General features: G+C 42.3%; 1 protein-coding gene across 1 annotated transcript; it reads left to right on the forward strand.

Annotated features, from left to right (window-relative positions):
- Positions 1 to 4,237: 4,237 nt before the first annotated feature.
- On the forward strand, positions 4,238 to 107,391 carry TMEM131L (transmembrane 131 like). The gene is made up of 35 exons (XM_056855715.1): positions 4,238 to 4,361; positions 6,286 to 6,356; positions 14,013 to 14,056; positions 47,093 to 47,161; positions 48,447 to 48,570; positions 50,150 to 50,266; positions 58,291 to 58,401; positions 62,500 to 62,577; positions 65,085 to 65,238; positions 65,357 to 65,415; positions 66,785 to 66,893; positions 68,329 to 68,434; positions 69,638 to 69,791; positions 70,555 to 70,725; positions 71,297 to 71,366; positions 72,526 to 72,643; positions 73,322 to 73,460; positions 74,936 to 75,045; positions 75,411 to 75,483; positions 77,378 to 77,520; positions 78,560 to 78,702; positions 79,744 to 79,930; positions 80,558 to 80,743; positions 88,220 to 88,369; positions 88,981 to 89,597; positions 92,299 to 92,453; positions 94,372 to 94,496; positions 95,139 to 95,293; positions 95,767 to 95,952; positions 96,991 to 97,069; positions 97,588 to 97,670; positions 99,189 to 99,309; positions 99,420 to 99,508; positions 102,085 to 102,227; positions 106,974 to 107,391. Exons 1-35 carry the CDS (start codon positions 4,238 to 4,240, stop codon positions 107,250 to 107,252), a joined length of 4,842 nt encoding a protein of 1,613 aa, XP_056711693.1. The 3' UTR covers positions 107,253 to 107,391.
- The last annotated feature ends 12,494 nt before the right edge of the window (positions 107,392 to 119,885 follow it).

Genomic DNA, 119,885 nt, shown 5'->3' on the forward strand with positions numbered 1-119,885 from the left:
TGTAGGGGGAAAGACAGGATATAAATGAACAATAAATTTAAAATTAATAAAAAGGAATACATACGTAGGATCATAAATGCTTAGTATCTCCCTCCCTGTCAGATCAGAATGTTTGATTGACATGGTGAGCTTCACTCTGCCTTTCATAAGGGTCACTACTGAAAAACACTAATGTGTTGTATTGGGTTCCACATTCTTATTTATAGACAGGACTGATTTGTCAAACTAAAATTCCATTTCCGCTTACGCTGCAGGTCATATTAACTGATATATACATCAATAGCCCCATTGATTTCAGCAGCATACTTTTCATTTATATCAGTAGGGCTGAGCTCCTAATAGTAGGACTAATGTATTTTTCTGTCCCTCAGTGTTTTAAAAAATAGCAAATGCATATCCCTATGTACATTAGAAATGCTGCTGGCAAATATTTTGATACATCAGGGTTTCTGTTTTATTAAGTGTACCTGTACAAAGTAACCATGGAGAACAAACCCCCCATATTGCAAAATATCTCTCAAATCTGATCAACCATACGTTTCTTTTCCAGAATTTTCCAGTTGAAGAGGGCGTTTTGTCTATTCTCAGCAATTGTTCTGCTTAAAAACAGAAACAAGCCCCCCAGCATTATTCTGCTATTTGCTCTTTTCACATGACTAAATGTATGTTTTTTTGTTGAACACTATTAGGTAAGTTTCTGAGTTCAACATGTAAATAAGAATAAACTAGGGATTATCCAGAAACGGCTGTTGGCACAGGAGGCGGGGCCAGCTCCAAGTGCCAGGACATCGGGAGCCTCCTTGATATTGGGCCCTATCTGTCCTGATGCTTTAAAACTCTTGTGCTTCTCATCATGGATCAGGCTTGAAAACCAGTTAGAAAAGATGAAGGGAGGTGGAAGGGAACATAGAGCACCAAAGAATGGAGGCTACACGTAGGGAAGATTCAACTTGGTATTAGAAGGGTTTATTCTTGTAAGGGGGAAAAAATCAAGAAACCCAGCATGATTCAATAAAACCATTGTTTGGGTAAAAATATCTGATCTTGTTTTTGGAACCTTTCTCTAAAGAGACCTCTGTTTCTCTGCTCCTCCCAGGGGAAACCCTTGGATGGTAGAATTTTAACTCCTCCTTTACTGCATGTTCCTTGCAGTGCTTGATCCTGCTTATCAAGACTTGAACGAAGACCATGCATTTCTTAGCTACTGCAGGTGCTGATCAGTTTAGCAGTTAGGAAGGATGTGGCTTAGTTCACACATGCAGCAACAGAAGGTGGAAATGGGGGATAGAGGTCTGATTGGACTGTAGCAACTCTTGACTGCAGGTGCAGCACAAAATGTCTGTTCTTGGCATGATCATCTCTGCAGATATAAAACAAGCATAGCAATTAGTGGAGTGGACTAATATATTTTTTTTCCTGAGGTGCTAATTCTTTACCTTAAGGGAGGTTTTCATATGGGGGAGCATCCAAAAGGCAAAGCAAAACAAAACCCTAATTTGCTTCATGAAGTGGTCCAGCCAATTCTACTAGCTCTATGTCCTACCACCTCATTCTGTCACATGTAGGCCTTTGTTATCCCGTTGTTGCTATTGTCAGTGGTCCCTGTTGTTAATCTTGCTTACATTTACCTTCAACATAACGTGACACCCTATACTTCTGTGGCTTTATTAACCTCACCTGTTTTCAAAAGGGAAAAAACCCTTTATAACATTGTTCTTGTGGGTTATCCGGGCTGTGTAACCGTGGTCTTGGTATTTTCTTTCTTGGCGTTTCGCCAGCAGCTGTGGCAGGCATCTTCAGAGGAGTAACACTGAAGGACAGTGTCTCTGTTACTGTTCAGTGTTACTCCTCTGAAGATGCCTGCCACAGCTGCTGGTGAAACGTCAGGAAATAAAATACCAAGACCACGGTTACACAGCCCGGATAACCTACAAGAACCAATGAACTCTGACCGTGAAAGCCTATGACAATACCTTTATAACATGTTGTATATGTAGTTTGAAGTAGTAGTCAATTTTACCATCTCGGGATTCCACTGCCTCATTCCAGTTCCATTTTTCCTCATGTGGAGGCCAAGCTTCTTTAAGTCTCTTGCCTGGCACAGGTAATTTCAGATAAAGACAGTACATTAATTGGGTTGAATCCCACTAGCAGAGGAATCTCTTGGATCAGTGGAAGACTTCTGAGGAAGCATAGCAATTAGAACAGGTTTGCAGGATTCAACCCTTCTGCATCTGAAAGCTATAGTTGCCTTGCCCTGAATACCAAAGGGCCAGATAACTTTCCATCTAAACTAAAAGGGAAAGTAACCCACTCTTTTCCTTCCTATCTGCTTTGCCAGAGGGCCTGCCTGTCAAAGAGTCCAGAGTTCATGAGGAGTCTTGCTTAGCTCCCACCGGGGAGAGATTTATTTTCTAATCTGTACTTCAAGCGGCTGTCCTCGACACATAAGTAAAATCCATAAAACTAAATAGATAAACTCTGGTGTTTACTTCTGAGATAACATACTCGGGATTGTCAAGTCCAAACTGTGTGAGATACTACCCTATCAGTATGGACACAGGAGGTTCCTTGTGTTGAGGTTTACTTCCCGTCTACAGAAATGGGCTTCAGCACAGTGCCAGAGAAACAGATGGGATTGTGCTTGACTCTGCACCATAGCCAGTTCCACCAGCTCTCCAGCTTCTGTTCAGGCATGCCACAAATTCTTCCAGCTTATGGCCCAGGATGGCCACCAATAAATTAATATATTAAAACTTGCAGTCATGTTTAATGGAAAATTTCAGAGGAGTTAAGGGTAGCAGCACCTCCTCAATTTGTTTTTAATGCACTGTAGCAGGGACAGCCCTGATTAGTATTTGGATGGGAGACCACCAAGGAAGTCCAGGGTTGCTGTGCAGAGGAAGGCGCTGGCAAACCACCTGTTAGTCTCTTGCCATGAAAACCCCAGTTGGCTGCGACTTGATGGCACTTTACACGCACACACACACACTCTCCGTAAAATAAGACATAAGAGCTATGAAACAATGGTATGGCTGTTGCCTTAGCAGAATGCTAAAACTATGTTGTATGCAAATGCACACATATTCCAGAGAAACTGCTGAATTACAGTTGATATTCAAACTAAAGTCAATGCATTTACCTGGGCTGAATAAAGACCTTGCATTCATGGCTCATGTCCAATGCTGATTTCTCCACACCCATCTCTCCCCTGGATATCACAGACTCTTCTGCATACACCTAATCCCATCATGCCTGCTATTCACATTTACATACTGTTAACATTTACATCCTAATGCTTGTCTGAATTCACTCTCCTCTACTTAAAAGACAGATGGATTCCCATTCTAGCTGTATCTGAAAGCTCACACCCTGCCAGAAAATATTCTTGTTAGTCTTGAAGGTGCTGCTGGACTCTTGCCCTTTTCTAATATTCCAGAGTGTTGCTCACACCCTACCAGAAAATATTTTTGTTAGTCTTTAAGGTGCTACTGGACTCTTGCTCTTTTCTACTACTGCAGACAGACTAACGCGGCGACCCACTGTGAAAAATATTTTCTGGTAGGGTATGAGCTTTCGTGAGCCACAGCTCATGCTGTGGCTCACAAAAGCTCACACCCTACCAGAAAATATTTTTGTTAGTCTTTAAGGTGCTGCTGGACTCTTGCCCTTTTCTAATATTCCAGAGTGCTGCTCAGACCCTACCAGAAAATATTTTTGTTCGTCTTTAAGGTGCTTTAGTCTTGAAGGTGGTCCTGGACTCTTGCCCCTTTCCTAATATTCCAGAGTGTCCCTTCACTTATGAACTTTGATCCTGCTGGGAGTCATCCCCCAGCACGGCTGCCCCCCAGCTCTGCTTTTGCGCGGCCTGCACACGCCAATAACACTAATAAAAAAAAAACACCCTTTCCCAACCCGAGAGGGCCGACCTCTGCGCGCACATGGCTCGGAACCGGGCCGCGCGGGTCTTGCCACCTCCCTGCTCGGCGCGTTGCGCTCTCCGCCCCGCCGCCAGCTCGCCTTCCACGTGCTCCGCCAGGCCTCTGCGGAGCAGCAGCAGCCAGCCAGCCAGCCAGCCAGCGCCGCCTCCTCGGGGCGGAGCCCGCCCCTCTCCTTGACAAGGGCCCACCCTGCGCCGCTCCCTCCCTCCCCCCCCCTATCTGTGCCGCACACGCGCGCAGAGCGGAGGGAGGCGGCGGCGGCCACAGCTGCAGCCCGGCCAGCCAGCCAGCTCAGCATGGCGGGGCTGCGCTACCCGCAGCAAGGCGGCTACTGCCGCGCGGCCACGGCAGTGAACCTCCTGTTCGGGGTCCTGCAGGTCCTCCTGCCCTGCTTCCGCCCGGGAGGAGCGCAGGGGCAAGGTGAGCGCGGGGTTTGCAGCGGGGAGGATGTGTTTTTTTTTTTTTGCGGGGGGGGGGAGAGAGGTCACAAAGGGGGAAACCCCCTCCCCTGGAAGGCCGCCTGCGCAAAGCTCCCCTCGCCTTTTCCCTTTGTGCGGCTCCGTGGCGTCCCCCTTGAGGGTCCCAGCCCTGCCCCTCTCCGGGGGTCCCGCTCGCCCTGTTGTTGCTGCTGCTGCTGCAGGGCGTTGAATGCAAAGCCGTTGCAGCCCTGTGACAGATCTGTGCAATGCTGGTGGTGCTGGTGGGGGGGGGGAGAGGCTGGGCGAGCTGACGGCGTTACACAATGCGTGGTTCCCTTCCCTTCCTCTCCCCTCTTTCTGCGTGCTGCTCTCTCCCCGGAGGGACACGCTGCCCGGGCTCGCGTTGCTGAGAAAGGGATGCTCCCCCCTCCCCACCGCCGCGCAAGGAGGCGCTTTTAGGGGGAGGCCCGTGGTTTGGAGCCAGCCGCCCTGTTCTGCTCCTGCAGCAAACTGGCTCCCAGCGACCCGCCTCTCGCGCGCCAGGTTGGCCTGCCTCCCTTCCCGCATGGGATCGGCCGCTGCAGTTTTGTTTCTTTCTTTTAACGTGGGAGCCTCTCCCAGCGGAGAAGCAAACCAAAACAAAGCCTCCAAACAACGCGTGCAAAGGGGGAGGCTTAGAGGCGGGGGTGGCCAGAAGAGGAAGGGTCACCTCTGCGTAACGAACGTTACAAGGGCCCTGCTGGATCAGGCCAGTGGTCCACCTAGTCCAGGGGGCTGTTTCGGTAGCGTTGCCAGCCTCCAGGTACTAGGAGCAATTTTTATATAAGCTACTGAGATTCCTACAAACATGCAATGCACAAACACAAGTAACCACGAAATATTGTCGAAGGCTTTCACGGTCAGAGTTCATCGGTTCTTGTAGGTTATCCGGGCTGTGTGACCGTGGTCTTGGCATTTTCTTTCCTGACGTTTCGCCAGCAGCTGTGGCAGGCATCTTCAGAGGAGTAACACTGAAGGACAGTGTCTCTCAGTGTCAAGTGTGTAGGAAGAGTAATATATAGGTTCCATATTAACATACCACACCCTCATTAGCACATTATCTTGATAACTTACAGGACAATGATTAGCACATTACCTTTGATACTTTTTGCAGGACAATGATTCAGCTCAAACCCTACCCCTTTCTGACTATATATTACTCTTCCTACACACTTGACACTGAGAGACACTGTCCTTCAGTGTTACTCCTCTGAAGATGCAGGCCCCAGCTGCTGGCGAAACGTCAGGAAAGAAAATACCAAGACCACGGTCACACAGCCCAGATAACCTACAAGAGACAAGTAACCACACTATAACCAACACATAGTATGTACAAAATATTCAATAAAGGAGCAAAAAACCTTTCAAAGGTCTCAGCAGAGTGCATTGTATGTTTATAGGAATCTCAGTAGCTTATATAAAAATTGCACCTTGTTTGTAAATGATTTTCGTTCCTATACTGTTCTCCTAACCTTTGGTATTAGTCTAGAGGTGCCTGTTTCGCCCCAGCCTCCAGGTACTAGCTGGAGATCTCCTGCTGTTACAACTTGCTCTCCAGCCGATAAAGATCAGTTCCCCTGGAGAAAATGGCTGCTTTAGCAATTGGACTCTATGGCATTGAAGTGCCTCCCCAAACCCAGCCCTCCTCAGGCTCCGCCCCAAAAATCCCCCCCCCCGTGGCGAAGAGGGACCTGGCAACCTTCTGTTTCGAACAGTGGCCGGCCAGTTGCCCTGGAGGACCGACACGCAGGGCTTAGGAGCCAAGGCCTTCCCATTGCTTCCTCAACGTGTGGAGTGCTGTTCTGCCTATTCAGCCTGTGTTCTCAATGGAAATAGCAGCGTGGGTATTGAGTGAGCGTTGTGTTTTTTCCCTTTCTCTCGCATAGTCATTGACCCCATTCCCAATGTGGTGGAGTTATGGCAAGCTGAGGAAGGAGACCTCCTGATGCCTGCTCAGGTAAGGAAATCTGGAGGTGGGGGTGTGGGGAGGGTGTTGAGCAGCCACATAAAGGCAGGAAAAGATGCGGGTTGGCAAACAAACCTTCCGCTCCCCCCCACAAAGCAGCCCAAATCTATATATTCTCTGCACTGAACAACCATGTTCTTACTTGTGTCAGGGAGACTTCAAGTTCAGGATGGTGTCATTGGATTTTTTCTTTTTTAAGGAGGGAGGGGAGTAGTGTTTCTACATCACCTTGCTAGGTTCACAAACAGACGTAGTTATCAGGATTTCTCTGAACAGGAAATGGTATCAGAATGCGATTCTTGTGGTAAGGGAAATTTTAAAGTCTGGTTTCACTTGTCTTTACATTTGCAGGGCAGGCCCGTTTAGTTTACTGAAGAGGTGTTCATGCAAAAGATAATCTACATTGCAACCCTAAGCACATTTACCAGGCCTCCTTGAATTTAGTGGGACTTTTCTGTAAATGTGCATAGGCTCAGTATGTTCTGGTTTTTTGTAAATTATTGACATATCTTGATGCAGCACAGTCTTATTGTTTTTCCCCCTTTATATTATAAAATCATAAGTTTTCCCCTAAGTGCCCTTGGAAAAGGTAGAAGTATATGGGTCAACGAAATTTGCTGGAATCTATATTTGTGTGCGGGTATATAGAAACGAATCTTGGATGTGCATGGGGATATATAATTCACTGTTGGTGGTTATTTGCACTTTATTTCTGAAACAAAAATATTATTTTTCATACCAGGAGATTGGGAGGGAGGGTTGTATATTTTCAGAAATTTGGTTAGAGATGTGAATTTTCTCATGTAAGCGATGATCCAGTTGTATTTTTTGTAGGCTGCCAGTAATTACAGTACATATGAAGGTATTAGTAAATACTGTATTTACTCAAAAGGAAGATTGCCCTGCATGCAACGCTACACCCATGTCCCTAAAAAAAGTTCTACTAAAAAAAAAATACTGCACACAGCTGAGATTTTTGTGCAAATATAACCCCTTTTTTATGGAGCACCTGGGGGAAAAAACGAATCTTGCATTTGAGTAAATACAGTAATTTAGATTTAGGAGGCGTGTAACTGTACTGAACATTAATAGGTTGAGATTTTTCAAATATCAAGCTGTGGTAGAATGGCATAATAGAGCTTAAACGTGTATTTCTTTTAACACTTAATTGGGCTTAAGTTCTGTTGAACCCTTAAAGGATTTTCTTCTGAGGAAGCATGTATAGGATTGCATGCAAATGTTTTCCCACCAGAATTTGGATAACTGATACACAAATGGGGAAAATGTGAGCCTCTGACCCTGTGAATTGTAGAAGACATTGTGTGAATTACAGTATTTGTTTATTTAATATGATTGGATATATTATAGTATTTCTAAAACAATGTTTTGCGTAGATATTAAATCTACTGAAATTCAACCTTTGACTCTAAAGTTATGTAAAGAATATTCTTGAGAGCATGTAGTTGATGTTGCTGAACTTTTGACAGCCAGTAGGGTTGGAATAATATTTCCAATGGCTGAGCACAGCTCCTCAATTCGTCTTTTCTGTGCAAAATGGGTGGGGGACGGAGGAGGCAAATAACAGAGTTGCATATTTTTGCAGATTTTACAATTTGCACGATTTCTGCAGGTTGCAGAAACCAACTTTTATCGGAACAGAATTTGAATTGCCTGATGAAGAGTTTTATTTGCTTCTATTATGGAACTCCCTGTGGCGCAGAGTGGTAAGCTGCAGTACTGCAGTCAAAAGCTCTGCTCACGACCTGAGTTCGATCCCAACTGAAGTTGGTTTCAGGTAGCCGGCTCAAGGTCGACTCAGCCTTCCATCCTTCCGAGGTCGGTAAAATGAGGACCCAGCTTGCTGGGGGTAAAGGGAAGATGACTGGGGAAGGCACTGGCAAACCACCCCGTAAAAACAAAGTCTGCCTAGTAAATGGTAGTATGTGACGTCACCCCATGGGTCAGGAATGATCCGGTGCTTGCACAGGGGACCTTTACCTTTTATAGAATGCACACAAGACTGATCAGGCTTCATTAGGCTGATGAGAAGCCAGTTGTCATTTATTTGGAACCTGGATCAGTGTAAGAACTGTTACCTGAAAAACAGCAGAAATAGCTCTTTTCCTCTTCCACTATCAAGAACATATTAGTTCTCCTTTCTATCCAATACTCTTTCCACCGTAGGACTTTCTCCAAACTGTGCAAGGTCTTACTTCTTCTTTGTCCTCAGTCTCTTGCCTTTTTTCACTATGACATTGTTAAGTATTATGATTTTCTACTCATTTTGGGAGGGAGGGGGAAGACATATTAGCACAAGATTAGAGCCAAAGTGCTTCTGGCAGCTGTAATGCTGATTTCTTAAAATATATCAATGAATTGATCACAGGTCTTCATCATACTGCTATGAGACAGCCTAGGAAAAACAGAAGTCGTCCATAGAATGTATATGTATATATTGTATTCCAAATAGAAAATGTTGATTTCCAGAAATGTATTTTAAGAAGGAAAGGTCATGAATTTTGGTCATCTATGTACAGTGAGATCAGAAATTTTTGTTTGGCTTGTATATAAATCTGATTGTGGAATATTAACAAAATACTTTGGTTAAAAAAGGGAATGAATTGTTAACTTTCTTGGTTTACGAAATATTTTCCAGAATACTTATTTAAGGACTGGTAGTGGTAGAACTTAAAACATTGAATTATTTTGGAATACCAACAAAAAGATAGAGACTCTTCCCATATTATTTAGGACTGTTGTGTATTTAGTACTGTTGTGTGTAAAGTGCCATCAAGTTACAGCTGACTTATGGTGACATCATAGGTTTTTCAAGGCACAAGACTATGTAGGACTAGGGAAAAACAAATAGTTGTAAGTTAGGTATACATGCTAGAATGCAAGGGTGACTTGAGGCAGCTTACAACAGGCTGAGGCAAATTATAGAAATTCTTTGCCAAAACAAATGGCTAGCACAGCTTCACAAATAAATCCACAAAAGGTGCTATGGCCATCGGAGCAGGCCCTCCAGGCCTGAGCAACATCAGGTAACTTCAAACAACAAGAAGAAGGAGGGTTGGTTTTTATATGCCGACTTTCTCTACTTTTTAAGGAGAATCAAACCGGCTTACAGTCTCCTTCCTCTCCCCGCAACAGACACCTTGTGAGGTAGGTGGAGCTGAGAGAGTTCTGAGAGAACTGTGACTAGACCAAGGTCACCCAGCTGGCTTCGTGTGTAGGAACTCAAACTCTGAACACTTCTATACATACCCTTCCCATCTGTGTGTGCACGCAATGGGGCTGCTGTATTTGTTACATGTCTCTGCTAACCTTTCGGACTGACCCTGGGAATTTTACCTCCCTTTCCTCAGCTGACTGTCTCCGTCAGCAGTAACTGGGTTGAGTTGGCTTGCTTCGTGTGTGTGTGTGTGTGTGTGCATGTAAACAAGCACAGTTTGTTTTTCAACTTCACTAACAGTAATTGCCATGTACCAGTGAGTATGAAAGTAACCACAAATAGCTACTTTTTGTTTTGAACTTTGCTTTGTGGACTCATTGGCTAATCTGTTCTTAAATCCTTTAAAGTGGTGGTATTTGGTTTTTTCATTTTGTGTAGTTTGTGGGCATCAGTTAAATACAACAAGGTAGTGGTAAAGGTGTTAAGAGTGTCTTTATCCCGATTTTTAACACATTTCCCCCCCTTTTTTTTACTTTACCATGGATATTTTCCAAGGTGCTTGGGTTAAGACTGAGGTGAAATGGATGTACAGCTAGAATAAAACACGATAGCTACTGTTTCTGTCTTTTAAAAATAAAACAAGCCCTAAGTAATTTACAAGGCAGGTGCTACCTGTTTCATAAACAGCCCCAGATACAATGAAGAACTCCGTGTAGAGCAGTGGTTCCCAAACTTTTCGGGCCACCGCCCCCTTGGTTCCACGAACTCAACCCCAGCGTCCCCTAACCTATCCAACAACACAGTTGAAGGGGCCCACCTTTAGCACCCTCCCGCTGCCCCCTTGCCTCTTAGTGCCCCCCATGGTAATCCCACCGCCCCCCAGTGGGTGGTACTGCCCACTTTGGGAACCACTGGTGTAGAGGATGCCAGCTGTTCCAAGCCCTTTTAAAAAAATGGATCATTCACAGACCATGTTAAACTGTATTTTGGCATGAAATCGCCACTGCAGTTTCATGGGCTCCTGTTTGCCCCCCGGTTCTTGTTGCTCACTCCAGATCACTTAAGTTAAAAAGGTAAAGGTCCCCTGTGCAAGCACCGGGTCAATCCTGACCCATGGGGTGACGTCACATCCCTACGTTTCCTAGGCAGACTTTGTTTACGGGGTGGTTTGCCAGCGCCTTCCCCAGTCATCTTCCCTTGACCCCCAGCAAGCTGGGTCCTCATTTTACCGACCTCGGAAGGATGGAAGGCTGAGTCAACCTTGAGCCGGCTACCTGAAACCAACTTCCGTTGGGATCGAACTCAGGTCATGAGCGGAACTTGGACTGCAGTACTGCAGCTGACTACTCTGCGCCACAGGGCTCTTTAAATCACTTCAGTTATTTCCTATTTAATCAAGTCATAGATTGTGATTGCATCTGAACCAGCAAAAAAAATAGTTTGCAAGGCACAGTTTGGAACTGTTTTGCAGTCCTGATTTGTAGGGAGAGTGTGAACCATAATGTGCCAGTTTGGATGTAATGGCAAACTCTGGAATGGACTGTAGTGGAGGAAGCAGAGGGGAGCGAGGAAGGTGTGTGAGCCCACGGTTTAGTCATATAATGGCAAACTGTAGTTGGGCATTCCCTATGAACTGTAACTCACTGTTTCATGAAGCATTACAGTCTAGTTTGGTTGTACAGGCATGCATGCTGGCTTGTATAGGATTGCTGATGAAGTCTGCATTTCTTTGTACATAGACCATGTACTATTCAGGTCTAGTTTCATAGATTTGTAATATACGTTCTTGTTTATCTTCGTGCATTAATCCAAATCTATGCCATATTTAATAAACCCTATTACAGATTAATTTGCGTTATGCTGATATAGAGTTGCCAGCTCCAGGTTGGGAAATACCTGGAGATTTTGGGGGTGGAGCTTGAGGAGGGTGCGGTTTGGAGAGGGTCCAATTGCCAAAGCGTCCATTTTTTCCAGGGGAATTGATCTCTGTCGCCCGGAGATCAGTTTTAATAGCAGGAGATCTCCAGCAGTTTCAGAAAAGAGCTTCATTCTACTGGCCTTCCCATAGTCAAAATATTGAGCAAATAGCAAACAGAAAGTCTGGCCAGCTCCACTGAGAGGCCTGCATGTTTTGTGGGAGGAACACTTCTTTCGTGAGTCATGTAGGGATCCTCTTGGGGATCATCTGAGATGCTTCAGGTGTGTGTGTGTGTGGGGGGGGAAATCATAATTCACTGGTCTAATCTGGAAGATGCTGAGCTCCCCTAAAGTATCTGGGCTGCTTCAGTCATCCTTGCAACTGTACTATTTGAGCCTATTCAAATGGGCAGGATGGATGGCTTCTCCTGTGGCATTTGGGCCTCTCAATGGAACTAGCCTACATGGAACTCTCAATGGAACTAGCCTAGAACTAGCCTTTTTGGTTGCTATGGCAACTACAAATATCTCAGCTCCACTTAGGAGGTGTTGATGGTTGCAGGCTGGGCTGTGGGTCATATGGAATGATTTAGATGGGCCACCTGCACAACATCTGTTGTGTACTCTTGCCTTATATGCATGTACAATCCCAAGGGTGGCATGCAATTGTATTTGTGTGTTGGGAAATGCAGTTTACTCAGACCCCCTTTTTAAGGGTGTATGAAAGTGGGTAGAGGAAAAGAAATCATCCTGACAGAAAATGTCTTGTTTCCTAGCCGTTGTTGTTGCAAAACATATCTAGTGATGTTCTTTGAGACAATTTCCAAGTTCAAGTATAATTTGAAAGTATGCGCCTCAGTTACAGAATTTTGAGCTAGGATTCCCCAACGGGCTCCTTTGTGAGTTAGTCTCAGGCCTGACAGTAACGGGCTTTAGGGACATTGCTTTCCCAGGGCCTTAGTCCATGAATAGAATGCCATCTTTAATCTTCTGTATGAAGGCATGACTTCCTAGACTCTCCCACAGGTCCTCAAGCTGTTAAAAATTCTACGGTTTTTACATAAGCTGTTTTTCTTGTCGTCTTGTTTGGCTGACATGCATTTTTAGTTCTAACATTTTACTGTACATTAATAGGAAGAATTTCATTTTGGATTACTGTGACTTCATAATTGGTGTGGCACCAACAATTTTTAAGTGCTTTTTCATTCTATGTTAGATATTTAGTATTATCATCATTACATGTTATAATCACTTTGGATCAACTAATGGGAAACTCAATAATTTCAAACATAGATGAAGTTTGAAGCTGTATCCTTGGCCAAACAGCCTCAGTTGCTGCTTTATTGCAAGTATAAAGTCCAGAGCAGTTGAAAAGGCCACCACACCTACTGAAAGAACCCCTACACATCTGCAAATGAATGTGTTATATTGATATGGTCATCAGGAAGCCCTGCTTGGCTAGGGTTCTTTAATAAGTACTTTGGACGTATGTATGAGTTTACTGCTGTGTAAATGTTTGAATGCCATTTCTCAGCTCTCTTTTAAAGATATCCATGTCTTGGAGCTTATGGCAAGACTGAAGATACATGAAGAATAGCAGGATAATTATAATTGTTTTGTGTCTGGGTATTGTTTTGAAACGAGCGTGTATAAAGTATATGTTCTCAGGTGCAAGTAAGACTCATATGGCTACACTTAAATATGTAAAGTGGGATTTGGCCTTGAAAGTATGTTTCTGTAGATGTCAAATATGAATAGTTTTTTGACCCAAGTGCTTACATTAACATTGTTTATTACAGTGGAAAACTATAAGCTAGATGTGTGTCATCCCAGCTGTTCAGGTTGGCCAATACTAGCAGATTCTATTAAAGATTATAACCCTTCCTGTTAGAAGAAAATTACCTGTTTTTTCATCTTCTGCTTGTACCACTGTTAGGTAGTTACTTAAGGAAGCTGAAAGGATGCATGGGTTCAGTATCTCTGAGATTCAGATCAGAAGGATGTTCGCATTGACATTTTTGCTTTTTATGAAGGTAGTTGCTTGTACTCTGTATAGGTGTATATAATTTAGAATAAAGCAGGTAAAATGTTGTTTAAAATCTCTGGCCATGTTAATGTGGCAGAATTTATCAAGTAGATGCCAAGTATTTACTCAACAACTGTGCTCAGTGGAACTGCTTTTTAAATTGTTATGTTTTGCTGATAGTTCATTGGGTTTGTACAATTCAGGGGGCTACATCAAGTATCTTACAGTAAGAGTCCCTTTGAACTTGAGTTGCCATCTCCGAGTTGGGAAATACCTGGAGATTTTTGGGGCGGAGCCTGGGGAGGGACTTCAATGCCATAGAGTCCAATTGCCAGAGTGTCCATTTTCTCCAGATGAGCTGATCTCTATCGGTTGGAGATCAGTTGTAATAGCAAGAGATCTCCAGCTAGTACTTGGAGGTTGGCAACCCTACCAACCTGAATAATAGTGGGATTGCTGATGACAAATGGATGTTGGAAACCTGTTTTTGTAGATGTCAGTCATTCATGATTTGTTCTCTGTTCATTAGGCTGAATCAGAGGAAGATGTGGAAGAGCATCCACAAGAGCAAAGGTAAGGATGGCTGAGACTAAAAGAAGCATCTTAAATTATAAAACAATAATCGCCTTTGTAACAATTAAATCAGTTTGGCTATTTTAATAACTTTATGTTGTACTTTTTCACTAGAAAAAACACAGCATTAGTAACTCCCAGATTTTGTTAATTGTCACATTCATTGTATTCTTTCTATCGTTTGACCTGTACTTTCCCTCCATTTGATGGTTATAAGACCAGAATCAGTCTTTAACTTTCAGATTACACTGATATAATTTCATATATTGCAAGATATGTATGTTTACTCAGAAGTAACTTCCTACTGCAAGTGTGCACAGAATTGCAGTCTTAGATTGAATGCCATAGAATAATTAATATGACAATAGCCATTCTTCCTGCGATAAAGTACAAAATAAAATTGATTTGTTGTCTTGCATATTATTCTTAGAAATATGACTTATGGGCAATAATGTTTATATGGCTTTTTTACTAGTTTAATGCACTTGAAGTCTGTCCCATTTTTTTCTTGCCTGTTTTCTAGGTAGCTCAGGTGTGGTGTGTATAAACTTGCCTTATAACCATGCGAGGATAGGAAAGGCTAGGTTGAGAGACAGTGACTGCCTCAGTGTTACCTAGTGAATTTCATGGCTGAGTGCTGACTTGAATTTGAGTGCATTTGGTCAAATCTAGCCACTATAACACATTGGCTCTCTAAATGTTTATATTAAAATACCTGGTCCTCTGTGAATACGATAGTGTTTTTTTCTCACTGGAAAATGTACTGTGATACTCCCTCAATTTGGCTATTTTTATAATGTATGTAAACAGTCTTGGTTGCTGTTTCTTTTCCTAAAATTGAATTTGGTTTCATTATTTATGTTTCTTTGTATAAAGGTTTAATGTTTAGACAGATGGTTATTACAATTTGCAAGGACAAAGCAGGATTTTGTTAGTGGAGGATGCTTTGAGTTGTGTATAATTTCATTAACTTTTCTGAATGTCACTGTGATGGACAGCTCTCTCAGCAGTTATAAATGCCTGTTAATAGAACAAAACAGCTACATTTTAGTGATAAGCTGTCTATTGTATATAGTTATACAAAGTTTCCCTAATTCCTATTACCTTTTATCTGCCCCGTTTAAACCTGAAACCTTCCTGACAGTCTGACTTTTTTTTTTTAATTATTTTTATTATTTTCTACAATTCAACTAAAATAAACATATCTCAACAATATATTCAGTTGTAACTGCTTGTAACAAAAAAAGTTCATTGCTATTACTGAGAATATGTTATCTATAATATTCTATGCTATCTACTATATGTGACTTCCCCGCATCTTCTTCAGTCACTAATTCTACTGGTTAACACTTTTGCATTTCAAATTAACTTCTAATCCTTATTTTCTCTCATACAGACTTGCTTTAAGCTATCTATACTACTTCTATAAGCAATTTCAAGTCCTACCTAGTTATATTATCATCATTGTCTCTATATAACATTCTATTATTCTAAATTAAAGGGATTAGATCAATACATAAACAAATTTTCCCATTAAAAATTCATCAAAGTAAATCCACCGTGGCTCCCTTACACCCCAAAAATAAGCATCATTTTAGCCATTATCTTGTTTTGGGAGGGGATCTGCCAGTCCTTCTTTATTTCCCAATCCCCACCCCCCGTTTTTCAATATAGTAGCTGCAATTCTGGCCTCTGAAGATGTAAAAGAAGATCCCGGTGATTGTATCCATTGGCTTCTTGTTAAAATTTCCAGCATCTTCTTGGTAAAATCCTTCATCATGTCTCCCTCCATCGCTGGCTGCCAGGAAGTGTTTTCTTGGGATAATAATGCTCCTCCTGTCAGCAGTGACTCAGACAAGTAAATTGTAGAGGTATTGAGTTCTCTCATGTTGCTCTCTCTCCTTGCCAGCTGGTCACTTGCAGCTACCTCTTTAAAATCTTTGGTCTTCATATTGTGGATCTCCTCAATAATTGTATCCAGTTTTCCATTAATTGATTTAAATAGGATATTCATCACCTCAGCTAGCTGAAATGCTTGATGTGAGAGCGCTTGTTGTTTTTCAAAGACTAAATCTTGTTGCACTGCAAACATGTCCATTTGTTTGAGTAACATCTCTTCCATCCTCTTGTTTGACATATCTGCTTGTATTCTTATATAGAAGCAGGCTTTGTAATTTTCAAGATATCCTCAATTATGCTTCAAAGCAGCACAGATAAAGAAAAGAAAGTAGACAGGAAACTGCAGTATCATAGACCCTGCGTCGTCTCCTCTCGGTGGTTAAGTAGTAGGAACGATTTGATGGTTACACCGGGGAGATTCACTTCAAGTCTTCCAATCTGCCCTGTCTTTTCGATGGTAACAAAGCCCTTCTTGTTATCTTCCGGTCTTAAGAGGCGACGTGGCTGGACATTGAATCAAAGAAGCCGGAAGTGGGGGGGGGAAGGTTTTCGTCTCCCTCCCTCCCCTCAAAGCATTTAATTGGTAGTTGTAAAGTCATTCAAAAGTCCCTTTTATTGTGTCTACACACTGATCAAGTTGATAAGGTCTTAGTCAGTTCATTTAATGGCATTTGTTTATTTTAAAAGTCTCGTTACGCTGGGCAGGGAGTCGCCGGTTTTCGTAGGTGTTTTTATCGTCATTCAGGTCTTCTCAATCAAGATAAAGGCAAAAAGTGTCTTTTTACTCACTCTGACTTCCAAAGGTGAGGCTTCTTGTTCTTTTCATAGATTATTTGATGTTAATGTATAGAGGAGGTCAAAGCCTATTCCAAAGAGTCGTCCGTGGCAATGGTAGCCCCTATGCCGGCGGGGACAACTTCCAACTCTACAGGAGGCTTAAAAAAGCTCTCTCAGAGAATATGGGAGTCCAAACCGCTCTTGAAGGCTGCAGGGGAATTTCCTGCTTCCCGATCCACTATTTAGGACCGAGTTGGAGTGCTTTTTGCACTCCAAATCTAAACGACTCTTGGTGTTTCCTGGGAGCCCCCAGGAAACAATGGCGCTCGGACCAAACGCTCTACAGGAAGTCCTGACAGTCTGACTTGACCATTTCCCTGTGAAAGTGAAATAATTTTATTTATTTTATTAGATTTATATCCTGCCCTTTATTACAGTCATGCTCAGGGCAGCTACCGACAGAGATAAACAATCATTTAAAGTATACCATAAAAGTTAAAAACCTTAAAAATTCTAAAATTCAATAGGTTCCCTAACAATAAATACAAATACAATAATTGGATAACCAAACAAGAAGGGGCAGTGAGGAAGGAGAAAGAACGCAGGACTAGAAACCAGTACTGAAAAATAAAGGAAATGAAATAGATGTAAAAGTAAGGTTTATGTGTTGTGAATATGTGTTGTGAACAGTTTAGGTGTTGTGAATTCATATCAGCCTCTCGTGTACCATATTCAGGCATAAATCAATGGAGGGTTTTTCAGTTCGTCAGCTTCCTAGGTTGGGTCAGAACATATCTATATACATTTTAAACAGCTGGGGGGACAGATAGAGAAACAAAGAAGAAAAAGGAGCTGTTCGGCTAAGGGTGAAGGGAAGTGGGGGGACCTTCTTAGTCACATTCCCAAAATGGAGTACACTTGACAAAATGGAGTGCACTTGACTTTGCACTGACCATTTTGAGGGCTTCTTGTAACATAAATTAAGAATTCTGTATTACAGTTACATGTTCTTCCTGCAGTTTCTTTGTTAAAGACCATGCAGACTGGACCACGTTTGGTATAAGCTATTAAATACTATGTATGATATGATTCTTATAAATGAAGCAGTTGAAATCAAAAGCATAGATCTTTTTTTTAATCCAATTAAGGTAACGTCTATAGCCATCAGATGTAGGAGGTCCACTTAGAACTATCTAAGAGTACATTATACCTTGAGTGGTTAAATGTTGTACTAGAACCGGAGAGACTTGCATTCAAATCCCTCTTAGTCATGAAACTCATTGAGTGACCTTGGGTCAGTCTGAGCTGAGCCCCTCACACACCGAGTTGTATTTTATTTATTTAACAACATTTGTATATGACCTGTCTGCCCTCATAAGGGCCATTAAGGAGTGTAACAAATTAAAATCTCCATAATAAAATCAGATTATAAAAACATTAACCCCAACCCCTCCAGAAATAAACACCCATCACTAAAACAATCTAGACAGAGCTAAAATATATACAAAGACATAAAAAATAACGAAGCATTGGTGAAGACGGAAGGATCACTGAAGGAATGCCAAACAAAATAAAAATCTCTTCACCTACTGGTGGAAGATGGCAACAGAAGGGGACAGATGAACCTCCCTGGGGAGAGTTCCAGAGCTTTCGTAGCACGACTAAGAAGGCCCTCTTTTGAATTGCCACCTGCCTAATCTCTGAAGGTGTGTGTACCTGGAGCAGGGCCTCAGAAGATGACTGTAGTTGCTGGGAGGGTTCATAAGAGGAATAGGTGGTCCTTCAGGTATGTCGGTCCCAAACCATGTAGGACTGTAGTAAATCTAATACAAAATTGTTTATGTCACCCATTGGATAGATGATTTTGCACAATATATTCCTTAATTTCTTCCGTTAATGTATTTTGCGAGTTTTCCTTATAAAGTTCCTTATAATAATTTACAAAACATTGTGACGCGGGGTTACGTTGGCTCCTGTGGAGCTTCAGCTCCCCCCACCCAAGAATGCACTGTAAATGTCAACTTACTAAATGTAGCTGGTTAAGAAAAGGGTTTATCAGAAGTATTGTTGGTTGAAATTACTCCAGGCCTCCATTCTGCAGGATTCCAGTAAATGTTGGCGTTTGGTCAATTGTAGTAGTCGAGGATGCTTTATTCCCTCTGCTTGTCCAGTAATGCTTATGGAGTGGGATAAATATTTTAATACAGTCTTTAATGATCATAGCTTTTTGCCTGGTGGCCTCTCTCCTCCGATTATAAATTCGGATCATTTGGAAAGATGGGATCCTGTTACTATTGAGGAAATCTCTACCCTTCTGGCAGAATAGAAAGGAAGGAAGGCCCCTGGCTCTGACTGGGTCCCTGCTGAGCTTTAAGTTAGATACCTATTGGGGGGGTTCCTATTTTAGCAGGTGTATTCACTGCCATTGATGTCAGGAAAAATACCAGATAAATGGTGTTAAGCCACAATCGTTTCTGTCCATAAAAAGGAACCGTTTAACCTGCTGTCTAATTATCGCCCCATTAGTTTACTTCCAATTCCTGGAAAATTGTATGCTGCCCTTCTTAAGTTAAGGCTGTGTCAATGGATGAATTTTTTTTCTGTAATTGGTCCAGAACAAACTAAAGTGCCTCTATGCTCCATCATGCTTATTCTCTTTCGGCAGATAAGCATATTTCTCTTAGTAGGAAGCTATATGGCAGTTTTATTGATTTATGTGCTGCATTCATTTTGATTTCTTGGTCATGTCTGTGGAGGAAATTGGAACAATTACACATGCTGCCAAGACAACTATTTTTAATTAAATTAATTTTAATTAAATCTTTTTTAAGGTTAGATGCCCTGTCACTGGAAAGTATTCTAATCTAATTCCAGTAACAAAAGAAGTTCAACAGGGCTGTATTCTGGCCCCAGAGATTTTTAATTTGTATTTATATGATCTTCTCAAGTTTAATCACAGTAATTTTCATCTTCCTAAATTGAATGCTCATCATCTGCTGATTTTATTGTATGCAGATGATGCTGTGTTATTATCTTGTACGGGTGTAGGGTTGAAATGTATACATTGTGCTGTGGCAATTTTTTTGCCATTATAACCAGTTGGTTATTAATTATAGTAAATGACTTTAGTTCTTCAGAAAGTGGGCATATATAGAAAAGTTAGTCTTGGATAATTAAAGGGCATCTGATTGAGGAAGTGCTGTAATTTTATTATCTTGGATTTCATTTTGCAGCTTCTAGTACCTAGGCTACTCATCTTAACCATGTTTGGGAAGGAACAAAAGCTCCTTTAGCTGCTATCACAAGGCTCATTTAACTGCTATCCTTTTTCAATCTGGGGGCCAATCTATTCTGATGGTTTTGGAGGTTGATTGAGCAAAAGTCATGTACTTCCTATATGAGGCCCTATTTGGATCTCAGCAGCTTTAGCAAGGGTGTTGGTGCAGGCTTTATTCTTGCGTACTCTTCTGCAAGCTCCCAAATGCATTTCAGATTCTAATTTACTGGTGGAAACTGGTTGTAGTCAAGTTTCTCTTATGGCTTGGACAGCTGCAATAAAATTTAAACTCTTTTTGTTCTCTCAGATAACAGAGTCGGAGAGGGCAAGGAAGCTGCTCTCAGTTGAAAATCCAAGGTTTTCTGTTGACACTGCTAAATTTTGTGCCACTACGTCCAAAATTAGGCAAAAATTGTTTTATTAGTTTCACCAAGGTGGTTTGTGGCATGTAGGTGCTCTGGTTTGGGAACAGGAATTGTCTTATGCAGAGAAAGGATGGTGCCATGAATCAGGCCATCTAGTTATTCCAGTTATTCCAAAGTTTGGGTTGGATCCCATCAAAATTCTGTGCTCAGAAGTTCAATTTCCACACATTTCCCCCCTCTTGTAGCAGCCCCAAATGCTCCCTAAAATGCAGTTGTTGTTGAGAGTTGGAGGGTTGCCTTAAGAGAGGGGTACTCCTCTTGCATGTTGGATCTTTCATTCAACCCTTCATTCATGTAGATTTTAGTAAAATGTAAATTGCATGCTACAAACTATGGACACAGGAAGTTCAGCTAATTTGAACATGTGTATTTCTGCCAGGAGTGGGTACTGGTTAATGTGAAACAATGAACACAGCAATTTTTTAAAAAGCTGATCAAATTATCCTGTGATTAAAATGCGAAAAAATACATTCTTGAATTATAACCAAGATAACAATATCTAATACTATATTTTGTCAGAAACTTGTTAGGTTAATTTTAGAAACAATCATCAGTGCATAGACAGCTGACTTCCTATGTGTGTCTGTACTTCATGAAATCTATAAAGATTATTTAAAGTGATGCAGAAATTGAAATGTAGTGTTGGAGGAGAGTTTTATTGATACTATGGACTGCCAAAAACATAAATAAGTGGGTTCTGGATCAAATAAAGCCTGAACTCTCTCTAGAAGGTAAAATGACTAAACTGAGGCTATTGTACTTTGGTCACATCATACGGAGACAAGACTCACTGGAAAAGTCAATAATGCTAGGAAAAGTTAAAGACAGTAGGAAAAGAGAAAGACCCAACGTGAAATGGATTGGCTCAATAAAGGAAGCTACAGCCTTCAGATTGCAAGATCTGAGCACAGCTGTTAATGATAGGACATTTTAGAGATCATTAATTCATAGGGTTGCCATTAGTTGGAAGTGACTTGATGACACATAACATGCACACAGAAAAAAGGTGATGAGAATTTCTTTTCTTTATACCCAAATGTCTTGCTTGGGTTAGAAGTCTTGCATCTGATAAAGGGATATCTGACTCCAGAGGATCATGCTGGAACAAATTTTGTTAGTCCTTAAAGTGTCACTGGACTTTAGTTTAATGCGGGGGTGTCAAACTCATTTGGTCCGAGGGCCGGATATGACATAAATGTTACTTGGTCGGGCTGGGCCATGCCCTGCCAGCCCAGATGGGGACGGGGGCTGCATCAGCTGGTTTGTGGGTCGGATAACAGGTCTCAAGGGGCCAGATCCAGCCCCCAGGCTGTTGTTTGACACCCCTGGTTTAATGGGCTAGAAGTGAATATGTGGATACAGAACTCTTGGAAGAAGCCTTTTACAGGAGTCGTGGAGCTTTATAAACTGGTTTGTAGGCATGCATCATGAAGACTGTGGGGAAGGACTCCTGTCCCTCTAAAATGTGCTCAGTCTTTTTGGTATATTTGATATCTTACTTTGTTTTTTGAGATCAGGAAATAAGAATTTTAACTATTGGAAGGCTAGATAGAGGAATTCATTTCACCAAGTCAGTTTCCTAAAATCTTTTTGGAAATTATAATGTTCTGTGATTTAGGAAATCCTTAAGTATGGATTGGAAATCATTATGTTCTTAAATTGTTAAAACAGAAAAATTTGATCAGCTCAGAATCAATGGTTGCATACTTTTAAAGGAAAGAAAAGAGTGGTGTGTATTCTACCACTTCTCTGAGCAAAGTGTGAAGCTTTCCTCCAGTCTGAGGAAGTTTTCTGCAGTGTTTTCTTACATTGTAGGAAGGCTCTTTAGTTAATGCAGGGGTGTCATTTGTTACAAGGGCTGGATAGACTGCAGAAACTAGTCTTCAAGGAGCAATAGGATGTGTTAGGAAGCCATGATCAGAAAGGTATCTTTGGTGGGGCAGGGTACTACTGTGGTCAAACAAGGATGTAGATACAAATAGTTAACCCCAATGTCTTTGTCAGCATTACAACTCTTCATTTTATTATGTGTTTATACCCCCAGGCAGCACATATCAGTATTAAGTGGGAATGCTGAAATTGCTTGAATTGTTGCTTCTTGTTACCAGTCATGTAATTCACTGCACGGGAGATTACCTGAAACTGTGCAAATTAAATGTTGATACTTAATTCTTCCTCCACCACCTATTGTGCCAAAACGGGGGCAGCAAGTTGTGACAAAGAAATTGAGTTATCAGTCAGCTCCAGTATTTTAAGAAATAGCAAAGGGACAGAGTGAACAAAACCCAGATTTTTATGGCTTGTTGGAAAAGGGGAAATTCCTTCCCAACTAGATCTCTTACCCAGAACTTGGCATGAGGTTTGTGTGTTGTGCCAAGATGGTTTCAGTCTGATGCTGCAACCGGGAGGTACCTCCAAATAATGTCATGACAGCCCCTAAACAGTGGCATCTGGAAATACTTTACTTTGGAGTTCCGCTTAAACTATTTGGAGAAGCAACTTAACAATGTGTAGGATTAACACATTGCTTTTGGTAGTTTCATGTGTTCATGCTAACTCCTAGTATTCTTAGCGAACAACGCAGTGAGCAAAGCAGCTACCTCAGGAAGAAGACCTTGAATTTATAGAGATGTTTGATACCTCCATTGTTAATTAATGATTACTGGAAGGAACAAAGCTGGCATGTAAGTTAAATGAGTGGATGTGTTATGATTAGATCTGTTCCAAAGATGTGCAAATACATTTTTCTTTCTCTTGGGGTCATAGTATTTCCGCATAGTAGTTCTTCACCATCACTATTCAGTAATTACTGTCCATTGACTCAATTCCTGGCTTGTGAAGCTCCTTGGCTATGAAATGAAATTTTAAAATAATAATAATAAATTGTTGCATCCCAGCCATGGGCACAGGAGACAAGGAGCATCTCATGTGCAAGAGGCACTGAGATGAACAGGAACTGGACCATAGTACACTTACACTATTGTGGAGATACTGCTTTTAAAACATTTTTTCTTTATGACTAGCATCACCAGCAGTTGTCCTGCATGTAACCAATCTTGCAGGTTCTGCTATGGGGAAAAGGAGGCCATGGCTGAGTAGTAGAGCATCTGCTTGGTGTGCAGATCAACCCCCAGCATCTTCAGTAAAAAGGATCAGGTAGCTGGTGATAGGAAAGACATTTACCTGAGACTCAGAAGAACAGCTGCTGGTCTGAGTAGAGAATGTATGACTGGCCCAAGGTCACCCAGCAAGCTTCCATTGCACTGGGGATTGAATTTGGGTCTTCCAGATCCTAATGTAATGTTCTAGCTACAGTGGCTCTCCTGTTCCTTCAGAAGAGGAAGGAAGTGCCCCATTTTACTCTTGAAAGCCAACTGGTAGTGATCATGGGGTCCATAGGGACAAAAGCAATGTAGTGGGGCTGCAGAGAGGAAGGCAACTGGGAAAGATCAGCCATCTTCTCGCACCAGTGGAAAGGCTAGTAGAACACAGCCTACTTTGTGTAAATTTTTGTGACATTTTGCCTAGCATGCAGCAAAATTTCCAGAGTCCCTTTAATACAATAGTCACAAGATACTTCAGGAAGGGAAATCAAAATGTTGCTTAGAAGAAAAATTCAGGAAAAAGCTTTACATTCTTGAAGCCTACATTGATTAGAAACAGTTTTCTGGAACGTCAAGATAGTGATGTTTTAAACATTCTACTGATGCCTCATATAAATGACTAATTCATTTGCAATCCTGATATTTAAGAACACTTTCCAGGAGTTATTAAACCAACATATAATCATTCTTAATTTGACTTTATATCTGGGAAGACTTCCATAAGTTAGTTAGAGCCTGAGAGATTTCAGTTTATGGGCCTTGAGTTTATACAAGATATTTGAAAAATGTTGTGGTCTCATGCTCTCAGTAGAGATTCTGACATTCTGCTGTTCATTACTTTTGAGTTATTCTGGGAATTAGATGTTTATAATAGAACACTGAAGAATAATGACAGTGAATTAATACTACAGCAATACATACAACTTGCATTTCTGTACCTTCATGCATATTAAATATGTCTTTCTATTAAGATTGCTCAATTGCAAGACTCAAGAATAATCATATAGCACAGAGAAACAGCAAGTAAAATCACAAGGAACCCTATCTGTACCATACATACTCACAAGGAATCCTATCTGTACCATACATCTAATCTCAAATTCAGTTATTTATTAAACATTGCTTTTCCACGCTCCACAAGTCAGCTTTCAGACTGAATGAGGCTTAAACTAGACCAATGGTGCAAGTAATGTCTGCCAGGGTTGTTTCCACTTGGGAAACCAGCAGAGTGGGGATGCAGAACCCTCTTCACCAACCCCACAATCCCAAACAGAAGTGGGCCCCTGTGGCACTTCTCCACAGTTTCTGTGTGACTGGGAATGTGAGTTGGGTTTGGGAAATCCAGACAAAACTTATTAAAGTTGTTGTATCTAGTTTGAGCCTGGACTTCCTAGATTGTAAAAAATGAGGTGGTAGTGAGAACTGAGAACAGTTCTTCTCTCTCCTGCTCCAATAAATAAACTTCTGCAGTTTCTGAAATGGCTACTCATAACACAGTTTCTTTGTAATTGCCGTTTAAATATAATAATTTAATATCAATTAGAACCTCATGGAACTCTGAATTTACATGCAGGTGAACATCTACTGTTTGTGGTCAGCAGGCTTTCCTCCTAAAATTTAAGATGTATATGTTCGCAAAGAAAACTTGTTTATGTCTTGTGTGTCAAGATGCAAGTAAAACCCATACGATCCGGTTAATGCCCTGATGAATGTCAAATCTGGCATACTGGATCTGAGCTTGAAGCTGTTGAGAGCTCACACTATAGGAGGGCACCTAAAATGAGAGAAAAACAGTATTGTTATCCTGAGACGACAACAATTTTGAGGAGATATGTTTGGGTATAAGATAAGCAAAGATTACATGTAGCCATGGTTTGTCATTACAAGAGCAATCTTGGCCTCATTCTCCCTTCCTCATCTTATGTGTGGCAAACCATACTTTGTATGGTTGTAGCCATTCTCCAAACCACAGGAGGAAAGAGAATGGGTAATAATTTGTGGTTTAGATGTAACAATAAATTATGTGTTACTACAAAAGTGGAAGGGAAGCACCATGAAAGGATGAAGAGGAAGAAGCCTTAGAGGCTTTTGATGCTCAGACCTCATTCCTGTAATAGCAAACCATGTGGGTTTTTTTTGGTTATATGTAAACCTTTCCAGTGGGAAACATGAGGTGTTTGTTAATATCTCTCTCACACACTTTCTGGCATATTTGGTTTGGATGGTTGTGATGAAGAGAGGCCTCTATGTCCAATATAAAAATTGAGATTTCTTCTGGAAGGTTTTCTATCGATTTTATGTTCTAATAGTGAAGTACGCTCTGATCAGCAGATACTTAAATCTACAGACTGGGACCACTTTGACACAAAGGAGACTTTTCTCTAAACATGGGGACCCCCCCCCCCACCTTGAAAATATAATGTATTAGAAGTGCTATGTAAAGGTTAAAATTATTTTGAAAAATTAAAGTAGCACAGTGGCATTTCCGGAGGTTGATAACTGTAACCACATATCAAACGCGTTTCTGTCCATAGGGCCTTCATCAGTGGTTAATTAAAACTCTTGTTAAGACTGCACACATTTACAGAAATAAATTAATAAATACATATACAAACGGTTCAGACCCAACCAGGCATGTGCATTGGTTGTAAAATCTATTCCCAATTACTCAAACATCTGGTCAGATAGGTTCTAGTTGTAATACTGGTTAGTATATGTGTCTCATATACCATGTGTGCAGGTATCAACCTAGTAAAGCAGTGTCATTGCTTTACAAGGGTTTTAATTAACCACTGATGAAGGCCCTATAGGCCAAAACGTGTTTGGTATATGGTTACAGTTATAGACCTCAGGAAATGCCATTGTGCTATTTTAATGCTTTTAAATAATTTTAACCTTTACATAGCGCTTCTAATAAATTATATTTTCAGTATTTACACACACACACACACACACACACACACACACACACATATATATTCTTTTCACCCAACCTTGGGTACCCAGGAACCTCATCTGCCCATCCCTCCCCCTTGTGGCCCAGTGGGATCTGGGCAGCAGAGGAGTGCTTCCAGTGGCCCAGCTGGAAGAAAAATGGGAGGGCTCAAAGTGGCATACTACCAGAAGAGCGTGGTCCATCCTGGTTGCCAGGAGCTTCAGAACGCAGTGGCAAAGTAGTATCAGGGTTGGGAGCGGCGGCATCCATAAGAGGCTCTCAGGGGCCCACTGAAAGTGAGCTCTGCAGCTCCCAGCCTCCAGCAGCAGATTGCAGGCAGGTGTGGGGGAGCCATGGTGAAAGGCAGGTGGGCTCCCTCCTTCTCAGCATTGCCGCTGGACTACCTGCCCCTCACACCCACACCATTCCCACCATGGCTGCAGCAGAAGCTGGGAGCCAGTCTAGTACTGGTAGCACAGGCCAGGCCTGGCATGGCTTCTGGCCTCTGCCGCTGGGCCAAGTGCAGCTCCCCAGCTTTGTTGCAGCGCTCCCCCAATTCTAGCTGACTCCGGCATTATTGTCTCAATTGCAGCAGCAGTGATGGGGCAAGGATCCACAGTTGCAGTTAAGATGGGTTCAGGCAGGATGGGGGCGGGGAGTGCCTGCAATTCTCATGGGTCCACACTTGTATATCTAATTATCAGCATAGCACCATCTGTGTATACTTAAATCCAGAGATGGTGATGAATGGAATGGTGTTCTGACTAGGATGCCTAAGGGCCAGTATGGATAGTGTGGATCCCAGATATACTTTTCTCTGGGGGCGGGGTGATTGGATTACCCCTTTGTGGTTCCCGTGTTGACAAAAGGTGACAAAGACCCTAGTGGTCAACTCCTGGGGTGAGGCAATGGGCAATTTGCGTAATTCCAGGAGAATCAGGAGTTTCTGGCAGATGGGATCGTACACAAAGCCACTAGTATCTGTCTCCGGGGACGTCATTTTGCATTGCCGGGGGAACGATCCTTCTTGATGGTCTCTGATGGGCTATTAATCATGCTGATGAAGGAGACAAGGGGGGGGGGAAGGACTGCGTGCGTGCCTGGACATGTCTCGCAGAATGACAGCCTGCTTGAGACTGGGTCAGAGAAGATGGATTCCCTCTGGTTCTCTCCGAGAGGCTTTTCTGACCATGGTTCCTCCTTCTCAGTTTTCACTGGCAGGCGCGGGAGCCTTCCCCATTGCGTTTGGGGCTTGGCGCGCGTCTGGAACAGTGGTGGCACCCATCTGTTTGGGTTGCCATGACCAGTCCAGGAGATTGGCAACCCGTTTCCTTACAACATACTTTAAGCCTAACTTACCTCAGGGGTTGTTTGAGGGTAAAATGGAGATGAGAATGATGTGACTGCTTTGGGTCCCCATTGTAGAGATAGGCAGTGTATAAATGAATGAATAATAAATATGGCTGAAGGTGGTGAGCAGATAAAGGTAATTGTTTGGTGAAGAGGAAGCAAGGAAAGGTGAGGATATTGGGGTTGCCAGGAGGAGGGAAAGAGGAAATAGTGTGGGGAAGTGGATACGGTGGGAAATGAGGTACCCCTGCAAACTTTTGCAGGTTCCTTACTGCTCAACTGGGCCTAGCCCAGCTAGTACTGCACAACTCGGCTAAGCCCAGCTAGTACTGCACAACTTGGCTAGAAGGAGGGAAAACTTAAGACCTTTATAGCACCTGTAATTCTTCTTTTGGGTGCTGCTGAAAAACTCATACATTCTGATGATATGAAAAATAGCAATAGTAAATGCATCTTGGGACGAGGGGTGGTTAAATCCCATGAGGAATCATTACGCTACATTCTGTAGCTAATCTTGCTTTGTTGCAAGACTATTAAATGGGAATGTAAAATTTAATTCTCAGATGTTACCTAATCCCACTTGAAACAGTATAGTTTATTTACCTACCAGTGCCTTAAAGCGATGCCGGTCACTTCTTTATAGGCAAGAAATTTGGGATTTTTACCAATTAAAACAGCTATATCAGAACTTCTCAGATGTATTATTTCTTCAGTTGAAAACCTTTGTTCTGTCTGGAAGATTGTTTAGAACTTCCACGTCTTCAATTTGTTTTTTTGAACGTTTACCCATCTATCCATCCATTTTTATTCCATCCTTCCTGAATGGCGTACATGGTTCCCTTCCTGATTTTTGTCCTCACAACAACTCTGTGGTGTTGGTTAGTCTGAGAGGGTGACTGGCCGAAAGCACACCAAGCAGATTATTTTTTTTGCTAACAGAAGGAGAGGTGTAATTCCTGTCAATTCCCCCTTGCTGCTCCAGACCCCTGATTTTTCTCTCATGCCATTCCTGAGGGTCTCTTGTCCACCAGGAGAAGTATTTGGGGGAGGTTGGTTGAACGCAGTGGAAGGTGGGGGAAAAGGCAGGAAAGTTGTGTTCCGCTGTGTATTCTGTTGTCAATGCAATGATGGTTTTAAACTTACCATACCTTTTGTTGATGAATGGAACAAATTTCTATAATTTCATAAGTGTGTGTTCTCTTTCTCTCTGTTTTTATGCTGAGAAAGGACATTGTGTGTGTGTAAAGTGCCGTCAAGTCGCAGCCAACTTATGGCTACCCCTTTTTGGGGTTTTCATGGCAAGAGACTAACAGAGGTGGTTTGCCAGTGCCTTCCTCTGCACAGCAACCCTGGTATTCCTTGGTGGTCTCCCATCCAAATACTAACCAGAGCTGACCCTGCTTAGCTTCTGAGATCTGACGAGATCAGGCTAGCCTGGGCCATCCAGGTCAGGGGAGAAAAGACATTACACTTCCACAATTACCTTTAATCCTTGAACACATGAAGCAAAGAAAAAAAGTAAGTGATGGCGTTTAAAAATCGAAGGGAGCAGAAGGATGAAACGTGTTTAGTTAATTACTCAGGGTCATTCTACAGATGATCTTAAGGAATGCAGGAGAAAATAGCATTATGGAAAGGTCGTTTAATTTTATGAGAAGCAACAGTTGCATTGTCTAAATATTCATGGAAGGGCAGTCAAATGTCAAAGTAATTGCTGACCACCACATCGAATGATAGTCATTTAATATATGTCAATTGCTAAATACTTCTAAGTATTTTACTTTATTTTTAGTTTGTGTTCATTTAATGGGTATCAAAATACCATCAACACAAAAACCCTTTAACGGCTTATGAAATACATGCAAGCAGCAGTAGCTGACAGTTTTGCTGAATGGGACTGAACAAGGAAGTGGGGGATAGACAGTTGTGAGAGGTCTAAGCAATTTTCAGGGCAGAACGTTGAGTTTAAGGACCGTTATAATAAAAATAATAATCTAACTTTAAAATATTTAAATTTAAGCTACAAAAAATATTTATGAGAAAAGGTCTGACTACAATATGACTGAAGAAATATGCTGCAGGAATGGAATAGCTGAAGGTAAATTAGAGAAAACAGATTGAGATGATCCAGACAGAGGTTAGATTTTTTTCAGCTGTTTGTTTGTGTGTGTGTGTGTGAGAGAGAGAGAGAGAGAAATTGTAAGAGGTGCTGGTTGTGTGTTGAAAGAGGTCTCCAGAGTACATTGCTGTTTGTGATTTTTGAGGGCTGTGTTCCTGGAAAGTAGTGATAGAATGGCAGGAGCTGAAGGGCCTCTACTTGACCAGCTCCTTGACCCGTGTCTTACATGCTTTGTTACTGTTAACTGCTTTTCTTTGATTTCCACTGCAGCGTTTCCACTTTTAAGCCCTTGCTTGGTGGCCAGAAGATTACTTCTAGATAACTTCTGCTACTTCTTTCAGAATTCAAGATATTAATTTTAAAGTGCATTATTGCTGCCTGTGGTTGCAGACTTCCTGTGCATAGCTCATGGTGTCTCTGCTTTAAGCTACTTAACAATGATATGAATGTGTATTGTGATTATAATATATGTATTGATAGATATTGCCTAGCTGATTATTCTGTTGTTTCTTCTGGTTTGTATTTATTTTCAAGGCAGCACTGTGTATGCATGAAATTTAGTGTAGCATGTAGCGAGTTTAGCTCCTTGTTGACGCATGTGACTTACTGGATAGTGTTGGTTGCAGTAGGATCATTGAGTGAATAAAACAGGATAACTATACATAGGCCAAACCCAACATAGGCTACCTGGAGGAAGGGCAGAATACAAAAGTAATTTTAAAACAAAAACTTTAACCATAGATATTGTCGAAGGCTTTCACGGTCAGAGTTCATTGGTTCTCATAGGTTATCCGGGCTGTGTAACCGTGGTCTTGGTATTTTCTTTCCTGACGTTTCGCCAGCAGCTGTGGCCATTTTCAGAGGAGTAACACTGAAGGACAGTGTCTCTTCAGTTTTACTCCCCTGAAGATGCCGGCCACAGCTGCTGGCGAAACGTCAGGAAAGAAAATACCAAGACTACAGTTACACAGCCCGGATAACCTACGAGAACCAATTTAACCATAGAGTTTTGCCTAAATGCCAGAGCATCTCCAGTGTCCCTTATTATGTTAAAAGAAACTGGCGTCACTTCCAGGTGTATGAGGAGTGTCTAGGGATGCTAGCCTTCAGGTGGTGGTTGGAGATCTCCTGGGATTACAACTGATTTCCAGGCGACAGAGATCAGTTCCCCTGGAGAAAACGGCTCATTTGGAAGGTGGACTGTGTGGCATTATACCCCATTGAAGTTCCTCCCCTCCCCCAAACCCCCCTTCTTCAAGTTCCACCCCCAAAATCTCCAGGTATTTCTCAACCTAGAGCTGGCCACCCTAGGAGTGACATCAGCATGTTGGGATGTTGCCGACGTCTTCCCTCTCCTCCAGTTTTCCACCATCTTTTCCCCTGCCGGTCAGCTGAGCGGTGGTGGAAGCACCTTCTGGCTGTTGGGGATCTACCTTCCCCAGCAGGACAGTGGCAAGTCTGTTTAAGTCCTTATAACAGTTAGGTTTTAAAAATATCCAGAACCATAGCCCTGTAATATCCTGAAACTACCACGAGGGGCAAAATATCTTTGACAATCAGAGAGAAAGAAATGAATGTGTGCATTTAATCCTATATTCTAAGAACACTAATTGTTTGCTTTTTAAAGGCTCTTTGATTTAAATTCAACGATTTAAAATTGTGGTTGGAAAGTACCCAACGTATATTATATTAGCTCACGGGTGTACTGATTTTACCTGCAAGGTAAATGTGTGTGCAAAATTCTGAAATGCAAGTAAGATCTGGTATCTTGGTCATCACAAACTGCAGAAGAGGTGGAAAACTGTTCCTGCAGTACTGCTTCAGACTGCATCTAGCGAGTTGAATCATAACTGCAGATAGAGAACTGATTCCCCCTTGTTCAAGAGCACTTCTACTGCTTCAGCTTTTTGTGTAGGCTATGTCTTAATGGGCATTAGTTTGATCTGGCTTTGGGAGTTAGGTGAGAAACAGAAAGACATCCTTTACAGATATACTATTTCCTGTTTACATGCTTTTCATTTCTGCCTCTTTTTAAAAAGTCGCAATTGTGGATGGAAAAAACAGAGAATAAAAAACCCAGCCCCCAAACAATTTGCAATCTGTACTACATTTGTCTTAAACAAAGGCTTCTTTATTCATAGCAATAATTAAATCAAATTCAGCTTTCCAAAAGTTCCATGTCATTAATAATTGTACATAATGCAACAGGACTCCAAAGTTTCCTAAGAAGTGAAAAAATTAACCATTAGTTTTTCAGAAGTTGTTAATTTTATGCGATGCTTAAAATCGCGTACATTTTGCAACCGTACTAGCTTAGTCATGTTTGAGCTTTCCAGTACTTAATATAATTCAGCCTTACAGCAACTGGTAGATTTTAAAGTTAACTTGAGAACATGCCAGTCCTGCATGTTTATGAAATTAAAACAATGTTCCAGTTGTTGCAATGGCAACGGTATAGTTAATGTTTCTTAGTCCACCCCATAGCTATTCTCTAAAAACCTTTAGCCGTTGCATAGAATCAGCACATACATTAAAAGTTATCCTTAGCCTATTAACACCAGCCGTTTTTATATCCAAAGTATATATTTTTAGAATTTTCCAAGGCATATTGTGCCATTGCACTCTTATAGTTCTTATTAAATCCCAATAAATTCTATTTTAGATCTTTTTCTAATGCTGTTGTGACAAACAGATTACATCTAAATGGAGCTTCCTTTAAAACCTTGTAACCAGGCTTCTTTACTAGCCTTAGGCAGGGTCAGTCCTGTTTAACTTGAGGCTTTACCATAAAGTTTTTTAAAATGATGGTATGTTCTATTATGTTAAAAGTAACTACTTGAATTTGTGAAACTGATTTTAGACAGATCAAGGTGATGGAGAAGGAGTGTAGAATAAACAAAATTATTTTTACAAGTCCATTTTGTCCCATGTGGTTTTGAGTGGTTCTCAGCATTTAGGAAGAATTGGATGGATACCATGAAATGCCATTTGGGTTTTGTATACCAGGTGCCGAAATGTATTCCACTAGTCCTGACCCCAGTTGCACAGTGGAATCCATCTTGTACCTCTTTGCCAACTTTTGCATACATTATCTCTAGGGGCTACTTCAAAATTCAGCTCTGTAGCTAAATTCCTTAGATGTTCACATAACTTCTAACGAGACTTGTCTCTGACATGTCAGCAAAATGTGGTGTCTTTGTTGCCGACAAGTCACATTTGGTGACCTGGCAGGGTTTTCTAGGCAAGAGATGTTCAGAAGTGGTATCCTTAGAGGTCTCCCATCCAAATTCCACTAGTCCTGACCTCAGTTACTCCCTGGAATCAATTTTGTACCTGTTTGCCAACTTTTGCATACATTAGGGGCTACTTCAAAATTCAACTCTGTAGCTAAATTCCTTAGATCCGGGGTCGACCCTGCTTAGCTTCTGAGATCGCCTGGGCTATCCAGGTCAGGGTGGTATCATTCTACTTACCAGTAAACAAAGTCTAGGCTTGCAATGGGGAAAAATGTTCTGTCATGTTGTTCAATTATGGTGGCAGTTAAGAATATAGGCTCCAGAGCTATACTAGGACCAATAAGGGAAGGGAATAATTTTATTTATAAAATGATATAAACTCTGATATAGATGCAGCCATCCATGGATTTTGCAGAGTGGGACTTTCCTATTTCCCCTTCCTGCTGCAGCCCAGGATCCCCCAAGAATTTTGCTTTGCACTTTTGCATATGTGCACGCTCTTTTTCAAGTGAAAAAAACAAAAGGCATTTTCTTAACTTAAAGAGATGGTGGCCTACATTGTTGTGTTGGATAAATTTGTTCTGTGGGTGATTACCCAAGATATACATTTTCCCTAGATTTCAACAAGACTCAGACTTTGAGTAAGAAAGTACTGATTTCCACACTAAGCATGGCTTCTGTGCTAACAGTAATGCTATCCCTTGATTTTTGTTCCTGAAGTGTTGCATGCTTGCTTCGCTGATGGGTTTTATTTTTATTTTAGCAGTAGGCTTTTGGAAAATGTAAACAACTTTGGTTATGTTTCTGGAAGGTAATAAGACTGCTAGAAAATGTCTTGTTCTTTTTAATAGCATTTAGCTATGGGGTTTTTCTTTTTAGGACACCATGAAAAGCAGTGCTGAGTGATGGGAAACATGCATTTGCAGTCTATTTCAGTAGAAGGAGCTAGAAAATTTCTGTCTTTTATCTCAGTGTCTTGGCATGAAAATGTTTGACTTTTCCATCTCTTGCTAAAAATACTACGTCAAGAGAATAATTAATGCTTTAAGTGTTCCTCCTTAGAACACGCAGAGTGTATATAATGGTGTCAATAGGGCCACTACCCAGTGTTCAGTTGCTCGTTTCCTACTTAATTCCATTGTTTTTTCACCCATATAAACACTGGAGGCTGTAGCCACAACATTTTGGTTAGAATAGATTAATTATTTGGTAATGTGATAAAGCAAACACACAACATGGGATGCAAAAGATTGTAACAGTGCCATCCTAAACATAGTTACACCCTCCTAAACCCAGTGACTTCAATGGACTTAGATGGGTGTAATTTCACCTAGGATGGTACCCTCAGTCTCCTAAATCCAAGCCAGTTTGCACATGTCCATTTTCAGGTGAGGTTTCTGCAGGTCAGTTTCTCCATTTGTTTCAGTGGAGTGTGGAAGCTCTGTATGCACAAACGCATGCACGTTCCCATCCATTGAAACTAACTTGGAAGCTCTGTGTGCAGACTGGAATTCTCCCTCTCTCCCTCTAGAGATTCTGGTATGAAGAGAACAATGACTGGAATAATGCAAGTAATTGCATGTAATTTGTTATTATATCATTGCATGAATACTCTCTATATCATGTTTATTCAGTCCGTTCCATTGCCCAGTTGACTTGAGGAACAAAAATAAAATTGACTAGATCTGATATGCCAAGACAGTAAGACATTTCAAATTGTGTCTCTATAGAGATATTATTGACTGTGTGTACCATACTTTCCTTATGTGCTCAGAGCACTTTACATGCATTTTCTGCACAGGCATTTTCGTGAAATGAGATGTTCCCTTTCCAAAGAAAATGGAGATAGGACTCAGACTATTATTTAAAAGGGAAGAGGGGTTCTGCATTCCAACTTTCTCCCTCTGTTTAGCCATCTTGTCTTATCTTAATTAATTTAATTACCTATCCTCTGCTTTCCTTATCCCCTCCCTGCTCCTTGTTTTGAACAAAGTGGAGTAATTGTCTTTATGTGACTTCTCAACCTGAGTTTCAGCTGAGAAGGGAAGGCTAATATGCCAGTTCAGGAGGAATACTCTCAGCATAAATTCAGCCTAGATGTCCTACTCACACACCCAGAAGAGTTATAACCAGATCCAACAACTCAGCTAGGAAACACTGGTGAGTCCACGAGAGTTCCTGCAGTTCCTGGAGGTTTCCACTTTTCTATTCTTATACAGATTTGCAGAAGCTTCCAACTTGTCCACCCCTCTTAGCATGCCATACAATACTTGGTTCTTCTCTTACAAAAACAGCCTCCCCTACTCCAGGCCTGCAGCCTTTTATCTCAAAATCTCATGACCACAAACAGTATGGTACCAATATCACTGTGGTCAATTGCCCATTTCCTGAGAATTAAAGAGGGCAACATAGCCCATCTGCTTCATAAGTTTCTTTGGGTGGGTCACAAATTTTGCTGTGAAACATAAGAAGAAACTGTATGCATCTTGCTCCTGTTCCTCCAGATAGAGATCCTTCAAGAGCCAGCACAATGTAGTGGTTAGGAGCGGTGGACTCTAATCAGTTGAACCGAATCTATAGAACTGGGTTTGATTCCCCACTCCTTCACATGAGCGGGGGACTCTAATCGGGTGAACCGGGTTGGTTTCTCCACTCCTATGCATGAAGCCAGCTGGGTTACCTTAGGCTAGTCACAGTTCTCTCTGAACTCTCTCAGCCCCACCTACTTCACAAGGTGACTGTTATGGGGAGAGGAAGGGAAGGAGATAGTAAACCTGTTTGATTCTCCTTAAAGGGTAGAGAAAGTTGGCATATAAAAACCAACTCTTCTTCCAAGGAGAGAAGAAATCAGGACAAATTTCCTTAACACTCCTCTTCGTGAATAGACTGGGTGACCCAGAAGCTTCACCTCAGAATAGGGACAGAGTTCCTATTCCCAGGTCACCTCCCATGAACAGATTCATACCTCACACTTTGTTATCTGTTGTGATTCAAGAGGATGACCAGGTGGGTCTTTCTGGTTCTGACATTTTAGATTATGTGCAAAAAAAAAAGCTTTGGAAGACTATTCAGAACTTTTCCTGAGTCTCATTGTATAATTGGGATGCACATGATTCAGCAACCTTGTGGAAGTAGGGTTGCCATGTCCCCCCCCCCATCATGATGGGGGGGGCATAGGCTTGCCTAGGGAGGACAGACTTCAGTGGGGATCAATGCTGTAGAATCCATCCTCCAAAGCATCCATTTTCTCCAGGGGAATTGATCTCTGTAGGTGGGAGACCACCAAGGAATACCAGGGTTGCTGTGCAGAGGAAGGCACTGGCAAACCACCTCTGTTAGTCTCTTGCCATGAAAACCCCAAAAGGGGTTGCCATAAGTCGGGTGTGGCTTGACGGCACTTTACACACACACAGTCTGGAGATAAACTGTAAATTTGGGGATCCCCAGCCTTCAGCTGGAGGCAGGCACCTCTGTGTGGAAATTAAGCATCTCTGAGTCTGATGAGTACTTGGGTTGGAGGCCTCTTGGGAGTCCTTTGTAAGTTGCTTTGAATCGCATAAAGCAAAAAAGCTGGAGTATAAATACAATACCAGAATACTCAGCAGCTCTTGACTTTGTGAGCCAAGAAGTCTGTTCTCTTTTATTTCCTGCTAACAAGCTATTTCCACCACATCTCTTCTTCTGATCATATTCTTGGCTGCCTTTTTGCAAGGGACAAATTGTTATTAAGCTTGTAAATGGGCTGCATTTTCTGCCTAAGGATTTTTCTGATATTTTGGTTATGCCTAATGTTGAGTTAGCTGAAGGAAGACAGCCCCAGTGAAGTGGGCCTCCTGTCCTCAAATGTTTCCTTTTGTACGAAGATTTGTTTTCCTGAACAATTACCAGGTTTCAAGTTCTTCTCAAGACACCTCACAAAAGAGGCATACTTGGATATCTGTAGCTTCAGAGCCTTCTATGTCATTTTACCTGTGAGCCTTCTTCTACCAGAAGTACTATAGAAGAGCAGGCAAAAGTTACTTTAGTGGCTTCTTCCAACCTCAAGAAACTGTGGTTCTATAGTATACAGGAACTGGCGATGGAAAATCCCAAATTCCTGCTCGCTTCTGCACCAGTGACCCATTTCTGGGACGAGTGCTGGAACTCCTATATCTAGTTGCCTGGCAACTGAGAGGACTCAAAGCCTAACCCAGGGATATTCAGAGCAAGTCCTTCTCATCTTGTGGTCTTTATGGTTGTCTTCACAAATGGAGTCTGCAGGGTTACCTGCTGTACTTTTGTGGCTTGGTGTGCTAAAGAGCTTTCCTGGATGAGGTAACATTAACAGATATATGGAAATCCTTTGTGATAGTATTTGTTTGAGTACCATCAGGCTGTAATATGCAACTCTGTCATGTAATAATGTCTTGTCATGCAAAGGTGTGTGTGTTTTGGCATGTCAAAAGATTGCTTAAAGGGGTACAGAAACTCCAGCTGTTTCCAATACATCATTCACCTATGTGGAGACTCAGCATCATGTTACAAGCTTTTCTTTCTAGCATCAATGGATGTGGTCTTTTATGTATGTGCTTTTTATAATTGTTTTAGTTCCATTGAAAGCCACCTTGAGTCCCAGAAGGTAGAAAGGATAATAATAAATTTCCTTAATTAAATGGCCTTCAGCCAAAAGGGTCTTCACACTTTGTTCTGTCTACAGACTAAGTGTCTTCCACAAAGATAATCTTTTCTGAATTTCATCTCCCTCTTATACTACTCAGATAAATTGGTTTTGACACCTTTTCCCTTCAATCCTTCGCATGTCTTAAAACCCAGCCAGACGATATACTGGAAGTTCCATATCAGGAGCTCACAGCATTTTTTTAAAGCCACTTACCAGGTGCACAAGGCCCCAGCTTTGATCAGGATTGTGGTGCAATGGGAGGGGAGGGATTGAGGTCTTCATCCATACACTGTTTTCACAATCTAAAATAGCCCTGTGAGGAACCATCTTTTCCCCTCATTTCAGAGAGCTTTTATATTGGCATGAGAAAGAGAACCAAAACTTCAGGGGGAGCACGTGGAGTTCTGAGCCCTTTTTTGTTTTCTGTTGACTGATGTTGACTGTGGCCATAGTGTTCTTCAAAGGATTTGGGCTCGTATGCTCTTTAATATCTATGCTCTGTTTCCTTCTCCTTGGAACTCCAACTTTGTAAGTCTCACTTTAGGAAGATCTCTCTGTCTGAATCCAGTAAGGAAGAAATAAACTGGGTTTTTTTGTAAAACTGTTTTCACCTGCTCCTGACCCCCTGTTGCCTTGTGAATGAGTCTATTGATGGCAAGTAATATTTGTGAAATGGGATGGTTTTCTGGGATTATTTTGGACATTATACACCACTTTGAGTCCCTATTGAGGAAAGTGAAAGTCAGTTAAAAGCATCCAAATAAATACTTGGTGAATCTCCCATCTAGGTAGGAGCAGAGGGGAAAATACTGTCCCGCCCATTCTTATTCTGTCTTGGTGAGGCTTCTAGGTTATTCTCATTTCTTTCCTCTGCTGTTTTATTTAGTTCAGTTTGTTTTGTGGTTTAAAATCCCACTTAAGTCTTTGCTGTCCTAGCAAAGCATGGAAACTCCCTCTTCACTCAGTAAGGTAACTTCCTATTTCCACTCTCTAGGGTCCATTTTTGAAATGTAGCCACAAAGGAGACTCACCAGATAAAACAAAATCTTATCTCTTATCTCGGTAATCCTTGCCGTAGCCCTGTATGCCAGCATTACATCTCGTTGGATCTTCAGACTGGGAGAAAGTGGTTTACCTAGGGACAGTCAGCTGAGTTTGTGGGTGCTTTGACATTTGAATAATGGATTTTCAGGACAGAGCTCAAGCATCAACCAATATGTTAACACCAGCTCTTTGTGTGTGAATATTGTTCCTTGTTTAATATTCATACTGAAGCCTGCTGAGAAAACACCATGGGGAATTTTTCACGGAGATTTGCTGTGCTTTCAAATCTGATTTGAGTCGGTGCAAATTTTTGGTTATTCATTGCAGGTCCGCATTTTCCCAGAATGAGCAATAAAAGCCGCGTTATAACTGTGGCAACTGAAACCACTTTTGAGCCGTCCTTTCCTGTTGGCGCGTGTTTTTTGGCTCAGAGGCCCACGAAGAATTGTTTGCTTCGGTTCCGCTGACCCTGCCCGTGACGTCTACTTTCTCCTCCCCCAAGAACCATGATTGGCTGGGGGAGTTTCGCACTCGGACAAGAATACCGCCCCTTTTGCTGCCTGCCTGCCTAGAGTCCTGGCACTTCTCTCCCTCCATCCCGGAGGCTGGCGGGCGGGCAGGAGGCACGCCTTCCCTGCCCCTCGCCTGGGATGGGCCTTGGAGCTGGGCCCACACCTCCAAGCCCAGGGGGACGTCGGACGGACGGCTCCAGGGGGAGACCGGCGGGGCCACTCCATGTGCGCCTCGAGCGCTGGGGGTGGTGGTGGCGGCAGCTCGGTCTAGGGCAGCTGGACCCGTGGGGGGGATGTTCAAGGGAAGGGGCTGTTGGCCCCTCTACCCCAGCGGGGAGGGGGGATTTTTGAGAATTCGGATGGGGAAAATGTGCATCCTGGGAGCGGAAAACCCAAGGCAAAACTCCCTCCTATCACTCTTCTGAAGAGGGGCAGCCAGTCTGCTCTGGGTCTCCCTCCTCTCTCTCGATACACTGGGGCCGTATCAGGGCCAGCGCGCAAGCCAGGGGCCTTTTTTCCTCTTCCCCCCGCCATGCACACTGGCTGGATTGGGGCCTGCGAGCAAGCCAGGAGCCCTCCTCTCTCTCACGATGCACTAGGCCGGATCAGGGCCGGCGCATAAGCCAGGGTCCTTCTTTCCTCTCCCCCCCTCCGCCATGCACACTGGCTGGATTGGGGCCGGCGAGCAAGCCAGGAGCCCTCCTCTCTCTCACGATGCACTGGCTTTAATGCAAGAGGTTTACAGTGGCCATTTATGCACGGGAGGTTTTTCCTTGGATTTGCTGCTCTCTAGATGCACCCTTTTCCCATCCAAATTCTCAAAACTCAACAATCAGCCCCCAAGAAGAGTTTTGAGAGTTACAATTGGGAAAATGTGCATCTAGAGAGCGGCAAATCCAAGGCACACCTTAGATCCAAGGCACACCTCTTGGCACATGGATGCAATTCCTGCCCCCCCCCCCAATCCTGTCTTTCATTAAAGGGCAATGGGTTCCACAACTATAGAAAATAGAGGGAAGCTTTGAGGAAAGCGCTGCCTCCCCCCCCCCCCCCAATTTGGAATCTGTTCCAAAAGCAGAACAGAGCGAGGGTGGAAGAAAAATGGAGGAGACCAGAGGGACTGGTGGTTGTTTTTTGCGCTGGGGCTGGTGAACCGCACGAGGTAATTTGTTGGGCGGAGTTGGGGCGGAGTTGGGGGCAGGCATAAACAATGAGCTTGTTGGAAGGGGAGGCCTCCTGCAAAAGGGACAGACCAAACAGTTGTCAAATACAGCTTGCTTTGTTCCCATGAAAAACCAAAACTACAGATAATTGACGGGGATAAATTGCCGCCATGAAAAAAACATTTAAATAGGGTTTTTTATTGGTCCGTGGCAAAAGAGAAGCAAAATCTACCGTGAAAAATGCCCCCTTGTTTGTTGAGCATAACAATTGCTGTTTAATTCCTTTGATTCTGCATAGCACAGTACAGTTGTGGCTGAATTTTGCAGGTGACACACTATTTGAAGTGGCTCACTGCTTTGGTACAGAGTGAGCCATATTAGACAAAATGTGGTGGGAATTAGTTAAGCCTTTGCACCAGATTTTTTCAGTCTTTGTTTAGCTGCCCATTTGGTGGCTTTAGGGCAGTTTCTGGGGAAGAAAGGGTTTACTTCTGCATGAGTAAGTTGGGTAGCATATGCCAGGTACACTAAAGCTTCACAAGAGCCATTCTGGTCTGTCGGTACAAAGCTGCATTGTGGTATTTTTCTGAGTTTAAATTTATTTAAACAGAAACTGAAGGGTCCGTATAATCATCTTAAATGGACAGCAGATAGCTCAAGACTGGGCATTAATTATGAAAGTGTTCCTACTGTGCTTTCACAAGCCTCTTAAACTATGTATTGCTAAGTGGCTTAGTTTTTAAATTATTCTGTGGTGGTGTTTTGGATTGCAGTAGTAGATCCAAGAAGAACAGAGTGGACGTAATTACATATAACAAGTGTGTTCACTTCCTGTTACTATGAATTTCATAACTTTCTTGCACTTCCTTTTAGTCTCACAATTTCTGTTGAGGTGAACTGACACTTATACTTATGACTGTGCAAAACATACATGCATGAAGGTGAAATATTAAGCTTGAATTGAGAGAATGGGCTGCCTATGGAATACTGAAAATTAAACAAAATGTGATATTTTGTTGATATTTAGGGCCAATCATATTCAAATCTTGGTTAACACAAAACTATGAAAAACTATATCAGTATATTGCTGAGGCATTATGTATTTTTATTTACGTTTGCTTTTTTGTCTTGTCTTTGTTATCCAGATTGGAGTTGCTGCTGCTTTCTTGTCCTTTGTGAAATGGAGCAGCTGTCTGTAACCTCATCTTCTTACACAGCTTTATATTACAAACATGTGCACAAAACTCCAGACTATGCCTAATGGGCTTATTCCACAGTATCTTTGCATAGGTTGCAGTGTTAATTTCTGCCATCCATCCTTAGTACTAGTATTGACATCTTAACATTTGCTTCCTACTTTCCTTTCTGCCCATCTCGGGTCTGCCAGGCCACATTAAGCAGGCAGAAAAGTCAACACTGGCAGTCTTCTTGGCAAGCAGGCAGGCAGAAGATTGGAAAGTGTCTTTATAATATGCCTCCCTTTACCCCCTCAGATCAGTTCAGATTGGTATTCGGAGTGTGTGTGTTGGGGGGGAGGGAGGTGACGAATATGTAGAAAGCCCATGCACCTCCCAGATGCTGATGATGAAGCCATTTTCTTTCTGTTAATGTTTATGGACTGGGTAATGCAGTTGTCTCAGAAACAGCCTATATAGTACCTGTGCAGAAGAGTGGATTGCAAATGCTCAGGCCCACCTGCCTTCCACATATTGGATGTCATGTTAAAGTTAAGATTCTCTCTATATAAAATAGGATGTTTTTGGGGTAATTAATTCATAGAGACTCCATAAGTCTCTCTCTCTCACACACACACACTCACTCACTCACTCACTCACTGTTGTGAGCCGCACGTAGCCCTGTGAATCAAGGTGAGGTGGAGTAGGGTATGTCCCTTTCTCTCAGGGACTCAAGGCGGATTACACATCGTGAGTCAGTACAATCAATAAAACGGGACATTGAATAGCCAATACATTAGGATTTTAGAAGTCTGGAACTACCAGAAAGAACCAAAGCATAGCATAAGTATTAACATGATGCATTAAGTGGTACAAAAATTTCATAATAGAAACATACTTACACTAAGCTATACATAGCAGTATAGACCAGTCTCTAATTATTTATCCATGTAAATTCATGAACTGTTTTGTACAGTGTAACCCTATTACCTGCGCAGAAAAGCCCTCTCTAATAATTCAGTTTTGCATAGTTTGTGGACAGCCAGGAGCGCAGGAGCTTTCTCAAACTCCTTGGGCAAGGCATTCCATAAGGTGGGAACCACAATGGAGAATGCATGTGTATGGGTAGTTGTTGATTTTGCCCATTTGCAGGTTGGTACCCACAGAAACCCCTGCTGATATGAGCAAAGGTGTCATAGTGGTGCATAGGAGGAAGAGACAGTTCCATAAATAAGAGGAGCCAGTGTCATGAAGGACTGACTCTGCATGTGATAGCCAACACCTTAAACTGACCTCAGTAACAAATGTGCAGCCAGTGGAACATCTGCAGAATGGGAGTAATATGCATGCTCCGTTTGGTTCGCGCTGATAGCTGAGCCGCGGCATTCTGAGCTAGTTGGAGTTTCTGAATTGATTTTAAGGGGAGACCAATGTAGAATGTATTACAATAGTCTAGTCTCAATGTTATTGAGGCATAGATTCAGGTTGGCCATGTCAGCCATATCAAGGTAAGGGGCCATCTTACAGGCTAGGCTGAGTTGGTAGACAGCATTTTTTTGCAGCCTAATATTATCAATTGATCAACCTTCTGATTTCAAGAGGTAAATCACATGGATTCAGTCTTCGTCATGCATTGACTCTTTTCACATAATGTCCAATGTATGAAATATGCATTGAAGAAAAGATGTTAGAAGGTCACCTTGAGGGTTGAGGATAAAGTGTTATTTTGCACAGGCCAGAGGTGTTTTGTTTTATGGCTTCCTGTGCTATAAACGGAGTGGTGGTGGTATACTGCCTTATCTGTCTTCAGCAATTTGTTACCAAAGCAGGTATGTGGAAATGGATCAGACTGCCACTTTAAAGTGTTACAGAATATACAGGCTGGCAGAACTACATTCTGTAGGCCATTTTTCATAACCTGGACCAGAAACCTCTAAAGCATCCATCTAGATAACTCTTTTACTTTTTAAAAAACTTAACAGCAAAGTTCTCAAAGATGAGAAAAGTTGCATCAGTGTGAACTTTTGACCGTTCTGCTTGTCAGTGGAGCATAAAACCACATTGGAGCAAACAAAATGGCACTGTATTTATTTTTAAAAAGAAGCACAACCATTCAGTGGTGGTGTTTGAACTCACTGAAAATAATTTAGCTGTAGAGTACCATCCTCAGAATCTGTTCCATGTGCATAAATAGGCTTGTGCATAGAACAGGTTTTCTGTAATCTGGTACATGGGAGATAAACTGGGGAATGCTGTGGAAAGCTCAAGCATTCTGTAACACATGCTGTATTTGACATCTTGCCTGTTGAGATTACAACTAGATCCAAGTTCCAGTGTAAAATTTTAGATATATTTTGTGCTGTATAAAAGAGTTCTTTCTTTACCTGAAAAGTGAAACTTCTGAGAATTGGCAAGAAAGGCTTTAATGCTGGTACTGATAAAAATAAGCTGACAAGTACACAGCTTCTTTTCTTCTGTTTTTTAAAAATGATGTTGACACTTTGGAAAGCACTAGACCTGTTACATTAAAGACTATATTTGAGGACATTCTATAAAAAATATCTCTTTTTACAAGTGTTATTTTTAAGTATGTAGTTTGAGACTTGGATGTTTTAGTCCAGCATCTAGCACGGTTTTGGATCAAAAGCCACCTTGGTTGTTCCTTTACTGTGGGAGAGACATTGGGGAAGCATGATTCTGTTGATTATCCTGGACCTCTTTTGTAGCTTTTCACGCCATTAGCCATAGTATCCTTCTAGATTGTTGGTTAGAACAGGCGTTGGGCCATCATACTCGGGAGGTTCCATTCCAGTCTGGCTGATGGGTTCCAAAAAATATTGCTAGGGAATTGCTGCAGTGCTATGGAAGTCCCACAAGGCACCATTCTGACCTTCGTATTGTTTTAAAGTCCACATGAAATTTCCAGAAGAGGTTCAAGTTATTTGGAATTAGCTTTGTTGGTACAAACTCTATTTTTCATTTTCCCCTACATTGGATGAGATAGCAGATGTCTTGAGCTAGGAATGGGCTGGATAAAAGCCAGTTATCTGAAGTTCAGAGCAGATGGATGGAGCTCAGATGTCCTCTGTGGCACATAGTGGATTTGCCAACTATGGTTGATGTGCAGGCTGCTGTCCTGTGACTTGGCCACAGTTATCCATGTTCTGATCACGTCTAGTTTAGATTACTGTAAAGTACTGTAAATGTAGCTGCCTTTCAAGCTTCTACTGGTACAACTGATTTGTGGCAGCAAGATGGCTGGTTTGTATAAGTCATAGGGAATACAATTTTTGAGTCTTAGAAGAGTTACTCTGGCTGCTGATTCATTTCAAGGTACCTTCAGTGCTGGTCATTACTTTTAAAACACTAAATAGGTTCAAACCAGGATACCTAAAGGACTACCTGATCTCTTATGTACCTGCCTGACAATTAAGGTAATGATGGAATCCCTGCCCTGTTTGCCTCAACTATGTAAGGCAAAGTGGCCACAAGAGATGAGCCTTTTCCATTGTGGCATAGGAAATCCTCCTTGCCCACGGTCATTAGCCTGGTGCCCAACTTAAACATTTGATGTAAGTGAAAAGCCCATTTCTTTACCAAGGCTTCCTTCCCTTGAATGTTAAAGCCATCCTATGCTGTGTTATGTATTATCTTTGCTGATATGGACCATTAATTTTTTAGAAAAATTACCGTCGGTCTCTTTTTTAGTATTTTAATGCAGTTGTGATTTTTATTGATGTTCAAGGGGGAGATGGCAGTGGAAGAAAAAGGTTTTCTGCCCTCCCCATTGCTGCTCTTTCTCCTTGTCCTCCCCCTTACCAAACCTCTTGCTGCACCACCAAGATCAAGGGGTAGTTGAATCTGAAGTTCTTTTCTCTCCAAGCCAGTGCCATCAGGTGACTTGCAGTAGCAGCTTGGAGTTCAGGGCATGTTTTCCGTTTGGTGTCCTATGCTTTCTGTCCTGAGCCTGTGACCACTGAGAAAACACCACTGGGGGGAGTGGGAAGGAAGCAGCAGTGCGAGGGTGGGGGTTGAACAAGATAGGAAGCGAAGGTGGTCGGGGAGATGGGATGACCTCTCCCTTGCAAATTCTCATGGGTCCCCCTCTTATTTTATATGATTGTGAACTTTTGCTCATTACCTAGTTTTTTTAAATACAATTTTTTCTGTATATGTAAAAATATTCCTGTTGATAGTAAACTAAAATGTTGAATTTGGGACATGTCCTCATACTGTTGGATGGTCAGTTCAGGTGAAGTGATCTTTCAATGTAATGTTCATCCGCATCTTGGTAAACTTACATTTTAATGCACTTCCAGAGTTCTGCTCAGTTGCTTGACAGAAATCTGGTTCTTGTTCTTTAGAAGTAACCAAAGTCATTGTCTCCATGTTAGAAGCATTTTGGTGCTGAAATTTGGGAGCTAGTGTTTAGATTTAAAAAATGTTCAGAACAGTTAGAGATCTTTCCTTAACATCACACATGAAATCCAGTCTCTTGTAATAAGGATTCATAGTTACTTCTGGTTGTCCAAGGATTCATAAATTAGTTCAACACAGTAGGTTTTCAGATTTTAATCCTTTTTTCTTTGAGAGCCTAGCTTGCATTTTAAATTCCAAGGTGCAGATGCTGTGTTCAGCAGAAATTTCAAGGATTAAGATTTTCACCGTAGTTAAGGTTTGGGTAACATTTATGTCATTCAAGAAACTGTACGAATAAATGAAGAAAATTTATCTTTTAAGGCTTTTGCTTTAAGGCCTTTTGCTTAAGTATAGTGTTAGATCTGTTTTTGAAGTTATGGCCGCAGGTTCCCCAGAGGAAGTGATATATGTTCTTAAAGTGGGGTTGGTTGAAGCAAATAGTGTTTTTTGTTGTTTTTTAACCACTTAGTTCATTTTAGATTTTGGTTCTTGTGTCTACTATTGTAAGAACTTTAAATTAGAGGTTCTATCATCATTCATACACATATACATAATTAATACATGAGTTCTTGTAAATGGGGAATGGTATGACTATGGAATTTGAATAGAACATAGGGAAATATTGGGCTGGATCCAGCCAGCTTTTGTGCTGGTGAAAAAAGAAGGTAGTGTGCTCTCTGACCATCTAAAATGGCTATGCTAAGAATCATGGGACCTGCATGTACAAAAACCGTGTGAAATAGAGGCTGTAGTGTGGAGGAAAACTGGGAGAGAGTAATTGAAAAGCTGGCTGGATCCATCCCAGTGTATTCTTAGGTTCCAGAACCTGTGTTGATATTACAGTGTTGAAGAACAGGAAGCCAGATGTCACACGATGAATTGTATCAAATATGCTATATTGTAGAAACTTACCAGCTAATAATAATTGCTTTCTTTTGCAGTTTCTCTGCAAAAATGCCTAATGGGAGGATCCTCCATTTTCACCCTTCTCTTCTCCATTTTGGAATGCAGTGAGTATCTTTATACTTCCATAATACAGGGAAGATTTTCACCACATCTTGGAAGATTTTCTCTCGAAGCAATCTTTTATCCCCCAGTTTCATCTTGTTGTGATCATTGTGAACACTGTCTCCCCTTCTCTGTTGCTTAGCAACTTAGGAATTAATGCCGGTTGTCCATATTAGCAGACTGATTTTCCTAACTGCATAGATGTATTAATAGCATGAGCAACAGTGTGAATTTTATAGAAGAAAGTTTATGTGTTGGTCCTTGGGTTGGTCCTATGAGAACAAGCCTAGAAGAAGTCTTGAGTTTGCATTTCCTGCCCCCTCTTGCTAGCTGGTTGCTTTCTGGTTTTTCAACAAACCAGTTCACTTTTACATGATATGTGCTTGTCCTACAAATCCAGGCCAGACTGTGGACTGTAATCCCAGTTTTCAGAGCAAGTGCTAGCCATAGTTTACTGGCTCAGATGTAATGGCAAACTATGGTTTTCTGAAAGCCAGGAAGTAATGAACTAGCATGCAGTATGTGTCATGAAATTGGGGGCAGAGGAGCCCATGAGTCCAAGATTCTCTCAGGCTCATTTACGAAGCGCTACACCATGGTTTGCATTATGTCTAAATCAAGCTTTACAGTTTACCTGCCTTAGTCTTTAAATTGGTTTCTGTCATCCATAATTCTGATCTCAGTAAGTTAACTGGTCTTGGGGGTGATACAGGGCTGCCAGACACAACCTGGCAACCAGTGGGGGGACTTATCAGCGGTGGGGGCTCAGTGCGCCAGTGTGGTATAGCCTAGCAACTGGTATATTGTAGTGGTGAGGGTGTTGGACTAGGATCAGGGACACCCAGGTTCAAATGTGCCTTCTGCCAGGGAAGCTTGTTGGGTGGACCTTGGGCCAGTCACACTTTCTCAGTCTAACCTACCTCACAGGGTTGTTGCAAGGATAAAATGGAGGACAGGAGAATGGTGTCAGCTGCTTTAGGTCCTCATTGGGGAGAAAGGCAGGGTATAAATGAAGCAAATAAGTAAAGTAAGATTGTTTAAGAAAGCATTTTCATAATTTCTGAATCAAATTATAGCCTTGCTCACAGGGAAAATGCCTTTTTTCTTTACATTCTAAATTCCTAACTTGCTTCAAATGATTTTTATTTAAAATAGAACTAAATGGGTAATGGATAATAGAATTTTGTCCTGAATATTGACAAATATTGTGTATGGAGTGAAAAGTACCAATCGGTATTTTTTTTCCATTGTCAGTAATACTTTTTCCACTTTCTTGTTTTTCCCTAGGTTACTGGGACTACCTAAAGCTAAAATTCTGGCTGCTTACAACCCCAGTAAGGATAGCGAAGTGATAGTGAATTCAGTGTTTACAACTTCTCGGCATTTTCATGTGTCTCCTGTTTATGGCAGGGTGAGTGCTGCTATACTTGTGGAAAATGTGCTGTGGCAGAGTGCCCAAATTTCATGCTTTCTTTGGCATTAATTCTGTGGTCTCTCTTCCCTAATTTCCCAATCATTAGCTTGTTCTCTATCGACAAGTGTATTTCTACCAGGGCTGCGCCCAGTGTTCCCACATGAACATTTTTGGTATGAACAAAGGAGCTTTTTGGATCAAGCCTGCAAAGGGGCTCTTGGGGAAGTTCTGCCCTCAACTAAATGTGTTTGTATTGGGATGGGGGTGGTGGTGTTGGCAAGACATCTTTCTACAGGGGGCCACCACAAAACAAATTGCCAAAAAAAGATGTATGTAGTGTGATAAAATGCATGTGAAACAAACCCCCCATTTTAGCCCAACCATAATATCTACCAAATTGAAATTAAAGTAGATGACAAATGTGGACTGAAACAAAGAATGCTTAGTTGCCTGTAGTTCTGAAAGGAAGACTGTATTTTTATATCAGTTTTCCTTTTGTTCCACTGCAATACTAAAAATATAATACATTTTGTATATATTGTAGCAGTTAAAATCAAGTATATTTGTCTTGAATTACTATTTTGTGGGCACGGGATCATATGTTTCTTATTGCTGGCCTCTTGTTACAAGGACATTTTGGAACCATAGTCAAGTTTAAAACTTTTTTGTACAATACGGCTTTGATGCATACCACATTTCTCCCCTTTTTTGCAAATACTAGCCTATTTTTTTCTAGAAGCATCTGGCTTGGATGAAAGGACTACCCTTCCAAAGGTTTTAGACAAAGACTTATTAGAACATCAACACCAAATGATGGGGAATTTGCTTCGAAACCTGTAATGTGGAATGGGTGTTCTTTTTTTAATCACACTATAATGATATATGGCGTAGTTTAAAACCCTTTTAAATTAAAGGAACATTAAACGACTTATTCCACGTAACTTTGTTAGAAATGTTTTTTATAACTAGATGCAAACTTCACAACCCGAATGGCCTCACTTGGGATACTGTATAAAATGAGATGGTGCACAGAATTGCCAACTCAAGTCACCTTGCTTAGGATGGCATTCTAAGAAGCCCATCCAAAACCCCATATGTTAAATAATTTTCCCGTGGTTCTTGGCACACTAGCCCTAATACTGATTTTTTTTCAGCAAAGAAAATAAGGAATCTTGATTGTCACCGATTGTAAGAATTGCTTCCAGGTGCTTTCCCATTGTCTCACTGTTCTTTCTTTTTACTGCCACACAGAGAGAATTCAGTAAGCTCCAGATTTACTGGCTTGCATTGCCACTGTCTCTGCCTTTGCTCTGTGAGGGAGAAAGAGCAGTCCCTATCGACTGTGCGCCATATAAATTTAGCACAATGCTAGGGATCACTGCCCATCCTACCTCTGTCCTTGCCGTCCATCTCATTTGGGGTAAGACACAGGAGAGTTCATAAATGGGGTAGGCACAGGCTAGTGGGAAAGAGATCGGGAGGCGACATATTTTTTTTAAACAATTATTTGCAAGGCTGTCATAAAAGCAATGCAACTACATATATTGAACATCAGACACCTTTATTTTATCTGTAGGTGATTCCAGCAATGGGGAAAATTTATTTCAGAGTACTGTTTCTTCCAATTGAAGAAGGCAGTTTTGAAAGTTCATTATTTATAAATACCTCATCTCATGGAGTATTTTCATATCAGGTAATTTTTTGTTTTATTCACTGGCTTCAGACCTAGAAGATATTTGTTCTCAAATGATGTAACAGTGGGCAAAACAGGAAACTGCCAGTAGTTCGTGGTTACGATTAAATCGGACTTGCAAAGTGTATGACAATCCCCATGGGACTGAAGCTCCCCTTCCTCCCAGGACAACGGTGTTTGTGTCTCTGGTCTTTACTGCCATTAGGACTGTGAAAGTAATCTTCATTGCATGGCAGCTGACACTGTGATGCCTCTGATGTGGCTGTTGAGGCAGGACTGGAGATGGGAAGGCCTGTAAAAAACCCGAAAAATTGGGGGAGAAACCTGTTTTCCCCCAATTTTTTCCCGGTTTTTTTCCAGGCCTTCCCATCTCTAGGCAGGACATTGATTTATGGAAATCCTTTCTGCTTCTTTCAGCCCTGAAGCATAGAGGTGATTCCAAGAGCGTGTGTGAGAGAAAGCTCATTCATAGATTACAGTGGTGTTGTGGTGACCAAGGCATAGCTGCAGTTCTGGCCCCTGTACAAGAAGGCCTGGATTGTATCTATTTTCATAGTGGTATGAGACTGCTTGTAAACTTTGTGATGCTATGTATCACTCGAGGCAGGGGTGGCGGCACTTTGAAAAGCAGTCATTTGAATGGAAATTGTACAAAGGGGAAGTTTTGAGTGGATTGTGTCCTAGACACTATCTCTTGGCCCATTTAAGTGTTATATAGCTATTTCTCATGGCTGATTTAAGTTAATAAGTAAAAGTGCTTTAAGTGCTTCAGGTAGTCAAGAGTGTTATAAAACTGTAGCTGACGTAGAGTTGCTCCAGTGGGCTTGCATGGAGAGCCATGTGTAGAGATACCTGAAAGTCTAAAACATAATTAGGATTTCCCGCTCTGAAGTAGAAGGGCATCTTGATCTTTGGGTGTTTCTTGCCCATTGCTAGGGATAGGCAGGACTAAACTAACAACTTCCTGTCTCCTGGCGAGGAACACCTCCCCTCCCAGTTCTTCTCCTGCCTTCGCTGGGGTGAGAGCGTTGCAGCCATAGCAGCTTCCTAGGTCTAGTGAAATTAGGTTAGAATAGATTTTTTTCTTTACCTTGCCGTATCCAATTGTTTTCCCTCCCTACCCTCCCCCTCGTTAAAAAACGTTTGTTTTTTAAATTTAAGCTCCCGGCTCTGCCGACCATCGGCTGAGCCGTGGGAGAAACAGCTAGCCGCGGGAAAGACACGGCAAACAAAATGGCTGCTGGAGAAGCTGCATCGGAGGACATCGAGCTCCTTTCTGATGCAGATCAAGAATTGGCCTTAAAATTGGCTCCCGCCGTTAGCCGCCCTGGCGGACTATCGGAGAGGGAGACCGGAAAGTCGCCGCCGTCTACTTTGGCTGGAAAATCGCTGAAAAAAAACAAGTCTAATGGTGGGGGGAAAGGCAAGCGCCAGCTTAAACAGAGTTCCGCTTCGACCTCTAAGGTCCCCGCTGGATCCTCTGCTGCACCTTTGGATGTGGAGCCCAGGATACCTACAGAGGGTAAAGTAACCCACCCTTCTGAGGAAGGGGGATCCCCCAAGAACCCCACATTTGAACAGGTACATAATATGATAGAGGGCTCCATGGAAAAACATTTTCAGAGGCTCCAATCTCTTATCCTACCCTTCCAGCAGGGTTACCCTCCTCAAAGACTCCCTCAGCCACTTCCTCAAGGGTTTTCATATAGTTGGACATCTTCCCCTGGGTCCTCAGTCATATCTGAACCCATGCAGGAGGAGCCTGGCTTCAGCCAAAGCGCCCCCTCTAGGCAGCTATGAAAGCAGTGCCAATTATCCAAGAGCAGAGAAATGAAACCTACCCTGTGGATAGGGATTCTGGGGCTGACGATAAGGAGTAAGGAGCGTTCGTTTCAGACGAAGAACTCCCCATTGTTCAAGAACCGCAGCCTCGGCTGTTCTGTTCTGATAATTTCCAGCCACTTTTGGCCAAGGCACCTTTTGCTTAAAACCTATCTGATGAAGCTGAAGCACCTGAGGAATCTAAGCCTAAATCCAGACATAAAGGTTCCAAGGAATATTTCCCACACTGTAAGGCCCAGACTATTAAGGTCCCCTTACCAGAATACTTTGAGAAAGTTATTAGAGCTGAATGGGACAAACCCCTACATAATAAACAGTTCTCTGTCAATGCAAAGAAACTATATGATATGGCCTCATATGCAATGGATATGTTGGAATTGCCTGTGGTAGATGCTCCTATCTCTGCCCTTCAATCCTCTGACTTCCTGGCAGAGGATGGAGTGAGCTTTATTAAAGATCAGCTCGATAGGAAAATGGAATTTCTTTCCAGAAAGGTGCATGAGGCAGCTGCACTGTCTATTCAGGCCAATACCACAATAGCACTGATGGCTAGGGCTTCAAATGCCTGGATAGGCTCACTCAGTTTCTACCCACCGCAGTTAAAAAAATAGCTGAGGGCCTGTCTTGGGTGCTAAAGGCGTCTTCCTTTATGGCAGATACCTCCTTGGACTCAGTGATCTTTGCTGCTAGAGCGGTCGCCTCCAATACGGCCATTCGCAGGGCCCTATGGCCATGGTCGGCTGAGTCCAGGTCCAAGACCATGTTAGTGGGTCACCCATACAAGGGTGGAAAGTTATTTGGAGAGAGAGTAGATAAGATGCTCTCCGAAATTAAGGATAAAAATAAGGCGATTCTTAAATCCCATAAAAAGGAACCCCATCCTGGCCAATACTCCCAGTCCTTTCAATCCTACCATACCTTATCCAGGTTCAGACAGAATCCGAGACGCCCACACTGGGCTCCTCAGAGAGGGTCCTTTCGACGTTTCAACAGATTCAACCCCCCCTCACAACCACAGTCCTTTAGGGCGGACAAACCTGACAAATTCTTCAAGGGAAATAAGCAGTGACGCCAGGGATCCAATGGTAGAGGGAAGGTTACAACTTTTCCTTCCACAGTGGCGCCACTCCCAGACGGATGCCTGGGTACTACAACTAATTCAGCAGGGATATCTAATAGAATTTCATCACAAGCCTCCAGATCGCTTTGTCACATCGCCATGCTACCGCAGTGCTGTAAAACATCAGAGAACGATGGAAGCCATTTCTCACTTGATCCGGATCGGGGCCATAGAGGAAGTACCTATTCAGGAACATCTCCAGGGAGTTTACTCCATATTTTTCAAAGTCCCCAAAAAGAATGGGGACTGGAGGGCTATCCTGGATCTCAGATTTCTCAATTGATTCATCCAGGCCAAACATTTTCTCATGGAGACACTGCGAACCATCATAGAGGCACTGCGTCCAAACACCTTCATGACATCCATAGATCTCACAGAGGTTTATATGCATATCCCATCCATCAGTCCCACTGGCGCTTTCTGAGATTCAACTATATGAACCTTCATTTACAGTTCGGGGCACTAGCATTCGGGTTGACATCTGTCCCCCGAGTTTTTTCCAAAGTGATGGAGGCTATTGTGGCGATGTTAAGGAAGGAAGGAATTCAAGTACATCTCTACCTAGACGACCTACTCATATGTGTCCCCTCATACAACCTGGCACTTCAGCACACCACTTGAGCCATCACTGCACTCGAAATGCACGGCTATCTTATAAACAAAGCCAAAAGCTTGCTAAGCCTGTCACAGAGGATCCTACGTCTGGGAGTGGTCATAGATTCCACCACCAGTTCAGTATTCCTCCCAACAGACAAGGCCCACAAAATTGCGGCGGTGGCCAAGTCCACAGTAAAGTCGTCACAACATCGACTGATGGCTCTGACAAGGCTCCTAGGACTCATGGTATCATGTCTAGGCCTGATTCCTTGGGCTCGCTTCCACTCCTGACCACTTCAGGCAGCGCTGCGTCCATTCCAGCTGTTCATCACACGCAAGATAGACAAGACCCTCTCCCTCAGTCCGGTGGCCAGGACAAGCCTCTTATGGTGGACCAATGTTGACAATCTAATGGTCGGACAACTGTATCTACACGAACAGCCAGTCCAGGTGTTTACAGACACCAGCCTCAAGGGATGGGGAGCCACAGTGGCAGACTCCTTTGCTCAGGGCGTATGGAGCCAGTCAGAAACATCTCTCCACATCAATCTCCTCAAACTCAGGGCAGTACGCCTAGCCCTCATCAAATTCCACGACCTTGTCAGAAACAAACGTCATAATCAGGACAAACAATGTGGCGACCAAGGCCCACATCAACAAGCAGGGTGGGTCTCGCTCCTCTCGCCTGCACCAGGAGGCATCGGCCATCATGTTCTGGGCAGAAAAACACCTTTTGTCTCTCAGGGCAGAACATGTACAACACTCAGGAAGATTGGTTAAGCCATCAGACCCTCCAGGAAGGGGAATGGATGATGAATACTCAAGTCTTTCAAGCCATCACCAGCTGGTTTGGAACGCCCACGGTGGATCTGTTCGCCTCAGTCCAGAATCGTCAGGTGGAAAGGTTCTTCTCCCGGTTCTACCATCCGGAAGCAGAGCAAGTGGATGCTCTTCTGACTCAGTGGCCTCCTGGTCTCCTATACGCCTTTCCACCACTGCCTATCCTTCCGAAAGTCATCAGGGAGATAAGGGCAGAGAGAGCGGAAGTCATCCTGATCGCTTCCAATTGGCCATGCCGGCCGTGGTCTCCGGCACTCATGGAGCTCTCCACCAGGGCACCTTGGCAGATTCCGACATCCTCGGATCTCCTTCAACAGGGAACAATGATTCATCCAGATCCTGGATGGTTTCAATTGACCGCTTGGAGGTTGAAAGGGCAAGGCTCTTAGCCCTTGGGCTTTCCATGGAGGTGATGGGGACCATCCTTAAAGCCAGACGTCCTTTTACTACAAGGATATCTCAATACACCTGGAAAGCCTGTCACCGGAGGTCGATCATCTTTATCTCTCCTAAGCTACCTCAGTTACTGGACTTTTTACAGAACGGTGCGCAGCAGGGCCTTAGAGCGGCAACCTTACAAAAGCAAGTGTCTGCTATTGCCTCAGTCTGTCCGGATATTGATGGGATTCCTCTGTCATCGCACCCTCAGGTTAAGGCTTTTATTAAAGGAGTAGCTCAATCTACCCCTCCGGTGATTCACCGCTTCCCTACCTAGAGACTGAACACTGTACTTTCTGCTCTAACCAAAAGTCCCTTCGAACCTATGAGAGAAGTTCCCTTACGATTAGTAAGGATGAAGACCTTATTTTTAGTTGCCATAATCTCTGCCAGGAGGGTTTCAGAATTGGGTGCCCTCTCTATTCGCAAAGACTTACGTATCTTTCACAAAGATAAAGTCGTGCTACGTACTGATCTTTCGTTCACCCCCAAAGTGGGTTCCCGGTTTCATCAGTCTCAGGAACTTCACCTCCCTTCCTTTTGTCCTAATCCTTCTACTCCCAGAGAGCGGAGTTGGCACACCTTGGACCTGCGTAGAGCTATTCATATTTATATATCTAGAACTGAATCCGTTAGGAGAACGGAATTTATGTATCTCCATTTCTGCACCCAACAAGGGACTTCGCATGTCCCGACAGTCTATCAGCACATCCATTAGACAATGCATCAGAGAAGCCTACCTAGCCAGTGGTCTCCAAGTTCCGAATGGGATCACAGCCCGTTCACTGCGAAGCGCAGCTACGTCGGCCGCATTTTTCAAACAGTCTCGACTGAAGAGATCTGTAAAGCGGCTACTTGGTCCAATGTGACTACCTTCATTAGACATTATCAAATCAATACTATGGCATCCCCCGAAGCGGCATTCGGCAGACGTATTTTACAGCACGTAATGGAAGATGATGAGGACTGAGTTCCCACCGGTTATTTCATTGCTCTTGGAGATCCCAAAGATCAAGATGCCCTTCCTTCAGAGCGGGAAAGGTACATTGTTTACTCACCGAGAAGGTCCTTTCCACTCTGAAGTAGAAGGGCATCTTGTCCACCCGGAGATGGCAACATCATCTTACAAGGGTGGACTGAAGCACACCAAACTGGCCTACAGATTCGATCGGCCTAATAATACTGTAGCAATACTTATAGAATGGTTCTAATTTTATCATTCAGTTTATTGTTGTTTGTACTTCTTGTTTGTGAGTGCCTTTCCCTGTCTCTTGAGCTTGCTGTAGAATAACTGGAAGGGGAGGTGTTCCTTGCCAGGAGACAGGAAGTTGTTAGTTTAGTCCTGCCTACCCCTAGCAATGGGCGAGAAACACCCAAAGATCAAGATGCCCTTCTACTTCAGAGTGGAAAGGACCTTCTCGGTGAGTAAACAATGTACCTTTCTCCCACAGTCTTCTGACTTAGGACTAACAGTAGCTCATCAGAGGCACTGCTTCACATATTTTCTGTATTTCTCCACAATCTCACCACCACTCTTTGCTTATGTATTTTTTTTCACCTTTACTGAAATTATTTTTTGTACAAGTTATGACTATAACTCAGTCATACAAGTAATATTTGAGGGTGTTACCTGTTCCAGTGCTACTTGCCGAGGCTTCCCTCCCCATTGTCTCCCTCACCTCACCAGTGGATATCCAGAGCCCTTTCCCTGTACCTGCTGCACCCTCACCCCTTTCTGTCACCGTTAATGAATACTACCGTTTATAAAGATCTTGCCACATTAGGGGTCCATGAAGTTTTACTTAATTTTGCATTTCGAAAACTTTTCTCGTATTTTTCTTGATTGTATTGCAGCTGGCACGGTGAAGCCGTTTGATACTGACTGGCTGAGCTGGTACAATAGTATGAAACAGATGGTCTAGGAAGTAAACAGGTTGAGAAAATTGCCGGTTTGTTTCTGATTACAGCCTCACAGCAGGAAAGACAGGCAGGATAGTTCATTTGTCTTAGAAGGTAGCCCAAAGACAGCCCTAACCCTAATTTCTCTATAGAATACCCCCTGTGGAAGGACTCTTTTGTGATGGTCACCTGGGGCTGTAGCAGAGGTACTTGCCATATGGAGAAAGGTGCTCACCACTGTGAACAGGAGAAGTGGGTATATGGAACCCAGATAACCTTTATTTCATGGTGGACTGTTCTGACTTCATTCATCCTCAGTGCAAACTGATTTTTAAATAGTCTCGAGATGGCAGTTGGGAAAGGAGATGTCCTGGGAGCTAGATGGAGAACAGTTCTCTCAGGTCAATCTGGTTATTAAGTAGCCCTTCTAAATGTCTAAATCCAGAGAACTGTATATAATATACGATATAATATACATCTGTTAAAAAGCATTGTGAATACACTTTATTTTCAACCAATTTTTGTCAACAGCCTAAAATCACATTACTCATTTGTGAAAACATCTTCATGTTTTAATAAATTTATTGGTTTTAGTTCAATGCATAGAAGGCCCAATCTTCATTTCTTCTCACAGATGAGTTTTTCAGGCCTGATCTAAGTAAATGTGGATGCGAAATGGTGATTTTTCTCCCCCCGGAGCCATGTGTACAACACCTCTGTTCGACTAACACAGTAGCTTCCCCCCCTTATTATTTGAGTCCTTGGTGATAATCCAGTTTTTCTCTGGGTACATTGCTACAATGCATGTTTTGAATATGATTGACCCAAAACTGGGGCACTTTTCATAAAAGCTTTCATCCCCCTGTGAAAGCTATTGGGGGGGACGGACTGCAAATGGTATAAGTGCTTCTTCATTCAGAGTGTGAGCAGAAACCACAGCCCTCACTCTTAGTTGGCTTTGTGATGTCATCATATAGTTAAACCTGACTGATTATGTGTTGTTATGATTTTGTGATCCCTTACTGGCTGGGATTATGTCAGGAGGAAGGCCCAGAGCTTATTAAAAAAAAAAAAACCAGGGTTGAAGCAAGAGTCAACAAAGGGCTTGGAAAACACCTTGAATGTTAGTTCACCCTGAAATGTTCAAATTAGAGCAGATATAATTGTGAATATTTTGTTATATTTTCTTTGCTAGTAATTTTAGAGCATCCTTGCTTAGTGCTAAAACATGGTGTTAATCTTTCTGTTATAATTTTTTGTAACTAGTTAATGTCCTATTTTCCACTAGGTCTTTGGAATGGGCATGTCAAGGACTGTTTCAGAAGACTCTAGAAAGCAGCTATCAAATACTTATTTACTGCTTCCACATATCAACAGTATCCAGATCTCACAAACACTGGTACAGTATTTTAAAGTAAATATGAAGCAACGTTTAGGAACTGCGTGTGGTTTTTGCTCTTCAAAAATAACTGCTTCAGCTTCCTGTACTATATTAAGCAAAGTGATAGCAAAAGGTTTTAATTGAAATTGTTGTGGTTTCTAAAGATATTTTTTGGGGGGTGAAAGTAGGCAGCATTATTTACATGTTACAAAGAACTTGTATTTGACGTGTACAGCTGAAGAAGTGATCTGATCTTTGCACGTGGCTTGTCAGTCTTGTGTAAGTATATTGCATAGTTGATCAACCATTAGAACTTCACAAGTAGGCACAAGTTTCTGTTGCATTTTCCCTGGGGGTAGTTGCCCTTTGTCCCCACATTGCTTCAAAAAGTAAGTTGCTGTTGCTGTCTAGTATAGGTATTTCTTCTACTTGCTGCTGTAGATGTAGGCTTATAGCAGCTAACAGGTAAATAATGTTGCTGGTGAATTGTGAATTTTCTGTGCCCTTGGTCTTCTGCAAAGATAAACCAGCGTGGTGTAGTGTTGTAGTGGTTAAGAGCAGTGGACTGTGATCTGGAGAACCGGGTTTGATTCCCCACTTCTTCACATGAGCGGCGGACTCTAATCTGGTGAACCAGGTTGGTTTCCCCACTCCTACACATGAACCCAGCTGGGTGACCTTGAGCTAGTCACAGTTCTCTCCAAACTCTCTCTGCCCCACCTACCTCACAAGGTGTCTCTTACGGGAAGAGGAAGGGAAGGTGATTGTAAGCCGGTTTGAGTCTCCTTAAAGGCAGAGAAAATCAGCATATAAAAACCAACTCTTCTTCTTTATCCTTGAGGCAAACACTTCAGTTGTACCTAATGAGTGTGATGTAGTGGAATTTGAATTGATCTAGAATCCCTCGATCACAAGACATTGTGTGTAGCCTTAGATTTGGAATATCTGTAGTCAAAGAACTAATTCAGTGTGGCCTCTTCTGACGGGATGTTCTGCACTCCTTAGTCTCGGTGGGCTGCATAATTTTCTTGTTTTTGTGAAGATGAACCTTTCATTTTCGTAAGCTGTTTCATAGCTTGAAAAAGTGGAGTAGAAGTACTTTAAGGTAAATGTCTGCATTTAAAAGAAATGAATACAATTTGTTTGTTTGTTTATAGTTCACATAATATGTTGTTTGATTCCCCGGGTTTGATTCTCCACTCCTCCTCCACATGAGTGGTGGAGGCTAATCTGGTGAACTGGATTTGTTTCACCACTCCTACGCACAAAGCCAGCTGGGTGACCTTGGGCTAGTCACTCTCTCTCAGCCTCACCTACCTCACAGGGTGTCTGTTGTGAGGAGGGGAAGGGAAGGCGATTGTAAGCCAGTTTGATTCTCCCTTAAGTGGCAGAGAAAGTCAGCATATAAAAACCAACTCTTCTTCTTCTAATGAGATCAGTGTGTTTAAACCAGCTCTGCCCCAGTCAGGTAGAAAGTTGTGATCTGGTTTGAACAGAAATCAGAGCTGGGGGTATGCTAAAACCTTCCATGCTAGGCTATCCTTACTTCCTCATCCCTTGTGCTGTTAAATCCAGCCATTCCAACCCCACTGCTTTCTAGAACTTTTATGAAATATAAAGATTGAACATATAAGAAAAGAACATACAAAGTGCTTCCATTTTCATCTTGCAAGCATATCATCAGCTCTGTATGAGATGGAAAAAGGAAGGGGAAGTGGTCTGTTAAAGTAAATGTGGTAAGCAGACCCATTCTGAGCTTAGACATAATGATACTAAATGTGTTCATTCAGACCACAAGAACAAAAGCATTAGTTCTCAGTTCTCTACAGTTTGTGCTGAAACTTTGCTCTTCTGAACTCCTTAAGACACCGATTCATTAATGTGGCTTTTCATTGTGAGTGATTATGTGGAAATTTGCTGATGCTTGTGCATCTGTAATTGTTGTTAAAGTTATAATACATTTTGACTTGATCTATTTCTTTACCTGCAAAATGTGGTAGTGATAGGAAAAAGTTCAGACCTGCTTTTGAAAAATTCTTCTGAAGCGTTTAATTATGTTTTATGTGCTGCAGCTCCCCCTTGCGGGGTTCTGCAGGGATTCTTGAACAAGAACTGCAAGAAATTGAACAATGAACTATTCTGTTTTATGCAGGCATTTGTGGTGCTTTGCTAAATATTGGCAGTGTGCCTCTAAGAACTGGTTTTAACTCTTTTCTGATAATACTTTGTAAGCATCTCTGAGTGCCTTTCCTTGGACCGCATTCAATTAAAAATAATTTTGATAAGGAAGGAATTGCTCGATTTGTGCTATATGGTTTTTTTTGGTAAAACATTTGGACATCTTAGAAACATAACTGGGATGTTGGTTCTTGTGGGTTATCCGGGCTGTGTAACCGTGGTCTTGGTATTTTCTTTCCTGATGTTTCGCCAGCAGCTGTGGCAGGTATGTTAACATACCACACCCTCATTAGCACATTATCTTGATACTTACAGGACAATGATTAGCACATTACCTTTGGTACTTTTTGCAGGACAATGATTCAGCTCAACCCAACCCCTTTCTGTCTATATATTACTCTTCCTATACACTTGACACTGAGAGACACTGTCCTTCACTGTTACTCCTCTGAAGATGTCTGCCACAGCTGCTGGCGAAACGTCAGGAAAGAAAATACCAAGACCACGGTTACACAGCCCGGATAACCCACAAGAACCAATGAACTCTGACCGTGAAAGCCTTCGACAATATAACTGGGATGAATAGGAAGCTGTGCTGCCCCTGAAGGGGAAAACCAGCCACTCACATGAGCTTATGGGAATGCTGCTTCAGCATCCAGTCACCTTTCAGAGGGGAGGCAGAATGTTGGAGGGAAGCACAGCAGGATATATTTCAGGTCTGACTCAGGAAGTGTGCAGTCATGGTTTTGGGTCTGCCTCATCAAAACAACAGACAGAGGGGTAGCTCTGCCTGGTAATGTGGCAGTTGTTTAACTGTGCCTATGGGAGCGAATACAGTATGCGATTGTTAGGCCTGAATCTGGTAATGAGCAGATCTTGTACCATTTAGTCTGACTTGGGGAAAGGGCAGGCTGGTGTGGGTGAAATCCTGTGTGTGAGAGGATCCAATCTAGTAGCTAGACAGTGAAAGCCTATTTGTATGTGTAAGCAATAAAAGATCATTCAAATCATTCTCTGAAGCCATAACTGGTTTAAGCTTATGTGCCTCAGCCAGGTTTCTCTTTTGGCTATAGGGTTACCAGGTCCCCCCTCTCCTCCGGCGGGAGGTTTTTGAGGAGGAGCTGGAGCAGGGATCCCGTGCACATGGCCATGCCGACGCAATCATGTCACTTCTGGTTTACACCGGGTGTAAATTGGAAATGACGTAATCATGTCAGTTTGGCCGCATGCACGATCCCCACTCCTGAGTCGGCCTGGTAACCCTATTTGGCTATTCGGACACCTGCGCTGCTGAACTGTTCTTTGAAACCAACCTGTAAATAAATAAATCTTCTTTTGTTATTTATGTACGACTCTTGCCTCAGTGATAGTCGTGTTCAGCTTGCTTACCACAAAGATTAACTTACGGCAGCGAGCTGAAAGCATTTTCACTTGTTACCTTAAGAACAATTGGTAACTGAGGGGAAGGTTTACAGTTTAAAATAAACCTGGTTCCCCCAAATCATAAGAGGCTGTGTGAATCCCCTCAGTAGCCAGTAAAGGCCTGTCATAACAACTGACAACTTGCAACATGGCAAAGAGGTTTCATAAAGTCAAAAACTATGCAAATTCTAGGGTTTCTGTTGTTAAGTTTAAAAAAATGAGTAAGTTGGCAAATTTTGGTGTGGGTGAGAGATGTGGAATATTTTCCAACATGAAAGTATATACTGGAAGGTAATTTTACATTAAGATGTTTCCTTGAGGACCTCGGGGTAGAACCAAGCCTACCTGTTCCCTGTTTGCTTAGGGAAGCATATGATTTTACTCAGGAGAAGATGTATTTTCATTGGCCTTGTGTTCCTTGAGAATATGCCTTCCTGGTACCGGATGTGATATTATCTATTTTCCCCAAATGCAGGTTACTGAAAACTTTCTGGTTGTGTCTTTAATTTTTTCTAGGCAGAAACTAAGAATGTCAGTCATTTAAAAGTTCATCTTGAATGCAGTTTGCATAACAAGTTGAAACAGCATTTTAAGGTATGATGTATGCTTTTTTCTTTCAGTCTGCTATTAGAGAGAGTCCTCCCCAACGTCTGAAGCTCCATCTGCATACACACACACATGAGGGCCTATCTAGACATGCTGGGTGTTTGACCCTGGGATGTTTGACCCAGGGATGCAGTATCATTTTTAAAAAGCGAGTTCCCAGCCAGGATCTCCTTAGCCATGAGGTCCAATTCTGGTTAGTTCCACCATGGCATTGGGGGAGGAGAGGATCCTGCCTCCTCTCTATATTGTTTGTCCAACCCAAAATAGTACAGATGTGGGTGGGCCAATAATGCCTCTTGCTGCCATTTCAGGGAGAAAAAACTCTGCACACGGGGTTGTATCCACTCCTCCCCCTGAACTGAGGTGGTCCTGACCAGAATTGGGCCCTGTAACAAAGTTTAAAGGAGTTCCTGGCTGGGAACTCACTTTTTAAAAAGACACTGCATTTCCATGGCAAACCTGAGGACTCCCATCTCATCTAGATGGGCCCTAAATTGTTCTCTAATGTGGTCAAGGTATCTTAGATTGTTCTGGCTCTTTAGAACTAGTTTGGGATGTCATGGCTTCTATGAGTCTGTCCTAAATACATGTTTACCTACCATATGCTGTAGAAAACACTTTAAGCTTAGTATTTGTGTGTGTGTGTGTGTAAAGAGCCGTCAAGTCGCAGCCGACTTATGGTGACCCCTTTTTGGGGTTTTCAAGGCAAGAGACTAACAGAGGTGGTTTGCCAGTGCCTTCCTCTGTATAGCAACCCTGGACTTCCTTGGTGGTCTCCCATCCCAATACTAACCAGGGCTGACCCTGCTTAGCTTCTGAGATCTGACGAGATCAGGCTAGCCTGGGCCATCCAGGTCAGGGCAAGCTTAGTATTTACCACTAGGAAATACTTGCTGCAGTTATATGGGATGTTGAAATGACTCCTTTGTCATTGCTGCATTGTTACTTCCTTAATGTCTCTACTGTCCTGTAGTTCTGCTAGGGTGTTCTGGCATCATTAAGGCTTTATGCCATTCACTGTGAACTGAATTGCCAGGTGTCCTTAGGCCTGATTCAGATTGGACCATGGCACCCATGGAGAAGAGGCTTTTAAGTTTCCCCCCACATGCCATTTCCACAACCTAAAATGGCCCCAGTGAACTACTATTGTGGCAACTTACAGTCTGGTTGGGAAAATGGCACCAGAGAGAGGTTTAATCCCATTCTCCCTGAGAACTGCGGCCCTGAACAGAATCGGGTCAGTATGCACCTGGGAATTAAGTTCCCAATAGGGAACCCAGAACACCCCAGTCAGAAGCCCATGTAGAATCCGTAATGTATGAATTATCCCTTAATGTATCCCAAATAAATGGTGGCTTCTTTCAGAACCTAGAGTTTAAATATGCTTTGATAGACTCTAGTGACCTAAGACCTTGGTTCATCCAACTATAATTTGTATTTCAGTAAAGTAGGTTAATAAGAAACAGTTCTTATCTATGAATGATCAGGTTCTTCCACCTTGCCCACTTTCTCTTGACCCTTGACTGCTGTGCCCTTTCACATTCATGCTTTCCACAGCCTACTTCAAGAATGGATATCATTTTCCCAGTTTTGGGTTTCTCATAATTTCATAATTTCTTCTTTGCTTCCTGATGGAAATCCACATTTTGGAAGTTCCTGTCATCTCATAGATCACCCTGACGCAGAGAGTTGGTAAAGGTCTTTTGTCAGCAGTTTTCACATCTAACTGCTTCAAATCATGAAATGAGAAATAGACATCCCTTTTACTGGATTGTCTTTTGTGGGGTTAAAAACCAGGTTTTTGTTTTATCCACTGTTGGTTCAGTTTAAGGAAAGTGATGGATTTTAATTTTTTAATGGTGCAAATCATAGCAATTTGTCTAGGCTCCTTTGTGTCTCATTGTTAGTATTGGCATAGTTTTGAATTAAGTATTCTGAATATTGTACTATGGTTAATTGCTATACTGTGCAATCCTGAATGGTGGGCCAGAGCTGCGTAGGAGTCGGCGTGATCCCTGTGGCTGCATCCATGCCACTTGTGCCATGCACAGTGGCATGGATGCCGGCACAGTGGCTCAGGCCTCAGGCACCGGCCCTGCTGCGTTCCCAAGAGCAAGTGCCTGTGCCAGCATAGGAGGAGGTGTTCCCACGGGCGGATCTGCTTTTAGGCAGCTTCCAAACCTCTTTCAGCCCGGGAAACTCCCCTTTGCGCTGCAGCAGAGCCACACCAACAAAATAGCTGACGTAGCCCCGTGAAACTCAATGGGTTTTTATTTTTAGATGCTTTTAAAACATTTTTTCAGCCAGGGAGTCTTTCAGGAGGCAGCATGGCTGCGTCGTTCCCGGCCATGACCTAACTACCCTCCACTTCAGGAATGATCTGTTAATGTTTAAAATGTTTTAATGTTCGCTGCCTTGAAGATCCTGAATAGGGTGGAAAGGCAGCATAGAAATGTTTAAAATAAATACATAAAAATTGTGGAATTTTATTGCAGAGTTGCTGCTTTCTACCCGATGGTCTGATGCTGCTAGAAATAAGCTTAATGGTCCGAGTGGAAAACATGCAGCATGAATTTGTGGACCTTAGACAATACATACTGGAAAACCTTTTTGTGGTTTATGTAGCAATGAACGAAACACAAACCTCAGGTAGGTCTCAAGATCTGCATGTGTCCTTTGCAGTTTGTCTGGATAACTTTTTATGTTAGTGCACAAAATAGATACTGGAACGTTGACTTGGGGTTTTGTGTGTGCTCTTTTTGGACAGATGATTACCCAGTAATCCTGTATATATTGCATTCAGGCAGCAACCTTTTGTATGTGCAGGTAATTATGTTTTTCCTATTTACATGTTTAAGATATGTTTTATTTGATAAGAGTGTTCCTTAACTATGCAGCCTGCCAGTAATTGATACAGTAATTTGGATTTCTTGAGGTGAAAGCAGCTGATTCTTTCCTTTTCATCCAATAAAAGCTCTGTGCGACATAAATCTTGAGCAGTGAATAGTTATTACTAATCAGTTGTTACCCAATAGAGAAAAGGGTCAGAAACTATTTAGAGAAGAATGTTTTAAAAATCCGACTTGCTGATACTGTAATGATAGTACTTTGCTTTAAATGTAAGTACACTTGGGGAATAACTGCAGAAGTCATGGGAATCAAAGAACTCTGTGGTGAATCGTTGGCTCTTCACTGCCAGAGATCTGGCCTTCTTAGTCATCAGGGCATGAAAAGGGGGCTGACTAGAAACTAAATCAGCGCAGAAGCTAGAAACTGACACTTGTAAGGGATTCCTCCATCTAATTTGAGTTAGAGGACAGTTTGAGATTATTTATTTATTTATTTATTTTTATTTGATTTATCTCCCTCCCTTTCCCAAGAGAGTTAGTCTCAGGGTGGCAAATAACAATACGTTCAACATACACATGAATATAATCTTAAGACCTATACATATAATTAAAACCAGGTACTTGACTACTTAAAAATGGCACACTAAGAAGAAGAATTCCCCTTACATTTTTTTTGTCAGCTCTCTGGGGGGAACCACCTCCTATTGGTGAAGAAGGTGCCAGCAGTAGGAGAAAGCACTCTAGTTAGGTGTAAGGTAAAATGGCACAGCAAGTTATGTCCCAGTAATCCAAGACTTCCCAGTCAATCTGGCTTTAGCTATGGTGGTTCCTGCTGGAGAGCACCATTTATAGACATGAATATCTGAGTTGGCTGACAAGGGGTGGGTGGGGAAAGCAGTCTTTCAGATACCCTGGGCGCACTCCATTTAGGGTTCTAGCATCTTCAATTAGGCCCACACCCAAACTGACAGTTGCTGTAAATTGGATGGCTTCGTATGGTCACTGCAGAATGTCCCAATAAGGACCTTTTTGAAACAAGTAAAATACAATGAATACCATCTGCAATGGATAGCATAAAGGTCTGTTTCATGGTCACTTTATGACACTACTGCCTAAACTGACCTCCAGGTGCAGGTGTGCCACATGCTGAGGTTGTCCTTTGAAGCCCTTAGCAGAGCTTTGCGCAGAATTGATGTACAAAAAACCAAGTCGTGCATCAGGTTATTCAAATAAAAGTGGCAAGATAGAATGAGCTGCAATGAGTTGCAAGTGAAATTGTCATGAAGATGAAATTTATAGCTGCTAAAATGGTAATGTTGTGCTTCTTATTTTTATTTTTTTGGTAGGATGTAAAGCATTTGTCACAGAAAGGAACATTTTCTGTGCTGTTTGAGCCAATAATGCTGCCATCATCAGCCACAAGTTTCACAAAAGTTGCTTCCATTGTTTGTAAAGGTATAGTATTAATGTCCCAATTTCCTGCTATATACATAGCACCAGAGTTTACAAATATATCAGAATAGTTAAAAACAGAATAGTTAAAAGCTAACACCAGTGGCATTCAAAGATAATAGATGGAGGTATATGATACATTGTACATCTCGCAATATGACAAGCTGAAATAGAGTGACTAAAGTCCACAATAGATGAGGGTCCCTTTTTGTGACCAGTTTTGCATAAACAGACTTCCAAGTTCAGAGGTGCCACACACTGAAACGGTGTGAAGTCTGTACAGAAGCATGTGCAAGAAACCAAACACTGCCTCAAGATATTGCGTATTCAAAACTCTTTTACTTTACCTTAGATGATATGACATTAAATAAATTATATATTGCAGTTTCTCCACTGACAGCTCATTCCTGAGCATGGGGGCCAAATGGGCTTAGGAGGCGACCAGCCCCCTATGCCGGCGTCCATATCACTTGCACCGTGCAAACTGGCCCGGACACTGGTGTGGTGCAACTTGTGGTGGCCCCCTATAACTGCCGTGGCAGTGCAGCCCATGGACGCTGGCTCAGCCTTCCACCGGCGTCCTGTTGGTGCAAGTGCTCACGCTGGCATCTTGGAAGGAGTTCTCGGGGCATTCTGAGGAGCAGGGCTGCTGGTAGGGTGCCTCCTAACCCCTTCCAGGCCGGGAATGTCCCCTTCTGAAATAGCTGTGCTGCACCAGCATCGCTGTTTTCTATGGGGCTTCCCCCCATTTTTGAATTTTTAGTTTTAAAAATGGGGTTTTAAGCCTTGCAGCGGCCAGGAAACCTCTTTGGAGGCGCCGTGGCAGTGGTGGCGTCCCCAGCCGCTGCAAGGCTCAGAAATGAGCTGTTAGTGGAAAAGAGTGAAGTGAACAGAGTGAAGTAAACAGAGTGTACTATCGATCAGGAAAACCTACCCTGCCCTTTTTTCCAAATCTGAACATTCCAAGCAAAGAAAATATCCAGATACTTGGATGTTGCAGGGACGGTATGCTTTGTAGATTCTTGGATCACATTTCTGAACCAAATTCTTGAAAATAATTTTGTTTTCCGTAGTACTTTAAAATGCTTTTCCAGAATCAAGGCCTAACTATGTTGCTGGTTTCAAGTCCAGTCAAATGCGCAATAACAATGTTGTGATCATCATTATTCCGTTTGAATCTTTGATCTACTTGATAGATGGAGTATAAGTTAGCTGTAACTTTTATTTTTAAAATAATGCTGAGGAAAGTTATTCACTTTTCTGAAATATTTTTTTCATTAAATATTTTTTTTTAGTTTTCTTTTTCAGTCTTTGAGAAAAACAAAAAATTGTGTTAGTCTGAAAAACCGTCTTTTCAGTTTTTCCAGTTTTTTCCCCTAGGCTTTCGCAGGCCTTTCTTTAGAAACTCTGAAATGAGATGCCCTTTTTCTTGATACAGGTGCACTGTGTGCCCATGAAAACAATCATGTTTCTAATGACAGAATGAATCTGCTAGCTACTGATACCGTGCAAAAAGCATGCTTTTCTCATGCTGCAGTGGAAAGGTAAGTTGTCCATGAAATTTGGACCAGAATACTCAAAATTATAAATATATTGAGGTGCGCACACTGAATGAAAGTCTTACCTGCAGGGGTCATGTTAGAAGAAATCAGAACAGAAATAACCTTCCTATTTACCTATAATGTGGAAGGGGGTATGTGTTATCGTCAGAATATAGCATTTTTAGTGGAGGTGGTTTATACACCGATATGAAAGTCATCAAAATATGTATGTGCATGTTTGGAGTAGCCCTATCTATATGTGTCCTGTCTCTTGGAGTGCTATGTTTTCAGTATATAAGTTGCTGTGTATATTTATCTCCCCCCACCAAATCCATATGTTATGTTTGTAGTTCAAAACAGAATATATTGAAAATGCAGTTAATGGAAAAGAAACAATCCTTTCTGTAGAAAGTTTGCATAAGAAGATTGGCCGCACATTTCAGAGGGCATATTCACATATTTTTGAGAGCCAGAGTGGTGGGGTGGTTAAGTTGTCAGACTAGGATCAGGGAAACCCAGGTTCAAATCCCCACTCTGCTGTGGAAACTTGCTGGGTGACCTTGGGCCAGTCACACACTCTCAGCCTCGACCCTGGCAAGTATTTAGATGGGAGACCTCCAAGGAATAATACCAGGGGCATGACTAAGAGGCAGGCAATGGCAAACCACTTCTGAACGTCTCTTGCTGTGAAAACCCTATGGGGTCGCCATAGGTCAGTTGTGACTTGACAGCAGAACACACACACACATACACACACACACATATTTCATGCTATCATACTCACCGTGTAAATACCCAAATGTTCGTGTGTGTTTTCATATTTGTTGTAAGAATACTTTTATAGTAACAATTTATGTCTTGCATCATTTTACTTGTTAGATAAAGCTGCAGTTTATTAAAATGTACTTGTAACTATGCAGAGTGGGCTTTTCTTATTGGTGGTGTCCATCCTTAGGAACTCTCTCATCTCAAGAATCCTGCCAGAATTACTTTCTTATAGCTTCTAGGGAAATGAATAAGGCTGCATGTTATTATAGTGTTTTACATTTTTGTTCTTAATTTTGTGTTTACTCATTTGCGAACTGTATTGTAAACCACCATGAAAGTCAAGACAAAGCTATAAGAGTGGATATAGTTTTTAAAAAATAGATTTACGCGCTTGATAATGGCATCTCATATATATGTATTTTTAACCTTTATTTGTAGGTACCATGTCACTGATCCGTTTATGACAGCGTTTCACATAGAACCACATCACAGTATTTCAGCATCTTGGTCTATATGGTTTACAAACAATTTTGATTTGAATATAGTGCTAAATGATGTCTATGTTGCAAGAGAAACGAAGGATATTTTAAAGGTGAGTTTTTGTTTTCGGCTCTCCTGTGCACTCGCCTTTCAATGAGGGGGCAGAGATGGTATCACAGCCTTCCTCTCTTGTACTTTGGGCCACGCACACACGAAAAATAAGCTCTTCACTAAGAAAAGTTACATTACTTGACTGGTATAAACTGTGAACATTTTAATCTGCTTATCTGCATTTGTTGTTTTAATTGTTCCTGGTTATGAGAGGCAAAGGTACTCAGAGTACCGACACCCCATGCCCTGATCTGACACACTTTATTCTGTATTCTCAAGATTTTCCCGGGAATTGCCTACATATCTTTTTTTTTAATTGACAAGAAGCTAAGATTGCAAAATTCACTATCCTGGCAATCATTACCAAATTCCACACTTGCAAAATAACCACACAATGAAGAATGCATGCATCCTTCTGATACTTGAATAATGAGATGCATTTGTATAGAGTTTAACACTTAGGATCTGATCCATCCCCATCTTTACGTACAGCCCCTTGGTGAGCACAGTTGTCTTTGGCCTTGGGAAGGCTGCTGATTGGAAAAGGGGATTGCAGTAGTGCAGTCTCATGCACTGGGAAGCAAGAGGGTGGGAAAATGTAGCGGTGATTGTTATTATTTTTCTTTTTAACCACTTGTATTTTCTTCTGGCAATTTCTTCTGTGCACTAGGATAACATTTTTAGCATTTGGAGCAAAATATGCAAAACCAAAGTGAAATATGCATTTATCTGTAGTCACCTTGATCTGATGTTTTCATCTTCAGGTTCTGAACTTCACTGATCCTTTGACTCTACCTCCAGGCTGTTGGAATGTATTTTATTTGAAACTCCATATCAAAGAACCTGTAATAAGTCTATTTTCCAGTGTTTTTGTGACTACAAATGTTGGAATGGTATTTGAAATACCGCTACAGATTTATTCTACTGTAACCCAGGTACTGCATTGAACTGTTAATGGTTTGTTGAGTGCTGTTGTTTCTATATTGTAATGGCTATTTTTAGTAGTAGCAGAATTTTTGGAAAGTTAGCTATAGAATTTAAAGATAGGACAGTTGTTTCAGTTTTTATGAAGTATTACCTTAACTGAAACAAAGTCTCCTCCATGTAAATCTCATTTTGTAATGTTCTTCAATTTGAATGGTTGCAGGAAGTGGGGGAAGAGAAGCAAAAGTAGCTGTGCTATGCTCTAGACCATTTTGTACATTGCTGTGAGTGGTAGAAAGTGAAAGCTTGGGTGTACGTAGATATGTGCGCCAAATGACATGCCTCTTCCTGCAAAAGAAATCGTCCAAGTTCTTTTTTTGCATGTTAAAAGAACCTGTCAAAGCAAAACCACATCTTTCAACATGCAAAATGGCTTTAAACTGCAATTTTCTCTCTGCTCATGTAAAATTATCTTATTGGGGGGGGGGGGAAATAGTCTGGTTCATAGTGCTGGTTTATGTTTCCTTTCTCTTTATTAACACGTTTTGCTGATTTGTGAAATTTTCAATTAATGTTTTTCAGCTGGGAGATCTTCATTTTGAAGCCATAATACATTATGATACACACTGTTCCTTGAGAATGTCTGAAACAGGTAAATGTGTTGTCAAATATATGTATATATATTTTCTCCTCCCCCCCCCCCCCCGAACACAGGCTGTCCCTGTCCTTGAACCAATGGGCACACATGGAATTTTGAGGGAGGTGAGGTTAGTGCTGTCGCACAATGACGGCCATAGGCCAATTGCAAGATGCCAGGAATTCACACGAAATACTGCCAAATGTGGTTCTACAGTGGAAGCAGCTGCTTCTGAGCAAGCGCTTGCTGCAGATGCAAAGGTCGGTCCTTGGAGCCTCTTTGGAAGCAGTTTCTGATTGGAGCAGATGGAGGAAAGCCATAATTTGGCTTTTTCCTTGAGAAAAGAGATGCCCCTGGATTTTGATTACCAAAGAAAGGAAAAGGTTTGTGGCCACATAGAGAGGTTGCCTAGCTCAGAGACACTGGAAAGTCTCTGTGCATTTGTGATGCACCCATCTGGGATGAGCTCCGCACTTTGTTAGTCAGTAAACCAGCTCCTTGTTTTATCTGTTTTAATTCAAGAAACATATCAGCTGTAGTGTGGCTTGCTGTCCTACATAATTCTTTTTAAATTTTAGAAGCCTTGTTTGCCAAACAATTTATTTCAGGTTATTTGTTGTAGATCAGTTGCTTCTTTGCAGGGACCAGGGAATTGCAGGTTATTATATATTACACTTTTGCCCTACCCTTCCACAAGAACTCAGGGTGGTGCAGATGCCCCCCCTCTCCATTTTACCTTCACAACCACTCTCGTAGGATTGGCTAGGAGATAGTGTTTGGCCTGAGGTCACCCAGCAAGCTTCATGGCAAAATGGAGATTGAAATCCAGGACTCACTGGTTCAATATTCAAACCACACCACCACATTGGATCTTGCTGGGTATAGAATAGGGCAGGGTGCTGGGTTTGTATTAGCATAAGAGAGGTGAGCCAGGCAATGGTCTAACTGTGAGGAGGAAGGGAAACATGGATATATTTTAACAGGCTAAGAAAGACTTGGGGCATGAATTACCTATTTTATTGACCTGTTTTTAGTGAACTTATTTTATTATTGGTTTCTCATGTTACATTCTTGAAATCCACTCTAGAATAATGTCCAGTAGAGAAAATAAATATTTATTAAAACATTCATATCTCACCTTTATATCTATAAAATGGAATGTTATTTATTTTAGCCAATCTTCTTTGGGAAAAAAGCCTTTCTCTGGACAATTCTACAGGAAGCGTGGATTCTGATCTTGCATATGAACTTCATGAAAAATGGCAGAAAATTAAGCACAGTGAAACCTGCAGGTCTGTATAAAGAATGCTTCTATTCTTGAATTCAGCAACATTGAGCAGTCTTGCCTGCATGTTGATGGGCCATAGCTAGATTTACCTTTAATAATCCTTTTTTGAGATCTAAAATTGATTAGAACAATCCATAGTTAGGCCAACGAAGAAGCAATGTTCCTAGTTCCTTAACCAAGGTGAGGAGGATCAGCTGTGGACTGTGGTATCTTATGCTTCTTCATCCCAACCTCTCCTCTCTTTGAATTCCCCCCTACCTTCTGACTCCTGGTACTAGTTGGGTTAATGATTATGTTGCCAGTGCTCTTAGTTAGCATTAACCATAGGTGGTATTACCCAGGAAACTCCCAAATATGGTTTGCATTAGCCATGGTTACAGCTGATGCTGATGTAGCAAAGATTTGTGATGCCAGTAAGGAAAACTGTGCTGAGAAGAAAAGAACTGGGTGAGATCCTGCATCAACCTCCAGGGGTCAGTGGCATTAAAATATGTAAATACTTCACATGTACTCTTTTTTTAAAAAAGGGTTCAACACTTGCTTTACTATGAAGTTATGCAGTGCTGTAATGCTATGTGAGATTTACATTTTAAAAAATATTTTTCCTAAAAGAGATAATTTATTGAGGCAGTAAGAGTGACAGGTCTTTATTTTTAAAAGGTGTTTGTTCTCAATTCAACAGGAGAAATTTTGGGGAAGTTATTCATGTTGCTCATCCAAAGAGCCCTGAAGAGGAATTATTTGCATTCTCACTGCCCCACTTGGTTACAGAGCTTGACCATACACTGAATTTCAGTGCAGCTGCACCTATGAATAGTATGGTGAGACTGTTCTTAGATTTTTTTAAAAACCATAAAGTTCTTGTCAAAACCACATGTGATGTCTTATGTTTTCATACTGCTTTTGAAAGGGAAAATTATTAATCTTTATGAGGTGATGTTTCACGGGCAGCCCATTCCTGAGGGAGAGGGTGGATGCGTGGTGTCTAGGAGCTGTGCAGCCACAGAAGCTTCCTGGCCACTGCGGAGAAAATAAAACAATTTAAAATGTAAAATGGGGGAAACGCCCCCATAGAAAACTGCGAGGCTGTGCCACCAAAAAAGGTGCTGTAGCAACGCTGCAACTGGAGGGGGTATTCCTGGGGTGAAAGGAGATAAGATGCTGCCTAAAGGCAGTTCTGCCCCCTGGAATGCCGCCCCCCCCCCACATGCCAGCGCAGGCTCCCACTTCTGGGATTTCGCTACTGATGTGGCTGCACTGGGGCAGTGGCATGGCTTACTGGCGCCAGCTTGAATGCCTCCCATGCCAGCATAAGCATAATTTATCCCTTATCCTGGGATAAATGGGCACTTATGTTGGCATGGGGTCACACTGGTTCCTATGCGAGTTCAGGGCCCCCCCTTCAGGATTGTGCTGGAAATGCTAAACTGAACTTGCAGGGTCTCAAGGTATGGTTGGAAGTCACATGATAGAAAAGTTTTGCATACGTTAAGCAGGTCTTAGTGCTCAGTGCCTTGGAGTCCCACATGTGCTTTTTTGAGTAGTTGCATGATGGAAGAAACTGGGATATAAATGCAATAATCGGTAAAACTTTTTTAAAAATAATGTTTTTGGCTAAACGTTAGTCTAATCGTTGTTGGAGATAAATGTGTTGAGAATTGTTCCTCTTGCTTTTGTCATAATTTATTCATATGAGAATTATTTTTATCCATTGATGAAACAGACTAAAACCGTTGGTCTCTTCTAACATTTTAATGTCATTTTAATTTCTTTGTGCACAGAGAAGCCATTGAAATTCATAAACATCAGCACAACTTTAACAGAAAAGAGGAGAGTTTAAGAATGAATAAGGCTTGGCTTCCTGTTCTAAAAAACCTCCAGACTAACAAAGACAACATTCAACAATAGCCATGCAGATTAGCTTTGGATTACACACATTAACAGATCACTTCAGGATACAATGGTTCCATATTAACATACCATATCCTCATTAGCACATTATCTTGATACTTACAGGACAATGATTAGCACATTACTTTTGCAGGACAATACTCAGCTCAAACCCAACCCCTTTTTCTGACTATATATTACTCTTCCTACACCCTTGACACTGAGAGACACTGTCCTTCAGTGTTACTCCTCTGAAGATGCCTGCCACAGTTGCTGGCGAAACGTCAGGAAAGAAAATTCCAAGACCACGGTTACACAGCCCGGATAACCTACAAGAACCAATGAACTCTGACCGTGAAAGCCTTCGACAATATTATTAACCTTAATGTTTTTACAAATCATTTAGGTAAAATATTTCACGGTACGAAATCCTTCATCTTTCCCAGTTACATTACAACTCCTGCCTTTGTCATATTATCCTGATCCTGAAGCTTCTCTGGATCTTCTAAGCAAATGGTATTTAATATAACGATTTAAGATTACAACTTTCCATTTCTTTTTGTCTGCTTTTCATTATTGCTCTCAGAAATGTCTTTTATTTTAAAGAAATACCCAAACTGTTCGGAGCTTTGACCCACTTCTCAGCGTTAATATCTCCATTTTTAATTGCGAGCATGTGACTATTTTGTGCATGTGTAGTGTATTGGTTGAAATTGTGTAGCACTCATATTTTCTTATTTAAAAATACTTTCTTACTGAAACCATAGAACTAGAATTACCTGCAAACTAAAATTATTTTCAGAATGCAAACTTTTTCTCTAATGTTTGCAACCTAACTTTTAAAGTCTTGTTCATATCTGTTTTCATCTTGATTTATATAGGTTTGGCGCAAATGTACAGTCACTTAATTTCACAACCACTGAATTCAGACTGACAGAAGAGTCTGCTCACAGGGTAACTATTTCTGTTTTTTTCTGTGTCAGAATAGAATCTCTCTGCTTGCTTGCAATAAAAAAAAATTTAATCTCTGGCAACTTCTGCCTTCCCCAGATTTCATATTTTTGTGCATGAAAAATGGCCATTATTGTGGAACATATAATTTGCATTTACATTAATGAAAGGCAGTTTTGAACTGTTTGGATTTATAAAATTCACTATGAAATTTTCCTAACCACCCCACCCCCCCGGCTAAAAAACACCGTTTTGTGGTTCACTCCCATCCTTATTGGATACACCAGGAGGCAGTTTGCTGGGATTTCTAGAAAGTGTCCAGGAACAAAGTTGAATGGAATATTATTCCGTCTCTGAGCACTGGAAATCTCAGCTCACAAGAGCAGAACAAAGCGCCTCTGTCTGCTTCACCATGCCATAAATGCCATGGATCCTCTCCTCCATGGCTGTACCAGAATGGCTGCAGTTTCCTGACAAACATGCCTCCCCCCCCCCCCCAATGGGTAGGGTGAGAAATAAGGCTGGGTGCAGAGGAGTGATCCTGCCCAGAATGTATTCTGCAACAGGCCCCTGGTCTTCATGCTAATCTCTGACCCAAGTGTCTGCCCAGAGAGTATAATTCATCTCACTATCCAAAATTGCCTTTGAAAAGATATAATGTATTTCCTGATACATATTTTGGTTTCTTTGGTGGGGAAAAAAAGATCTTCCTAACTAGACCTTTTCCATCGATACAATGGGAAGACAAGGAATATTTTGAGGTAACAGAAAAATTAGTCCTATGATGCACAGCCCATTATGAAAGATGAAGCACGTTCCAAGGCTGATGGTGTTTAATTACTGCTGCAAAAGGACAAAGAAAGAAGAAAGATTTGTCCCTAAGACAGCTTTGGTAGTTTGGCAGGACTCTGGAGATGAGAATCAGGTCAGGATTCATAGTGTGAATGTGTAGGTAGTCATTTGTACTGACCATCTGAGTTGTACTATAATCTTTAGAAGTTTGAGAGCTGAAAGATGCATATAATTGGTACACATGCATTTGGGGGGGGGGTAGGCTAACATCCCATCTTAATAAACATTAACAAGGGGGCAGTACACACACAAAAAATTATTTGGCTCCACAGCCAGTAATGAGAGGCAGCTAGCTTTACAAAGAGGGGCAATGCACGGACTATTGGCAGTTGGTTGCATGGGGATAAGCACATGGCCGTTCATGCTCAAAGCAAAAAAATATACTTGTGTGCTGTGGAAATGGCAACTTGTGGTGGCTTATGAAGCCACTGTTTACCAGTAGAAGAGCCACATGTGACTAGTAAGCCGTAGTTTGGCAGTCCTTGAGCTAAGGAAAGGACAAAAAGCTAAGTAGTTCTACTTGAGTTGCATGTCATAAGAAAAAATGTAGTCCTATGCTGCAGAACTGTTAGATAGCTGCATTGGTTGCATAGGCAGCTTTGGCCAGTCAGAAAGTCTGCTTCAATTGCTCCAAACTGGAGTTATTGAAGACTGACAGAATGATCTATGCTTCTGTCTGTGGTAGCTTTGACAATGAGAGCTCATAGTTAACTAGGAGATATTGATAATTCCTGCTGAGCCTACTAGCATGCTAAGAAAGTAGCATCAAAGGATAAATGAAAATGTTCTGGTTAATACAAGTACATAATAAATTCCGGAGTCTGCCAAAAAGATACCCTCCCTTAATAAAAGTAATTCTATATTGTAGTTGTTGGCCCAAAAGCCGTAAATGTTTTCGTTTCTGTTACTGAGATAGGGAAGGGAGGGAATTGACGCACACATACACCATAAACTGAACTTTACCAATCATTGCATAGTAAGAGATCCCATGATGTCAGGAGGTGAGTGTTATAATATGGGGATTTTATTTCATTTTATTTTACAGGATGAACTGCAAAAAGAACATGATTATAGCAGATCCAGTTTTGAAAGGCTCCATTTAAAATTGCAGCCGTCAGAAACAAGAAGAGTTGGTGTCGTCTTTACACCTACTGATTACAGAAGAGTAACTTCTCTTATACTTGTCAGGTAGGACTGTTCTTGAACTCCTGGCCAGGAGAATGAGAAAGCATTTATTCAAAACTATGATTTAATACATATTTCAGGTTTTTATTCAAATACATAATGTTCACTTCTGAAACCTTCAAAATGTGATCTGTGCTTTCTACTTAAAGAAATACTGTTTAAAATATGATTTACTATATATGTTCCAGAGGACACATGAAATGAGAAATTGTTTCTTTTTAATTTGAGAAATTAAACTACAGAAATATGAGCATTTGGGGAGTTACTGAGAATTTGCCATAAGGTAGAATGGAAAAGTACCGTATTTTTCACTCCATAAGACACACTTTTTTTCCTCCTCAAAAGTGAGGGGAAATGTCTGTGCGTCTTATGGAGCGAATGTGTGTGAATCCGGCCCCCGGGGAGAAGGGCAAAGCTGCCGGGAGGCCCTGGGAGCCACGGCCGACCCCCAGCTGCGGCAGCCTAGCACAGAGCCGGTGCACCCCGGGAGCCGGCTAGGAAGCCGCCAGCCAGCTGTAGGGCGGGAGGCCCCTCCCAGCAGCCACACAGCCCAGCGGGAGCCGTGCGCGGAGCCCACGCACCCCGATAGCCAGCTTTAAAGCCGCCAGCCAGCTGGGGGGCGGGAGGCCCCTCCCAGCAGCGCAGCAGTAGCGGGGCACGGAGCGCCGTCCGCGTGCTTGGGGATTCAGGGTGCTTCCCCAGGCGTGGCAGCTGTTACTGTGGGAATTGTTGATATTCTGCTTGAAGAGTGTATGGATGTAGGAGACTCGTTTTCCTCCATGCCCTTCTCCAAAGTAGCGTTCTCATACAGTTCTTAACCAGGGACCTAGCCCAAAGCTGATCTTCTGATGATCTGTAAAGTTTGGCTTTACAAAGGCAAAAAGTAATCGATACACATGAAATTAGCTTTGGTCTCAACATTTTCTTTTGTGGGGGAGGGAGAGAACACATGCTTACACATTGTATTGGTGAACAACACATATAGTCAGTAGCTCAGAAGCCCTCATTGTTTTCTTAACTGTTTTATGTTTATGAATTTCAGGAATAATTTGACTGTTCTGGATGTGGTCTATGTAGAAGGCATTGGAGCCAGAGAACTATTGAAAGTAGGAGGAAGGTTGCCTGGGGCAGGAGGCTCTCTCAGATTTAAGGTTCCAGAATCAACCCTCTTGGACTGCAGGAGACGTGAGTGGCCAACCAAGCTCAGCCCATCCGTCATAAAACAAGACAATTGTAAACAGATACAAGAAATAATGATGTAATGCTCAGTGATGGTTCGGAGTCAGTGGTGGATGACCCTTGGGTTTGTGTAGTCCTTCCTCCTCCTACCCCTTGCTCTCTGCAGTTCCTTACCTTCTTGAGGGAACATAATTTACCTTTACATCTGAATGCAGACATTTGCCCTCCAAACCAGAACTGCAAACTGTGATTTGTCTCCAGCGTGGTGTAGTAGTTAAGAGCAGTGGTTTTGAGCGGTGGAGTCTGATCTGGACAACTGGGTTTGATTCCCCACTCCTCCACATGAGTGGTGGCTGCTAATCTGGTGAACTGGATTTGTTTCCGCGCTCCTACACACAAAGCCAGTTGGGTGACCTTGGGCTGGTCACTGTTCCCTTAGAACTCTCTCAGCCCCACCTACCTCACAAGGTATCTGTTGTGGGGAGGAGAAGGGAAGGTGATTGTAAGCCGGTTTGATTCTCCCTTAAGTGGTAGAGAAAGTCGGCCTATAAAAACTAACTCTTCTTCTTCCATATATGGAAGAAAGGAAACAGTTGTGTCAAGCAAAGGGGAGGAAAGAGCACATGACCTTAAAGCTCCATGGGTTGATGTTGTGACTGAAGAGCACCAATGGGAACGCACATGGGCACAGCCATGCATGATATTGAATCTGTTTTTGTCATACATGATTTTGATTCCTTGTGCACAGTTGAGGTAAAATACACTTAACGATCTTCACACAGTGATGGTTTTTTTAGGTTCACGTGTTTCCTACATTTAAGGTAGGAAAATACGGTATGTAGAGTGATGTTGCATCTTACCTCTACCATTTTATAAATACAGGCTTTAATTTATTGCAACACGCTTGTGGGGAAAATATTTCATGTCACTATGACAGTAGCACATCAAGATGGCTTTCAGTAACAACTGAGAAAGTAACATTTTTTCTTCCCCAGTTTCTCTGGATCTGCTGTAAAAAGAACTAAATGTCCATTTTGTTTTCTTTAGAACTGAAAGACAGCAAGCAAATTCTCTCTATCACAAAGAGCTTTAAAGTTGAGAATGTTGGTCATCTTCCTATCACTGTAACATCTATGACGATTAATGGGTACAGTTGCCAAGGATATGGGTTCGAAGTACTAGATTGCCAGGATTTTTATCTAGCACAAAACTCTTCACGAGATATCAGCATTGTGTAAGCATTTCCCTATTAATTTAACATTAACACTTTAGAATTAAACTATAAGGAGGCTGCAGGAATGTGTGTCTGTGTTCACTTTTTAAAGAAGTTCTTAAAAACCAACAACATTTCACATTTATCCAATGAAGATATTTTATGACCCTTAACAGAATAATTTCTTATTAGATTTAACAAGTATCCTGTTGCTGTCGGGAACATCTTTTAACAGTAGTGAGAGGATTGCTTGTGTGCTCATGGGTGGCTAGACAAATATATGCTTGGCCATTATTTGAGACGGTTCTCATAAAAGGTTTTACATGTGAATCGGAACAAAGTGGCAACCCAGAGCCTCGTTCATTGAAAAGTCCCACTGACTTTTATGGGACTTGAATGTTGGCAAAGACATGCTAACCCCAAAGCCCCGCTGCAGCCACAGTGCAATAGATTTATGAACAGGTGATACCCTTATTGAAGGTGTTTCAGTAGCTTTTAGATATTCTAGCGCTTCATACTGGATGCTTTCCTAACAGAAAGCAGGAAAGGAATCTACAAACAGTACACTCAGAAATAACCAAAAAATGCTAAAATGATCCTTGTTACCTGCATTATCTGTATTTTATGTTGTTGTTTTTCCTGGTACAGGTTTACTCCAGATTTTACTTCTTCTTGGGTTATTCGTGAGCTGACTCTTGTGACTGCTGGTGGTGTAGAATTCCACTTTACACTCAATGTGACCCTTCCTCACCATCTCTTACCCCTGTGCGCAGATGTAGTGCCAGGACCCAGCTGGGAAGAATCCTTTTGGAGGTTTACAGTGCTCTTTGTCAGGTAAGTCATTTAATCTGGACGGATGCTGGCCGAAAACAGCAAAGAAATAAATTCACAAGCAATGTCAGAATAATTTTCCAGTTACAGTTATTAGTTTTTATAACCCTTCTAACAAAACAGGTTTCTAGATCAGGGGTGGGGAATCTCCGGCCCGCGGGCTGGATGCGGCCCGCAAGACCATTTTATCGGGCACCCAGCCCACCTGCCGAGGCCGGGAGCTCCATGGCCCACCTACCGAGACCGGGAGTTAGCTATTGATAGCCAGGCCCTTCTCCCTGCGCTTCGGGCTTTGCAGGGAAGCAGGAGAGCATGCAAACTAAACTAAAAGCTGATTTGGTGACTGTGGGGGCATTTCCCCCAAGTCTCCCTGCTTCTTGTTCCTGGAGAGAAAGTTGTTGGGGTACCCGAATCTCCTACCGCTCTCCCCGACCTGTACCCTGGCGGCGGTGCCACGTTTTAAAGTTGTTGGGGGCACCCGAATCTCCTGCCGCTCTCTCCCGCTCTCATCGCCCTGCCGATGGCTGCGCTGCACCCTCCACTGGCTCGGTGGGCTCCTACGCAGCACTCTCCCCCAAGGCCAACAGGTAAAGTATGTGTGTGCGCACGTGTGCAAAGGCAGGGGAAGCCGCGGAGGTTTCTCCCGGCCCCTCGTGCAGCTGGGGGCTGGCGGGGTTGCGTGTGCGCATGCGCAAAGGCGGGGAAAGCCACAGAGGTTTCTCTCTGATTGCTCCCGGCCACTCGTGCTTGTGTGTGTGTGTGCGCGAAGCAGGGGGAAGCTGCGAAGGCTTCTCTCTGATCGCTCCGGGCTGCTCACGCTGCTGGGGACTGGCTTGTGTGTGTGTGCGCGCTTGAAGCCGCGGAGGTTTCTCCCCCATTGCTCCCGGCCACTCATGCGGGGGGCTGGCTGGCGTGTGTGTGTGCACGAAGGCAGGGGAAGCCCCGGAGTTTTCTCCCCCATCGCTCCCGGCCATCGCTCTCGTGCTGGCTGGCTTGCGTGTGTGTGCGCTCACGTGAAGGTGGGCGAAGCAACGGAGTCTTCTCCTCGATCACTCCTGGCTGCACATGGGCTGGGGGAGGGCTGGCAGGTGTGTGTGGGGTTGGAAATAAGTGAGGGGAAAACCCAGAACTAGAACTATCATAGAAACTCACTCTTTACCCCACACCTCCTTAGGGGGACAAAAGGAGAGGGGAAAGGGGTTCTTGCCAATATTGACTAAACCATTTTGAGGAAGTAGGATTTTATCGGTTTTGCCTTCCTTTTGTTTTAGCTGTCTCCCCCCCTCCTTTGGCCTTATTTTCTTTGTGTATTTACCTCTTATATTTAAGCCTTTGCAGGCTCCTACATTTAAATAAGTGCTATTTTAAACAAGGATCATTTAATCTTATTTTATTTTTGCTTTTAAACAGCCACACCCTTATTTTAAACCAGCTATATTTATTTTTACTAATTCCCAATTACCCCTATTATCTCTATCCTTATCCCTACATTTAAATCTTTTTAATTTTGTTTGATATTATTCTAGCCATTTAAATAGTTATTGCTTTTAAACAGCCACACCCTTATTTTAAACCAGCTATATCTAGTTATTTCTAGTAACTTCTAATTACCTGTTATTTCTATTTCTATCGTTATCCCTACATTTAAACCTGTTAAATTTTGTTTGATATTATTCTAGTTTTTTCTAGCTTTTCTTAGCGATTTAAATAGTTTTATATATCCCTATAGCTTATATTTATACCCACATCAGGCATACATTTAAACTATAGTCCTTTTATTTATTTATTTATTTATCTATTTGTACTTTTGAGCTCTGGATTTATTGTGTTTTATATATTCTTATATTTCTATATTTTATTATGAGCTCTGGTCTTATTGTTGTTGTAAATTTTGAAATTTGAGTCTTTTATATATATACACTAATAAAGGAAATAAAATTAAAATTAAACAAATATATATATATATGTTTTATTTTAATTTTATTCCTTTTATTAGTATAGATTTTATCATTAATTTTATTAATAATATTGGCACTCCTCATGTCCTCTAACATGGGTAGAAAAAGTGGATTCCCCTCTGATTCTGATATTGCTTCTAGTAAGCAAAGTAAGATGGATGATTTTTTTATACCTATTAACACCACTAATAGGTTTAACACGCTCCAAGATTTGCTTACTGAGCTGTCTACTAACCCCATTGCCCATGATGTTCAGGAGAGTACACCATTTAGCCCAAGCTTTGCTTTTACTCCTAAAATATCCTCAATTGTTGACAAGCCCCAAGCTTGCATAGAGGAGGAGAATGGAAATATTGACCAGTATGACACCTTAAGTCTGTTAGCCTCGCAGACATTCCTTATCTCCAAAACCCTCCAGAAGATCTATGACAAATTGGATGTTTTGGAAATACAAAACTCACTCTTAAACTCCCCTAATCTTGTACCAAAAGGTTCCCATCAGGAAAACAATCTCTCTAAACCTATGCACAGAACCCCACTTTATCGAAGGCATAGAGCACAAAGATCCAACTATCCTAATCATCCCATTCTTATCCCTGATAGTTTTAGGATCTATTTAAGCATACGTTCTTACCAGGGGCATGTTATACACTGGAATGGGAAATGCGAATTAATGAGCACTTAGCATTCTTATTGCACTGCCATCCAAGTGATATTGACCTGAAATACTTCGATAGACTCCCAGGCTTATTAAGAGAATATCGTCTGTCTCTTACTTTCTACTCCCCCCTGTATCCCAGCGTTGATTCTTGAAAACCAGGACCGATTAATGACATTCGGCATTTTCTCCAAAGAATCTTTTCGCACAACGACAATAGCACCTTTGCTCTCATCTAAGATCCCTCCTAAGCCCCTCTTTAAAAAATCAACTAAATTTGCTCCCCAAAACCAGGCTGAGTCTCACAAGGTTGTCAAAAAGGGCAAGAGTCCAAGACCGATGGATTCACATTCTAGCTGTATCTGAAGAAGTGAGCTGTGGCTCACGAAAGCTCATACCCTACCAGAAAATATTTTTGTTAGTCTTTAAGGTGCTACTGGACTCTTGCCCTTTTTGACTACTGCAAACAGACTAACACGGCTACCCACTGTGAATTATCTCACAAGGTTGATAAACCTTTAATTGATCTGTCTCCAACTAGTTTAAAGAATGCCATCCCAGCTGAATCAAATCTAAACTTCATGTACTGTAAATCAAGCTTACCACCAGACTCTAGATGCTCTCTGCTCCAGCCATGTAACCCGGTCAATGATATATTCGAAATGGAGGATGCAAAGCTAATTAGTTCTTTTTGCATTCTCCCGACAAAGGAACAAAACAATATAATAATGAGGCTAGGGAACCTTAAAGACAACCTTACCCAGATTAAGTCAGCACAGGCCCATATACTTCCATCTAAACTAAGGGTACCTACCCTTTCTACTAAAATTGAGCATCAACCAAATTTTAAACACATGGTTGATATAACTCCTGGCTTAGTGTAAAACAGCCAGCTCAAGAGTCTGACTTACCTCAAGGTAATTCCCCAGTACATCTAGAACCAGCCATAATAGTGTGTCCTCCTACAGCAAATCCTAACTTGCTTATGGAGATGTCTCCTACAGCTCTCCCTAATAAAGACTGACTCTCATTTTGCTGCAAATTTCTCAGCTGGAAAGTTGCTGGATGGTCAGCCAAAATTACTGATTCTGATATACAGTCATTTCTTTCTACCTTTGATATTATCCTTGTTCAGGAAACCTGGGCCACAAATGAGATCTTTCTTCTAGGCTTTTCCTCTTTTACTCAGAAAGCAATCAAAGGATCTGTGGGCCACCCTCGTGCAGGACTTAGCTTGCTTTATTTCCACTTCTTTAAGCATAAGCGCAATGGACCTTCTTGTGGCTGATGAGTTGGCTCTAGCAGTTAGAGTAAACCTGACTTCTTTCCCGCTTATTTTATTCTCTGTTTATATTCCTCCCGCTAGATCAAGTAACACTGCACAAAACTGGGCCTGTCTAGGAGAACTATTTGATGACATCAAAAACAACCATCCAACTATTCCAGTTCTTATGGCCGGTGACTTTAACACAAGAATAGGGCCGGATGATAATACTCTCTTCCAAAATCTTATAGGGAGTGTTGATGAATCTTTCCTGAGCTCCCTGTGTTACACTAGAACTTCCAGGGACTCGGTAATTAACTCTTCCGGCTTAAGTCTGGCCCAACTCACTATTCAGAGAAACCTAATAATAGTAAATGGGCAATTGCGGGTCCACCCTAATGGTGACTTTACTTTTTTTAGCCAAAATGATACCAGTGTTATCGATTATTTTCTGGTTTCACTAGATCGCTTACCTTTAATTACTAATATGGAAGTCTGTGATTACATGGGCAGTGACCATCTCCCTATTTCTCTTTCGGCCAACCTAACGTGTGTTCAACATCTGACATTGTCCCACCATCAAACATTGCATCAATCCCAAAAAGCCCTAGCACGTGTTTACTGGAGTCCTGAGTTTGACTCCTTGGTGCATGGCAGAATGCAGCTTTTGGAGATGACTTCGTTGAGAACTGCCCTCCTTGGGCAAGAGTCTGCAGCTACTGTCCTAAATGTTTTTTTCAGATTAATCAATTTTTAAAACCCTTATTTACTAAGGAAATTACCTCAAGCTCACATGCTTTATCTGAACAAAATTCTTGATTTAACCGTGAGTGCAGACTCCTCAAACGAGCAAGAACCAGGAAACATAGAGAATTCAAAAGGAACAATACTATTTCAGTATTGAAGGAATTGTTAACCATTAAAAAGAACTACAAGGACTTGGTAAACTGGAGGGAAAAAGAGGCCTTATATAAAAATTGGAGGAGCTTGATTACAGCTATAAACAACAATGATAATTCAGCCTTCTGGCGGACTGTGAATTCTCTAAGTAATGGCTATGTCAGAGTCCCCGCATGTATCCCGTCATCAGTCTGGGTAGCTTACTTCAAGAGCCTTTTCTCCTACTCTGTGGAAAACCAAGGACTTATACCTGTAGCACCTCCTATTTTGCTGAATTCCTGGCCAGATGTGTCTCCTAATGAAATTAAACCGCTCATTGATCGCTTACTCTCAGGGAAAGCCCCAGGTTCTGATCTAATCCCCTACGAACTTTTTAAAGTCAATAGTAAATGGTGGGCCGACATTCTTGCTCCTGTATTTACACAAATTAATGCATCAGGAGCCATTCCAAAATCTTGGAGACATACTATTATCATCCCAGTCTTCAAAAAGAGTCAGCGCTCTGACCCAAGCTGTTATCGTCCAATCAGCCTTTTGTCTTGCTTAGGCAAATTGTATTCCTCCTACTTATTAAAGAGGCTGTTGGACTGGGTTGAGAGTAATGACATCCTTGGCTGGGAGCAGATTGGCTTCAGAAGGGGTTGGTCTGCTACGGACCATTATTTAGTGCTCTCTCACTTAGCCGAGAAATATTCCTCCCCCAAAAATGGCACCCTTTAAGCGGGTTTTATGGATCTTAAGGGAGCTTTTGATACCATCCCGAGGAAGAGGCTATGGTTGAAACTATCAAATTCTACTATGGATAGGTTACTATGGCTCATTCAGCAATTTCATACTGACCTCACAGCTCAGGTTCGCTATGGCGACCAAGGAGAACTAACTGAGCCCTTTGAACTGGCCAAGGGAGTTAGACAAGGTTGCCTCCTTGCTCCTCTCTTGTTTAATCTATACCTGAATGATATGGCAACCAATTTCTCAGAGTCTTGTCACCCCCCAAAGCTTGCAAGTCATCCCACCCCAATTCTACTCTATGCTGATGATGCAGTTCTCCTGTCCCGCACAAGAATTGGTTTGAAAAGATCTTTACAAGCCTTCTCTGAGTACTGCTCTAGGGAAGATCTTAAAATAAACCATCATAAATCTAAGATTATGATCTTCACTAAGAGGAGAAAAATGCCTCTTTTTCGCTGGGTATTAGACAGCTTTGAGGTTGACCAAGTCAAGGAGTTTATTTACCTTAGCATTCTTTTTTCCCCATAACTTAAATTGGAATGCCCATCAAAAAGCGGTGTCCAACAAAACTAAACCTGGGGTTGGTGCTATTGTCAATTTTTTCCACACAAAAGGTGGCAAATATATTCCAGGGGCTATTCAGGTTTTTAATCTAAAAATTACCCCAATTATTCTTTTTGGTGTTGCCATCTGGATAACAGTTGTCAATGAATGTATAGATCGTCCATTGCTTCAGTTCTTACGAAAACTCCTAAACGCCCCTCGATGTGTTGCTGGCATTACTCTTTGTTCCGAGTTTGGCCAAATGTCACTCGAAGCTAGGGCATGGTTGGCCGCCTTTAAACTACACCTTAAACTGTGCTTTAGCACTGAGGGGTTCCTAGCTTCTCTGAAGCACGACCCTTTTAAATCCTCATGGCAAAAAATCTTAGATGAGAAACTGTCATTGTTGGGCTTCTCGCAGGATATGTTATTAGATCTTGGGAAAACTGAAGCTTTCACCAAAATTAAAAAGCGCATTAAAGAGCTTGATTACAACAGCACTACTTTTTGTGCTTGCCGCGTTTGTTCATCCCAGTTCTTCGGAATACCACCACCACCACGTGGTTTGCCTGCGTATACATATTATTTGACAACTCCTCGTCTTTCTAGAGCCTTTTGTTTAGCTAGATTGAATGCTAACCGCTCTATGGTTATGCAGGGCAGAATTTTGAATATACCATATTCAGACAGGACCTGTCCTTGCTCTTCTGGCTCTATCGATTCACTAGCTCATGCCCTTTTGGAATGCCGCTTTTACGAGGAACTTTGATCACAATATATTTCCCCCCTTTTAACATACAAATCTAATGCCTCTGTGTCTGACATAATGCCTTTTCTACTAAGCAATAGGGATCCCAAGGCTACATTGTCAGTGGCAAGATTTGTTTCAATCCTTATATCCCTCAAACACCAGATATATGCTGCTCAAGATCAATGGATCAAGGAGCTTCTAAGGGATGAAAGGAAGAAAGAAGGATATTTTGCCAGACTCATGCATCCTACCCTCTAGCTGTCATCATGAAATGCCAGCCTTTAAAGAGCTGAGGAGAGACTTACAGCACCTTCACACATGCAGAATAATCCACTTTCAATCCACTTTCAATGCACTTTGCAGGTGGACTTTACTGTGTGAAACAGCAAAATCCATTTGCAAACTGTTGTTAAAGGGCATTGAAAGTGGATTGAAAATGTGTGAAAAGTGCCTTAGACTTATGGGTTTCCATGGAGCCCCCCCCCCCCAACTCCATTGTTAGCTGTGACAACGTTAAAGGGGGTTGGATTTGGATATATATATGGCAACTCATATATAAGGCAAGTATATATCTAAATATTTTCCTCTTCTTCTGATATTCCAAGCACAACCTCCAGTTTTTGTTGATTGCCAGTTTCATCTTGTCTCTTATAAATATTTCTTTCTCTTGCAGTCTGTCTCTGCTGGGTGTGATTCTGATAGCTTTCCAGCAAGCTCAATACATTCTAACAGAATTCATAAAGTCAAGACAGAGGCCAAACCCCGGTTCTTCTCCTCTGCAAAACAGCAATTCGGTGGACATCATCAGCTCTGAATCTTACAAGTAATGAATACTCTCTTTCTGTTCAAGACGGGGAGGGGACTCTTTAAAAATGTTAAATTGATTGAGCAACTATATAGACATGCGAAGGCTGGTGATTTAATCTATCGAGAATGGGGTGGTCGGGGAGGAAAAATACAGAAAACCTGGCTATAGATACTGTCTTTAATATTTGATGTGTCTCCATCCACATGGTTATGAACTTGTCATTGGCAAATCTTTCTGCCTTTGAGAACCACTGTGTACAATGTGAGCAAACAGATTGTCATCCACCAGGAACAGCTTCTGGAACTGCCATGAACTGCCTCATCTTCTAAGGCACGGAGATTTAAAGCTTGTTTCTGGACAAATATCACTGTAGAAAGCCAGGAAGAACAAGATACTTGTGTTTTCTAATCCTCTCGGGCACCATTGTGTCTGAACAGTGTATTGACTAAAATAAGTTTTAAAAAATGTATTATTATTTTTTAATGAACGGTCCCAAACAGTATCAAGTTACGTCAAGATAAAAACCCAGGGTTCAACATTGTATTTGCCATTGTCTCTGTTTTCATGCTTTAGAAAATTTATGGACACAATAAAATATAAATCTATTAACTTGAATTCACATCCAGGGGTAGCTGCAAAACCTTCACAGATACTTATGGCTCATCTGACAAAGGGAAAGGAAAAGGCTCCCTTTCCGTGGGTACCACAACCAGCCGAAGCCAGAATGCTGCCAAGAGGAGTCCAGCTACATACAGCCATTCCCAGAAGAAACACAAGTGCTCTGTATACTATGGTAAACAAAAATCAAACACAGCCATTAGCAGCACCACTTTAACTACTGATGACAAGCAGAACCAGCCTGTTGAAAATCAGACTTCAGCACCAAAGGAGGACATTTGCACTGTTAGCGACAGCTGGTTAAACCTGAAATATGCAAGTAGCATAAATGTAAGCATGCAGAAGAATTTGATGCACCCAGGGAATTTGCTAGACAAAGAAGAAAGTGCATTGAAGAATGCAACACTTCCGAAAAATACTTCTTCAGAGTGCAGTTTGAAGGAGGGTCTTCGACCAAGTATGTTTCCTAAGGAAACGAACCTTAAGACTTCAGACAATATAGTGGAGCTCAGAGAATCTGAGCTGTGTCCCTTGAAGTCATCGAAGAAGCTATCTGAAAATCGCTTCTCAAGACATTCACCTCAGCAACAATCAGAATTCCAAGAAGTTTCCAGGAAAAACTATGGTAATCTTTTGTAATATATAAAGAGAGTATTTTGAATGGCCTCCACTGAGATGCATATGCCAGTGTTTAGGATAGGTGTAGGCAGTGATCAGGCTGTGGCAAATTTCTGGTGAGCCATCTGATGCTTGGATTCTTGTAAAGAATGATGGACTAAGTAGAACTTGGTTGATCCATCAAGGCACGCCTTATGTTCTTAAGCAAGATAGGTGATCACATTATTAAAGGTGTAAAACTTCTGAAAAATTCAGGTGGGAAGGAATGGCCCAGAATTTTTTTCAGGAAAAAAGCCAGAATTTGTGGGGGGGTTGTGGGGGGGAGGTCTGGGGCTTGAACTATATTGCTATATGTGTCTTCTTGTCAAAACTAAATTTGAAATACTAAGTTAAGAACGTGAAATGCCTTATGAATAGCTAGCACAAAAATTACACTAATTACCATTGCTGCCGATGATCAGCAGAGGGAGTGACTTTTTAAAGAGAAGCTGTGTCCTGATTCAGATCAGGACCACAAGGAGAGAAGGCTTCTTCTTTCCTCACTTACCATAGTTCTGATCTAAATTGGGCTTCCTTAGCTGATCAGTTAGGGTGGCAGTGGTTCCTTAAAGAGGAGCTCCACCTATGGCAGCTCCCATCCTGCTGCAGCCCCCTGTTGGAGTGGGGGGGTGTCTACCAGTCTTATTTGCTTTCTATGAATAGATAATATGGTAATGCCCTGACCTGGATGGCCCAGGCTAGCCTGATCTCGTCAGATTTCAGAAGCTAAGCAGGGTTGGCCCTGGTTAGTATTTGGATGGGCAACCTCCAAGGAATACCAGGGTTGTGATGCAGAGGCAGCCAATGACAAACCACCTCTGAACATCTCTTGCCTTGAAAACCCTGCGGGGTCACCATAAGTCGCCTGTGGCTTGATGGCACACCAAAGGGGGGAGGGAGAACTTGGTCACAAGTGTTACTGTATGTACATATTTTCTTTTATGTGTTGCTACCTCTGTTGATTATGCTATCTCTGGCTGATCTATGAACACAATAAAATTAAGTAAAGTTGGTCACAAGTGGCAACTCACATGATGATCAGATGCCTGGTCATGTGGAAAAATCCCTGTAAATCTTGTGCTGTATCCATGGCCAGATGGTTACGTGCGGTTGCTGTGTCATGCATAGGATTGTGTATTTTGTTTGTTGTTCAAAAGCTATCTCTTATCACTGGAAATTATTCTTATGATTCACTGGATCAAGATTCAGAGAAAGTTGTCTCCTCGCCCTCCCAGTCCCAGAAAGGGCGTTTTGGCAGCCTTGAGCCCCTGCACCTGTTCCTTGAAGAGTGACCTACTTAGGTAGCCCTTTTGATCAATGCCCCTCCAAAGTCCTTTCCTCTCGTTTCTTCTTCTTTGAAGTACCAGCAGATTCCCTTAGCAAAGGAGTTATTGACTTTTCAATAATAAAGTGATATTCAGTTTATTTAAATGTAATCATTAACTCAGCTGCCTTTTAGTGAATCCAGTAAAAATGCTTTAGTTGATGAACAGCCCAGATAACAGTAGCCATGACATAAGGGCTGTCCGCCAACTGAAACGGTTTTATTAGATGATAGTAGAGCCAGCATAGTATAATGGTTAGAGTCTTAGACAGGGATCTGAAAGACTCAGGTTCAAGTCCCCACTCTGCCATGGAGGTTCTGTAGGGTATCTTGAGCCCGTCTCTCTCTTAACTCACCTCACAGGGTTGTTGAGAGATTAAAAGTAGTAGGGGAGAGTGGGTCCCCATTGGAGAAAAATGTGGGATAAGTAGAAATATCTAATATATAGTGAATTCCTAATTAGAAAGCATTTTACACAGATTAACTAAAGTCACCCTAACGGTTCCGTCAGGAGCCCCATGGCGCAGAGTGGTAAGCTGCAGTACTGCAGTCAAAAGCTCACGACCTGAGTTCGATCCCAACGGAAGTTGGATTCAGGTAGCTGGCTCAAGGTTGACTCAGCCTTCCATCCTTCCGAGGTCGGTAAAATGAGTACCCAGCTTGCTGGGGATAAAGGGAAGATGACTGGGGAAGGCATTGCCTAGTAAACGTCGGGATATGACATCACCCCATGGGTCAGGGATTATCCGGTGCTTGCACAGGGGACCTTTACCTTTTTTAATGGTTCCGTCCCTGTGTTGTGGGAGCACTACTGTACTTTCATCAGGTGTCATAAGGCAAGGCCTGGTGAAACCCCAATCAAGGACCAGTTGGATTCGTGTAACTGAGTTGTTTACCACTGGTCTGATTAGAGCTGGTGTTTGAGAGATCTGTAGACTCTGATTCTGAACTGTCACTTTGTGGAACAAGGAACAAAAATTGAAATTTTGATTCAGCAGTTATCTTGGAAATTACTTAAAGGCAGCCTTTAATTTTTATGCTAGGAAATACTGAACAATGACTAAATGTAGGGGTTTTTTTTTAAACAATCTAATTAGATCTGAGGAGTACTATAACATTGGGGTAGTTCTACACAAATGTAATATAAATGGCCTTAAAATGCTAACATAGTGGGTTTGATGTGCTAGATTTAAGTAGACAAGGAAATAACATGGTTAATATTGCCATTCTTTGGGAAATGATTCTCCTTTTTAAAATCTGTGTCCCAAATTAATATGAAACTGGCTGGAAAATAAACAGGGCTTTTCTAACATGAGAAAACTGTATTGTCTCTTCATTTTTTTAGGGAATAACCAGCAAGTGCCTCTCAGGAATGAAACAGAAAACTGTGAGACTTTGAAAAAGCACGTTAATGCAAAGCCTTCCACAGAGAAGATGATAAATAAAGGGCTTAAAGATGAATCATCATACTGTGGAAAACAGGACATTTCTTCTGCTGAGGTCTTCAACTATAGACTTCTTAAAATATTTTCAAAAATACCTTTTTGACTCCAACTTTAAGTGAAATGGCATGAAGATACGTTTTTTTCTAAAATACACAGTGGAACTCATGCAGCATTGGAGAAGTATACATGGGTAAAATATTGTCGAAGGCTTTCACAGTCAGAGTTCATTGGTTCTTGTAGGTTATCCGGGCTGTGTAACCGTGGTCTTGGTATTTTCATTAGCACATTATCTTGATACTTGCAGGACAATGATTAGCACATTACCTTTGATACTTTTTGCAGGACAATGATTCAGCTCAACCCAACCCCTTTCTGACTATATATTACTCTTCCTACACACTTGACACTGAGAGACACTGTCCTTCAGTGTTACTCCTCTGAAGATGCCTGCCACAGCTGCTGGCGAAACGTCAGGAAAGAAAATACCAAGACCACGGTTACACAGCCCGGATAACCTACAAGAACCAATATACATGGGTAGTTCAGAGTATAATAGTTTGAGAGACTTTCTATTCAGTTAGAGCGAATGCATATCCACAATAGTTCATGAGTGACTATAGCAACATCAGTGGTTCAGCCTATTAGTCTGATTGTCAGGCTAAATAACACAGTGAGTGATCTTCAAGAGGAAATAGTGACTATGTCGTGACAAATTATTTTAGCATAAGTTGCCTTTGTAAAGTCACAGCAACCTTCAATCATCGAGTAAAAGACAAGACGCTGGCTTGACCCAGCGATCCTGAGCAGAGCTCTTCTGGCTTTCCTCTTTGCCCCTGCTCTGGGCTTTGCACCTCCGAAAAAGTCACTCCTGGAGATCAGTGGGCTCTTGGGAACAGTATGTAATATAGCACAGGTTGCAGGGAGATTCGTAAGAACCAGCATCCCTTATGCAAGTGGATGTGAGCTGCCTCTTGTGGCTCTTGTATTCAAACCAATAATTTTGGGTAGAATTTTTAGGACTGCACTACATAACTAGAGGCAATGTGCTGCATTACAGCCTAGTATTAGGTTGGTTAAAACCCACTGACTTCAGTGGGATTTAAGGAGCCTAAGTGCAGAATTGCAGCCCCCCTCCAATGTTCTTATTGAAGGAGAGCCAGCGTGGTGTAGAGGTTAAGAGCAGTAGTTTGGAGTGGTGAACCGGGTTTGATCCCCCACTCCTCCACTTGTGGCGGACGCTAATCTGGTGAACTGGATTTGTTTCCCTACTCCTACACATGAAGCCAGCTGGGTGACCTTGGGCTAGTCACAGTTCTCTCAGCCCCACCTACCTCGCAGGGTGTCTGTTGTGGGGAGGGGAAGGGAAGGTGTTTGTAAGCTGGTTTGATTCTTTCATGAGTGGTAGAGAAAGTTGGCATATAAAAACCAACTCTTGTAGTTCAGATGTACATTTCCTACTTTTTTTTCATAGTTCTGGGAACAGCTGGCTTTTCTTTAGGTTATGTATGTACATAATCTGAAGCTTAAATAACTTTGAAGGCAGTGTTGTTCCTTATTTTTCATCGATAGCAATTCAGGTGAACAGGATGGTGAGCAAAAAAAATAAAAAGTGAAGAAAGAGAGGATTTATAGGTGCTGAGTTTGTAACCAAACTGGTCATAAATCTGACCGATGGTTCTGGTTTTAATCCAGCCAGAATTGTATAGACCATTGTTCCCTGGTTCTTAGCCTCTTTATGCCTCTGTGGTGTGTTGTTGAAGAAATTATCCAGGGGCATGGAGGAGGCAGAGGAAGGTGCACTCTAACAGATTTCAGAGTCAGAAAGCTGTGTGTCTAAACTTTTAGCATTCATATTAGTTAACGAATATTTGTGCATGGTAATGATTTGTGACATTGTATTACTCAAACATTGACTCAGTCTTATGATCTCGAGCACTTGAGTTTTCTCACTAGGTGCTGTTCTTGCCTTTCAGCCAGAAGATGCTCATCGGAAAAATGGGTCTCAGGAGAAAAGAGAAGGAAATTTACCAATTACAAATTGGAACAGAAATAGAACCAATAGGAAAAACAAGAAGAAACATGTTAATATAACTGTGCGGTATGTTTTGCTAGCTTCCCCGTGTTCTCTTTGGGTAACATTTTTATCTAGCTCCTGGAGAAAGTGGCTTAACGTGGCATTATAGCCTCTCAGCAAGTCTGAGGCTAGGTTTTGGGGCCTTTGTCTTCTAATAGAATACATAGTTTCCATTGTGTGGGTATAAAGCAGTGGTTCCCAAACTTTTCAGGCCACCACCCCCTTGGTTCCTCAAACTCAACTCCAGCGCCCCCTACTCTATCCAACAGCACAGTTGAAGGGTCCCACCTAGTGCCCCCCTGCTGCCCCTTTGCCTCTTAGTGCCCCCCTAGGTAGTCCCACCGCCCCCCAGTGGGTGGTACTACCCTCCTTGGGAACAACTGGTGTAAAAAGTATCATCAAGTTGCAGCCGACTCATGGGGTTCTTAGGACAAGAGACTAAGAGAGGTGGTTTGCCTGTGCCTCTGCATAGCAACCCTGCTATTCCTTGGTGATCTCCCTTACAAATACTAACCAGGGCTGACCCTGCTTAGCTTCCAAGATCTGATGAGATCGGGCTATACCATGCTGCCTTCCCTCCCAGTTTTCATTGTTGCTAACTAATAAACATAACAGTTGGAAAGGAAAATAGATTTCTCTTTTTGTTGTTGTTTGGGATCGCTGCAGGGTTCCTGAACAGGCTGAGCTGAAACATGTGTGCAGTGAATTTGAAAGACCTGAACTTCGAACTAACATTAATATAAGAAACTGGTGCGCTCAAAGCAATGGCGAGACTTGTAAAGCAGATGAGAAAGTTATTCTGTCTACACAAAGAGAAGCTGGTATGTCATTAAAAGTGATCTAAAGCAAGTAGTGCATAACTCTTTTAAGTCTTTATTTTGAATCTTTTGGCTGTTAACTGTCTTCAAGTCAAAGCACTTAGAAGTCCACTAACACAACAGGTTCTACAGTGTGACTCTGCTGCAGTCTGAGTCTGTCACCTTTGGGTATGAATAATCATGGCTAACAAGGAGAGACTTGGGAGGGCGAGACCGAGCAATTAACATATCTTACAATGTCAGTACATCTGTGTGAAAGCGCTTTATAGCACAAGAAGCACAGAGGCAGGCAAAATTTAGGAATGCTTTTTACGTAAGATGCCATATCCCAACCACCTTTCTGCTATGAATGTGTGCCTCCAAATTCTACTTGACAAAATACAACCCCCAAAATACAGTATCTTTGCCTGTTAGCAAGAGAAATAGGAAGAGAGGCACAAGACGGTGTTTTGTTCTCTGTTTCTCACGTCCACCAGAAGGCTTCTATCAGTGGCCCAAGAAGAAATGCATGGATCGGTTTTGCTCGGATTCAAGCTCTGATTGTGGAAGCTCTTCTGGGAGCGTGCGTGCCAGTCGAGGCAGCTGGGGCAGCTGGAGCAGCACCAGTAGCTCTGATGGAGACAAGAAACCCGTGATTCCTGGCAGACACTTCCTTCCTTCTCGTAAGTACCAAATATGTCACCAGTCCTCTGTGATGCATTTCGGGTATTTTCAAAAAGCACCACAGTCCGCCCAGTATGGGTACTTTTCTTGAGTGCTCTGTTTTAGAAGCTGCAATTCCAAAAATTAACTATAAGCTATCTATAAAACCTTTTGCAAAAAAGGTTTTTTTTGCAAAAAAAAACAAAAAAACTTTTGTTGTTGTTGTTTTATTTAAGTCTTAATTGGTGATCAGAAATGCTCTTACTGAATCCTTCATCTCTTTTCAATCTCCTGTGATATTATTGCATGTGATAGTAGTTGTAGATAATCTGGCAGGGTCTGAAAAAGTGAGCTGTGACTCATGAAAGCTCATACCCTGCCAGAAATGTTGTTAGTCTTTAAGGTGCTACTGGACTCTTGCTCTTTTCTACTGCTGCAGACAGACTAACATGGCTACCCATCGTGATCTGTAGAAAAGTGTTGTTAACCAATATACAAATTCCTATAACATTTTTAAGGGGTGAATAGTATTACTTTAAAAAGGAAAACATTTACATTGTTAAATTTTAAATGTGTCCTGCCACAGAGAAGTAGAAATATTTTGAGGTTAAGCGAGTCTATCATTCCCCTTAGGAATATTTTCCAAACTTCTGGCTTGCTTCACATTTACTGGGATTGTTCATTTAGTGTATTTTAAAATCCCGATCTTATGAACTGCCTTTAATTTATGCTGTGAAAAAAACCTAAAGCTGCATCTTAATGCTGACAAATCAGGACAGTGCCCCCTATCGAAGAGCGTACAAGGTGGTGCGGCTATTGCTGACTTTGGGAACTGATGGATGGCTCTTTCGACTGTTCATGGGACTGTCAGGGCCTTTCTTCCATCTTGCTGTAAACTACTGAAATCTCTAGAAGCAAGTGAAAAACATTTTTTTCACAGCCCCTGCCCTGATGTATGTTTTTCTTGATAAATCCATGAAGTCATAGCACGTAGCCCCTGATTCAGGTTATTGTCATCAAAATGCTTGATTTCACAATAATATTTTTTATGTGTGTAGGGGAAAATATTTCCTGCAGTGATTTTCCAACTGAAACACCCATCACATTAAACCTCTCTCACAACATCTGCAACACCAGGTAAAGTCTTTTCAACTTTCTGGAAAGCAATAAAACACTGTCAGCTTCAGATCAAGTTGGCAAATGAAACAAAAGTAAAACAAGTCTTGAAAATAACTTTGGAATGTTGAGTAGTGCTTCATTTGGTAGTTTGTTTGTTTTTGTAGAAGAAAACTATTGCCAGTAAATACAGAGAAAACCCCTAATTAAGGAAGGCACTTTCTTCCACCCACGGGTTTGCACTAACGAGATGGAATGTGTTGGGGAAATTCCTTCCTCTGGTTCTTTGGCCTTGAAGGCTCTAGGCTCAGCGACTTCACCAGCACCTGAGCTGACTCCTTTCTTTCCTTATCTTGCTCTCTGACACTGCAGTCAGCATGACCTTGAGTTCTCAGCGAGAGAAGCTGGTATGATTTATATAGGCCTTAAGCCTGGCCCAGTGTTACTGAAAAGGCAAGAGGCTCGTGGGTAAGCCAGTCTTGACAGTAGCCTTGAGTTGCAAATTTTAAAAATAATGTGTTTTAATTTGCCTTTAGCAGAGATGTGAATAGTGTTCCCCAGTTTCCAGAGAATCTGTGCCCCAACTTCACTGACATAACTGCAGAACCAGACAAGAATAAAGGTCTGTTAATTAAAATAATCTGATATTGCTCTTTGACTAATATACATATGCACTGTACCATGATACTAGTCAGTTACTTTTATTTCATGTACTTTTATTTCCAGCTCTTCCTCCCAGTGTTTGCTAAAAAAAAAGGACCTTGTCATTTAAAAAAAAATCAAATTAGTGTTGGAAATTCCAATATGGTTGGAATATGGTTTCAGTAGATTTATCCAGGTTACATAAATAAATACGTGTATTTTATGGGACTAGTTTCATAGCATGTGATTCAGAGGAAAGTGTTACATTGGTTTCTATTTACAGCCTGATTTTCCCTCCAGGATGTCAATGTGTACATCTTTCATTTCTTGTCTGAAAGCATGTTTGACTTTTTGCAATTTTGTTCAGAGATGTTGCATCAAAATAACAAAGATCTCTTATTTGGAAGTATTTTTACAGCAAAGAATCAAGCTATACATTAACACCGGGGATCTGTGCTCAGATCTCCTAACATGTATCTTAGCTGCAAAAAGCAGTTGGTGGAGAGGAAGGTGATACATATCAGAGTCACTGTATGGGGAAGGTCGAGCTTTAAATCCACCCCCAGCACCATCTTCCCAGTCAAAAATGGCTTCCCAGTGTGCTTTAAAACACAGCAACTATATTTTGCTTTCCTCTCCCCCTCACTGGGCTTAAAGGAGCCTGTAGGGCTATTTTTGATTAGGACGATGGAGCAAGGGTGAGTGGTTTCCTCCCCTCTACTTCCTCGCCACAAGATCCCTGGTGCATATTCTGACCCATGACTGCTTTTGCAGCTAAATTATGTTTCCAAAGATCTGATCTCTGATTCTTAATGTAATGTATAGTTTGGATGTAATACACGATATAGAAAACTGGAAGGCGCAACGTTGGATTTGAATATATTGTTCCAGCCTTTTCTTTAATCCATATGCAACCTTTAAATTTATGGTGTTCCATCCTATACAATCACATCTGAAGCCAGGTTCTTTTGGGGTAGGAAGGTGGGGCAGTTTCATTCTCTTCTCCTTCCCCTGTATCTACCAGAGGGTCAAAAGGAAGTGGCACAGGCTGTGGCGTGGGTGGAGCTGCAACCAGAAAGGACAATCAGCAGAAATCACTGCCCCAAACCTTGCTTGAATCAGGCAAGAAGTGGATGCAATTTCTGCCAGTTCTCCCTTCCAGACAGTATCCTGAATCTTCAGGAAATGCAGAGTGAGAAGGAGCAAAAATCTGTCCCAGAAACTTACTGCTTTGTAGTTTCATCCCAGTATGTTTATATCTATTAAATACCCAAAAAAATATTTAGATGAACATTGATTTTAACAAAAAATAGCATTAGCATCCGGTATTGCGGGAAAAGCCTAAAATTTGCTTCTAGTGATTTATTGTACCCATTGTACTTTAAAAAAAAAAAAACCTTCCTGATATCTGATGGCATTTTTATTGTAGAGCTGAATTTCACTGTAGTAATGCTGAAAGTGATATTTCATAGAGTGTGCTCTCGACTTGCATCTTCAGGGCTCTATCCAGCAGGAGATCTTTGGCCTCCTCAGCCCATCTGCCTAGCAAACAGTGTGAACTACAGCCTTGAGAACAACATACCGTGCATGATCCAAGAGAACTCTTCCGTACACAATGGGCAGGTTTTCTTTTTTTCCTTGCATTCTAAAGCTCTGCTGCCATTTTGCAAATTGTTTATAGCTTTATTAGTGTTTAAGGAACATTAAGTTTTGCTTTGTCTTGTAATAGCTTCATTGATTGGACTGCATCCTGCGATGGCCAGTTTACCAATGTGTACTGCCCAGTAGAAGTGAATGAGTACAGTGCTTTCCCAGAAGGTAAGCCTCCTTCCAAGCTGTGGATAGTTGGATATGAAACAAGTATAGGAACATGGAGATGGTCCGGGCTGTTGACACAATTGCCCTGAACTGCCCTCTCCCCCTGGACAGAGTCACGCAGTCTCCCTGGTTTACTGACTGTGATGAAAAGGGAGGGATGACAGCTAGAGCACTGCTAGCGGAAAACTTGAAGCGAGACTGATCAAACATGGCATAGAGCCCATATTAGAGCCCATTTCATGGCAGTGATAATGGCAAAAAGGCAATAATTCTCCACCACCATTGAATCTGCACATAACTGTCCAGAGAGCTTTTGCCCAGCTTTGGCTGGCGTGTCAGCTGAGTCTGTTCCTGGGTCAGTCAGATCTAGCCACAACGATCCATGCCTTAGTTTCATCTAGAGTGGACTATTGCAATGCACTCTTCTTGGGGCTACCCTTGAAGAGAGTTTGGAAGCTGCCACTAGTGCAGAATGCTGTGGCTAGACTGCTGGTTGGGGCCAGCTACCGGGAGCATGTGACACTGATATTACAGCAATTACACTGGCTATCGATCCGCTATGGAGCCGAATAAAGGTGTTGGTTTAGGGACCAGAATACCTGAAGGACTGTCTTCTCCCATATGTTCCTGCCCAGGAATTAAGATCACAGGGAGAGGCTCTCCTGACTGTCCCATCAGTCAAAGAAGCTTGTTTGGTGGTGACACAAGAGAGTGCCTTTTCAGTGGCAGCCCCACAATCATGGAACAACCTCCCCAGGGCTGTGTGCCTGCCCGCCCCCGCCCCCACACTTTTAATCTTTAGGAGGCAGCTAAAGACAGCTTTATTTAGTCAAAGCAATCCTAAATTGTGGTTTTAAATTGTGGTTTTATGTTTTCAACATCTTTTATTAATATTGTAAGCTGCCTTGAGCTTGGCTAATATTTTAAATAAACAAGTAAACATACTTGTATTACAGCCTGCTTCTATCCATTGGTGTTCTCTTTGGTATTTAGTGCTTTGCTAAACAACTTTTTATCAAAGAGCAGTTTCTCTGCCTTATCCCAGCACTTATTGATTCTTTGAAAAATATATATAAAGTATTTTATTAAGGGTTTTTTTGGGATACAAAAATAAAAAGGGGAATGGGAAGGGAAAAGGGGAAAGCATTTAGTTTTCTGTGTCCAAACGTTTCCAATACACTATTGACATGTCCCATAAATTAGTTTTGTTTACAATACACTCTTTGGTTTCTCTTTTTCAGTAAAAAATACTGTGAATCTCTTTTTATAAGCCTATCATAAACACGTGCTATAACATTTTATGCCAATTTTCCCCCTGATAATAATACAGTTATCTCTATTAAAAACAAAACCTAACTATGTCAGCATCAGATTATATAGAGCACTAACTGATTCTTCGCTATCTGCCTACTTACCCACCTACCATCTGCCCACTTACTTTCATGCCCATAGTGTTGAAGTCCACCTGCCCCAGTAGGCCTGCTTACAGTCTTACTAGCCCTGTGTCCTCCCCACCTCCAGACAAGTCTAAATTAAAGCAAAATATAGGAACCAAACTGAAGACTATACTGATAACAGAAATCAGATCAACGCTACGCCATCAAATGTCCAGTTTATTAATAAAAATTTCAGTTTTTTGTGGTCATTAAATCGTCTCATTAGGTAATGGCTAGATGGTTCTCTGACTGCAATGTCTGAAACTGAGAATTCGGATTCATTCATTAATGTTTCATATTTAGTCATGAGTTGAGCAGTGTGGTGGATGTTCCCAACAACATTACAGCTCCCATGCAGGATACTGGCATTAAGATGTACTACACAATCTAGCTTGTACTACACAATCTAGCTTGCTTGCTTGCGTTAATGGATTTGGGCAGAGCAATCCACAAGGGGGGGAGCGAAAGGGGTTAGGGGATGGCGTGACTGGCACTAATGCCAGCACAGGCACTAAACTGGCAGTAACGCCGGCACAGGGCCACTTACATCGGCTCCACTTACATCAGCATGGCAGCCTGAGGCTCAGCCTCGCCGGGAGCATTGACCCGGTACAAAGACTTGCGCAGGGGCCGAATGGGGTGCTTCCGGGGGAGGAGGTGACTAGTCAGTTCCCTAAGCCCTCTCACCTTGGGAATACCCCCCTTTGCCAGCGGCAACTTGTGCCTGCAAAGTCGGTGACACAGCACCATGTATTTTGTTTTATCTGGCCAAGGGCCATAAATAAACAATCGATCTATCTACCAGCACTATGAAACCCTATGGAGTGGGTTCACAGGTTTTTTTAAAAACCACCCTTTTTGACTTGCTGTGCCTGGCAGCAAGTCACTCCGTAGGCGGCATGGCTGCACTGTCCCCGGATGCTCCCCAACCAACTCCTCACTCAGGATTGCACTGTTATGGTTGCAATGCTGGGAGGTGATTTATAAAATACACTAAGCCCTAGCTCTTTTTACTGTAAAAATGCTAAAGAAATGTGTATTCTTAATTAATTTTTCTTGAGAAGTAGGTAAGAATTCTAGTTGTCCAGGAGCCTTGATCATTGGCCTTTAGTGTATGTCTTCCTTTCTTCTAAACTCTAGAAAATATGAACTACCATAATGGCTTCCCGTGCACTGCAGAAATTCAGAATACAACCTTCATTGATCACAACTGTCAGTCTACTTGGAGCACCCCACCTAACCTCCCTCCACCCTGGGAACCAGCCAATTATGTCAACTCAACAGTGAGTATCACAAGTATTACCTTAAACTGACCTGTTACATCAACCATTTATCAATCCTTTCTCTTGTGGCTCATTTTCAGAGGGTTCTTTATAGCCACACACTTCAAAATTTAAGTCAGTTCCATTTCTCTTCTAGTCCAGTCAGATTCGTAGATTGATGTTTTAGATTAGCTGAGTATCAGTTATCTAATTCACTTGTCATTTAAGTGGATTCATAGAATCATAGAGTTGGAAGGGACCACCAGGGCCATCAAGTCCAACCCCCTGCACAATGCAGGACATTCACAACTACCTCCCCCCCCACACCCCCAGTGACCAGAAGATGGCCAAGATGCCCTCCCTCTCATCATCTGCCTAAGGTCACAGAATCAGCATTGCTGACAGATGGCCATCTAACCTCTTCTTAAAAACCTCCAGGGAAGGAGAGCTTACCACCTCCCGAGGAAGCCTGTTCCACTGAGGAACCGCTCTAACCGTTAGAAAATTCTTCCTAATGTCTAGACGGAAACTCTTTTGATTTAATTTCAACCCGTTGGTTCTGGTCCGACCTTCTTGGGCAACAGAAAACAACTCGGCACCCTCCTCTATATGACAGCCCTTCAAGTACTTGAACATGGTTATCATATCCCCTCTCAGTCTTCTCTTCAGGCTAAACATACCCAGCTCCTTCAACCTTTCTTCATAGGACTTGGTCTTTAGACCCCTCACCATCTTTGTTGCCCTTTTCTGGTCACTTTCCAGCTTGTCTACATCTTTCTTAAATTGTGGTGCCCAAAACTGAACACAGTACTCTAGTTGAGGTCTAACCAGAGCGGAGTAAAGCCATACCATCACTTCGCGTTATCTGGACATTATACTTCTGTTGATGCAGCCCAAGACCGCATTTGCCTTTTTAGTTACCGCATCATACTGCTGACTCATGTTCAGTGTTTGGTCTACTAAGACCCCAAGATCCTTTTCACACACACTACTGCTTAAACAAGTCTCCCCCATCCTATAAGTATGCATTTGATTTTTCCTGCCTAAATGCAGAACTTTACATTTGTCTTTGCTGAAGTGCATTTTATTAGTTCTAGCCCATTTCTCCAGCCTGTCAAGATCATCCTGCATCTTGGCTCTGTATTCTACAATATTTGCTACCCCTCCCAATTTAGTATCATCTGCAAATTTAATAAGCATCCCCTCTATTCCTTCATCCAAATCATTTATAAAGATGTTGAACAACACAGGGCCCAGCACAGATCCCTGAGGAACTCCACTAGTCACTTCTCTCCAAGTGGACGAGGAATCATTAACTAGCACTCTGTGGGTATGGTCTGTCAACCAGTTGCAGATCCACCTAACAATAATAGGAACCCACATTTTCCCAATTTGTCAACTAGAATACTATGTGGAACCTTATCAAAAGCCTTTCTGAAATCTAGATAAACTATGTCTACAGCATTCCCCTGATCCAGCAAGGTAGTAACTTTCTCAAAAAAGGAGACAAGATTAGTCTGGCATGACTTATTCTTGAGAAACCCGTGCTGGCTCTTAGTGATCAGATCCATCCTTTCTAAATGCTCAAGGACTGACTGTTTGATGATTTGTTTGAACACTTTTCCCGGTATAGAAGTCAAGCTGATGGGTCGGTAGTTACCTGGATCCTCCTTTTTCCCCTTCTTGAAGATGGGGACAACATTTGCCCGCCTCCAATCTTCTGGCACCTCACCTGTTTGCCAAGACTTTTCAAAAATAATGGACAGAGGTTCCGAAATTACATCTGCAAGTTCTTTGAGTACCCTTGGGTGCAATTCATCTGGCCCAGAAGATTTTGTTTCATTTAAATAAACCAGGTGTTTGTGCACTACCCCAATGCCAATTCTAGGCTGCAAATCCTTTCCCTCATCACATGTTCTGTTTATGCCATGTTGAGCACCACTTCCCTCACGAGAAAAGACTGAGGAAAAGTAGGAATTGAGGAGTTCTGCCCTCTCTTCATCTCCTGTTACAATTTCACTTTCCGGTCCACACAATGGGCTTATCTTGTCCTTGTTCTTACTCTGTACATACGAAAAGAACCCTTTTTTGTTGCATTTCTTGCTAGCCTAAGTTCATACTGAGCTTTAGCTTTCCTAACACTCTCCCTACAAGCACTAGTTATTTGTTTATATTCCTCTTTGGTTATAAGGCCCTCCTTCCGCTTCCTAAATAAGTCTTTTTTATTTCTCAACTCTTTCAAAAGCTGTTTATGGAGCCACCCTGGCCTCTTTAGGCTCCTCCCATTTTTCCTTCTAATAGGAATGGTTTGGGATTGCGCCTTCAGTATTTTATTTTTAAGAAACGCCCACCCTTCTTGAACTCCCTTCTCCTTAAGTATTTCTGACCATGGGATTCTACCTAGCATAAGTTTAAGTTTGTTAAAATTTGCTCTTTTAAAGTCCAACCTATATCTCTGACTACGTACAGGTTGTCCTTTCCCCAAGATTGTAAATTCCAAGAGTACGTGGTCACTACTACCCAGGGTGCCTACTACTTTAACCTCATGGACCAGTTCTTCCCTGTTGGTGAGAATCAAGTCTAAGATAGCAGCTCCCCTTGTTTCCCTGTCCACTTTCTGGAATAGGAAGTTGTCAGCAAGACAAGTCAGGAATTTATTGGATTTTGCATTTTTAGCAGCATTGGACTTCCAACAGATATCCGGGTAATTAAAATCTCCCATGACCACCATGTCCCGTCTCTTTGAGAACTTTGTGATCTGGTCTAGGAGTGTCCCATCCAAGTCCTCTGCCTGGTTTGGTGGTCGATAGCAGACCCCCACGAGAATGTCACGATTATTTCTTATTCCTTTTATGTTTACCCATAGAGTCTCGACTGCACTACCATGCTCAGATTCATGTACTTCTTCACAAGTGTACACATCTTTGACATACAGTGCTACTCCTCTCCCCTTCCTTATCAGTCTATCCCTTTTAAACAAGTTGTACCCCTCAATCTTAATATTCCAATCATGAGTGACATCCCACCAAGTTTCAGAAATGCCTATTAGGTCAAAATCCCCTTCCTGTATTAGGGCTTCGAGTTCTTCCTGCTTGTTTCCCATACTCCGCGCATTAGTGTACAAGCATCGGAATCCGTGGTTTATGTGCCCTGAGGTTTTCGTTTCTGTACTTACCTGTGAGTTTGTGTTTCCTTGCCTACATGCCACTCCCTGCAAATCTTATTGTTCTCGTCTCCAGGTATTATCAGCATACAAGGCTTGACATTGTTGTCTCACTCCTCCATAGGATTTAGTTTAAAGCCCTCTTGATCAGGTTTGCAAGTCTCTCACCAAACACATTGTTTCCTACCCTCGTGAGGTGTAAACCATCCCCCGACAGAAGAGCTTCTTCTCGAAAGCGTAAGCCATGGTCCAGAAATCCAAATCTTTCTTGACGACACCACCTACGCAGCCAGTCATTTATTTGTAGTATGGGATTTCAGTATGGGATTTCTCTGTGACCAAGTGGTAAAACATTGCTTGAAAGTGATTCTTTATTCCCCACAGACATAATGATGGAATTTGGACAGGGGGTTCTTCAGTAAAGCCAGTTTAAAATGTTAATATTAGCAATGAACAAAATGCTAGCTATTGCAAAAAAAAAAGTTTTTTAAAAAGGAGAACTGGGTGAAATAGTCTGTAGAGCAGAAGTGTATTTAGGAACTTGTCAGATGTTAATATGCAGTTTGCCTACATGGCCATCATAGTATGGAAAAAGAGTTTTGCTGTTTATTTTTATCTCCTCCCTTTTTGTCTTGGGAAAAATACTTTGTGTCACAACATTGAGGAAACCAGTGCAGACCATTCACTTTAATTCTATTTTTTTTTCTGAAGCTTGTGTTGGTTCTGAACTCAGAAACAGAGCCCAAAGGAATCTGTCCAAAGACAGTGGCTCATTTTGATAAAGGCAGAAGAGCAGAGCTTTGATAGACAAGAGGTGCAGTCTGTGACATTTCTATGCAAAACACCATGGTCACGGGGAGGATGAACCATCATTTTTGCTCCTTAGGGCCCTTTGTTTGGTCCGGTTAATTTGTATACAGTGTACCGGTTCGTGTGTAGGTACACAAGTGCTATGCAAGAAATGACTTTAAGAGCAATTTATGTTTTTATTTATTTAATCTGCAACATTTATAAGCCACCAAGGCGGCTGTTAACAGGCCATTTTGGTGCAGGTGCTTCCATTTAACAAATGCCTTTCTAAGGACCAAACCAGATGAGATGCTGAGAGCTCTGTGAATGGAGCTTTCAGCCTGTTCTCTTCAAAGATCAGGATGAGGAGGAAGACAATTCCAGTTGAAACCACAGTACAAGGGTGGGGTGGGGAAGGGAGCTTAAGTTTTCCTTGGTACAGTTTCCCCAATCTGAAAAGGTCCCACAGAGCTGCTGTTTTGTTCCATTGTGCAACCTTTGTGCCTGTGTCAGTAACTGTTTGCCTGCAACACCTGGGCAAATAGCAGCTATTTTGGGGGCATTTCAGGTCAGGGGAATGGTAAAGGAAGAAGGCGTTATAACCTCTTCTCTGACACCGTAGTCCTGGCAGGAATTGGGACCCCACACACCTGATTCAAGAAACACACACTGGCTCTTCAGCTCATAGAACTTGTGTGTCTTTTCTGCCGCTAACTTGCTTTCTACCCTTGGTTTTCTAGTTTCTCTTGCATTTTGAGTCCGTTGTTCCTAAATGCGTCCAGTTGCACTCCATGGCATTTGCTCTTGTCTTTCAGCCCTACCTCTCAAGCACCAGGAGTTTGTCACCCATGTCTGGACTGTTTGGCTCTATCTGGGCCCCTCAGAGTGATTTTTATGAAAGCTGCTGCCCAGTCAGTGCCACTACTCAGCATTCAACTCAGGTTGAAAACCAGGCGGTGATGTGTAAGCAGGAATACTACCCAAGGTTTAATCCATTCCGTGCCTACATGAACTTGGACATATGGACTTCAGCAGCCAACCGGAATGCAAACTTCCCTCTTTCGAGGGACTCGGGTTATTGTGGAAACATGTGAAACGGAATTGGGTTTTTAAAATGTGAAGTAAAAGATGCTTTCAGTTTTGATTATAGAATAAGCTGGTTGTTGAACTAGAATTCAATGTTGGTGGATATTTTGGCACTTTTGTATGGAAAATAAACTTTTTTTTACTGAAGCTTTTGGATTTCCTGCTTTCTTAAAAACCAAGACTTGCTTGATAATAACCTAATGTTGAAGGTTAAGACGATTTGGTTTTTATACCCCAGTTTTCTCTACCTTTAAGGAGTCTCAAACCAGCTTACAACCACCTTTCCTTCCCCTCCCCACAACAGACACCTTGTGATGTAGGTGGGGCTGAGAGAGTTCAAAAAGAACTGTGACTAGCCCAAGATCACCCCATCAGGCTACATGTGTAGGAGTGGGGAAACAAGTCACTCTTAACCACTATATCATGCTGGCGTAACAACCTTCATAATCCAAACAGGTACTGGTGGAACTACAGATTGCTTTCCCTAGTCGGAGAATGCCTCCTCTGAAATCAGCACCTGCTGGGTTTTGCTGGTTTCTGCAGATCTGATCATTTTGAAAGCTCCGTTAACATGCTACAGAAGGAGAGTTTACTATAAAAATTATTTTGTCAAACAATTAGAGGGTCAGTCACAGCAAATGTACACATTAATAGTTCATAACAGTGTTTTCCTACACTCTTTGTGAGGAAAAAATCCTAATTTATGAGGAACTCACATCTTCAAACATCTTGACCACAATCTGCAACATGAGTCACAGGGATGATCTTCAAGAGATCTTTAAATCAAAATGGTAAGGATGGAAGCAGCCCTGAGAAATATATTTAGAGCTGTGTATTTTCAATTGTGCTAGTACAAGTAATTTGTTAGCTGGTTAACTAGAGAGGTTTGCAGCTAGGGTTGCCAACCTCCAGGTACTAAAACAAAAAGAACAGCACGTAACTCACAATTCTTATAATGAAACACTATGAAATTTTACTATAGTGAACTAAAGACGTAGTGTAATCATTACATACAAAAGACTCACAAAGTGCTGTACAACAACCACACACAAACCCCTACTATGTCTCAATATATACAAGAATGAAAGAATCCAATCTTGCGCTAGCAGGCAAATTCCTGAAGTGTTTCATTATAAGAATTGCGAGCTACGTGCTGTTCTTTTTGTTTTGGTTTGACTTTTTGCAGCATTTTTTTTGTTTATATCTAACCTCCACGTACTAGCTGGATATCTCCCAGTATTACAACTGATCTCCAGCCGATAGAAATCAGTTCACCTGGAGAAAATGGCTGCTTTGACAATTGGACTTTATGGCTTTGAAGCCCCTCCCTCCTCAGGCTCTGCCCCAAAACTCTCCAGTTCCCAACCAGGAGCTGGCAACCCTATTTGCAGCATATCTTACTGCATTACAGTGGATTAGTTTGTTTAAAAAAACAACACTTTGGGCTGATAGTCTTCACTAATGTTCCAGTCATAGGTGTCTGAAGTAGAGATATAGATCTGTGCATAAGAGAGAGAGATGTGTTGTGTGCCGTGGTTTGATCCAGTACTTTTAAAACGGGTGGGGGAACCTTTTTTCTGCCAAGGGCCATTTGGATATCTATAACATCATTTGCGGGCCATAGAAAATTATCAACTTAAAAATTAACCAACTAAGCCCCAAGCAGGTAGCTGCCCCAGATGACATTCCCCCCCCCCCCCGCATGGGCAACCAGGCAGGCATCCAACCGGTGGCACAGGGTGGTCTGTTGCACCAGCCAGGTGTAGCCACCAAGCCGCATGCCAGAATTGCTCCTGCTCTGCATGGTCGGGGCTGGATTCTACAGCCGGCTCCTGCTACCTCCACCTGAAGGGATGAAATGAGGACACACTGGCTAAGAACCCCCCCCCCCCGGTGCGCATTCTGGCCCTGCCCCCTTTAAACACCCCCCCCCCATTGTCGCCACTTCCGCCCCCAGGCCTCTTGTAGTACAGAGGGAATATGTTTCTCCATGGCCCGGGTGGGAAAGGGTTAACATAGTTTCTTGGGCAGTCCTAACAGCTCCATAGCTAACGACTCTTCTGCAAGGGGGGAAAAGGTTCCTTTTTTCAGCAAAACAAACTCACATGCACCTTGAATAGAGGCTATTCCTGTCTGCGGGAGGGGGCGGATCACCAGTCTTTAATCCTTCTGAGCTAGAGACTTGCCAGGCCCCACAAAGAGCCAGACCAAATGATTTCGCAGGCCTTAAATAGCCCCCCAGCCTGACGTTCCCCACCCCTGTTTTAAAAGCTATTATTACAAGCTATTTGGGTTTTGAAAAATCTCTTGTTCAAGAGATTCATGGCACACACCTTTTGTAACTCTTCTTGCTCAGTAACAGACGCAAAGTGGCTGGAGTTGCTTAGTATAAGGTTCACAACACTTTCTGAGAGCTCTCTTTGTTGTCTGACTTGACAGCATAAGCCCCTTTCCAGAAAGCAGAAAGAGAAACCGGTTTTGCAATCACCTTACACTATCATGTCCTCTTAGGCTGCAGTTTAAAGACCTTCTAAAACTGTGAGCTCATCACTACAAACAGTATTGGTCACATACCAGTGCTAAGGCCAAGGAGAGGGCATAGCTCCATAGCTGAACATGTTTTGCATACTGAAGGTCCCAGGTTGAGTCCTTGACATCTCCACTGAAAGGATTCTCTGGTGACAGGCCTGGCAAAGACTGAGATCCTGAAGAGCTACCGCTAGTCATACTGCATGTTATTGTATTAGGGTGGCCAATGGCCTAGTTTAATAAAAAGCTATGTGTTTCACAGTTTTATTACTGTGAACCACCTCAAGGAGATCAGGAGAGGCAGCATACACATGATTTAAATAACTGTTCTTATATTCAGCCTGACTGGCAGAAGTGTGTGTCGACTTGTATATATGAATGCTGCTGCTTTAAAAGTTATTGCAGTGGTGTCCAACTGTTCCTGGACAGGGGATCCACTTGGAACGCCTAGGCAGCAGGGGGCCCGCCGAGCTGCAAGCATGTGGCATCAGAGTTGCAAGACCAGAAGAGAAGGAGCCAGAGAGATGACTTCACTTATGTCAAGGCCAGGATCATGGGTGGAAGACCATGAGAGCCAGGAACAGGAAACGTGAGCCAGGCACAAGGAGAGGTACTGTCATGAGGAAAAAGGGCAGGGATCACAGCCATGGAAGAACCCTTTCCATCACTGAATTACCTTGCTTCACTGACCTTGCTGCTCCTCTCGGCATACTTGCAAAGAGGCAAGAGACGTGATGCCCTTGCTCTCTACACATGCCCTCAAGTAGCAAGTCCTCCAAAATAGCAGCAAAAAAGAAATGTGTTAAAACCCAGCTGACAGGGCTCTACAACCCACCTGGGGCTCCTGAGCCATGGCCTGAAGACCAATGGGCTATTATGATCCAAGGCAATAAACAGTTGCTTAAAATTAAGATTGAATCGCACGATAAATTTAGCATCTAACGTATACATAGCTTGATTCTAAAAACCAGCTTGGCCTCAAACTAGCTTTTTTTTTTTTTTAAGGAATAAAATCTGTTTTGCATCCTGAACTTGTTTCACACTGGAGTCCTCTATAAAAAAAAAGGAATGTCATGCTTTCTGTGATAGGATATTAAGCAGTCTAAAAGTAAATTCATTAACATTCATGGGAAACTGTTTCCAGTGAGTTGGAGATTTTTTAAAAATGTGGAAATTCGTTTGGCTTTCGGTAGATAAAGAACTGGATGATCACCCACTAAATAAAGCTCTTGATACATTTATTATTAAAGATGTTTCTATTCTACCTTCTGCTTTAAAATGCCTCTTTTAAAATCGAACCAAGATAGCAGCAGTAGCCAGCTGCTGTTGAGGCTGCTGCTCACTGAAAGGGGCGTGGTTCTCTCTTCCTGCCTTCTACAGGGTAGCTGACCCTGATGGAGTCTGAGAAGGGAAGGACCAAGCAACAGTTTGCTAGACTTTGCCTTGACTTTGCCTGAGAGTTCCTGAAGAGAATGGGAAATCTGTGTTGGCTGTTGCAAATTTTGGAGTTGTGGTTGAACCACACTGCTATCGGTATTCCAGAGACCAGGAATCTAGTTTCCATTTGGCTAATTTATAGAAACAGGTATCTGCTTTTAACTCTTTGGCCTGTTATGCATGGTTTGTTTCCCCTGGATCTGCCGCTCTCTAACTCCACAGTATTTGCAGTCGAATTCTCAAAACACTATGCATAGGGGCTTTTTGTCCCGAAGAAATTCCAGGAGAACCTTGTGATCAGTTATGCATCCCCAGCAAAAATGCAGAGCTTCTGAACTATGCATGAGTCCCTCCTCCCTGAAAACACTGCTTTGTAATTGGCTGTGGTGTATTTTTTTAATATGTCACCAGCCCCCGCCAGCCCCACAGCGGGATTCTTTCATTTGATCTGAACCGAGTGGGCCATTTTACAGCCAAAGTAGAGAAGGGTCTGGACAGCCTCCCCCCAACCAATTTGTTTCTGCCTATCTCATTGCAGGGATCATAAAAACACTTGCATGGTCATTTGTGACCAAATAAGCAGCCTTGTAGTATTACCAGCTTCGAGGGAGGAATTGATGAGGGGGACAGACATGTGGGAGGGAGAAGCAAGAATGGAAGTGGGGATAAAAACCCAAAGTGACAAGTATGCACATGACTGGCTTTCGATTTGGGATTGAAGCAGACTTTAAACTTGGGGTAAAACAGCATCCTGAAAATGCGGGAGAAACACAAGGGGAGAGCGAGGCAACTTCTGAAGGTTGGAAAATTCATACATAATTAAAATGAAGCCCTGAAGTAGTTGGGGGGATGACCACGACAGGAACAACCCATGCATAAAAGGCCCTAGAATCATGGCCTGTGCATGGTAGATGATCACACCCTGGTAGATCACACATGGTAGATGAATCACACCCTGGCCTGTGCATGATAGATGATACTTATTCCGGAACCACAAAGTGATTCAAATGCATAACCAGGAATGAAAGTCTCTGTGTATTGTGAAGCTCCACATAAACACAGCATTGGTTATTGCACATACTTCTTGTCTGCTCGTCACCCTGCAGGAAATTTTTCAAAAAATAGGAAGTATTTGCACAAGTTTCCACTCTTGGCCTACTGCTGGGTAAGCAGATGGTAGCTGTGGCCGGGAATGCCTTTTACCAGCTTCAAGTGGTAATTAGGCAACACATCATAAATAGTTCATGATTAGGCACTTTTCCCCTTCCATAAATAGAATGGACTAGATTTGATACTGAGAGATTGCATAAGCTTCTGCTTGTACATGGAAGTTGTAATCCACCTTGAGACTGTGCAAGACAGAAGGCCTATTTATGAAGTCAATAAATAAATATCATTTGTATCCCATCGTAGCAGGAAGAGCATCAGGGGCTTCCTTTGGAACTTTTATTTGCAGGTGACCTCTTTCACAGCCTATCCGTGCATTCCCGAAAACATTTTCCTGAGTGGACCTCAGTTGTATTTTGAGAAGACTTCCTTAGGGTTGCACTGTAGTTCTGATATTTTATTCATAGTTTCCAGTATCCCAAATTTGCGGAAGATTTTGCTTCTCTCTGTTCCTTTTAAATTTTGATGATTCTCGTTTTCTGTAATACAGTTGATGCTTCTAGCCATTTGAGACTACAATTGGTAAAGTATCAGTTCTGCTTTTTCTATTTTTACTGACATTACAGTTGAACACAAGTGGTGTATTTCTTGCTCACTTACAGACAGGAAGGAAGTCTTCTTACATGAACCCCTCCCCCGCCCCTAAGAGCAATGCCTTTATACAGCAAGCAAGAGGCTAATGCTTGACAGGCTTGAAAGTAATTTGCCTGTATAGAATCATAGAATCATAGAGTTGGAAGGGACCACCAGGGTCATCAAGTCCAAACCCCTGCACAATGCAGGATATTCACAACTACCTCCCCCCACACACAGCCAGTGACCAGAAGATGGCCAAGATGCCCTCCCTCTCATCATCTGCCTAAGGTCACAGAATCAGCATTGCTGACAGATGGCCATCTAACCTCTTCTTAAAAACCTCCAGGGGAGGAGTGCTTACCACCTCCCGAGGAAGCCTGTTCCACTGAGGAACAGCTCTGTTAGAAAATTCTTCCTAATGTCTCTAGACGGAAACGCTCTTGATTTAATTTCAAACTGCTGGTTCTGGTTCCGACCTTCTTGGGCAACAGAAAACAACTTGGCGCCATCCTCTATATGACAGCCCCTCGAGTACTTGAACATGGTTATCATATCCCCTCTCAGTCTTCTCCTCTTTAGGCTAAACATACCCAACTCCTTCAACCTTTCTTCATAGGACTTGGTCTCCAGACCCCTCACCATCTTTGTTGCCCTCCTCTGGACATGTTCCAGCTTGTCTACATCTTTCTTGAATTGTGGTGCCCAAAACTGAACACAATACTCTAGGTGAGGTCTAACCAGAGCAAAGCGATACCAACACCTCGCGTGATCTGGACACTATACTTCTGTTGATGCAGCCCAAGACCGCATTTGCCTTTTTAGCTACCGCATCACACTACTGACTCATGTTCAGTGTTTGGTCTACTAATGTTGTTATACTCCATATTCTAGCTCCCATTAAAAAGTCTGTACATTGTCCTGAACTGTTTTGCTGGCACCTGCAGAAAAGCTAGCACATGGGAGTATAGGCAATGTTTTCTGAACCTGTAACCTTTGACCTGGGAAACAGCTCTCCAATTGTCCATCCTCCCCTCCAACTTTGAATGGATAACACTGCTTGATCTCACTTGTAAAACTGTGATTTATTCATTTTTAATAATTTTTTTTTATCAGCAGCAGCCAGCAGACTAGTCCCAATCCCTTTTTCATGTATCTGCACCCTCACCAACTTACAGACAGCAGCTGAGTTAATTGTCTGAGATCCTCATGGCATAGTGTACAAAGTCTGTAGAAGCACCCTGACCAAAGAGCAACTAGTGCCACGTGTAGTACAGTAGGAAAGAAGAAGAAGAGTTGGTTTTTATACCCCTTTTCTTTACCTTTAAGGAGTCTCAAAGCGGCTTACAATGGCCTTCCCTGTCCCTCCCTACACAGACACCTCTTGTGAGGTAGATGGGGCCAAGAGAACTGTGACTGGCCCAAGGTCACTCGGCAGGCTGCATGTGGAGGAGCGGGGGAGACTCGGTTCTCCAGATTAGTGTCTACTGCTCATACGAAGGAGTGGAGAATCAAAACCGGTTCTCCAGACTAGAGTCTGTTGCTCTCAACCACTACACCACACTGGCATCACAGGTCTGGCTTTCTTCCCAGTCATTTGTTTTTCTCCAGGGGACACAAAAAGGAGAGGTTGAGTTACATCTATTTGTTAAAATGTCTCAGAGCAACTTACATTTAAGGCAGACTGAAATGCTTGAAGGGGTGGGGAAGGATAGTGGCTGAATGTGGCTTGAGTGCTAAATGTTGAGCATACATTTCTCATGTGTGCCCAACACATCCACAGAGGAAAAAGGCTGTGAAAGATGGAATTAGAGTTGGGGGCAAAGGTAACTTTTGGACAAGGAGAAGTTACAGTGAAGTGAGTTGCCACCAAGGGAAATATTACAGTGACTAACAACTTGATGGTCTCCACTCCGGTCTTTCAAATTCACAATATTTGACCTCAAATTACAGGAATGATAACTTCATGTATCTCAGGCACAGACCCTAAATAACTTTGAAGACAAGTTGTAGTAGAAGCTAAAAACTTAGCTATAATCAAACAAATGTTCCAAGAGTTGGTAGGAGAAAAATGAGTGTTGGCTAACTTAACTTTCCCATCACAATTTCTATAAACTGTTGTCTGATGGAAGTGGATCCAACGAAAAGCACATCAGTGTCGATGCTGTGCCTAGAGACCGTGTTCTTGGTACTGGAAAGACCTTCTGGATAGTCTCCAGAAGAAGCTACTGAGGGGATCGAAAAGGTGCCAGTGAAAGAAGCAATGCTAGAACATGCAACCTCACAGACAAAGCTGGATTGCTGCACAGAGGAAACCATGCCAACTTGGGATCTGATTGGCAAGTGCTTGATCTTTTCTTTCTCTTTGGCTTTAAACACGTGTGGTAGCAGAAGGCTCCCACAAAGCAACCTGAAGACAGTTGGAATGGTTTTGACAAGCATGCATAGTGAAATGCTGGCTGTGTGAGCAGGACTTTGGCTCTTGTCTAGGTACAGACAACAGAGACCATGGTCATCCAAGCTGGGCATTTTGCCACCATAGAACCCCATAAAATGTGCCATCAATGCATGGTCCGCTGCAAGGGTTGGTGAACCCCCACCCCCCACAAGAGGATAGGAAAGATTAAAAACTGGAAAGGAGAAAAGGAAAGAAAGTGTGTGGCTTAAAAAAAACATGAATGTACAAGAAGTGTAAGGATGTGTCACTGGCCACCAAGATTAAGTTAATTCATGCCATTGTATTCCGTATTACTATGTAAGGGTGTGAAAGCTGGACATTGAAGACAGTAGATAGGAAGAAAGTAGATTCCTTTGAAATGTGTTGGAGGAGAGTGTTATGGATACCGTGGACTGCCAAAAAAACAAATCAAATCAAGCCTGAACTGACCCTAGAAGCTAAAATGACTAAACTGAGGTTATCGTACTTTGGTCACGTTACGAGAAGACAAGAGTCACTGGAAAGGCAGTGATGCTAGGAAAAGTTGAGAGCAGCAGGAAAAGAGGAAGACCCAACAAGAGATGGATTGACGTACTAAAGGAAGCAACAGCCCTCAGTTTGCAAGATCTCAGCAAGGTTGTCATAGATAGGACATTTTGGAGGACTTTGATTCATAGGGTCGCCATGAGTTGGAGACAACTTGACGGCACTTCACACACACACACAAGAGAAAAATCTCAGTGCTGCTGCTGCTGCTGTGGTCAAGAACTTATTGGAAAAGTGCAGTTCCACAATCCCAGGCATGATTGTTAGCACCTTTTCCCTCAAGTGGGTGAGTCAGTCACTACATTTGGTTAAAGCTTAACTCTAAGTTTTCAGTTGTGGCTCCACCTAGGTGAAGGGATTGAGTCTTGGCACTTACCGTGAAGGCTTCTTCTGCTCTGGGACGTGGAGGACATCTTTATTGTGGGTGTTTACCTCCTCTTGCCTGGGAGGCAGGAACAAATTTTAAGTTTCACGTTCCCTCCCTGTCTTCCGAGGCAACGCCCCTTCTTTCTCCATTCTTTTCCTGCCTCGCAACGGGAGAGCAGTGATTTACAGCTCTCTGCTACTAGCTTTAGGAAAGGACTTTTCCTTCTATCCCTTTTCTCCTCAATCCTACCTTATCCTTCTCCCATCTTATCCCTGCTGTCTCTACCCCGCCTTTTCATCTTTTGTCTTAGATCCAATCTAGCATTTAGCTAGGGACTCAGCTTTCCGCCAAAACAAAATGGCGGATGGACAGCAGGACACCTTCATCGCCCCACAGGATTTAGACCAGGGTCTCCTTGTGACTATGCCACATGCCCAGGGAAAGCCCCCTGGCAGCCACCCTGCTGGCTCTAAGGGGAAGAGCAAGAAGGCGGGAGTCGGTTCCTCTAAGAGGAAGAGAGTTGGCTCGACTCTTGGAAGAGGCGCCAAAAAGCATTGTGCGCTTACCACTCCCTGCAAACTTGCTACTGCTGCTCAGCCGCCGACCGCTCTGCAGAGCAGCAGCTTGGAGCCTCTTCAGGCACCCGTGGCTTCTACTCGGGAGGAGGGGCAGTCCCATTCCACCGGGACCGCCATGGAGGGTAATGTACCAGTGGCCCTGGCGGCAACCGTAGCACAGCCCCCCCCCACAATAAACACCCACAATAAAGATGTCCTCCACGCCCCGAGAGAGAATCCAGTTGGTCTGCCAGCAAAGGGACCGTGATGAAGAACAAAGAACACATCAAATATCTGACAGATGGCATTCATCCAAAAAGAAGAGACAACTCTGTATTGTTTTCTTAATCTTTTCTTCCTACAATCATGCATTCACAAATACTTCCTGGAATGACGTCTACTCTTAGTATCATTTTTAATATGCAAATCAAGTGAATATAACCATAACAATATATCCTCATAATTAAAATCTGAAAGAACAGTGAAGACAATAATTTGGTCATCATTACTAGTAATAATTAAAATGATTATTCTGGGTAAAATGGTGTTTCCCTGCGTTTTGCCCGTGTATTCAAATTCAAGATAAAGCAGGTCTCTTCTAAGGATTGAGGGCAGGAGTATCATGGTGAGTACTGCTGACTTTGGCATTAAAGTGTATAATTTCAAATCTCTGCCTCGGAGTCTAAAACTGCTGTAGTCTCTTCAGCAGGAGACTGATCATGAGAGGTCAATTCCAGGCAAGTATCCTTGACTCATTGTTTGTGGTTGTTCCCCTTGTCCCAAAGTTTTAGCCTGAATCAAAAGGATGATGATGAGGGACACTTCTAGATATGGCCCTTGTCAATCGTCTTCCCTTTTCTGAGGCTCCTGGGAGAAGACTCAGCTGCCACAAACCCAGACTAACACTCTTCTCCAGAAAAAAGAACTGTTTGTTACCAACTTCCAGAAGATCATCAATAAAGGAGTGATCTGTGTTGGGAAGCAAGTTCCAAAACTCAGGTTTATGGGGAACTGGATCTCCCAGCCTCAACATTCAAATAATGTTGAACTTCTGATCATAACTCTGCCATAACACAGATATATGGGGTTATGTCATTGAACTGCAGCTTGAGAGTACTCAAGGTTTTAAGAGAAGTGTATTTTGAAATGCGTATCATGGAAGATGCTAACTTTGGATGGTCTGCAGTCACATTCACAAAATGAACCCCATGTTCACATGGGACCAGTATGCCTGTTTTTTCTGTCTCAAAAGTTGGAAGATATATATGTGTAAACAAGATGAAAAAATACTTTTAAATAGCAGTGGGAAAATCCTGGGATTTTCCCTGTATGGACTTTTTCCAGGAATTTGGGGAATATAATCCTTTTATTGTTGCTGTAGTTTTTTTTTTTAAAATCTGTAAGGAGCAGTCTCTTTGAACATCCTGTTGCAAAACTACCAGAACCAGAGAATGTTTGGCAGGCAAAAGCATAAATGTTTCTGAAGCCAGGCAGTGGCTGAGAGCCAGTTTTCTCCAAATGAATAATTCTGTGCTAGCTAGAAGGGGAAAACCCCATTCACATCCTGGAGCAGAGAGGCAAAAGAAGGGGAAATTAGCTTAGAATTTGCCACTCGCCTGCGATCAAGAAGCAGGCCCAGATCCTTAAAATTAATGACTGTGTAAACTCCCCCCTTCTAATTGTTCATCCTTTGAAACAGAGGAGGCAATATTCACCTTGGGGTGATTTTTTTTGCCCACGTGCTCTGCTTTGGGTCCATACAGCTTGCAACAGGTGAATTGTAATGATGGAAAGGAATACAAGTGATTACTCATCTAGGCACGAGGTAAATTACCCTTATGTTAGCCAAACAACTGCTGTGTACCTGCTGTTGCTCATGGTTATTGACATGGCACTGCAAAACAGAAGTTATCCTGTTGGCTTGGGAGGCTGCTCTCTCCTGCAGAGGTGAAGCTGGGGAAATACTCGTTGCTGGCAGACCAGTTGCCATCTCCAGGTTTGTTATGACTCCCAGGTTTGTTATTACTTGCAAGTTGGAACGTTGGTCTCTGTTCTGTTTGTGAATTCCAGGGATGGCCCTTTCTGAAATGATCAAGGGGATCAAATGTCATCACCCATGCACAGAAATATAGATGAAGTCATTGGTCTGGGTGCCTCATTTTCAGTTTGCAACACGAAAGCGGACAGTGAAATGGTGCGTGTGACAGTAAGGGCTACGGCTTAGTTGGGTCTGCAGCTTTCTGTACACATACCCAGTGAGGTGAACGTCTAATAGGTAGCAAGAGAGAAGATTCTCTCTGGATGCTTCCGGAGATGTTATGTGTGGTTTTAGGAATCTGCTGATCCTAGTGTCTTTTTCCTTATGGGCTATTTAGTTCCTTTTTTCTTCCTTTTTATTTTGATCTCAGTGTGACATTGTTCAGGGCCGAATTGGCCATATGAACAATATCATTAAAGTAAGATCCTAGTGTCTGATGAGAGATCTCGCTTCCTATTAGGACAGCTGGTGTCTGGCAAATCCAGTACTTGCCCAGTTTGCCCCCTTTTAACTTGTCACTTTCCTGTTTACCCTCAACAGCAAAGAGAAGAAGAAGAGTTGGTTTTTATATGCCGAATTTCTCAACCCCTTAAAGAAGAATCAAACTGGCTTACAATCACCTTCCCTCCCCCTCCCCACAACAGACACCCTGTGAGGTGGGTGGGGCTGAGAGAACTGTGACCACCCCAAGGTCACCCAGCTGGCTTCGTGTGAAGGAGTGGGGAAACAATTCCCATTCACCAGATTAGCCTCTGCCGCTCATGTGGAGGAGTGGGGAATCAAACCTGTTTCTCCAGATCAGAGTCCACCACGCTTAACTACTACACCACGCTGAGTCTTGGGTAGTGTGAGAGTTAAAATTGCAGTCAAATCCCAAAGAATGTGCAGATGCATAAGACAAAATAGTGAACAGAATACAAAAAACCCCCACTGACATTACAGTGGGGCTGCACTCAGGGGAGAAGCTTCAGGGGAGGGGGGATTTGGCCT

Source organism: Euleptes europaea, chromosome 9 (genome assembly GCF_029931775.1).
Source record: "Euleptes europaea isolate rEulEur1 chromosome 9, rEulEur1.hap1, whole genome shotgun sequence".
NCBI lineage: Eukaryota > Metazoa > Chordata > Lepidosauria > Squamata > Sphaerodactylidae > Euleptes > Euleptes europaea.

Bases quoted from the DNA above. Each gene is read 5' to 3' on its own strand.
- TMEM131L (XM_056855715.1), top strand. From the start codon at position 4,238: ATGGCGGGGCTGCGCTACCCGCAGCAAGGCGGCTACTGCCGCGCGGCC. The intron at 14,057-47,092 runs GTAAGGATGGCT...TTTCTTTTGCAG, and splicing joins GAGCATCCACAAGAGCAAAG to TTTCTCTGCAAAAATGCCTA. The intron at 77,521-78,559 runs GTAGGACTGTTC...TATGAATTTCAG, and splicing joins ACTTCTCTTATACTTGTCAG to GAATAATTTGACTGTTCTGG.